This window comes from Phyllobates terribilis, unplaced genomic scaffold, assembly GCF_046119375.1.
Source record: "Phyllobates terribilis strain yellow unplaced genomic scaffold, ASM4611937v1 Scaffold_4__5_contigs__length_816908805, whole genome shotgun sequence".
Classification (NCBI taxonomy): Eukaryota; Metazoa; Chordata; class Amphibia; order Anura; family Dendrobatidae; genus Phyllobates; species Phyllobates terribilis.
In genome coordinates, this window is record NW_027362764.1 from 211,263,597 (window position 1) to 211,407,775 (window position 144,179).

At 44.3% G+C, this 144,179-nt stretch overlaps 1 protein-coding gene across 2 annotated transcripts; it reads right to left on the reverse strand.

Annotated features, from left to right (window-relative positions):
* Positions 1-30,973: 30,973 nt before the first annotated feature.
* On the reverse strand, positions 30,974-74,602 carry ABHD5 (abhydrolase domain containing 5, lysophosphatidic acid acyltransferase). 2 transcript variants are annotated; one of them, XM_073678047.1, is made up of 7 exons: positions 74,387-74,602; positions 45,224-45,309; positions 41,423-41,795; positions 40,691-40,845; positions 38,413-38,524; positions 37,864-38,050; positions 30,974-34,618 (listed from the first exon to the last, which is right to left on the reverse strand). In XM_073678047.1, exons 1-7 carry the CDS (start codon positions 74,578-74,580, stop codon positions 34,529-34,531), a joined length of 1,197 nt encoding a protein of 398 aa, XP_073534148.1. In that variant the 5' UTR covers positions 74,581-74,602; the 3' UTR covers positions 30,974-34,528. The 2 variants fall into 2 exon arrangements, with proteins under 2 accessions (XP_073534148.1, XP_073534147.1); XM_073678046.1 differs by having other exon boundaries at positions 74,357-74,602.
* Positions 74,603-144,179: the final 69,577 nt, after the last annotated feature.

Genomic DNA, 144,179 nt, shown 5'->3' on the forward strand with positions numbered 1-144,179 from the left:
GGGGTGCAGTTTTTAGAATGGTATCACTTTTGGGTATTTTCTGTCATAAAGGCCCCTCAAAGTCACTTCAAATAAGACGTGGTCCCTAAAAAAATGTTTTTGTAAATTTTGTTGGAAAAATGAGAAATCGCTGGTCAACTTTTAACCCTTATAGCTTCCTAACAAAAAACATTTTGGTTCCAAAATTGTGCTGATGTGAAGTAGACATTTGGGAAATGTTATTTATTAACTATTTTGTGTGATATATCGCTCTGATTTAAGGGCATGAAAATTCAAAGCTTGAAAATTGCAAAATTTTCAAAATTTTCGTCAAATTTGCGATTTTTTCACAAATAAACGCAAGTGATATCGAAGAAATTTTACCACAATCATGAAGTACAATATGTCACGAAAAAACATTCTCAGAATCAGGGGAATACGTTGAAGCGTTCCAGAGTAATTACCTCATAAAGTGACAGTGGTCAGAATTGAAAAAATTGGCCCGGTCACGAAGGCAAAAACAGGCTCTGGTGCGAAGTGGTTAATAAGGGATCATATGGTAAGAGATGTTAGTATAGACATGAGCAGCAATAATTAAGTCACAGATATAAGTAGTGGGAAGCGGCATGTTTACAATGAAAGATGAAAGAATAAGTACAAAGTCAGCCTTATTCTTTTCCTCCTGGCGAGCACGCATCAAAGTCAGGGACACCACATATAACGTAAATGAACGTCAGATGTTGTGAAGGGGTTAATTACTAAATTCCTTCTTGAAAAATAAAAACAGCATGCATTCACCACCTGCGATGCAGTTTTAGATGTGTCGGCACTGGGTCTCCTGGGCTCATGCGACATTGTTATGCTATGTGAGCCCTATAGCCATTCAGTGGCCACTAATAGGACACTTCACTCTCACTTCTTTTGGACAATACCCTGACATCCTGAAGAAGGGTGAGAGCAGCAGCATTTTCATCCAAAAGAAGTGAGAGTGAAGTGGCCTATTAGAGGGTGCTGATTGGCTGCGAGGCTCACAAGGCATAACAATGTCATGGGAGACCAGGTACCGAAATTGCTGGAACGGCACCGGAAGGGAGTACATGCTGTTTTTATTTTACAAAAAGGAATATAGTAATTAATATAGTAATTAAGAAGGGATTGTCTGAGTATTGGACAATCCCTTTAATATAACTGGAGTATTGAGAGAGACTGCACTGTGCCTGATTGACCAGGAGCACTGAAACTACAGTAGGATGGTTCCAAAGGAGGGTAAATAGAGCCTTGGGGGATTTTAAAATGAGTTTTATTGGCAGAAATGAAAAAATATATGCGTATACTTTGATAAGACCACATTACTGTTTTGGGAATAACCTTTTCAATTAAAAAGAAAATACACACACTTGGAATCACCACAATCGTACTCACCTGAAAAAATTTGTTGCCAGGTTAGAGTAAAAAAAAAACACAAAAATCATTTCACCTCACTCAATTTTATTTCCGTTTTCCAGTACTTTGTATGATGAAATAGATGGAGGCATTCAAAACTACAAGTAAATAAATCAGTTAAGACTCATGGTAGAAGAAGATGCAAAAGCATGAAAATTGTCTGCAGTGGAAGGGGTTAAAGAGAACTAGTACTTCCCTAAAGTTCACTGAAACAAACTGTCTGTGCAACAGTTTCTATCTTGGCTTTTAACTTTGCTTTTGTTGCATGGCTTATTACAGGGTCGAACTTATAGAATAGCTCTACCTCTCTTAGGCTAAGTGCCCACGATGCAGAAATGCTGCATATATTTTCTTCTTCTCCCTGGCAGGAAAAACACATGCGGATTTTACATGCGTTTTTCCTGCCAGGTAGAAGCATTTGTCAAGCGTTTTTGCATGCATTTCTGCATGCGGCTTATCAAGCGCTTTTCCAAGCGATTTTAGCATCACTTGGAAAAGTGCTTGACAACTTGGTCACACTATATAAATGCATGCAACCGGCCAAGTAATAGTTAAAAAAAAAATAAGAATGGTAAAAAATAAAGATTATACTTACCTTCCGATGGCCTCCGGTATTTTCTCCGCTCCATCTGGTCTGTTGTATCGGTCACGGTGGTGTGAAAGGACCTGCGATGTCGTCATTGAGTCATGTGACAGGTCACGCGACCACCGACTTCAGCAGTCGCGTGACCTGTCACATGACTCAATGACGTCATGGCAGGTCCTCACACCACCGTGACCCATACAACAGACCGGACGCATCGCTGAGGAGACCGGGGGCTATCGGAAGGTAAGCATAATCTTTATTTTTTATTTTAAATTCTTTTTTTAACAGGTTCTATGATACCTGGGTTTGGAGGAGAGTCTCTTCTTCTGCAAACCCGGGTACCATACGCACATAGAAACGCATATTATCCGTTTGTGCAAATGTGCAATTACGCTGCGTATCCGCAAAACTAATGGACATGCTGCGTATTTTTCCGCAATGATAATCCGCAGGGGAAATTTCTGCAGCATGTGCACAGCACATGCGGATTATCATTGGGGACCATGGGGCACGTATTACCAAGCGTTTTTTAAGAGTTTTCGCTGCGGAATTCCGCGGCAAAAACGCTTGAAAAACGCATAGTGGGCAAGCAGCCTTAGGTGATATAGTACTTACAAGATAGTTTCTCTGTTCTGAGAGAGCTAGTTAATATACTTTTCTCCCATGAAATGGAAGCAAATGAACTCTTGAGGCATACCAAATGCTGTAAAAGTTACCCAATAATCTTTTGGACTCCTTCCCAGCAGAATAATCTGGGAATAATCTGGGATCTTAAGGAAAGCCTACGCAAATCGGTAGCTGGGAGATCTGTGTGATTACCCCGACTGTGATCCCTGACATATTGGTAACAGTGGTGGGATCTACATGATCTCCTCGGCTGTGCTCCCTGACACTGTACATGAGAAGGGGTTACATATAAGATACAAATATAAAATACAGTGAACAAACTAACAATGACAGACAAGTGCAGAAAGAAGAGGGCTTTGGCCTTGCGGGCTAAAAAGTCCATAGGATAATGGGAAAGGAGACAGTAGGGTAGGGGATTGCGGGTGGTGGTGAGATGGTAGCAGGGACATTGCAGGCAGTAAGCTTTCTTGAAGAGGGGGGTTTTCATGTTCCGTCTGAAGGTTCCGAGTATGGTGGTTAATCAAATGTGTTGGGGCACAGAATTCCAGAAGATGGGGGATACTCAGGAGAAGTCTTGGAGGAGATTGGTTGAGGAATGTATGAGTTTGGTGGAGAGAAGGGGGTATTGGGAGCACCGGAGGTTGGAAGATATCGGGACATTAATTCGGAGATGTATGGAGGAGATAGAATATGGATGGCGTGTAGGTCAGTGTTAGCAGTTTGAATTGGATATGTTGGGAAATTGGGAGTCAATGAAGGGGTTTGCCGAGGGGAGAAGCAGAGGAGTAGTGTGGAGATAGGTGGATTAGTCGGGCAGCAGAGTTAATGACGGACTGGAGCAGTGAGAGAATGTTAGCAGAGACGCCACAGAGGAGGATATTGCAGTATTCGAGGTGGGAGAGGATGGGAGCATAAACTAACATTTTAGTAGATTCAGGGTTGAGAAAAGGATGAATTCTGGAAATATTTTTGAGTTGGTGGTGGCAGGAGGTGGCAAGAGCCTGGATGTGCGGTATAAAGGACAGGGCAGAGTCGAGGGTTACTCCGAGGCAGCAACTTCCAGTACTGCAAAAAGTGTGGTGTCATTAATTGTGATAGATAGATAGATAGATAGATAGATAGATAGATAGATAGATAGATAGATAGATAGATAGATAGATAGATAGATAGATAGATAGATAGAGGGTTAGGTAGATGGAGGAAAGATGATGAATTCAATACTAGAATAAAAATATAAAAAATTGTATAATCTAATGCAGTGTGTCTAATCACAACCTATAACAGCCAATGGAAAGACTTTATGGGAATTATCTGAAGCCATTAGGGTATTCTACAGACGGACCCAATATTAAAAAATGTGCCATCAAACAAATAGTGACAGCCAGATGATCCAGAAATGTAAAGGACCTTTTGGTTCACAGCCACTATACAGTATCAATCCATAAAGATAGACATGCAAAGGATCGGGTTATCGGCTGTTACCCTTCTGGCAATTTGCAAGGCGTGCCCAAATATGGTTAAAGTCAAAGTTTTCAGTGATGCCAAGAGCAAAAGGAGAAAGACAATTAGACGATGCTTGGCATGTACGTCCAAAGCAGTTATCTACCATGCTGAATGCCCCTGTGGAAAGATCTATATTGATCTCACAACAAGTGAACTTCAGATAAGAGTGAGGGAGTTTGTGAGATACATCGAAAACTCTAAAACTGCCAATGATTGGGATCCCCTTAAAACCTTGCCCAGGCACTTTAAAACCTTTCACAAATCCAATCCAAGACTACTAAAAGTCAAAGCCATCGATCAGATACATCTGGGATCAAGAAGAGGTAACATTAGCAGAATATTGTCACAGCTTGAAAGCAAATGGATTTTTAGATTAGTTACGGTTACACCTTTAGATCTGAATGAGAGTCTTGGTTTTTTTCTCTTTCCTTTACGACATGTATGAGTATTTTTAAAGAGGGAGTTTAATGGTTGTCTTTGGGTGGTTCGTGGATTGTTTTTTTCTTATATACCTTTTTTTTTTTTTTCCATCCTGCCTTTAGCAGTGATTTTGTTTTTTACTGTTATACCTTGCAGATATTTATTTGTCTATTTTATCTCTAAACTTTATTTCCTTTTTTTCTTTTAAGAGGCAGACAATCTGGCTATCTCATCGGACCATCAAAACTACACTATGAAACCTACCTGTTTTAATTTCCTGCATTTGTATTGTTACGTTCATGGCTTCTATGCAGTAATGCATTGTATATTTTTATATGGCCTTTACCTGTTCTATTTTTGCTATTTATACTTTCATATATTTGCACATATGCATTTAGGATCTGGGTTTATTAATCTATTCACTCCGTTTGGTCATTTTATATACACTAATTTTTGTGTCTGTATCTGAGGTAAAATTGGTCACATTATCATCTCTATTATGTACAGTACAGACCAAAAGTTTGGACACACCTTCTCATTTAAAGATTTTTCTGTATTTTCATGACTTTGAAAATTGTACATTCACACTGAAGGCATCAAAATTATGAATTAACACATGTGGAATTATATACTTAACAAAAAAGTGTGAAACAACTGAAAATATGTCTTATATTCTAGGTTCTTCAAAGTAGCCACCTTTTGCTTTGATGACTGCTTTGCACATTCTTGGCATTCTCTTGATGAGCTTCAAGAGGTAGTCACCGGAAATGGTTTTCACTTCACAGGTGTGCCCTGTCAGGTTTAATAAGTGGGATTTCTTGCCTTATAAATGGGGTTGGGACCATCAGTTGTGTTGTGCAGAAGTCAGGTGGATACGCAGCTGATAGTCCTACTGAATAGACTGTTAGAATTTGTATTATGGCGAGAAAAAAGCAGCTAAGTAAAGAAAAACGAGTGCCCATCATTACTTTAAGAAATGAAGGTCAGTCAGTCCGAAAAATTGGGCAAACTTTGAAAGTGTCCCCAAGTGCAGTTGCAAAAACCATCAAGCGCTACAAAGAAACTGGCTCACATGAGGACCGCCCCAGGAAAGGAAGACCAAGAGTCACCTCTGCTTCTGAGGATAAGTTTATCTGAGTCACCAGCCTCAGAAATCACAGGTTAAGAGCAGCTCAGATTAGAGACGAGGTCAATGCCACACAGAGTTCTAGCAGCAGACATATCTCTACAACAACTGTTAAGAGGAGACTTTGTGCAGCAGGCCTTCATGGTAAAATAGCTGCTAGGAAACCACTGCTAAGGACAGGCAACAAGCAGAAGAGACTTGTTTGGGCTAAAGAACACAAGAAATGGACATTAAACCAGTGGAGATCTGTGCTTTGGTCTGATGAGTCCAAATTTGAGATCTTTGGTTCCAACCACCGTGTCTTTGTGCGACGCAGAAAAGGTGAACGGATGGACTCTACATGCCTGGTTCCCACCGTGAAGCATGGAGGAGGAGGTGTGATGGTGTGGGGGTGCTTTGCTGGTGACACTGTTGGGGATTTATTCAAAATTGAAGGCATACTGAACCAGCATGGCTACCACAGCATCTTGCAGTGGCATGCTATTCCATCCGGTTTGCGTTTAGTTGGACCATCATTTATTTTTCAACAGGACAATGACCCCAAACACACCTCCAGGCTGTGTAAGGGCTATTTGACCAAGAAGGAGAGTGATGGGGTGCTACGCCAGATGACCTGGCCTCCACAGTCACCAGACCTGAACCCAATCGAGATGGTTTGGGGAGAGCTGGACCGCAGAGTGAAGGCAAAAGGGCCAACAAGTGCTAAGCATCTCTGGGAACTCCTTCAAGATTGTTGGAAGACCATTTCCGGTGACTACCTCTTGAAGCTCATCAAGAGAATGCCAAGAGTGTGAAAAAGCAGTCATCAAAGCAAAAGGTGGCTACTTTGAAGAACCTAGAATATAAGACATATTTTCAGTTGTTTCACACTTTTTTTGTTAAGTATATAATTCCACATGTGTTAATTCATAGTTTTGATGCCTTCAGTGTGATTGTACAATTTTCATAGTCATGAAAATACAGAAAAATCTTTAAATGAGAAGGTGTGTCCAAACTTTTGGTCTGTACTGTATAAGCTTCATTCATTGGACATCTCTACTATAATTTTCAGTGTTTCCCTACTCCCAAACATGCCCACTGACGAAGCAAGGCGAAACGCGCTTTGGGGAGGGGAATGATGGATCCAGGCAGCATTCAAGTATGTCATTATCTACAGACATGGGGCATTCTTTATAGAGATATTGATACTTCTTACTGAGATTAGGTTGTCTTCTTTTCTTAGCCAAGCATATATATTTTGGAGCTGTTAGTGGTTATGTTATTGACGCGCCCCCTGGGCCAGTGCTGTTAGGGATACCCGGAGCCGGATCAGATGGGGGTTGTAGTCTCCGAGTGGCTGTGACCCGGTCCATGCCCAGGGTGTCAAACTCAGTGTGTGGCAGTCCTACAGATGTTATTAGAGTTCTTTGTGTCGACTACGCCACCCGTTGATTTGCGGTCAAAAGGCCGCCGCTGCAGCAGGGTCCGCTGAGGCTGTTGGTATGTGTGCAGCTTTGGTAGTATAACCCCCAACGGGAGGGGTATAGCCTCAGGGGGTCAGCCGTGGAGGATGGTGGTTGTGAAGGTGCAGCAAAGAGACTCAGAGGCATAAAATGCAGTTCCAGGGTTTTACTTACTGGTGTTGCTCGGGTCACTGTGTACAGCAGTGACCACGCGAGCCGTGCTGCGTCCACCAGGTCCTGGACTCGGTCAACTCCCAGGCAACTCCGGAGTATGGTCCTGAGCTCCTTTCTGACTCTCCCTTCTTCTGGCCGTTCCCACCAGGGATCCACCTAAGTCCGGCTCCCTCGGGCCTCTTGTTGGTCAAGCCTCCTCTGGGCTCCCTGACCCTATTCTTGGTCTGCCTTCCGGGTGGATTTAGTGGGTGGTCGTGGCAGATCCTGCCCACGACCTCCGGTCTCTGGCTGAGGATTAGTGCTGTAGCCTCCACCAGCTTGGGATCCGGTACCCTGTTGCCGACCCTTCACCCTATTAGCTCTCTTATGGGCTCTTGGGGTCCCCTCTTCCTGCGCCTCTGGGTCCCTCTTCCTTCTCCTCTGCTCTGCTTCTCAGGCTCTCAGACAGACTGTCTGACTGGCTGACTGACGTCTCACAGACTGACCCTGATCTAAGATGGTGCCCACCTTATATACTCCCTCTATGTGTGAGCTCAGGTGACCAGCACCCAATGAGCTCCTAGCTTTACCCAGGCTGCTCCCCCTATCTGCCCCTACACTACTGGGATGTTCCACCCCCCTCCCACTCCAGCCAGGAACAGACACTGTCGTACCTGCACATTTCTCTAGTGGGAGTACCATCGGTCTGTTCCCCGGAAATGGGATGTGTGTAGTGCATGCAGCCTACTAGCTCAGTTCCACACTCCATCCTTACCCGGGAGTGGAATATCACACCTCTGGGTTGAGGTGCAATACCCCTGTAGCAGCCGAATCCTCAGGGTGCTACATTATTACCCCAGTATCTACGTTCTTCAGGGACTGGAATTGGTCTGCCTCCGCCATCTTCCCATTCAACATCCAATCAATCTTCATCAAGAATTTTAGAGATTGGTTCAGGAAGCAAGGTGAAACCTTAAAGTAGATAGAATGAAGGAGCTGCACACCTCCAGGTACTTGGAAATGCTTTAAATAGGATTTAGTGTCAGTATCCATTGGTTGCACATACGGTAAGTACAGTATTACATTAACGTTTCAGGTGAAAACACTTCATCAGATATATAGGCTATGTTCAATGAAGATACTGTAGGTCAAAGGGGTCCAGTCTGCAGGGTAGGATACCCCAAAACAGGGACAACCAGGATCCAGCTGTATAAGGCCTTGACACAACTGGATCCTGCTTGTCCCTGTTTGGGGGTATCCCACCCCACAGCCTGAACCCTTTTGACCTACAGTGAAGGAAATAATTATTTGATCCCTTGCTGTTTTTGTAAGTTTGCCCACTGATAAAGACATAAACAGTCTATAATTTTAAAGGTAGGTTAATTTTAACATTGAGAGATAGAATATCCCCAAGAAAATCACAAAATCACATTGTTTAAATTAGATAAATTTATTTGCATTTTGCGGTGAGAAATAAGTACTTGATTCCTCTGGCAAGCAACACTTAATACTTGGTGGCAAAACCCTTGTTGGCAAGCACAGCAGTCAGACGTTTTTGGTAGTTGATGATGAGGGTTGCGCACATGTCAGGAGGAATTTTGGTCCACTCCTCTTTGCAGATCATCTCTAAATCATTCAGATTTTGAGGCTGTCGCTTGGCAGCTCGGAGATTCAACTCCCTCCATATGTTTTCTGTGGGATTAAGGTCTGGAGACTGACTAGGCCACTCCTTGATGTTAATGTGCTTCTTTTTGAGCCACTCCTTTGTTGCATTGGCTGTATGTTTTGGGTCATTGTCTTGCTGGAAGAATCAGCCGTGACCCATTTTTAATGGAGGAGAGAAGGAGGTTGTCCCTCAGGATTTTACAGTACATGGCTCCATCTATTCTCCCATTGATGCGGTGAAGTAGTCCTGTGCCCTTAGCAGAGAAACACCCTCAAAACATAATGTTTCCACCTCCATGCTTGACAGTGGGGACGGTGTTCTTTGGGTCATAGGCAGCATTTCTCTTCCTCCAAACACGGCGAGTTGAGTTAATGCCAAAGAGCTCAATTTTTGTCGCATCTGACCACAGCACCTTCTCCCAATAACTCACAGAACCATCCAGGTGTTCATTGGTAAAATTCAGACGGGCCTGCACGTGTGCCTTCTTGAGCAGGGGGACCTTGCGGGCACTGCAGGATTTTAAACCTTTAAGGCGTAATGTGTTACCAATGGTTTTCTTGGTGCCTGTGGTCCCAGCTGCCTGGAGATCATTAACAAGTTCCCCCCGTGTAGTTTTAGGCTGATCTCTCACCTTCCTCATAATCAAGGATACCCCACAATGTGAGATTTTGCATGGTGCCCCAGATCAATGTCAATTGACAGTCATTTTGTATTTCTTCCATTTTCTTACTGTAGCATCGGCGTCTCTGCTCCCTGCCAGGCAGAGACGCCGTCCCACCTACTGCCGCGGTCCTGCTCCGGTGTCTTCCGGCCTCCCTGCTGCTGCAGCTGGTGCACACAGCTTCCCTGGTACTGTGCTTAGGGCGTGCGCGCGTGCACGCACGCTCCCTCCCTCTTAAAGGGGCCATGCGCGCCGCCCTAAAGAGTCCCGGCCAATGGCCGGAGGACTTTCTCTATAAAAGGCACCTCCTCCAATATGGAGGTGCCCGTGCAAGGTTGTTGCTCTGTTATACTTACTTTGCTTCAGCCCTCAGGTCCTCTGCAAGTCAGTCCTGTCCGCCAGTCTGTTCTTCAGTCCAGTCCACCAGTCTGACTACTTTCCAGCCCGACAGTCCGCCTACAGTCCAGTCCACCAGTCTGTCTATGGGCTCTGCCCGCCTGCTTACCTGGAAGCGCCTGCCTGTTACCTTCCGTGTCTGCCCCCCTGCTTACCTGGAAGCACCTGCCTGTTACCTGCCGTGTCTGCCCCCCTGCTTACCTGGAAGCACCTGCCTGTTACCTGCCGTGCCCGCTTGCCTGCTTACATGGAAGCACCTGCCTTTACCTGCCGTGCCCGCTTGCCTGCTTACCTGGAAGCACCTGCCTGTTACCTGTTGTGCCCGCCAGCTTGCCTGTCTACCCGGACGATCCGTCAGCCTGCCTGCCGTGCTCTTCCGCTGTACCGGTCAGTTCCTGCCTTCTGACCCGTGGGAGTCACCTGCTCTCATACAACGTCGGTCCCAGAGTGGCACCTGATCCCTCTGCTCGGTCCCTCCCTGGTTCACGGAGTCGACTAAGCCGCCGTGCGACCTTGGTCAGGCCGAGTAGATACTTAGTCACGCCCCTCTGGTCCCTCCTTGCACCGCAGCACAGAGGTTCCACCACCCGGATCCGTAACACTTACTATTGTACCAACAGTTGTCTCCTTCTTACCCAGCGTCTTACTTATGGTTTTGTAGCCCATTCCAGCTTTGTGCAGGTCTATGATCTTGTCCCTGTCATCCTTAGAAAGCTCTTCGGTCTTGCCCATGTTGTAGAGGTTAGAGTCTGACTGATTAATTGAGTCTGCGGACAGGAGTCTTTTATACAGGTAACTATGTAAGACAGCTGTCTTTAATGCAGGTAACGAGTTGATTAGGAGCGTCTAACTGGTCCATAGGATCCTGAACTCATAATGGTTTGTAGGGGATCAAATACTTATTTCTCACTGCAAAATGCAAATAAATTTATCTAATTTATACAATGAGATTTTCTTGATTTTTTGGGGGGGGGATATTCTATCGCTCAATTTTAAAATTAACCTACCTTTAAAATTATAGACTGTTCATGTCTTTGTCGGTGGGCAAACTTACAAAAACAGCAAGGGATCAAATAATTATTTCCTTCACTGTATATGCGTTGAAAAGAGCCTATTCACTCCAATGAAGGGCTTTCAAGTTAAACGTTAACGTAATACTGTACTTGGCATGGTGTAACCAATGGATATGAAATACTGACAATGAATCCTATTTGAAACATTTCTAAGTGCCTTTAGGTGTGCAGCTCCTTTACTCTCTCTACTATTGGTCTATAAGAGCTCAGTGGTTGGCTCCAGAGGAACTAGCACCCTTCTCAAGCTAACTCTACTTAACTGGGTGTGCCACCTACCTGTTTGGTGAAGCCTTAAAGTCTTCTAATGAATCCTTAGTCAAAGAGAATCAACAACCTAGACTGTGGAGCTTCAGCAAATCAATATTAGTATTATTTATTTAAATAGCGCCATTGATTCCATGGTGCTGTACATGAGAAGGGGTTACATGCAAAATACAGATATCACTTACAATAAACAAACTACAATGATAGAGAGGTACAGAGGGAAGAGGACCCTGCCCTTGCGGGCTTACATGCTACAGTATGATGGAGAAGGAGGTAGTAGGTTGGGGAGTTGCAGCAGCTCCGGTGGTAGTGAGGAGACAGGGTGGTCATGGCAGGCTGTAAGCTTTCTTGAAGAGGTGGCTTTTCAAGTTCCGTCTGAAGGATCCGAATGTGGCAGATAATCGGACATGTTGGAGCACAGAATTCCAGAGGGTGGGGGATATTCAGGAGAAGTCTTGGAGGCGACTGGGTGAGGAACGAATAAGTGTGGAGCAGAGAAGGAGGTCTTGGGAGGACCGGAGATTACATGAGGGAAAATATCAGGAGATTAGTTCAGAGTTGTACAGAGGAGACAGTTTATGGATGGCTTTGTAGGTCAGTATTAGTAGTTTGAACTGAATACGCTGGGGAATTGGGAGCCAGTGAAGATATATGGAGAGGGGAGAAGCGGAGGAGTAGCGAGGAGAGAGATTAAATAGTCGGGCAGCAGCGTTAAGAACGGAATGGACAAGAAGGACAAGGAACTACTCCTGTGGACATGAGATGGCCCTCACTTGTCACCATTTGCAAGGCCATCTCCAGTGCTGTATTTCCCCTTTGTGTGAAGCTCCAGAATGGTCAGAGTTAAGTGGACTGCTATGTACAAGGAGCAATGCAAGGGTTGAAATGAAGTTCAGAGTATCTGAACCCTGCTTTAGATATTTTTTTTGCGAATTTGTTCACTGGACTCAGGTTAAAGAAGGGATCTGTGGGCATGTGCATGTTCGGTTTCTTCCTCTATGCCTCTATGGGACCCAAATGTTCTAGACTTTTGTACTCTTTGCTGATACAAAGGGCTAATCTTGACCCTGTTGCTGTGGAGATACCATCTGATTACCTAAATCGCCTATTCATATACACTAGATCCATGCATATTTTATGTTGTGTATTCACCTACTAAGATTGTGCGGTCGCCCAGGGTCCCATGCTCAGAGGGACCCGCCCGGTGCTATGTTATGCTACCCTTAACTGTGAGAAAAAATGAAGGTAGTTTTTGGCACAACCGACTGAATAAAAATATATAAGTTTATTGAATCAAGTTAAAAGTCCATTAACAGTTAAAAACCTCAACACCTACACGTTTTTTCTCTCTGTCAGCTGCAATCACCAGCAGGTACGGCACCCCCTGGTTTCTAATCACAGCAACGGATTCATCCATGTTACCAGCATGAACAGTTCTAACCCCTCCCCTCTCCCCAATTCCTTATCTTCCCTTAACTGTATCGGCGTGCGCAGCTCGTACAGTTAAGCCTCACGTTAGAGCAGGGAGACGCAATCTCCCTGCACTACCGCTCTCTGTTCAGTAGGCAGCAGGTCACTTTAATCCTGCAGTCTACAGAATGGCTGATGTGCCAGGACTCTGTTGTCTAGTGCGTGCGTCGGCGCTATGACAGCACGTTGGTCCACTCGAGCCTCGCTGGTGGAGTTGTCAGGATCCTGGATTAGGTGAGTAAATGATGTTTATTTATTTTAATTAAAACTTGTGGGAGCATCATAAACAACGGGGACCATGAAACAGTGGTGGGACCCTCATACATTATAGGGACTACTGTGGAGCCCATTATACAGTTTGGGAGCTAATATGGGGCCCATTATACAGTGTAGGAGCTAACATGAGGGCCATTATACAGTAAAGGAGTTAATGCAGGGGCCATTATACAGTATAGGAGCTAATGTGGGGCCCATTATACAGTATAGGAACAAATGCGAGTCCATTGTACAGTATAGGAGCTAATGTGGGGCCCATTATACAGTGTAGGAGCTAATGTGGGGCCCATTATACAGTGTAGGAGCTAATGCGGGGCCCATTATACAGTATAGGAACAAATGCGAGCCCATTGTACAGTATAGGAGCTAATGTGGGGCCATTATACAGTATAGCAACAAATGCAAGTCCATTGTACAGTATAGGAGCTAATGTGGGGCCCATTATACATTGTAGGAGCTAATGTGGGGCCCATTATACAGTATAGGAACAAATGTGAGTCCATTGTACAGTATAGGAGCTAATGTGGGGCCCATTATACAGTGTAGGAGCTAATGTGGGGCCCATTATACAGTGTAGGAGCTAATGCGGGGCCCATTATACAGTATAGGAACAAATGCGAGCCCATTGTACAGTATAGGAGCTAATGTGGGGCCATTATACAGTATAGCAACAAATGCAAGTCCATTGTACAGTATAGGAGCTAATGTGGGGCCCATTATACATTGTAGGAGCTAATGTGGGGCCCATTATGCAGTATAGGAACAAATGTGAGTCCATTGTACAGTATAGGAGATAATGTGGGGCCCATTATACATTGTAGGAGCTAATGCGGGGCCCATTATACAGTATAGGAACAAATGCGAGCCCATTGTACAGTATAGGAGCTAATGTGGGGTCCATTATACAGTATGGAGCTTACTGTAGGGCCCACTATACTGTGTATAGAGGAGCTGGACATTGGGGGACTCAGTGGACATTATTAAATGTTAAGTGGGCACTTAAGAAGCAATATTGTTATAGGGGCACTCATTGTATTGTGGCTGTCAAAGGGGTAAAATGTGGACTCTGTTTTCTACGGTATTTGCACAGGGCATTAATATTTTCTAGGGGGCAATTTTACCATCTATAGGGCACAATGGTGGGCATTATTATGTGGGGCACTGAGAGGAGCACTGTTATTGTGCCAAACAGAAAGTGCACTAATAGGGACACATATGGCAGCAGTGGCTCAGTATTGGGGAATTAGCAGGATGAGGTGTGTGTGCAGGTTGGGAATAGATTGGGATGATGCTGGAAATGTGAAAAGTCAAATGTGTCTTTGGCTGGAAGAAGTTTTCATCTTCGTCTGGGCCAAATGTAAAAGACGTGAAAAATGAACAACTCCATCAGAAAGAACATCATCTGTAAGTCACTATGTATAACTGTACTGTAATCACTTGTATGTTCTGCAGGGCTGGTATCTACTACTATATGGTGATAATATCAGTGTGCCACCATAGTTGTAATCAGGGTTACCGGTTAGGGGCCTACTCAGATGTTTTGTTCCCCCGAGCTGAACCCCTAGCTACACCTCTGAGCTCAACACAACAAATACAACTGGTTTTGCCAAATTCACCACAAAATGCCACTTTCTAATGACTACTACAGTTTCAAAGAACCTCTAATTAAGATGATACATTTGCAATTCAGGTATTGTCTCAGAGACATCTGATACAACTAATCAAAAGGTTCAATAGTTGCCTGAGGTATGCTTGAAATAAAATACATCAAATACTTGGACTTGGACTGGCTAGGAGTTTGTTGACTGTGACAATTGATTGAATGTCAAGAAAGTGGCCTAAAAAGCTAAGAGATCATTGCCTTGCAAACATGGAAAAGAATATGAAAATATAGCAGAGGCATTGACTCTAGTGACACAGTTAGAAACATAGTTTGCAAGTTGAAAATTAAAGAAACACTGGCTATACTACTTGTACGTGGCATAAATAAAGTCACCAGATTCCCTTGAGTGACTGCAAAAAGACCTATAGCAAGACATGGCTGCAGTCACCTAACATCAGTTTTTTTTATTATGCTAATCCCAGGCTCCTGCAGGCAATTACATGTTAATTACAACAATCTTTGTAGCTAAATTATGTGTATAATGGTTTTGCTCTAATTATCAAATAAAAACTTGTCTTTGTGGGTAGAAAAATGTTCCCTCAAGTCATCGGGGTGGTACAGTATATTGGCTTAGTCAACCAAACATAGTTTGAAGAAAATTCCTTTCACTTTGGTTTATTGCTCCAGCCAGGTGGCATCAGCGCCTCCAGCGCACACACTTGTTTGATCTGGGCTCAGAACGACGGAAAAGTATGGTGACCCCAAAACAGTATGATCACCCAACTATGACCCCTACACAGCCCTCCATGCAGTATAATGGGCCTACATACAGTATAATGTCCCAACACCTCTCCACTCTGTATAATGGCCTCCACACAGTATGATGGACCCCACAGAAACCTTCACACTGTATAATTGCTTGAATACAGCATAAAGGCTTCCACATGACCCTCCAAATATTATATTAGCCTTCCATATAGTATAATGCACCCCATAGTCCTTCATATAGTATACTGCACTCCCCATAATCCTCCATATAGTATAATAGACCCTATAGTCCTCCATATAATATACTGCACTCCCATAGTAATCCATATAGTATACTTCACTTCCCATAGTATACTGCACTCTCAATAATCCTCATATAGCAAATGCACTTCCAATAGTCCTCCATATAGTATGAGTCCCTATAGCCTTCTTTATAGTATAATGTACTCCCACAATCCTCCATATAGTATAATGGACCTCATAGTCCTCTATATAGTATAATGCACTCCGCATAGTCCTTCATATAGCATAATACACACCCATAGTCCTCCATATAGTATAATGCACTCCCCATGTCCTCCATATAGTATAATACACTCCCCATAGTCCTCCATATAGTATACTGCACTCCCCATAATCCTCCATAAAGTATAATGCACTCCCCATAGTCCTCCATATAGTATAATGCACTCCCTATAGTCCTCCATATAGTAAAATGCACTCCCCATAGTCTTCCATATAGTATAATGCACTCCCTATAGTCCTCCATATAGTATAATGCACTCCCCATAGTCCTCCATATAGTATAATGCACGCCCCATAGTCCTCCATATAGTATAATGCACGCCCCATAGTCCTCCATATAGTATAATGCACGCCCCATAGTCCTCCATATAGTATAATGCACCCCCATAGTCCTCCATATAGTATAATGCACTCTCCATAGTCCTCTATATAGTATAATACACTCCCAGAGTCCTCTGTATAGTATAATGCACTTCCCATAGTCCTCTATATAGTATAATGCACTCCCCCATAGTCCTCCATATAGTATAATGCACCCACATAAATAAATTACATTATAATATATATATATATATTACACACACACACATACATACATACATACAATACTCACCTCTCCTTGTTCCACCGTTGCTCCGGTCCCGGTCTCTGCAGTGAATATTCTGACGCATTGAACATCTCAGTGCAGTGGGCGCCATTTAGTGTCACTATTGTGCCCATTGCATTGAGACAAGTATGATGGGGGAGGGGCCCAGTGTCAGCACTGGCACCGAGCCCCCCCCCCTAGCTACGAGGTATGCCACGGCATGGAAGCAAGTTTTTACTTGATTATTATAGCAAACCACTACACACATAATTACAATGATTGTTGTAAGTAAACTATCACGTAATTGCCTGCAGAAGCATGGGATAAGTTTAACAGGCAATTTTCTGATTTCAAGGTCCCTTAAATGCTGATGGTCTTCATGCCAGAACTTCAAGACATGTACCTTTATTGACCAAAAAGCAAAAGAAAAGTCGATTTGAAAATGTTCAAAACCATGTAACTATACCATAGAAGCTTTGGGATTCAGTTCTTTGAAGTGATGAATCTAAATTGAACATTTTTGAACTTAGGAATCAGAGGTATTTCCAGAGGAGACAGAATGAAGCATATGCGGAAAAGAACACTGCCTACAGTGAAACATGGCAGTGTCTCGGTGATGCTCTGGGACTGTGTTGCTTCCTCTGGCACTGGGAAACTGCAGCAAATGAAAAGCAAGATGGATTCAATCAAGTATCAGGAAATCCTAAGAGAAACTATCATGCTTTCTGTGAAAAAGCTTAAAGGGGTGGTGCGGTCAAAACCGATAAGTCTGCAGTCACTCTGTGTGACTGCAGACTTATGAATCCCCCAGTGCACGCACTGTGCGCTGCGGGGATTCGCCAGTTTCAGACCCGGTAACGGAGGGTATGTATGAGTTGTACATACCCCCGGCTAGTGGGCGCGGCCTCGCTCTCCATACACTTGTATGGAGCGAAGTTGCGCCCGCTGGCTGGGGGTCTGTATAACTCATACACATATATATATATATATATATATATATATACGTATATGTATACCTTTTAAGTTTACATGCCCTCTGTTATCGGGTCTGAAACAGGCTAATCCCCGCAATGCATGCACTGGGGGATTCATACGTCTACAATTACACAGACTTATCGGTTTTGACTGGACAACCCTTTTAATTTTGGGCATCATTGGACCTTTCAACAGGACAATGATCCAAAACATATTTCAAAGTCCACCAAGGTTTGGTTTCAGAAGAAATTCTGAAAGATTCTGGACTGGCCATCACAGTCGTCTGACTTTATCAATGTAGAAAATCTTTGGTGGTATTTGAAGGTAGCAGATTTGAAAAACGCGAACCCAAGAATATTCATGGACTAGAGGCCACTGCCATGAGGAAAGGGCTAAGATCTCTCAGGAACGCTGCCAGAAGCTGATGTCAGGCTATGCATGACATTTGTTGGAGCACAGCCAAAGGTAATGCTTCTCATGAAGGGGTTGAATAATTCTTAGACTACAGTCACCTACAATCCAAATCTGGAGGTGTTAAGGGGAGCTGCATTGAAATTACAACCTTTATTACAAACCTGAGGTCTGATTAAAATCTATACTTCCAGAGCCCCCACTTCTGTGTTTTAGGCAGCCCCCAAATCTAAGAAGCATCATTGTCAGAGGCTCCCTGTCTTCTCCAACAACAGGAACCTTTACCTGTAAAAAGAAAAAAAATGTAAAACCTGTCCACATATAATGACAGCAAAAAGATAAAGATCACCAAATCACATCAGGAAGACAAGATCCCAGGTGCTTTCAGCTGCATCACAACTAATGTAGTGTACTTAATAATATGTATCGAATGTCCAATTGTGGGGTCTTTATGTAGGTAAGACAGGGTAAAATCCTAGAACAAGGATGAATTTAAAAAGTAGGAAGAAAAACAAAATCGAACTCACTGTCTCTCAAAACTTCAAAACGTTAATGAAAAAGTTAAAACATCAGGTTGCAGGGGTGAATGGAATGCAAGGAGGACAACAGACATTTCACACCAATCAGTGCTTTAACAGAACCTGTGGAAGAACTGGTTGGCGTGAAATGGCTGTTGTCCTCCTTGCATTCCATTCACCCCTGCAACCTGATGTTTTAACCTTTTCATTAAAGTTCTGAAGCTTTAAAGAGATGGTGAGTGCGATTTTTTCTTCCTACTTTTTTATGCTATGCCACTGTTTTTTTCTGAACGCACCCGGAGTCTCTGGAAGGTCTGGTCTGCCTCTGTTTGTATGTCAGAGGAGTGAGTAACAGATGGTGTTGGCACACACCTTCCCCCACATGTGACAAGGATTAATTCGCATTGCCACATAAAAAAAAAAATATCTACCTGTGGCTAAACAATTTTGTAGCCCTGATCACTGCATCATGGACGTGAAATTGCTGGTATTTTATGGTAACTTCACATCCTGGAGAGACAGAAGAGTCTGGGAGTACAAACTTATGATGGCCTTTGACACATTCAAAGCAGGAATGAATGTGTCGCATATATTTATGTCTTTCTATATCATTTAAGCAATGTGCTCCTCAGACCATTTGAGGGCATCACAACCCTGGACCAGATCTCAAACGGGACAATAAAACTTTCACACTTCTGATCTATGAACTCCTCCAATATTTTCTGCCACAACGGTCTCTCTCTCTCCCACATTGATAGCTCTGCTTCACATCACTTGTCTTATTACTGCACTATTGTATGTCCTGTTGAGTATAAATATGTGACTTTTCAGATTTTGTGTTATTCTATGCCTGATGAAGAGACCTGAGTTGTCTGGAAAGCTTGCAATTTAGTATCATCTTTTCAATTGGCCATTAAAAGGTATCAACCACAGAGGGTTCTCACATTTTAATATTCTTCTATCTACTGGCTAACATGGTACAAATATACATTTTTCCTGAGACTGCAGTAGTCATTAAAATAGTTTGTTTTTTGTGACGTGTTGAGCTATTTAAATTGTTCATGATTGGTTTATGGCAAAAGAAGAAAGTTGTTACACTTTTCCAAGGAACCTAATTTGCAGTGGAGGTTAAATCTTTTAAACTGCAACTGTGTATGTGTGGGTGGGAAGCTCTAGAAGGAGCTAGGTGAGGCCCATGGGCAATTGTCTCTTTTGCTTTTCTATACTGTGAGCATGAAAAAAAAACATAAAATATCTCATCTGAAATACACAGTTTGGTTCTGGGCACCAGTTCATAGAAAGGACGCACAGGAGCTTAAAAATAAATAAATGAATGACTGAATGAAAAATAAGAAATAAAAAAAGTACAATGCAGAGCCACAAAGCTGATCTTGGGCAATGAGGATCTTACTTATGAGGAAAGATTGAAAGAAGTATAATTATTTAGTCTTGAGAAGAGACATCTAAGTTGGGACATGATTAACTTTGTTTAACCCTTGCACGACCATTGACATATAGGTATGTCAAAGGTAGTGTCCCTGCCTTTTATGTGGGCTCTGACGCTTTCCCCGCACATGACCTGATCTGATCAGCTGTTATGTGCCTCTTACAGCCGTGGGTGAATCCGAGATCCACCCGCAGTTGGTAACCAGTTAAATTCTGCTGTCAATCACTGACAGCGACATTTAACACACGCTGGGTGAAAGCATGTCACAAGACCCACCCATCGGCGCCCCCGTCACAAGATTGTGGGGCGCCGATGGGTTGTCATGACAGCTGGGGGTCTGCAGAAGATCCCCATGCCTGTCATTGTCAATCTCCTATGGTATTCATAGGAGACCATGATTTTTGCTATGCATAGTGCTGAAGCAATGAGTCCGGATCTAAACCCCCTTGAACACCTGTGGAGACACCTTAAAATTACTGTTGGGAGAAGGCACCTTCAGATATGAGAGACCTGGAGCAGTTTGTATAAGACGAGTGGTCCAAAATTCCAGTTGAGAGGTGTAAGAAGCTTGTTGATGGTTATAGGAAAAGATTGATTAGAGTTATTTATTCCAAAGGGTGTGCACCTAAATATTAAGTTGAGGGTGTCAACAATTTTATCTGGCTCATTTTGGGGGTTTTGTGTGAAATTGTGTCTAATTTGCCTTTTTTCTCTGTTTTTTATGTTGTTCCAATACACACAAAGGAAATAAACATGTGTATAACAAAACATGTAATTGCAATAATTTTCTGGGAGAAATACTTAATTTTCTGTGACAATTTCAAGGGTGCCATCACTTTCGGCCATGACTGTACCTCATTCCCGTTAACCTTTCCCATATCTAGGTTGAACTTGACGGCCATGACTCTTTTCACTCGTTCTATGTAATTATCTGTAGACTTGAGCAGTTGTCTCAGCCATGCGGTTTCTTTCGAGGGAGAAAAGCAGGTGTGTGGGGCATCAGGCTGGTAATTTTAAAAGATTTCTGTTAATCAATTTGTAACACTTGACCAAGTTTTTCTTTGACTATACACGTTTCATTCGATGCCTGAACCGAGAGCCACGGGCGGCATGAATGGAGACAATGGCCACAGGGTATATTTTTATAGCGGTGTATATTTTACTATGAAATGTGGTGACGTTTCAAAGAAAACATACTTTGAAAAGTCGGCCGGGGACCATATGTCTCTGATGATTATTAATCCGAGGCGGCTTTTCTCTGCCACCATCTCCTGAAAGGGTCTCTTCCTATGCGCACACAAAATGGACAGATCTGTCAGTCTAGTGGAGGTGGCGGGGTGAAGCCATGGGGGATCTGCTCTGCCTCTGACTAGTCATAATCTGACTAGTCAGAGATGCATAATTCCAACCAGGTTCTCAAAATATGTTTTCTCTGAAATGCTGCAGGGCTTGAGAGTAAAACATACACTGCTGCAATAATACAGCCAATGTCTGGTCTCATCCATGATGCCTGTGGTTGGAGCAGTACAAATCAGATGACAGGATCCCTTTAAGGTTTCTTTGTTTTACCCATTGTGTACTTTGTTTTTAATTAGGGTAGTAACAGAATAAATTGATCAATTACAATATTCTAACCAATATTTGTTACTGTTGATTATAAACTATGTATATTTATTCTAAGAATATAGCATTAATTAGATTGTTACTACTTGTTGTATTACTTCATAAGTCTAACACTGGCTGTTGTATAATGTCTAATATTTGGCTCAAGAAATTATAATTGTATTGTATTGTATTGATGGCAATGTTTTCTGCATGGTACCACAAGAGTTAATAGTGTTGCATGAAAAGTATTATCACTATTTTATAGGCAATCATCCAAGCTGCACTCACATTAGGTAAAAATACTGGCAATATTAGGCGATTGTACAGATAAGTAGAAAGGAAACTTCCTACGCAGTTGCCCTTTGACCATGAACATACGTTCCAGTCTGATTGTGGTATAGAAAGCATTCAGCAAATCAGGTCTTCCAAAACGAAAAAAAAAAGAATTTCTGACAACAGCTATAATCCAGTTATCAGTAGTCTGATTATGGAAAAACAGAAAAATAGAAAGTGAGATCAGAAGTCAAGGACTCTCAGTAATATAGTGAGAAAATTAAGTATTTGATACAACACCAATTTTGCTAGTTTTCTCAACCAACAAATAATGGAGAGGTCAGTAATTTTTATCGTAGGTACACTTCAACTGTGAACGACAGAGTCTAAAAAAAAAAAAAACAGAAAATCACATTGTATGATTTTTACATAATTAATTTGCATATTATTGCATGAAATAAGTATTTGATTCAATAGAAAAACAGAACTTAATATTTGGTACAGAAACCTTTGTTTGCAATTACAGAGGTCAGACATTTCCTGTAGTTAGTCACCAAGCTTGCACACATTGCAGCAGGGATTTTGGCCCACTACTCCGTACAGATGTTTCAGGTTTCGGGGCTGTCATTGGGCAACATTGAGTTTCAGCTCCCTCCAAAGATTTTCTATTGGGTTCAGGTCTGGAGACTGGCTAGGCCACTCAAGGACCTTGAAATGATTCTTACGGAGCCACTCCTTAGTTGTCCTGGCTTCATGTTTCGGGTCATTGTCATGTTGGAAGACCAAACCACGACCCATCTTCAATGCTCTTACTGAGGGAAAGAGGTTGTTGTTCAAAATCTCGTTATACAAAACCCTATCCATCCTCCCTTCAATATGGTGCAGTTGTCCTGTCCCCTTTGCACCCCCAAACTATGATGTTTCCCCCACCATGCTTCACGGTTGGGATGGTGTTCTTGGACTTGTACTCATCCTTCTTCTTCCTCCAAACACGGCAAGTGGAGTGGATACCAAAATGTTCTATTTTGGTCAAATCTGACCACATGACTCTCCCATGCTTCCTCTGAATCATCCAGATGGTCATTGGCAAACTTTAAACGGGTCTGCACATGTGCTGCCGTGAGCAGGGGGACCTTGCGATCCCTGCAGGATTTTAATCCATGGCGGAGTAGTGTGTTATGAACTGTAAGGTTTGAGACTGTGGTCCCAGTGCTGTACGTCATTGACCAGGTGCTCCTGTGTATTTCTCGTGGGCTGATTCCTGACCTTTCTCAGAATCCTCCTTACCCCCACAAGGCGAGACCCCTTAGGACCAGGGCAGTATTTGTTGTTCAACTTTCCCTAGGCACTGTAAATGGTCACAGACCCTACTGTTAAGTTAGACTACGGGTATGCGCACAAAAAGTCTCTCGAGCGGGTAAGCTGCTAAGCGAACAAAGGAATGGTCAATAAAATGACACAGTCAGGTGAGATAGTTGTCAGATGGTTTGGCCCGCAGCTATCTAAAGTGCTTGTGGGTTTTAGTCAAACACTTGCTCGGCGGATACACTACCGTTCAAAAGTTTGGGGCCACCCAGACAATTTGTTTTCTATGAAAACTCATACTTTTATTTATCAAATGAGTTGCAAAATTAATAGAAAATATATTCCAGACATTGACAAGGTCAGAAATAACGATTTTTATTTGAAAGAATAATTTTCTCCTTCAAACTTTGCTTTCATCAAAGAATGCTCCATTTGCAGCAATTACAGCATTGCAGACCTTTGGCATTCTAGCTGTTAATTTGCTGAGGTAATCTTGAAAAATTTCACCCCCATGCTTCCTGAAGCCCCTCCCACAAGTTGGATTGGCTTGATGGGCACTTTTTGAGTACCATACGGTCAAGCTGCTCCCACAACAGCTCAATGGGGTTGAGATCTGGTGACTGCGCTGGCCACTCCTTTACAGATAGAATACCAGCTGCCTACTTCTTCCCTAAATAGTTCATGCATAATTTGGAGGTGTGCTTTCGGTCATTGTCCTGTTGTAGGATGAAATTGGCTCCAACAAGCGCTGTCCACAGGGTATGGTATGGCGTTGCAAAATGGAGTGATAGCCTTTCTTATTCAAAATCCCATTTACCTTGTACAAATCTCCCACTTTACCAGCACCAAAGCAACCCCAGACCATCACATTACCTCCACCATGCTTGACAGATGGCATCAGGCACTCTTCCAGCATCTTTTCCGTTGTTCTGCGTCTCACAGATGTTCTTTTGTGTGATCCAAACACCTCAAACTTTGATTCGTCTGTCCATAAAACTTTTTTCCAATCTTCCTCTGTCCAATGTCTGTGTTCTTTTGCCCATATTAATCTTTTCCTTTTATTAGCCAATCTCAGATATGGCTCTTTCTTTGCCACTTTGCCCTGAAGGCGAGCATCCCGGAGTCGCCTTTTCACTGTAGACGTTGACACTGGTGTTTTGCATGTACTATTTAATGAAGCTGCCAGTTGAGGAGCTGTGAGGCGTTGATTTCTCAAACTAGAGACTCTAATGTACTTGTCTTGTTGCTCAGTTGTGCAGCGGGGCCTCCCACTTCTCTTTCTACTCTGGTTAGAGCTTGTTTGTGCTCTCCTCTGAAGGGAGTAGTACACACCGTTGTAGGAAATCTTCAGTTTCTTGGCAATTTCTCACATGGAATAGCCTTCATTTCTAAGAACAAGTATAGACTGTCGAGTTTCACATGAAAGTTTTATTTTTCTGGCCATGTTGAGAGTTTCATAGAACAAACAAATGTAATGCTCCAGATTCTCAACTAGCTCAAAGGAAGGTCAACTTTATAGCTTCTTAAATCAGCCAAACCGTTTTCAGCTGGGCTAACATACTTGTGCAAGGGTTTTCTAAACATCCATTAGCCTTCTTAGGCTATGTGCCCACGTTGCGGACCTGAAGCATATTTTTTACGCTTCTCCCTGGCGGGAAAATCGCATGCGGATATTACATGCGGTTTTCCCGCCAGGTAGAAGCGTTTGTGAGGCGTCTTTGCATGCATTTCCGCATGCGGGTTATCAAGCACTTCTCCAAGCATCACTTGGAAAAGTGCTTGACAACTTGTTCAGAATGGTAAAAAATAAAAAAATAAACTTTATACTCACCTTCTGATGCATCCTCTGCTCCGTCCGGAGTCTTGAGCGGCTCACGCTGTTGTGTGCAGGACCTGCGGTGACGTCATTGAGTCATGTGGTGGGTCACATGACTCAATGACGTGGCAGGTCCTTCAGACAACAGCGCGACGGAGGGAAAACATCAGAAGATAAGTATAAACTTTATTTTATTCTTTTTTTAACAGGTTCTTTGGTACCCAGGTCTGGATGAGAGTCTCCTCTCATCCAGACTTGGGTACCATCCGCACATTGATTCCGCTGCGCTTCCGCAAAATTAATGAACATGCTGCGGATTTTTGACCGCAGCATATACGCTGCGGAAAAATCCGCAGCATGGGCATTGACATTGCGGAATGCCATTGGGGACCATGGGGTGCGGATATACATGCGTTTTTCAAGCGTTTACGCTGCGGAAATTCCGCAGCATATACGCTTGAAAAACGCTACGTGGGCACACAGCCTTACACAGTTAGCAAACACAATGTACCATTAAAACACTGGAGTGGTGGTTGTTGGAAATGGGCCTCTATACACCTATGTAGATATTGCAATAAAAACAAGACGTTTGCAGCTAGAATAGTCATTTACCACATTAACAATGTATAGAGTGTATTTCTGATTCATTTAATGTTAGTTTCATTGAAACAAAATGTGCTTTTCTTTCAAAAATAATTAAATTTCTAAATGACCCCTAACTTTTGAACGGTAGTGTTTATATGGCCTCGTTCAGACGGCTGTATTTTTAGTCTTTGCATTGTTTTGTCTATATATACAATTTACAACACACTGATAATGATATAGTATCAAGTCTAATAAATTATAGGTTGCTATATCTATAATAATACAGGATCAGAACAATCATCAGTACATAAATACAGCGAGAGAGAAAAAAAAGTCCAGCTCACCAGCTTCTGATATTGAGCGTTCGGCTCAATGGTGGAGTCTAAGCCTAGACGCATAAAGTCCCATGATTAAGGGTGTCACGCACGAGAAACGCATTGATGTTTTAAGGATTTTTCTATTATGATATTTTAATCTTGTTTGAATGGCTTTTGAACTCATGCACAAATAAATATGTGCATATTTGTGAAGCTGGACCTCTTCTTCTCTTCCTTGACCATAAATACAGCACCGGTGCCATCATCGGTATATGAATACAGCACCAACCTTAGTACAGCAATCAACTGTAATGTCGGGTCAGTCTGTTGCGTATACAGTTGTATTGCATAAACCTGGAACTCCCAGTAGGTCCTTAACGCTAGTCATCATCAATAAACAGCAGACCATACAGGGACCACAGAACTGATTAGACACTGGTAGTAACACTATTAAACATTTAAAGAGCAACTTAACTTTTGAAACATATATTTATTTTTTAGGCCCTTTAAAAGGGAATCTGTCACAAGGTTTTTGCTTCTCCGAGAGCAGCATTACGTAAGTGCAGAGACTGATTCCAGCGATGTATCACTTTCTGCACTGCTTTCTGCAGCTTTCATAAATTCACTGTTTTATATGCTGCAGATCTACCAGTTCTTTGAATGCTGAGTTCTGTATAAACTCGCCCATACTACTGGATTGAAAGCTTTCTGTGTACACTGTGCATAGGCAGAAAGTTGCCAATCAGTGCTGGGTGCGGGATTATACGGGGACTATTGCTGCTCTTGCTGATAAAACTGATTTTTCAGAACAACAAGCAGCCCAGTAAGTGACATATTGCCAGAATCAGGGTCTGTCTCTATGTTATGCTGTTGGTGGCAAAACCCTGTTGCCAAATCCCCTTTAATTCTGAGTAGATTTGCACAATCGGTGGTAGTCTCAGGACGAAAAGCCACACTAAAATCCTCTTAGAAGTTAGGAGAAGACCAGAGTACACAGAAAGCCTTTGACTTTCTACTGTATCTGCTCTGCATGTATACTCTCTTGAGCTGCACACTTCAACAAGGTCTTTGGAGTGATTGGTGGATTTATCAGGACTGGATGTCCCTCCAATCTGCTCAGAATTAGAGGGCCTAAAATAAAATAAAAAATCTAAAAAAAATGTAGTTTCTCTTTAAGGTGCACGCCAATATTCGGTTCTCTATTAGCCAATCTAACCAGGCTGTCAATCACCCGATGACCAAACTAAACATTCGTTCATTGGGTGAAATGACTTTTAAACTTGCTTAAATATCGTTCTTGGCAAGGATCACTGTGTAGGAAGTTCATGCACAGCAGAGAAAAATGTTACTCTTTGTGCACAGAACGATCATTTAACAATCGACCTGTGCACATGAAAGTGCGGTGAGCTTGTATAAATCAGCTATTAAACAACTAACAGCTTTATAAAGCAAGTCAGTATAAATGCACCCTTAGATCCAGTTACCTTACAGGTGACATGTTCTCTGATGGAAGTTGTTCTCATGCCTTTCTTCTTCTGGTCCTGACGCCATAATGACTTTTCACAACTACAGCTCATCTCTGCCGACTTTCCTCCTCTCTGGTATTATGATGCACATTCTGACATAGTGCCCTTAAAAAACAAGTATAATGCTGTCTGTATAAAAATAACCTCCCATGGAGTGTCCTACATAAGCCCTATATATGCATCTAAATAGGTTGCCCCTCACTGTGGCGCCTGCTCAAAAATTGACTCCCATATTTACCACCTTACGACACATGGCCTCCACGGTATCCTCTCCAATAAAATATTCCCACCACACCGTCCCCACTTACATACTTCTAGTTCCCAAAGATACTATGGCCCCTCTCCATAAGGTAGCCAGACCTCTCTAGTCTTCATCCCGAGTACACCAACAGTGTCACATTGATTTGGTCGTGGAACCAGTGGTACAGCCATTTCTCCATAGTGTCCCAGGAGCAGTGCTTCATCATGAGAACACCTGGCCGCATGTTGCTGGTGTTACTGTGAGGCGCCTGTGTGGGCTACATATGCTACCACGGCCTGCAGCGGCTCCGGGCTTCTCTCCCATCTAGCACAGCTAGGACGTCATTGGTTGGCAGTTGCAAAGGGAGCTGCCAGCAGCGGATCTTGATATTTGTGTGCCCAAGTGCATCCAGCGTGGTTGAACATTCCTCACACAACCTCATGGATAGCAACTAAGGCATGCTAGTGTGTGAATTTCTGCGGATGGCGATACTAAATAATGCAAGAGGTTTTCAAAATTTTGTTTCCATTTTTCATCATTTGCATATCATTAATATGCCTATCCATCCTGTGATTTCCATAATTCTACAACTTTCCTTCTTGATGTTGCAATTTCAATGTTGACAAGTGTATATAAAGATCGTACATAGGGGTAAAACTACTAAAAAATGTAAGACACGAGTAATACAATGGCATCACTGAAAAGTCCTCTGAAGGTTTATAGGGGTTTTCCCACAAACAAAAGTTAATTTTAATCAATAGATTTTGGAATAATAATAACTTCCACAATTGGATGTATTTAAATAAAATGTTCCTGTGCTGAAATAATCTTATAAATGTTCCCCTGGGTAATGGCTGCGTCTGACTGTGTACGGAACATGGTCTGATCATACCACAGCTCCTGAGCAGGGCAGGAGGCAAGAGTATACAGACAGGACCGCAGCTGATTCTTTTATGTGAAGTAAAATATTCCACTGCCTGTTTTTAAACCATGTTTTACTTCATAGAAAAAATCAGATGTGATCCCCTGCGGTCCTGTCTGTATACTCTTTTGCCTCCTGCCCTGCTCAGGAGCTGTGGTATGATCAGACCATGTTCCATACACAGTCAGACACAGCCATTACCCAGGGGCAAATTTATAAGATTATTTCAGCACTGGAACATTTTTTATTTAAATACATCCAATTGTGGAAGTTATTATTATTCCAAAATCTATTTATTAAAATTAACTTTTGTTTGTGGGAAAACCCCTTTAAGGATGCTTTAAAATCTTCATACATCTTTGTGCAGATCTTTTTTATTTTTATTATTATTGTTATTGTTTATTTGCACCCTAAATACAAAATTTAAGCAGCCTCCAATTAGTCTTCATGTTAAAAATGTTACAAATCTGGCTCTCTCTTACCACCTCTGTTCTCACAGTGTTAATCACAGGAAGGAGGACAGGGTTGTACACAGATTTCCACAGCATAAATAGAACTGAAAGTATCTCAAGAAGGGCAGAAAAACAGGCTATAGAAAAGGAGAAAAATACATGAAGAGGAAAGAAGTTGTGCCGATATATAAGCAGCACTCTTGAAGTACACATCCAGCCTATATTACTTAGAAAGACAATCCCAGAAGAAAAAAAAAGTAAACTTGGATAAGCATGCACACTGCATACCAGGAGGGGGAAGAGGGAGGGTTTAAAAATGAATAAAAAGGAAAGAAGATTGAGGACTAAAATGTTTCTTTTTTTTTTTTTGCATGTCAAAAAAGGTATCCATTGTCATATATTTTTTAAAGGCTAAGTAGCAGGTTTCATATTTCATAGCCATTCATCCCAAATTTGGCTTAATATTAACATTTGCCTTCAATAAAAAAACAAAACAAAAATGTAGTCAAACATATTTATATTTTATTGCAGTCCAGCAACATTTATTTTAAGAAATATATAAACCTGAAATATTTCTTACCATATTGAATGAACTCAATGACTTAAATTAAAGGAGTACTCCAGGGCTTCTTTTTTTTTTTTTGATTGTGTCCTGTTATGAAAGCAGCATTGTGTGTGTAATGAATGCATTAAAATACTTACTAGTCGCTGTTTTCTTCCGTTTCCAGCACAGGTCTGGCCCTCTCCTGCATCCTGTGACCGCAGCTCTTTCTTGCCACCTCACACTGAAGACAATTAGGTTCCCATCTTAAAGGGGTGTTCTCAAGTTTGCAAATTATCTTCTATCCAAAAGGATAGAGGATAACTTTATGATTGTTAGGGGTCCGACCCCATAGCCCCCAGCAATCATGCGCACTGCTGCTCCATTAGTCTAATAGGAGTGCCGAAGATCAGTCGAGTACTGCGCTTGGCAAACTCCGCTCTCCAATTAAGAATGAATGGAATGGCAGTGCTCATGATCAACCTCTGTTCAATTCAGCCAGGGCTCTGCAGAGTCCTGGTTCTCAGGATCGGTGGGGGCCACGGTGGTTAGTCACTAAACGAGTAAAAGTTATTCTTTAAATAGCGGATAACTTTCCAAACACGCCTTTAAACGTATGTATATGAAAGCCTCATTCTCAGACTTACATTGAGAAAGTGTTCTGCAGTCCACACAAATGCTCTGTGAATTGACAGGTTACATGATGCTGGAGAGGAGCGGAGCAGCGCTGGAAACGGCAGAATACAGTAACTGGTAAGTATCTTTATGCATTCCTAACTGATTGGTAACAAAGGGGATAGTGATAAAGTGTCAGAGTGTTCCTTTCAATTACACTTATTTGATGTAGAAATGAGACTTCACAGCATAGAAGAGTCTACATTTACATATTTAACTGTATGTATAAGAAATAAAGTCAACTAATCTGTATTTAAATAAAACATATGAACATTCCTCATTCACTGCTGTACACTTGGCTTACACATTGGCTTTTATTCTTCGATCCTTTACTTTATGCATTGATGAAGAGTGAAGTGAAATGTCTGCGCAGTCACACTCATGCATCATCTTTATCGAACTCCTATAGGACAGATCAATTCTACAGATAAGTGACTGCAACATGATCTCTAACACATTGGTTTTATTGAAATGAACTGTAAATCCATATTAACATTCTTATTATATCAGAGGCTGGTGCAAAGTCTAGAAGCTATGAAGGAACTCCAAAACAGGTGTACAAAACCAAGGTAAACTCTACAATCGCGTTGTCCAGGATAACAAAAATGACTTGAGCATGGTACTGCAGTTCAGACCCCTTTTTAAAAAGGAGCGGCGTTGCAACACCAAATAATACTGGGTGACAGAAGTGGCACCATTTTGGGGAGAAAGCAGCCGTTTTAACATTTGTATAATTATAATTATATATATATATATATATATATATATATATATATATATATATATATATATATATATATATATATATATATATATATATATATAATGATTTGAGATTGTCCTCTACGCCCAACATAGGTCTTGCTCACACGTAGTTTTTGGGTGGTTTTTTTCGCACGATAGCCATTGATGTGTATGGAATGGTTAGGGATTCTATTCACAGACTACTATAAACTATTGCATGTCTTTTGGCATGATGCAATTTCATACCACACCCTGTCAGATGTACAGTTTCCCCTCAAATTTCAGGAAATTGTACCATAAAAAGTGATAGCAATCATAGATGCAATTATAGAATTATTGCCGATATCTGCTTCATTGGCTTGACACAATATGGGATATTTGCCCACTTTCTTACTGGCTTTGCTAGGATTTTTAGCTGTAGCGGTGGTGAGATGCTTCTCTGGCACATGGTTACCAGCACATGGGCCCAGTCTTTAAGACTAAAAAGTGCAATTAGCAAATACTATATTAATACAATACATTCTAAAAATGTAAAATTGAGAATACAGCCGAAAGTATTTTCTAGGCTATAGTCGTAACTCTTAAAGCAATGCATGGACAGAAATGGTGCATACGCCTCTCTTGTCAGTGGTGGTCAAAAGCCAGCCATAACAAGGGATAGGGGTCCCTTGTTCCTGAAATAGGTTCGGGTTCCAAAAGTGGGACCCACATCTTTGAGACATTTAGGGCATAGCCTGAGGATATGCCATAAATGCCCATTGTGAGATAACCTCTTTAGTAGCTTTCAAGGGGAGCATACCCTTTAAACTGTTCAGGTTATTTACCATATACCATGACACTGCTGAACCTACAACTCAGAGTACCTGCAGGCTAAATGCTAAGTAATCAAGGATGGTCCCACCTCTGTGCTTGGCCAGGTCCATCAGTGGCTTAGACCTTAAATAAAGCATCAATACAGATGCCTGACTGACCCTCCATGCAAATGGGAGCACAGAAACCGAATTTCCAGGATTGGTGGGGATACCAGTGATCAGACCCTCAGGAATCAGATACTTCGCCCTTGCCCATAGGTCTGGTAATAAGTGCTGATTCTAGAAAGACTATTTATGGTCCTATTGTGTAACAAACAGATGAAAAACTTGCATTAGAAGGACCAGAGTGAAAAAACTAATGGCCGGAGTAAGTTATGTGTAATTACTTTGTTGAATCCATTTTACCAAACTAAAATAGAAATTTGCACTGAGTTTTATGGGAAACAACAGCATAGAAAGAATACCGCCATCACATGTTCTTACAATTTTGGGTCTGTAAAGATCACTAAAGAAATCTTACTTGCTTCACAAGTAAGAAATAATATCACATTACCACCGAGCTATTTTCTTTCCTAATCTGGTGATTTTGATGCAGATTGTCTAGAGAGCTCCTATAAATACTCTCACTGTCTGCTTGTTTCCATACAGGAGGTCTTTACAAATCTGGACAGAATTAATGAGCCTAGCAAAGTAGAGGATTCACTTTTCACTGAACAGATAAACATCATGCGAGGAAGACACAAGATTTTCAGTGATGTGCAACACAACCTATGCACAGCACAACCTATGCACAGCAGCTGTTAAAGGGATCTAGAGTTGTGCAAAAAGATTTGCGCTGACCTGATTTCCAGATTGGTCCTCCCTGGTAACCGGGTAAGGGCAGTGTTCACTTCTGCCGCCCGTTATCCCGGATGCCCAATGTGCATACTAGGCCTGCTATAGAGGACCGGACCAGGGCAGCACAAATCGCTTTGCTCAAATCAAGTATCAAGAGTATATAAACATTTCCCATCCTGACCACCCATAGGAAACTAGAAATGATATTTACACAGGAGTTTACATTTTCTATACGAGACAAAAAAAAAATTTTAATTGACAAACACACAAAAGAAAAAAAGTCACATCATGCACACCTATTGTAACACTTCATATGCTCATTATCTATAGAACTGGAGTGAAATCCTTTTAAAAATAGCAAGCCTCAGCCGCAGCTTATTCAGACATCCGCAAATTATCTACATGTTCGGGTTTTTTTCACAGATCGAGTCTATGGTGCTAATAACATGTTGTTTTTTTTTCTTTTGAGGACTGTAAAAAAAACAAACAAAAAAAAACCCCACGCACACTGAAACATGTCCGTTTTTGGTTAACATCAAAGATCAAAATTACCCAGAGAAGTCTATGGGGCATTAAAAATAACAGACCGCAAATGGATGGCAGCAGGGTGCAATCCATGATTAACAATGTAATGGACAGGAGAAGATTTGCAGTTAACTTTTTTATCAGTGAAGTTCACGGATTTCACTGATGGTAAAAATTGGAAGACTGACCAACCACTGATGAATGAAACTCCGTGATTTTTCAAGTATGCAAAAAAAAAAACGGTCTGACGTCTAAATGAGGCCTTTGAATGTGCCCAGGAAACCCGTTAGAAATTTGAGGTACTGCAGTGTAGGGCAGGGCCTCTCAAGTGCACTGGTAGGAATATCCGTGCACTTGCAGTCCTTGGCTCCTTTTTTCTTCTCCCCGCCGCTACAACAACCCTACTTCTTGATTGAAAGTGGAGACAGAGGCTCTGCTGCCTGATGTAACCTTAGCTCTACAGTGTCACTCGAGAAGTGGAGGCAGAACTGGTGGGGAGAAACAAAGAAGAGCAGTGGACTGCAAGTGCACAGATGCGCCCACCGATGCACTCAAAAGCCTAACTAGCATATGAATAAAACATGAACTGCAGCGCTATGGAGCGCCAGATAATAACAGAACCAAGTATACTGGGAAAGGTGCTTCACTGCAGTACCTCAGGTTTCCTAGGCACATTCTTATAGACAGGTACCCTTTAAAGTACACGCCAAAAAATAATTTACAAATGCCTCCGTTTTAAAGGTTCTTGGAAATAAAATGGCTCATGCACAAATCCCCATACAAAATGTGCCAAAGTCTAGTACATAAGGCTCCTACATGTGAAGGTCATAAGAGCACTGTACACACACGCACGCTACTTATCACGAAGACGGACTACACACTTATTGCTATGAATGTGGCACTGACATTTAGTCTTCTGGTTGCAGGTAGTGTTTTCAAGAATTACTCAAAAGTCTTCCAGTCTTAATCCAGACTCACTGCAACTCGCAGGCAAACATCATATGCAGAACTTGGCACATAAAAGGAGTATATAATATTACAAAATAAATACAATACAACAAAGTGCACCCAACGTGCACAGAAGCTCACAGGCAGAGCTGGGAGGGTCCTTGGAGTAGTTGGGCTCAGTCGGCCTTAAGTCCAGTTTAAAAAGCTATATATGACTTCTATTGTTCTGCAAATATATAGCTATTTGTATTACAAATGTCATAAATATAAGCACTCTGAATATTGTAAAAACTGTACACAGTCCATCTAAAATCAGCTCCTATGGGGGGAAAAAAGGCACATTTCAGGTTCAAGTGTGCAAATGTCTATAAAAAGTAAAAGCACCGATGAAATGGGACAAATGCTGTGGATTGCATCGTTTGGGTTATATTCCACCGCCAGATGAGGGGACTGTTCAGACCGGGAACGTGGATGGAGATGGAGCGTTCAGTCCACAGAATCACATATCTCGGTTACTTTCTGGTTGAAATCCTCTGGCTGATCAGCAAAGACATAATGGCCAGCACCTCGAATCGCCTACGGAACAAATACACATTAAAGCACAAGGTCACCATAGATTTATAGCACCATTCACACGAGGTAAAATGTACATTGCTGTAGATGCCCTCTACGACATCCCTATAAACAGAAATCTGAAGGAGACATGTCATCTTCTACATCAGAGGATCCCGCCAGAGCAGCGATTGTGTGAGGAAGTAACCGCCATCATCCTGGGAGTTATGGAAAGGCCCTCCATTTACTTGGAAGTACCCCACCACAGCCCATTGCTGCCCTGTGTGCATGATTCAGTAACCAATGAGACAGTTCTGCGCTTTACAAGCCATTTCATGGCAGTATATAGAAACTCAGAAGAATAAGGGGAAAAAAAAGTAAAAGAATTCAACTGGTTCATGATTATTATGGTCAACTTATAACAAAAAAATATGATTAGAAAGGACTGTATTAAATCTATACTGCAGCAATATTGCTGTGGGATAAAGGTGACAGTCAGCAGGACTACATTACAAGGATTAGAAAAAAAGCCTAAAGCGAATAGGTCGCTAGATTTCACAATACAAACTGCATACATTATATAGACCTCTTCGACCTGAGGACACTGGTGTACTTGCCTTGAAAATCCATGTCAATATAATCTCTATTGAAAGTTTTCCTGCGGGACAGGAGTCCAACTGCAGTTGAAGTCCTAAAATACTAATTTTCTTTTTTTAAATTATACAAACTACTCTGACAGGTTTGCACAGAAAATACACCAGCCTCATTAGGTGCAAGATTTCATTAATGCATGCAGTTTACACTGTGAAATCTGGTGACCGATACAGTTCTCATTTAGAGTGTACCTTCAACAAATTTTGCATAAAATCAATAGTAAATCACTAACTAAAGAAGAAAGGTGCTGGCTATCTTATAAATCACAATCTTTAGAGAAAATAATTTAAAAAAACGTTTTGTACATGACAAGGTCTCTCAATAAAAGGGGACTAACAACATTATTAGAGGGCAGAGTGAGTAAAACAAGAATAATGATGTGCTGATGAGCAATACAACAAACTGCTAGCTTTATTTCTGTAAAGAAAAGCTTATATGCAGATATAATTAATGGATTATAATATAATAATACAACAATAAGCGTTGGCATTCACCATTACAAGTGTTGTATTGCTAGTCAGCACATATTGCTTTTTTACTCTGACCTCCAATAATGATGTTGGTCGACTTTTATTGAGTCACATTGTCATGTACAAAATAGGTTTTTCAATTATTTTCTATATAGATTGTGACTTATGAGATATCCAGCATCTTTGCATTTTGTTTATGGCGATTTGTTGTCTTCTTAGGAAGAACTCAATTACTATTAACTTTACCAAGATCTGTATGGAATTATATAGAAAACAATTAAATGTCAGATAGCATGAGAAAATAAAAGTAACTTCTTTCACCCCCCCACCTCCTGAACTCATCATTCACTTTAAAACTGCAGCTCAGAGCAGTCTTAACTCAAGAGAAGATGGACTATAAAGGACGAGTCATGTTACACAGCTTGTTGAAGTATATTTTTAGTGCAAGATGGAGGAGGAGACAGAAGCAAAGTGAAAGGAAGGGAACAGATAGGAATCTTCATTATTAGTTTATTCCAGTGCTGGATTCGCAGCAACACAGCTCTGTACTACTGTAAAATTTCCTCCATGTTGCTTCTGTGTGCTACCAAAAGGGAGAATAAATAAAAATAGCAATGAAGCTTTGTGAATTTACTGTAAGGGAGATGCCATAGCATTTAGCCTCCGGGCATTAGCGCAGAGTCAAATGCAAACTGGAGACATAACATTAAGGAGTGAAAAACTGCTGAATAAATGCAGGATACAAGTCACGTAATGGTCAGAAATACTGTTATTTCTCATCTACACACAGGCCAACTTATTCTGAAAAGTTACTTGGAAGTAAAGTTACCCTTTAAGTAATTTGATTAAATATCATTAGGCACAGCTTTGTTGTAATAAGTAAAGCGTCAAAGCAACCATTATAAGGCTTCATTCGCTGATTCTCCATTGATTTGACATCAGTGCCAGGTCTGTCCCATGACGGGCATGGCCATTTTAATTAGATATCTCTGACATCTGATGACATAAAAGGATCGAGGATGTTGCTGCTCAATCTCACAGGTAATACGCCACTGCCAGGAGTGCTAGTAGTGTTTATTACATGCTTCCTATTGAGAAATCATCTAAACTTGGTTGAGCTGAGTGTATATGGGGCGGCGTCCGGGACAATAGCAGCCAGAAGTTCATCTGAACAGGAAACTATTAAAACAAAGTCAAACAAAGCTGCCGCATTGACACTGTTTTAGTAGATTAAAAAATGCATAAGTTAAAAGGCTTATTCTTTAAAAAAAAAAAAAATTAACAGCATAGGCAATGACTTGCTGACCGCTGCCGGGCCAATCAGTACTTGACCTTTGCTGCTTTCATAGCCTATGTGACAGCAGGAGAACGCAGAGTACAGTATAGTGCAAAGTCGGTATATAATGCAGTATACTGATCACGGTCTTCCCTGGTGTCCAGCAGCTTTCTGGCCTTCTTCTGAGTTATGAGACTCCATTGCCAGATCACAAGGGTGTGTGTGTGAACCAGAAATACATTTTACAATGTAAGTCTGTGGTGCTTAGGCTTGCATTGTAAATCCACTTCCAGTTCACATATAAACCCGTGTGTGATCTGTTGGAATTTCAAGTCGCACGAGTCAGAAGAGGGGCACAGTGGTGAATCCGGCGAAGACTGTGATCAGTAACCATTTTAATGCAACTACACCACACACACACATTTAGAAAGATTGGGAGTGTGTCTTTTTTTTAAAGGAACAAGGTCTAATATTTTTAGCTCATTTGTTGAATTTGATTCTCTTGATCCATTTTTAAGTGTTATGTGAAAATCTGATGTAGTTTTAGGTGAAAATCAATTAAGAAAGATGGAAAAAAACTTTCAAGCACCACTGTACCAACACAGCACTCTACTGAACTTATTTATAACCCTTGGGGGGTTGTATTTATATGTTATTTAATTTGTCGTGCAATATTTCATAAATTTCTTTTTTGTGTTACAGGGCTTTTCTGACTTAGTAATTAAAAAAAAAAAACATTATACAGACACTCAGACAGATTTTCAAAGTAAGTATAACATCTTCTACAGGTCTAAAGTTCTATTTAAAATATACAGTTTATATTGAGAAATGCTCTTTAATATGTTCGCCGCATCTTCTGAAGCACTTACAATTGTTTCCACGTAGGAGTTTGGCCGTAGAGACTGAATGGTGCTCCCGGAATTCCCATCAATACAAGACCGGGCTCCATATATGACAGTGATTGGGACGTCTGGGTGCATCTTGTCAATCCGCTGCAACATTGGCCTACGAGCCCAGCCATATGGGACGGTCATGTTCCTAAAAGCTGTCTCACCACTGCAACCATTAAGTAATAATGTGAATTTCCAGCTGTCTAATGCAAGAACATACAAGCACACCTCCCTGCATTTTTAAAAGGTAGATCTCAAAACAAACTATGGACATTTCTGTGCAAGAATAAATTCGCTAAATGAGTAACTGTTCATTTTATAGCAGGTTATGCAAATTTGGTTTTAAAAAAAAAAAAAAAAAAAATGCCAACTTGTCATGGGTCTATGTCCCTCAGGAAGAGAACAGGCAGCCTCGTCTCCACTGTTTGTACAGTAAATCAAAATGACAAAATACATGGAACAAAAATACTGCAGTACACAAGGGGAGACTAGTTACAGATTACACCGGGCACACAGAGAATTACTTACCTTGGAGGCTGTGCGTTACAGTGATAAATGTATTCTGTCACCGTGTCATCCTCAAACATGGATGAATACTTTTTCTTGAAATCTGGTCTCAGTCTTTGAACAAGACTCAAACCTGGGAATAAAGATTCATTAAAAGCCAAATAATGTTAGATATTAGACATCACTGTAAGAAAATACACATACACACATAATATATACAGCTTTGGCAAAAATTAAGAGACCACTGCAAAATTTCCATTTTCTCTGATTTTTCTCTTTATAGGTATATTTTTGAGTAAAATGTACATTGTTGTTTTACTCTATAAACTACTGATAACATGTCTCCGAAATTCAAAGCTAAAAATGTTGTATTTATTTACAGCAAATGAGAAAGCATCAAAATACTAAAAATGAAACAGTGCTTTCAGACCTAAAATTACTCATGTTTTAACTCAGGAACAGTTCAGAAATCAATATTTGGTGGAATAACCATGATTTTTAATCACAGCTTTCATGCGTCTTGACATGCTTTCCACCAGTCTTTCCATGCTTTCCAACAGAAAACTGTTCATGGTCTCTTAATTTTTGCCAGAGCTGTATATACACACACACACACACACACACACACACACACACACATACACTATATACATACATAATATATACACACACACACACACACATACATTATATACACACACACACACACACACACACACACATACACTATATACATACATAATATATACACACACACACACACACACACACACACACACACACACACATATATATATACATACACACACACACACATTATATACATACACACATACATAATATACACACATATACATACATAATATATAAACATATACACACACAATATATACACACACATTGAACACTTTACATCAGCATGACTGACTTACAGCGTGTTTCACATAACAACAGGTTGGATAAATGAAATCAGGGAATGACTAAGGGATCTAAGGGCATGACAGCAATGCACTCATTTTCTGGAAGAGGAGAACATTGTGATAATTTAATTAGGTCAAAGTCTCTTCATAAAACAATGATCACTTTGTGAGCATATACATCATTTGCTCAGAAATCAGGTTACGTTATTCCCCAGCGCTGAACCTTGTAATGCTGAACTGCTAGTCAGCTACACCTCACACTTTCCTAAGAATTCCCATCAGATGTCAGCACTGCCTGCAATTTAACCATACACTGTGCCACTAGCTGGATAGATAGGTATCGGTTCACTCAGGAGATAATCCTACGGGCCCCACCCCATACACATGTACGCTCACTTTGTCAGAGACTTCATGTGTTCTTAATAAGAGAATGGAGTAAAATCACAGCTAAATGTTCCCTAGTAAAAGGGAAAAAAAAAAAAAGGAAGGCTCGGACATGTTGTAATCCATCTGCGTGATCTTTACTCCCCCATTGACATCCATCATAAAATAAACGAAGGGAGGCCATATTCATACAGATGGTCGATCAGTCCTGCTGAAATTGTAGGGTGCAGCCTATATTAGTTTAATTTTTATGGCCAAGTTGAAACAAGTTCTCCATTTTGCAGAATGCTACTATCCACTTAAAACGAGCTATAGATCTATAAAAATAAGTAATTACCGGTGATCAGTCTATATACAGGAAATCCACAAAGGTGGGAATAATCTCAGAATATTAGCATGTAATGAAATAACATATAGTCATTCATACTTTAAGCATAAAAATAGATGGAAATTTCCGCTCTCGCACTATTCCATTCTGCGCTCAATGGCTGTGACTAATAGTGAAGTAACATTTTCGAGGGGTGGTAAGAGATGACAGCTGGGGCTACACAGAGACTTTGGCCGGGACACAGGTTGCACTGATAAAGGCCACTGCCACATTACAGCATAATGCAAACGATGGGTCGGATCGCGATCTGCTAGTTGTCCAATAAATAAGTCACCAAGTTGTGAGCGGTACCTTGGTGCGGTACTTAGCAGGTAGCAATGCGATCCCATTCATCTGATTATGCGGTGATGTAGCAGCGGCATACAGCGATATTTGGCCACGCAACCTGTTTAGTGCCCAGAGTCATATTTAGCCCCAGCCAAGAAGTAATTCCACGTAGAACTGAACTTCATCTTTCAGTTCACACACAATAGAATACTCAGATTCCACGTTATTTGATACATGTCCCTGACTGTGGTGACTGTAGGTGGTTAAGGCTGCTCTATCCACGGTTAATCCTACTACAGTCAATAATCAGCAGTCATTAATCTACAGTGAACTTACTCACCCAGTGGTCCAGCCAAGCGGAGTCCTGCTAATGGATTAAATGGACTTAACAAGGCACCAACTGCTTTAATCCAAATCGGAATCGGCCTTTCCTCATCTACATGGTCAGGTCTTTCTGGGAATCCCCATGGTTCTACCAAAATTAAACTTTTTACCCTAAGATTTAAATAAAAAAAGGATATCAAAAGAAAGCAAGCCAAACTATAGACCAATCACACAAAACAAAAAACACACCAACTATTTAACACACTTAACCAGTTCAAGACAGTCATTTTACCTGTTCGTGACAGGGCACATTTACATTTTTTAAAGGGAATCCGTCAGTAGGATCCACCCTCCTATGCGATCTATATAGGCACTTAGGTCACAGGAAGCTGAATAATGTGATACCTTCATATCAGATGTCTCATTTCAGAGAAATCCCCATTTTCCTTAATATGTAAATGAGTTGTTAAGATCTATGGGCTGGACACGGATCTCCCTGAGAATCTGACTCCATTTATTATTTTAAATGAAAGGCGCATTACCAGTGTGAGACATGTAATGACTGACAGTCTGCTCTCCTGATCTACATGTCTCACACTGGTAACTCATCCTTTCATTTAAAATAATCTCTGAGGCAGATTCTCAAAGAGATCAGTGTCCGGAATAGTGGCAAAGAAGCACTTTAAGCATGTAAATAAAATTGTCAAACATTCCTTAAAAACACAGATATCGCCACTACAAAACTTACCTTGAGGGGTACTTCAGAGAGTAAACAGAAGCTAAAAAGGCTCCGAAATTATGTCCTAGTAAAATCATATTATCCAGACCTAATGCCATTCTCCACTCTTCTATTGACTGGACAAACTGCATCTCAGCCTTCTTTGCATCATCATCAAAGTGGGGTCTACTGCTGTGTCCAAATCCCAGGATATCAAAGGCGTACACAGTTCTATTTTGACAAAGTGTTTCAAAGTTGAGAACCCACAGTCCAACACCTCCTCCAAAGCCGTGCAGCAAAACTAATGGAGTCTTTGGTGAGAGCGGCTGCACAAATGACAGGGTCCAGACCTGGCTTCCACCAGAAATAAGTACATAGTCTTTGGTATAGGAACTTGTAATACCTACACATAGAAGAAATATATGAATACAGCCGATACAAGTATTAGGCATGAATAAGAATTCTAGGTTTACTCATAAAAGAATCATATTGAATACTATATCTGGTAGCGGCAAATGAAATCACTAAGATAGACATAAGTTAGGTGATAGATCCTAGAGAACAGAGTCTGATCTGCAGTACCCAGCAACAGCTGCTACACATAGAATGGAGCTGTAGAACTCCAGCAGTCCCCACAGCTAATGCCAGCTGATCAGTGGGTGTCAGATCCCCATTGATCTGATATGGATGACTTATCCAGAGGAAAACCATAGACAACCCTTTAAAGACCTGTCATGGGAGTAAAAGAGGCACAGATACAGTGAAAATGCAAAGTTGATTAAAGAAGACAGTTTACCAATTTTTTCATATTAAACTTGACATATGGATGCAGAGTGGATTACATTTTTATTTTGTGTTAAAAAAATTTTGCCTGCAGAGATATTGCAATATTTGACACCTAATGAGTAAAAAAAAGTTAAAGGGGTATTCCCATCTCCAAGATAGTTTATCTGATTCCAGGTACATCATATGAAAGAATATAGCGTGCACTCACCGGTACATAAAAATTTCTTCTTTATTTCATCACTTTAAAACAGCAAGGCAGGGAGTCAGTGGAACACTTAATAGACGATGGCCGTTTCATGCATATAAGCGCTTTTACAGGTCACTGGCAGTGTTTGTTTTTTCTATGAACTGATAGTTTATCTGATTCGCTAGGTCTCTTTCCTCCTGTGCAGGCATTGCAGGACCTTAGGTATCCATGATTACGACCACTGATATAGTGATAACTAGATGCTAGTGGTCATAATCATGGATACCTAAGGTCCTGCAATGCCTGCACATGGGGAAAGAGACCTAGCGAATCAGAAACACTATACTACATTTCTAATTGGAGGGATTGGCTAATATTATTACTACACCTACTATATATTGGGATAGGATCTTGGAGACGGGAATAGCCCTTTAAGTCCCAAGTGGGTGTAGACAGTTTTCATTGTGAGGGTATACTGAAACATCCATGGTGGGGCGTTTTCTTCTTTTCTTTGAGTGTTGCTGCCTACTTATGATTGGTCAGCATTATTCAGAGAGAAGAAGTACACGCCTCCAGTGAAAACTCTTGAGAACGCTCGCTTGAACGTAAAAAAAAGTTAACTAATCAGATGCCAAATACTTGATTGCTATTCTCTGCAACAAGGAGGAAAAATAAGAAAAAAAACAAAAAAAGAAACCCACTTTTTCACTCTGAAGCTACTTTATTCTGTATCCAGTTCAACATAAAACATTTGAAGAATGGTTCTATTTACGCAGTGGGTCTCGAGAAGTGAGCCACATAATTCTGGGGTACGGAGAGTCCACTAAAAACTCAGATCGAGTTTTGCCTTCAACATTTCTTAAAAATGGACATTGGAAGGCTCGGCGATATCCAACTGCCATGGTTCAGTGAATCATCAAATTAAAGTGGATTTAGCTCAGTAATGCATGCTGATTATAAGGGTTTATAACTGACAAGAACATAACAGAACAAACAGAAGATAATAAAGCCACAACCCTCAGAAGCACATTAGTAAAGCATGACTCCACAGCTCAGCCGAATGCAGTACGTAGACAGTTATTCCCACAGGAGACTAGCAGCAAAGAAAACTATTTTTCTGTAGGGTTATACTTTATGGCTCTTATACAAGAGTTACCTATACATTTTGAGTGGTTTATTGTCAAAATGCATATACATTGCAGCACCCCTGGAGGAGTCTGAGCCCCTGAAGGGGAAGGTTCAGCCTCCGATGAGCACAACAAGCAGGCAGAGGCATCTTAAAAGGAATCTGTCACCAGTTTTTTGCTACCCCATCTGAGAGCAGCATAATATAGAGGCAGAGACCCCGATTCCAGCGATGTGTCACTTACTGGGCTGCTTGCTGTCATTTGGGTAAAATCCCTGTTCTATCTACTGCAGATCTAGCAGTTCTCTGAATGCTGATCTCTATATAAAACTGCGTCCACACCCCTGATTGGCAACTTTCTGCCTATGCACAGTGTACACAGAAAGTGAGAGAACAATGGAATCAGGGTCTCAGTCTCTACATTATACTGCTCTCAGATGGAGTAGCAAAAACCTGGTGAAAGATTCCCTTTAAGAAGAGTCTACTCATACCTCCTTCTAGCCTTTTATGTACCCGTTATATATAAAACAGGTGTGCATACCTATTAATGTTAGTGGATGAGCACTAAGGGCCAAATTCATGAAGGTGTTTGGCCATAGTTCTGGAGTAAAACACCTTCAAATGTCGCAAAGTTTTTGCGCAACATGTAGATGCACAAAAATTTTGCTGGGGCATGACCAAGCCCACCCAATAAATGTGACTGAAGACTTGCGAATCCTCACAGCACATGCACTGCACGCTGTGAGGATCCTCCTGTGCCGAGAGCTGCGGGCGCGTGACCGCAAGTTTATTATTTGCCTACATGCGGTCACATGCCAACTAGATGGGTGTGGCCTCGTTCAATACAAGAGTATTGAGCGAGGCCGGACACAGTCTAGTCAGAATGTGTCTGGAAGTATGCCAATCAAAAACTTGAGATTACATGACCGCCGGCTTCTGACACCAGAGAATCCTCACAGCACACATTGTTGCAGACTTGTAGCCCAAGGTCGGACAACCCCTTTAAACTGTGAATGTCTTAATAGGGTATTTTAAAATGGGTCTTCTAAACTAAAACAACTAGTTGGCAAAAAAGGCTTTCAAAAGCTATTCAATGTTTAGGAAAAAACACTTTTCAAGCATGAAATTAGTACTTTTATTATAGATAAGCAAATGGAATTTAAACTACCTGTAATAGAGGGTTTTATTTTTCAAATTTCCCAAAATTTGTGGATCCAAGCAATTCCCAATTTTGGACGATTTGCTATGACCAAATCCAGAAAAAATTACGGGCATCCCCACAACTGTCACGCCACTGATCTCCACCCGATCCCCTGATTAAATCCTCTTCTTTACCTAAAAGGGTGTTCTAGTGGGTGCTTAATAGGTCCCATGCTGTTATATGGAGAACAATGCTGGTCATTGATGAGCCTCGCACCCCATGTGAGAGCATTGGACTGACTTAGTATTTCAGTGGGTGCTATGACTGATAACAGAGTGAAACTAAAAAGGAGGGAGAGCCAATCGTTGGACCAGTATGGAAAAGGCCGAGGAGAGGTTGAGTTTAGATTATGTTTCTCTTCTTTCCTGCAAACTCAATTATCACTTAATTTATTCGATGTGCATCAAATCTCCCCCTCCCTGAATTTCAGGAATAAACCAAATTTCGAGAGATTTGTTCAACTCCAACATTCATGCTGTAATAACCTACAAGGTCAAGTCTGTATGCACTTCCTTGAACACTTTTACTTACACTTTAGCATTTTCTCTTCAGCCTCCTTTAAAAGATCCAGAGACGTTGGACACCATGCAGGGAGCCAGCTGGAAAACCATCCTAATCTATAGCACAAAAATATAAATAAAAAAATAACAGGTTGTAATACATTTGTTCTACAGCCCCAAAAAAATAAGCAGCTAAGAATGAAAAAAAAAAAAGTGATGTCATTAAATAGCAGTAAAAACCCATTGAATGAACAATTCCCAACTGGGTAAGTTATCACCTATGTACAGAGGACAAAACCGAACTGGTGGCAGACGTTCACTATTTTACAGTGTGCACATAGATTTAATCCACACAAAGTCAAATGCATTAAATTACTTGCGCAGATTCAGAGTTACATTTCCCTCATTCAGTTGGGTCCAGAAATATTTGGACAATGACATAAGATTTGGCATTTTAGCGGTTTACCAAAACATATTCAAGATAAAGTTATATAATCAATAGTGATGAGCGAGCGTGTTCTGTTACCCCTTTTGGCGAGCATGCTCAGGTGCTCGTCGAGTATTTTCGGTGTGCTCGAATGTTATGTTTTAGTCACTGTGTGTGCATTATTTGTAACTGTTTGACAGATTTAAGACATGTGAGGAATGCCTAACAAACAGGCATTCCTCACATGTATTAAAGCTGTCAGTCGCAAATCATGCACACACAGTGACTCAAACATAACATTCGAGCATGCCGAAGATACTCGGAAACCACCCGAGCATGCTCGTAAATCTCGAGTAACGAGCATCCTCGCTCATCACTAATAATCAATATGGGGTTGAAGTGCAGACTCTCAGCTTTAAATTTGAGGGTATTTATATCCTAATTGGAGTAAGGGTTTAGGAATTACAGCCAGACCCCAAAAGTAATTGGACAATTATCTCAAAGCTCTTTAATGGTCTACATGGGCTATTCACTTGTTAAGCCATCATCAATTAAGCAGGTAAAAGGTCTGGAGCCGATTCCAGGGTGGCATTTGCATTTGGAAACTGTTGCTGTGAACCCACAACATGTGGTCAAATGACCTCTCAATGGAAGAGAGACAGATCATCATTAGGCTGAAAAAAAGAAGAAATCAATCAGAGAGATGGCAGAAAAGTTAGGAGTTGCCAAATCAACAGTTTGGTAGAATCAGAAAAAAACAAAAACGCACTGGTTAGCTTGGGAACTCAAAAAAGGCTGGACATCCCCAGAAGATAATAGTGGTGTATGATCGCAGAATACTTTCTATGGTGATGAAAAATCCCTTCACAACATCCACCCAAGTGAAGAACATTCTCCAGGAAGTAGGTGTTTTAGTATCTAAGTCTACCATAAGAGAAAAGACTTCATGAGAGCAAGTGCATAGGCCTTACCACAAGGTGCAAATGATTAATCAGTCTAAAAAAATAGAAAATGCCAGATTAGACTTTGCCAAAAAAACATCTAAAGAAGCCGCCCAGTTCTGGAGAAATATTCTCTAGACCAGTGCTTCCCAAACTCCAGTCCTCAAGGTCCCCACAGGTGATGTTTTCAGGATTTCCATAGTATTGCACAGGTGAGAGAATTCCTGATGCCTTGATGATACTTCCATCACCTGTGCAATACTAAGGAAATCCTGAAAACATGACCTGTGGGGACCTTGGGGACTGGAGTTTGGGAAACACTGCTCTAGACAGATAAAACTAAGATCAACCTGTACCCGAATGATGGGAAGAAGAAAGTATGGAGAAAGCTTAAAACAGCTCATGATCCAAAACACACCACATCCTCTGTATAACATGGTGGAGGCAGTGTGATGGCATGGGCATGCATGGCTCCTAATGGCACTGGGTCACTGGTGCTTATTGATGATGTGACTGAAGACAGAAGCAGCCGGATGAATTCTGTAGTGTACAGGGCTAAACTTTCTGCTCAGAGTCAACCAAATGCATCAAGGTTAACTGGACGGTGCTTCACAGATGGACAATGACCCGAAACATACTGCGAAAGCAACACAGGAGTTTTTTTCAGGCAAAGAAGTGGAATATTCTGCAATAGCAGAGTTAATCACCAGATCATAACCCCATCGAGCAGCATTTCACATTCCTAAGGCAAAAATTAAGGCAGAAAGACGCACAAACAAGCAACAACTGAAGTCACTGCAGTAAAGGCTGACAAAGCATCACAAAGGAGGAAACCTAGTGTTTGGCGATGTCCATGGCTTCCAGACATCAGTCAGTCACTGCCTGCAAAGGATTTTCTACAAAGTATTAAAAATTATCATTTTATTTATGATAAAGTTAATTTGTCTAATTTCTTTTGATGAGGAGACTTTGTAGGAAAATGGCTGCAACTCTTACATGTTTCACAGGATATTTTTGTTCAACTCCTTTAAAAAGGATATATCTGGGTCTTTGTGAAAAACAAAGAAAGTGCCCAAGTTACAGACCACTCCTGCCAGGAAATCAGCTGCCTATGGTAACGTCACGTCTATAGAGCGGCGGCTTCTCTTCTGAGCTACTCTGTCGACGGGCAGTGGCTTCCAATGTCGTTCTGATTGACAGTCGGCTCCCCCAGTTAGGCATCGGGAAAATCCGGTTATGAATCAGAATGACGTCGGAAGTCTCGCCCTGGAAACAGTGAAGCCCAGAAGAGAAGCCACCGCTCTATCGACCTAACATCAGCTCATGCAGCTGAATCGCTGGCAAAATATACAATCAAAAAGACACATTTGTTCTGAGCTGCTTAGAAAAAAAAACACAACATGAAACCTTTGCCCGTATGGTGTGAATTGCATGTTTTGTTATCTGGTGTTTGTGTGTAGCCACTTACTGCACTGTACAAGCAACGTCAGAAATGCCCATTCTTACATGATCACCTAATGCTGGAATATCATTGGGCAAAAGGTCAAGAATGGTGTTTGTACTTTGCATTTGCCTAGGTCTGATCCTGAAAATATGCCTTAGTCTTACACGTACACTGATCACTTCTATTGTGCAAGTGGAGAGAAGGTTGTTGTGTCAAAGTTCTGATCATATCACAAAAAGAAAAAAAAAAGTGAACACAAGAACATTACTTATTATAATTGAGCTCCATTTACCCATCTAAGGACCCGACTCTATAAAATCCAGATGTCCCATTAGCCAGAGTGGAGAATAACTCACAAAGAGCATCTCTTCCACTAGCCATCCCGGGTTGTCCATGTACTTAAATGGTGGACCATTTATTACTTGTCAAATTGTTAGAAATTGAATTTAAATACTTTTTCAGACTCATTTTTTTCATGGAAAGTTAAGGGATATAGAATTTTAATAACTTGACCTATGAAAAAAAGCAAGGTCTTATACCTGCTTGGAAACCAACTATTTGTAGATAGCGATGCAACCAATGGGGCCGTGGAGCGTTGGTTGGTCACAATTCCCAGACAAATGACTAGGAATTCTGGCCACCTCTATACTTGCAGCAGTGCAGGGTAGGATCCTGTTCTCAAGACAGAAGGGGGTCCCATTGGTGGACTCTCCATCATATATATGTTTATGGCACGTGGATAAGACAAAATTGTACAAGATAAGACGGGGTTCAGACGTATGCATATGGATGGCAATACCCAATCTTACTGCGGGTATTCTAGATGAACTTGTAGCCTCAAAGGCACAGAGGATCATAGAATGTTAGAGTTGGAAGAATAAGTCAGTATACGATAGTGAAATGCAGCCATTGAACCTTGTGTACAGGCTAGTGTACACGGACGCATTTTCAACCCAAGAGCGATCTGACAAAACATCGGATCGTGCACATCAGATTTTTTTCACCTGACCGAGTCCGTCCAATCAGAATAAATAAAAAATAAAAAAAAAAGAAGTAATAATTGCAGCATGCCAAAGTTTGATCTGATATTCTGATTGCACTCGGACATGCAAATCAGTGCGTCTGAAGAAACCACCAGACTGCACTCGGATGTCATCTGAGTGCAGTCCGATTTACACGGACTTACAGAATAGAGAAGATGAAGACATTTTTTTCTGCATTTTCTCCTACTCACACTGTGTTCACACTCTGATCAAACTATTGCTTAGTTGACCAGATTCTCTGGGATAAGAAAATATACACTCTTGTTACCCTAGCCTGTGAGTGAAAAAAATGACCATGGTAAGAATATTGCACATGGAAAAAAAAAAGGGAAGAGAAAAAAAAAAAAAAAAAAAAAGGCATGATTTTGCATCCGTACATCTGCATGGCAACTGATCTTATATCAGCAGTTTTACATGTTGTGAGTAATGGCAATGTAGCCATAAAAATCAGATGCAATACAAATGATCCATATGGGATCAAATTCTTTTTGTGCATCCAAAGAATTAAATGGGTGAGTTTTATCCAAAATACAGAAGAGACTAGTGCAAGCTGCGATTTTTTGCTATTTAGTCCGTGTGAAAAAACGGTCATCTGAACAGCCCAATTGAATAACATTGGTCGTAGGGCTGTTCGTGTGAGACCAATTTTTTTTGACAGACAGCGTTCGAACAGAAAACATGGTCGTGTGAATAAACCCTAAAGAAGGGTGAATACATTAACTACTACTTTTAAGTAAATACAATATCCATAAAATATTAAGGTTAGAGGGGATATGTTGGAATCTAGAATTAAATGGGTTGTCACTGTGCAGACTTCTGAATCCCCCCTCAGCGCGCACACTGTGTGCTGCGAGGATTCGCGGGTTTCTGAGCAAGGAACGGCAGTGATTTATGTGTTATACATACTCCCGGGCAGAGCCCGTCTACTGGGCGCGTTCTCACTCAATACAAGTGTATGGTTTTTGTGCTAAATTTTCACACCGGTCACTGGGGCATTTTAGACTACCTAGTGTTTCAGGAAACAACATATGTACATTGGCCACAAAAAAAAAAAAAAAAAAAAAAAAAAAAAAAAAAAAAAAAAATGGACGTTTTACTGCCTGCTTTTATGACTGTGCACTCCTCCCATCAGCATAAAGGTGTTTGTAATTAATGCTGGATCTTACCTACCCACTAAATTTGTAGGCTTATACCCCAGGAGAGGCATGTTTGATAAAAATTAGGTTTAGGGTCCCATCAAAGAAAGGTCACCTTGCCATGGTTGATGGGTAAACATGAATTGGCCAATTTATGCACTTAGTAACTTTGTATTTATTAAATATATTCTATATTGCAGTAATACAGTTCTAATGCATACATACAATGTTTGAAACCCCTCTTAGCGATTACAGAGGCTGCTGTATTCACGTTTTGTATTAAAGCATCTAACGAGAATATGCAAAGATCATTGTGAAGGGAAGGAGGGGGCAGGGTTGGGGGTGACATAACCTATTGTGATTGGTGGATCCTGTGTTATCAGCCGTGTATAAAGGTGTGATCGGTCATTATAATCCTATCTCTGATAAGAAATCTCCTATGAAAGCATCCTGAAAGATAAAGTAGTTCTAGTCTAATAAAGCCTAAGAGCCCAGTGTGAAAATTACTATTATTTTATCTTTTAAAAAAGATTGTAACATGAGAAAAACCTTGCTAAAAAGTTTAAAAAACCATGAAACACAAATAGGTCATTTAATACTTACCCTGCCTACTTTTGATATAAGGAAAACTTCCTGATGTAGTAAAAATGAGGTGCGAAAAGGCTGTAGATTTCTAGGAAGTGAGCTTTAGAGCACCACAGGCCTAGACACAGAATTTACTTTAAAAAATGAATAAACAATTAAAAATTTAAATCTATATCACGTTTTATACTGGCTTTGGACGTTAGGGAAGTGAAAGAACCTTTGCTTTACATTAACGAGTAGATATTCAGATGTTTTTCCCATATTTGTTCACATGATCGTTGGCAAGTTGGACAGATTTCGTCACCCAGAATCCTGATTAGGAGCAAGGACAGTTTGTACAAGGTTAGATTCCCAGAGACTCTTTCGAAGAACTTCTGGCAGCTCTGCTCTTCCAAGAACCGCACGCATGCTCTAACATTAGTGCTTTATTTGCAGTACTTACTAAAACCTGTGTTCTAGTTTTAACCACATAGAAATTAATAATAATAAAAATTCCAACACAATCACATCTAGATATTGGTTTGACAGCTCCACCGCATGGGATGTAAACAAGCATGAAAAAGCTGCCCACAAACATGATACCCTGCTTATCTTGTCACAAACTTCCAACAGTTTGCTTAAAGGGCATCTGTCTGCAGGATTTCACTCCTCGAAATATTGATATGCACATGTAGATCTTTCACAGTCAAGTCCAGCAATATCATTACATAGCCAATCCTTTCCTCTGTTACTGAGAAATCAGTATTTTAATGGATATGTAAGTGGCTATGGTAGATCTGAAGACTTTGTCACTCCAGCTCTATTCCTCACCAAGAGCAGACTCCTCCTGCTTGACTATTGGCACCGTTCCCTGAAGTCACACAGCATAGAGGCTGTCAAGTCAAGCAGGAGGTGGCAGTACTGGGCGAGGAATAGAGCAGGAGTAACAGATGCTTCGGATCTACCATAGTTCTTTACCCTCATTTGCACACCAATTCAAAAGTTGATTTCTTAATAACAGATGAATCGCCTGGCCATGTAAAAGGTATGAATGGACTTATCTTTGAGAGCACCGTGCACATGTAAATAGATTGGGAGTGTGAAATCCTGCTGACAGATTCCCTTTAAATTCTAACAAGAATTCCCATCTGGGATTGTTAGTTTACCCCTATGCAGAATTAGATCATAGTCAGCAGAACTCACAGACCTAATGTGCGCAGCCAGGTTAGGACGTACGCTTGTTGGTCCCTGAAGTCACCAGGATCATCTGGAGTGGGGCAGAGAGCAATGCTCATCATAGAACGGTTACTAGGACTAAAGGCTCAATACTACTGTGCTTATTGTGTGAGAGGAAAGGGGAATAAGGGAGGCCCTGCAAGGACTAGGGACAGAAGAGGGTGGTCTCACACATTAGAGAGTCGTTCTGCATCTCTCCTGTCTCCCTTGAGCACATGAAGATTTGGCACGGGGAGAGCAGAGTAGGCTGTCAGAACCCCAATCTTACTTCAAACTACCTGATCCGCATTTCTTCCAACATCATTTGTGGTAGGAAAGTCAGGAGGCCATCATATTCAGTGCGAAGCGTGTGGGCTGATTTCCCTACGGCTAGTGGGCGAGCTTAAGCAGCTAGAGAAGTAGAGGGAAAACATTTTTACATGCAAAAAGGTGGGGTTGTCCAGCTCAATCTAAGTGGGATAAAATTAGCACTTTATTTCAAATATTTAAAATCCATAGAAGAGCGGTCAACGGATACTGATCACCGCCTTTCATATTTCATCACGATAAAGAATGGATATAGTGTTTGAAACGCGTTGATCATTATCCATTCACTACTCTTCTATGGATTTTAAATGCCTGAATTTAAATGCTAACTTGAACCCATTGGATCGAGCTGGACAGCGCCACCTTTTTTGTCAATTGATCACCAGGTTGCAACAGCTTCTGCTCCAGGCTCTCCAAAATCTAAAGTTGGAAACATAGGGGAGCTGGTGATTTCCTTTTCACCTCTATATGGCTGTGGTATATAACTACACTACAATACAGTATGGAAACACTGCCTAGCCACATTTATGGTCTTCAAAAAAATAAATAAATACAAGTACTGAGAATTATGTGAAAAGGCCATTTACACTGGCAAACTTCAAGCTGCTAACGAGCGCCCAACAACTATATAAAAGTCAATCAGCGCTCGTTTACGGACTCTTACATACTGTACAGCAGAAACCGTCCAATCATTGGACTGAGTGTTTGGCGATTTACGCGGTCAGATTATCGGCAATAAGTCTGCTTAAAAATGTTCACATCTTTGTCAATGGATTAAGAATATATACTGTAAATAACGTCCCATCTGAAGTCTGGTCTGACCCAAGACCAAACAGAGAAAACGCAATTTAAATAGTTAATGATGACATAATGAAGGTTTGCAATGCGGCTTTAACCCATTTTTATGAGGTGTGTGGTGCATCTGCTGTTCCATGGACTTTAGTCAACCATGTTATTATGTATTAGTTCAGAGATTATTTCTGCAAAGAGATTACGTATCACAACTTCAAAATATGAAAGCTGCAACTCAAGTGTAAACCTAGCCTAAAACTGAAATATTCATCATCTCACAAGCTAAAATGTAAAAAAAACAAAACCCCACAACACTGGCAATAAATGCAACATCTGAATCGCTTTTCAAAGAGCTAAATGCTCTCAAGTACGCCAATATCACAGGCTGAAAAACATCGGTTCAAAATAAAAATGGCCTCTATACAGAGCTCCCATAACAGCGAGTGGAGAGAGCTGCGGCCACAGTCATTGCAGCCAGGCAAGAGTCAGCGCAGGAGTGGAGGTATGTGCGGGATCAGAGTCAGGACTCCCAGCTATTGCATGTTTATGGCATATCCTGTGGATGAGCCAATATTCAGTCATCAGACATCCCATATAAGCAATCCCAACCCTATACATATCCTGAAATCAGTGATACTAACAGCTTTCTTTAACAATCTATGCCACCAAAATGTCAATTCTGTGGCCACTGATTGGCTGTAGCAGTCAGGTGCCAACCAGGCAAAATGGGAAAGAGCAGAGACGGGTGGAGGACCTGGCCACCAGAACAGAGGAGGGACACTGGATCCATAAGCGGCCATCAGCCATAATTAATATATTTATTATTATATAAAATTAAGTGGGGGGTGCCCTTGTAATGTGTCAGTGATCAATATGAATTCCGTAGTGCTGCCTGAGCTACTGTATACTTGGATAGCACATTAGTGGTGTGAATAGGCTCTAAGAGCTCATTCAGATATCTGATTCTTCTCATATGCAAAAAAAGATCAGAGTTTCATCTGTGTTTTTCTATTTTATCAGAGTGTCAGTTTCGTGAATGGGTCAGGTTTTTATCATCAGAGATTGGTCGTTTAATTTAAAATAATTAAAACGATGGAGAGTTTTTTTCCAGATTCCCATAGTAAACAGTCCATGAAAAGCGTGCAGCGCGCGGCCCACAGGCGGCATCAGAGCGCGCGGCCCACAGGCGGCATCAGAGCGCGCGGCCCACAGGCGGCATCAGAGCGCGCGGCCCACAGGCGGCATCAGAGCGCTGTCTGATTTTTTTTTTTATATAATGACCCACAGATTTGCATTGGTAGGTTTGATCTGAGACTCAAATCAAAATTGCACATGGCTCTGTGATTTTGTGCAGATAATTCATCAGCAAAAAAGCACGCATAAGTTAACTGCTGCATATTCTAGAACCATGACCAGAACTCGTACAAGAATAAACAGATGTCTGAATGAGGCCTAATAAAGTAAAAAGGCAGCTAATATAAACCGATCTAACACTACAATACCTCGCCACACACACAGTGTAGCTAGGTAGCAGCTAATCTTTAGTTGTAAAGGCGATAAAGCTTCCAAGACACAGCTGCTGACCTATATACATGTATTTGCACTTTCCCTTCATTTCTCTTCTTAGCTTTTTACTGTGAAGTTTCAAGGTTTAAACGTGTAAATACATGTATTTAGGTCAGAGGTATCACTGCAGTTAAGCAACTTAAAATCCAATGAATGTCTTAAGCAATCCCACATCCCATAAACAAATGGCATCCAATTCTCCCTTTCCATCCCCCCAAAGAAAAAAATATATATTTTATAATATATACACGCCACCACCATCCTTTGTCAGCATGATTTCAGCCCCCAAAACGATATGTGCATGTACAGTAGCTCTTTCAAAGACAAGTCAAGCAATACCTTTACATGGACAGTCCACTCCTCCGGTAATGAGAAATCAGCGTTTTAAGTTGATATGTAAATGAGGCTGAGGAGCTATGGTAGGTATGAAGCCTCTGTCACTCCAGCTCTAGTCTCCGCCCAGCACCACCTCCTACTTGACTGACTGCCTCTATGCTGTAGGACTTCAGGCAAAGGAGCTGTCAGTCAAGCAGGAGGAGGCAGCGCTGGGCAGGGAAGAGAACTGGCGTGATAGAGGCTTCAGATCTTGGAAGCTTTAGCCGCTCTAGGGAACCCTTTAAGGCAATTTTTTTTTGGACCACGTATCCTCTGCGTTTAACAGATCAAACCAGGTGGATGTGATTTCATGGAGATGCATGTAAAATCTCATCATTTCTGCACTAAGAAACACTCATTACAAAAAGCGTAAAATCAAAGACGCATAAAAAAAGGCAACAATCAGAGTAGATTGCAATAGTGTGTTTTGGAGAGCATTCCTTGGAAAACTTGCTGAAAGGGAGCACAAAAAACATTGTCTGAACGTCCCACAATGATCTAAGGACCCACAATGAGTATTTGATATATTTTCATTTTGTTCTCCCGAGCATTTTTTTGTGAGCAAAAACCGTGTCTTACATTTCCAGCTAAGGGGATGAAATTTATACAAATCTCAAGCACAATCTTCTGCCCCCCCCCCCCCAGCCAGAGTCACGTAAACTGACCGGTGGTGCATTCTTGAAATTCAGTCGATTTCCCTTGCAGTAGACACATATCTTATGTGCAGATTTTCACCATGGACTTGAATGAGATGTGGAACATCCACAGACAAAAGACATGTTTTTTTTTTAGTGTGTTTCTGGCAGAGGAAACACAGTTGTAAGCAGCACATGACTTTATCAATAAAAGCTTTATCAAAGTGTACTAACTCAGCAAACAAAGGTTTCCAAACCAGTTTTACTTAAAAATGACAAATTAAAAAGTAAAAAAAACGCAGCTGAAAAATCACAATGAAAACCTCACTAAAAAACGTATAAGAGAAAAGAATGCAAGGCCAAGTTCTGATCCAGATCTCCATGTACCAAGGTCGGAGTATGAACCGTAACGCACAGACTGGTCGCAGGTCTTCTATGAGCCTGACAAGTTTAGGTCAGGAGACCAGTGACCAGTCCATGCAATATGGGCCGTACCCAGACCGTTATACACAGATGTCGGAATAAAGCTTTAGTTAGCTAATTGGTGCAAAAAATCTGTACTATTAAAAAAAGCACCAAATACTCATCATGGAAACTTATCCTAGGGCAGCGGTGGGAACCTCAGTCCCACAAAGTTTTGTCCTCTGGCCCCCGGAAATATTCTCAGGAACCACAGTACTCGGGCCAACGGCTCCATTTTGCTGGCCGCTGGCCCTTTAATTTCTTCTTACACTGCAAGCACAAGCACGCAGTGTTCACTAATCACTACTGAAGGCTTCAGCACATGCAACGAAGGGTTAAGTTCTTTGTGGGTGGAGTTAGCACGCTCCGCGTTCACGTCCCTCTTATGGACACAGCAGCCCCAGAGCGCCCCAGGCGACGCGCATGCGCCAGCCCCAGAGCGCCCCAGGCGACGCGCATGCGCCAGCCCCAGGCGACGCGCATGCGCCAGCCCCAGGCGACGCGCATGCGCCAGCCCCAGGCGACGCGCATGCGCCAGCCCCAGGCGACGCGCATGCGCCAGCCCCAGAGCGCCCCAGGCGACGCGCATGCGCCAGCCCCAGGCGACGCGCATGCGCCAGCCCCAGGCAACGCGCATGCGCCAGCCCCAGAGCGCCCCAGGCGACGCGCATGCGCCAGCCCCAGAGCGCCCCAGGCGACGCGCATGCGCCAGCCCCAGTTCCTAAGAACCAGCATAGGGTATTGATTCTTTGTTTACAATTTCCATAAAGCAAATAAGTCCTAAGTAAAGGTTCTGTGATAAATAATAAAGATTACCTTTTTAATCATTTATCACCTTATCAGTTTGTGCAGTTTAAAAACACAAGTTTGCGTTGATCCCTCCTTGAAGCAATTTTCAAACACTGGATTAAAGCTTTTAGTTAATACTTCTATTAATCTATCAATTGGGGAAACTCATGGCCAGAGAAGGAGATAGACATTATAGGATAATGCTGACTAAAATGTCCTTTCGTGATGTAATATTCATCTACCAATAAGGTACGGCGGAAGCAATTACGTGATGCCACAGGTCCTTCACAATTATGCAACATGATTACAGCTAGAAAAAGACAGGTCCTTTTAGAGACTTCATGTTTGGAGCACAAATGAGCATGTGCGATTAATACCGTGTGACCAGAAAGGTCCTTAAAAATCATGCTATGTACTATACACTGCTTAACCCGCAAGGACTTTATTATTGGCTCTGTGAATTTCGGCGCCCAAAAAAATTATTAGACCATTACTAACAAGTTCAACCTGGAAGAATTCAATCATTGGTGCTGATGGTGAACTGACAGAAGCGGGGCGGTGGAGGCGGAGTCTGTGTCCATTTTGGTGGAGTCGGTATAAAATGGAAGAATCAGACTCCTAAAATATATAATAAATTGGGTACAGTAATTCAATGCAGTTTGTGGGGAATATTTTTTCATAAAAATTTGGGAAAGTTATGAAATGTCCTATAAATGTCTGTCCTATTCCTGATCTAAGGGTCTAGACTTTTAGCTGAGATGAATCTGTGCTACAGTAAATCTATCACTTAAACATGAGCCATGTATGAGGGAGTCGGAGTCGTGGAGTCGGTGTTGTGGAAATTGAGGAGTCGGAGGTTTGGCTTACTGACTCCACAGCCCTGGACAGAAGCATTGGAGAGGTTAGGAACCTCCCTATAATCTTGTGAACCTATTGAGTTCTGTTTTTGTGACCGACATGCGTGTCTGCCAATGTTGTTAGATTTAAGGAGGAATTCCTTTGTTGGACCTGTATGACATCACTAGCCTATGTTTTATAAACCTTGGGGTCCCAACCACATTTCCTTGTAGCCTCAATCCCCTGATGAAGCCAGTGATGGTAAGACTAGTTGGGGAGGCAGCTGATCATTTTTATTAGCAATGTTTGAGAGTTGGCCCATACTAGTTAATGAAGTGTTGGTCCGCGGCCACACCAATTACCGAGTGCTTTGTGATACTATAATCAGAGTGAGCCACAAAGTAGAGGCTGTTATCTGATCAAATTACTAATATTAATAACCTTATGTAATGGTTATACAAGATCAAAAGTCAGTATGAATGAGCTTGATGCCGCAGCCTACATCTGAGTGTCCGCCTCGCGTGGGTGTACACGACCAAAAAAAGTGCACGGCAGAGAGCACCTTCGCTCTGCCGTCACCATTGCGGTCTATGGCCCCCGTCACAGCATAAGTCCAGACCCCCGTTTTACGGGGAATTTTAGGATGTATGCCCCGAAGGGGACACAGAACGCAATGTGAAAGCACCCTTATAGAAGTATTAACTAATTGCTTCAAGGAAGGACCAACACAAACTGATAAGGTGGTAAATAGATAATAAAGATCACCTTTTTAATAATCACAGAACCTTTAGTTAGGGCTTATTTGCCTTATGGAAATTTATAAACCAAGCCACGTGTAAGCACCAGCCCCAGAGTGCCCCAAGCGATGTATACAGCAGTTGTCACGTGATCACAAAGCACTGATTGGTTGTCATAGTTGTCTGCAGAAGACCCCCGTGCCTGTCATTATGAATCTTCTATGAACACCGGCTCGTGCCCGGCATAGATAGGAGATCATGATTTCTGCTACACATACAGTAGCAGTGCTGAAGCCCTGCTATGTATAGCACAGGTGATCAGATGATCGCTGCTTCAAGTCTCCTAAGGGGACTATTCAAGCCAGGAAAAAAAAAAAAAAGTTCAAATCACCCCCTTTTCTCCATTGAAATTTTTTTTTTTTTTTTAAATTCACCTTTCGTACCGCTGCATTCAGAAATATATCAAAATATAAAGTAAATAAATAAGGTCGGTAAACTGCCTAACAAGAGAAAAAAATTGGAACGCCAGAATTAGGTTTTTTTTTCCGCTGCAACAGGCGATCAAAACATCGTATCTACCCCAAAATTGTATCAATAAAAACGTCAGCTCGGGGAGCAAAAAATAAGCCCCCACCCGGCCCCAGATCCTGAAAATATAAAGACATAAGCATTTTTTTTTCTTACAAATTTTGGAAGGGGAGCAAAAAACGAAAGCGCAAAAACGTAAAATCGCAAAGTAGTGAAGGAGTTAATACAATTCTATAAGAAAATCCGCACATAAAGCTCAGCGTGCCTGAAAGAAGATGACATGTTGCAAACTTGAAACACACACCACAGGTGAGCTTATGGAGCATAAAAAATAAAAAAAATAAATCACAATGAGCACAGCGAGATTTATATACCGTAGATCCCATCCATTTTGCTGGGACTGGAAGACAGCATTTTTTCGCACAGTGAAAATACTGTAAAAAAAAAAATACACAGTCAAAAAGTTATTGTAGGAACTTTACCTAAGGCCTCTTTCACACGTCCATGTTTCCAGTACATATGGTGACAGTTTCCACACGTACAGGAGACACGGACACACGCAGACCCATTCAAATCTATGGGTCTGTGCACATCTCAGTGTGTTTTCACGGATCGTGCGCTCCACATGCTGACAAGTCCATTTTTTTTGCGGATGCACGGTCCGCAAAAGTGCCTCACTCTGAACACACATGGATGACATCTGTGTGTCATCAGTGTGACATGGACCGGCGCATGGGAATCAGTGCACAGTTTGCGCTGTTCCCAAGCCGGGTGCTGAACACTGCACTCATCATGGTTCCCTTCTGGCGCTGCAATCAGCACCAGCAGGGACAATGATGAGGGTAGTGGTAGTGTCTGCTCCCGCAGTGTCTCCACCTGTAAAAATAAGAATACAATAAAAAAAAAAAAAAAAAATACCATATACTCACCTAAGTGTCCCCGCTGTGATCCATGCAACAGGTCAGTAGAGGAGCCGGGGAGAATGAGCCACTCCAGCGAGCGGGCCCCGAAGCTGAGCTCAGGGGCGGTGTCCTGTCACTCAGTGAGCGCAGCTCCGGAGCGGCTCATTCTCCCCGGCGTCAGCGGTCAGAGGATTACAGCAGGGGACCTCTCCGGACAGGTGAGTATAAGGATTTTATTATATTATTCTTATTTTTACAGGTGGACACTAAGGGAGCAGACACTACTACTACCCTCATCATTGTCCCTGCTGGTGCTGATCACAGCGCCGGCAGGGAACTCTAATGAGGGCAGCGTTCAGCACCCGGCACTTGGGAACAGCGCTAACTGTAGCGCTGATTCCCAGGCGCCGGTTCGTGTGATCCTGATGCGGCACATGGTTGCCACACACGGACATCTCCGGTACAGGTTATTCCGCTACCGGAAATATACGGTAGTGTGAAACCGGCCTTAGAGTGTTATTAGCAATGCTCCACATGAAAAGAAGATGCAAATGTATTTGTGGGACTAGGAAAGAGCACATTTTCCCCTTTGAGCATAGACATAAGTGTCCACACATGGCTGAGTGAATAACAAGCACCCCAAAAGAGAACAGAATGCAAATGAATAGAGCTTTCTAATGTAGATTTTTGGTGGTAGATAAGCTGTAACTTGTTATAATGGCCCATGGTGCATGATATGTAAAACAGAACATCTTCCTGATCTCATTTTAATGGGGGGGGGGGGTGTCACTTATGTACAGAGTTGTTGTTTTTTTTTTTTTTTATGTAGAATGCTGCATGAATTATGTTCCAAAATCCATATAAAATCACTTTCAATTAATTTAAAATGAGGAAATGTACCTTTAGGGTGCATTTTTTTTTCACTCTTGTGTTGCTTAAAAAGGAAAAAGAAAAAAACTCATGTCAATTCTTAGGCTATGAGCAGTACATACAACCTCTAAGACCCGGGCGCCCCCCATCCCCCTTGAGGTTTTCCTAGGTGAAGCAGCTTCAGGAAAAAGCCCGCAGTCCCCCCCCCCCCCCCTCCCCCCGTGCCACCATCTTTTTTTCAACTATAACTAGAGTGACTTTTGAAGAATCCGCATGTCATTTAACTATTTTGGGGTTTCAAAACCCTGGAGCATTTAAAAGTTATATCAAAAGATTGAACATGTGCACAACAATGTTGTTTTGAACCACTGTGCAATGTGTGTTTTTTTTTGCAGCGCTTTTTCAAACAGAATAAGCCTGAAAAAGACCTTCTGTGCACAAAAGTTGTGTTTCATCATGGGAAACCAGTCAAATTTGTCCACTGAAATTAGTTGGAAAATATTCCCACACACACTCATACAATTTTTTCCAGTGTAAGGGCAGGTGCAGACCACTGTATTTTCAGTTTGACTACAATCCGACAAAAGATCGGATCAATGTTATTCTATAGGGTTGTGCACGTCAGATTTTTTTCCTCAGACAGAAAAAAATAAATTGCAGCATGCACGATTTGCATCTGATACTCAGATCTCACTCGACCATGCAAGTAAATGAGTCCGTGGGGAAAAAAAGATCACCACTGTGTCCCATGTGATGTATACAGCAGTTGTCACATAATTGCAGGCCACTGATTGGTTGTCACTAGTGTTGAGCGAGCACTAAAATGCTCGGGTGCTCGAAGCTCGGGCCGAGCTCACTGTGATACTCGTGTACTTGACCCGAGCAACAAGCCCAATGTTAGTCTATAGGAGACCCGAGCATTTTTGCGGTGGCACCCCCGGCAGGCTGTAGAAAGCCTAAAAAGTGCCCAAAACGATAGTGACAGTGCTCAAAAGACATGGGGACAACATGGGCATCGCCCCAGGAAGCATTTCTGACCCCCAGGTCACTGCTGTCAACAACGTGGTCAGAGGTATTAAGCCACTTTTAAGGGCTCACAATAAAACGTTCAAAAACAAAACTGAAACGGCTTTCCTGTGAAATATGTTAAGGAAGTTCCTTTCCAGGGTAAAGACTTGTGTATAAGGTAAAATAAATAACCAAAAACAAAAATACTCCTCCAAACCTTGGGCTATGTTCACAAGTAGCATTTTTTACGTGTTTTTGCACTTTTGTATTGCTTTCAACCGTGACAAATGCATTCCCTGGGAAATGTCATTTTAACATTTTACAATCTTATCTGGCCATGTGCTGTGTGACACATGCATACAGTGCTGAAAAGACATGGGAACAGCATGGGGAAGACCCCTGGAAGCATCTCTGACACCCAGGTCACTGCCTAATAGTGTGCCCATCAGAAGTGATCCTTTCCGCATCAGAAGATGCAGACTTGCAACTATCCCCGTGCAAGTCCTTGTCCCAGGGCAGTGTTCAATTGTACCTCCCCTATTCCTTGCAATGCAAGCACAAGTATGCAGCCTGACATCCACCCACCCCCAGGCTGCAATGCCATACTGCTAGCTTGCTTGCACTTGAAATGGGGCCTTTTAGTTTGGAGGAGGCCGAATCTGGCCACTACCTCATGGCTGCTTCGGCAGCGAGGTATCCATAGTCAGTCCCCAGCCACCAGGGGGCGGCCGGTTGTCCACACTCGGTCCCCAGCCGCCACTATTTCTCCTTGGAACATCCCCCCACACACTTTTCTTAGCCCGGCCTGCTTTAGGGCAGCATTGGACGAGCCCACCAGAGAACCAGACTCCTCCAGTGGGCCCTGGCGTCTCCATCAGGGGAGTTGAGAGCGCCAAGGTGAGGAGCATGATGATGATGATGATGATGAAAGTTAGCATCTGCTTTGTTTTCTTGGAATGCAAGCGCATGTATGTAGTAGCGGCTAGGCCTGAAGTGGTCAGCGTTTTGGCGCATATACTACCTCCTCCGAGGATTGCTGGATGTTTTCCTGCTACTATCCCAGTTCTATGACTCCCGTTAAAACAAAGCTTCAGGTGATGAATGATGGATGAGGTGGTGGCAAAGGAGAAAGAGCAGGAGGAACAGGGACCATTCACATCAATACCAGGCCAGTCAACCACACAGGTCTTGTAGGATATGTTTATGTACCAAAAGGAGCGGTTCGGCTACACAGTTTTAGGGCATACAGTGAGTGCAATGCCTACCAAAAATTTCGAGGCACTCCAATGCCCCTTGGAAGTGACATGGAGGTCAGAGGGCCTTAACTAAACCGTTTTTTCCATTTATAGCAACTGGGTCTCCTGTGCACTGTTGGCCTAAGCAGTGAATGGAAGGCTTTACGAAAATTATGAGGAACTGCAATGCCCCTTGAAACAGACGTGGATTACAGCATACTAAAAACCTTCTACTAAGGGAGAGTGGGTCTCCCTTAGTGTTCGCCTATGCCAGGGGTCTCAAACACGCGGCCCGCGGGCCGCATGCGGCCCCTGAGGCTGCTTTATGCGGCCCGCAGGCACAGACCCCTTGATGATCCTGACCAGGTCCAGGAGGAGCCGCCGACAGCAGCGCTGAATTGCCACACAGAGACTGTTTCCCAGCACAGCATTTCCAATGACAGCCGCTGACCAATCAGAGGCCAGCAGCTGATATCTGCGTGTCGGCGCAGTGAGTATGACGTCATTGCCGTACGCTGATGTCAGCTGCTGGCCTCTGATTGGCCGGCGGCTGGCATTGGAAATGCTGTGCTGGGAGACAGTCTGTGTGCGGCAATGCAGCGCTGCTGTCGGCGGCTCCTCCTGGACCAGGTCGGGATCGTCAAGGGGTCTGACTCTGTGGTGCCTGCGGCCACATCTGCAGGAAGGCCGCCGAGGGAACGGAGGACAGGTGAGAATCATCTTTTTTTTTTTTTTATGTGTGTGAAGAACAGCACAGGGGGCACATAGCCACAAGAGGGGACCTGGATGGGGCACATAGCCACAGGACGGGGACCTGGATGGGGCACATAGCCACAGGACGGGGACCTGGATGGGGCACATAGCCACAGGACGGGGACCTGGATGGGGCACATAGCCACTAGATGGGGACCTGGATGGGGCACAGAGCCACTAGATGGGGACCTGGATGTGGCACATAGCCAAAAGATGGGGACCTGGATGGGGCACATAGCCAAAAGATGGGGACCTGGATGGGGCACATAGCCAAAAGATGGGGACCTGGATGGGGCACATAGCCAAAAGATGGGGACCTGGATGGGGAACATAGCCACAGGATGGGGACCTGGATGGGGCACATAGCCACAAGATGGAGACCTGGATGGGACACAGAGCCACTAGATGGGGACCTGGATGGGACACACAGAGCCACTAGATGGGGACCTGGATCGGGAACATTGCCACAGGATGGGGACCTGGATCGGGAACATTGCCACAGGATGGGGACCTGGATGGGGCACATAGCCACAAGAGGGGACCTGGATGGGGCACATAGCCACAGGACGGGGACCTGGATGGGGCACATAGCCACAGGACGGGGACCTGGATGGGGCACATAGCCTCAAGATGTGGACCTGGATGGGGCACAGAGCCACTAGATGGGGACCTGGATGGGGCACAGAGCCACAAGATGGGGACCTGGATGGGGCACAGAGCCACAAGATGGGGACCTGGATGGGGCACATAGCCACAAGATGGGGACCTGGATGGGGCACATAGCCACAAGATGGGGACCTGGATGGGGCACATAGCCACTAGATGGGGACCTGGATGTGGCACATAGCCTCAAGATGGGGACCTGGATGGGGCACAGAGCCACTAGATGGGGACCTGGATGTGGCACATAGCCACAAGATGGGGACCTGGATGGGGCACATAGCCAAAAGATGGGGACCTGGATGGGGCACATAGCCACAAGATGGGGACCTGGATGGGGAACATAGCCACAGGATGGGGACCTGGATGGGGCACATAGCCACAAGATGGAGACCTGGATGGGACACAGAGCCACTAGATGGGGACCTGGATCGGGAACATTGCCACAAGATGGAGACCTGGATGGGACACAGAGCCACTAGATGGGGACCTGGATCGGGAACATTGCCACAGGATGGGGACCTGGATGGGGCACATAGCCACAGGATGGGGACCTGGATGGGGCACATAGCCACAGGATGGGGACCTGGTTGGGGCACATTAGTACAAGATGGGGACATTACTACAAGATGTTTGCCATTATTACTATATGATGCTAATTGTAAGACAATTTTACTGTATGTGGCCAATTGGGGGAAACAAAATTGTAAAAATCAAAAAAATAAAAATAAAGCATGAAAAAATATTGGGCGCTAAAAATGCTGTTTTATATGTAAACTAAAGTAAACACAAAAAAGTACACGTTTATTATCGCCACATCCATAAGGACCCAAGCTATAAAAAAATAAACACGGCAAAAATGTTCAAAAGGTGTATACAAAAAAAAATGGTATCACTAAAAATGTCACATTGAACAAAAAATGCGGCCCCCCAAATTCAAATTTTTTCCATTTGCGGCCCATATACCCAGCCGAGTTTGAGACCCCTGGCCTATGCATTGAAAAGCAAAAGCTAACTAAAATTAGGAGGAAATGCAATGCCCGTTGCAAGATTGGTGGAGTCTGCAGTGGAATAAAAAGACAATATCAATGCCCCTTGAAAAAGTGGTGGAAGTCGCATTAGCTTAACAAGACGGTTTTAATGCCCCTTGGAAGAGACGTGGAGGTCGCAGTGGAATAAAAAGACAATATCAATGCCCCTGGTAAAAGTGGTGGAGGTTGCATTAGCTTAACAAGACAGTTTTAATGCACCTTGGAAGAGACGTGGAGGTCGCAGTAGCATAACAAGACGGATTTAATGCCCTTGGAAGAGTGGTGGAGGTAGCATTAGCTTAACAAGACAGTTTTAATGCCCCTTGGAAAAGTGGTGGAGGTCGCAGTAGCTTAATAAGACAGCTTTAATGCCCCTTGGAAGAGATGTGGAGGTCAAAGTGGTTTAACAAGACTGTTTTAATGCCCCTTACAAGAGCCATGCAGTACAGCATATTAAAAACATTATTCCCATTATTGGGGAGTGGGTCTACCATAGTCCTTGCCTATGCCTTCCAAGCAAAAGCTGCCAGAAATTAGGAGGGAGGAACTTGCAATGCTGGCAACACGGACCAAGGTCACCCTGGTGGTATAGTGGTGGTGGAGGCTGAGGATAAGGAGAAGAGCAAAAAAAAGCCGAATTGAGGAAGCGTATACCCATGTGTGGGTGTGAAGCGGTGCATGGGAATACACCTCCCGAAATAACACAGTGGATTTGACTTTATGTTACTCTGCAGTCTTTTGGTGGTGATGAGAAGTCTGGCCCAATCCAGCCCTTGTTCATTTTGATAAGGGTCAGCTTGTCAGCATTGTCAGTTGACAGGCGAGTGCGCTTATCAGTTATAATTCCCCCAGCGGCACTAAAAACACGCTCCGATAACACGCTAGCGGCAGGGCAGGCCAGGACCTCCAAGGCGTACAGAGCGAGTTCATTCCAAGTGTCCAGCTTGGATACCCAATAATTAAAAGGCACAGAGGAATCACGGAGGACGCTGGTACGGTCGGCAAGGTACTCCCTCACCATCTTTTGAAACTTTCCACTCCTTGTGAGAGTAGCCCGCGCCTCAGGGTCTGTCCGAAGGGAGGGTCTGAGAAAACGGTCCCAGAACGTTGACAGTGTTCCTCTGCCTCTGCTGGATTGGAGTTGTGTCTCTCTCGCCTGTACGCCTTGGTTGGTCAACGAACTGTGACCTCTGCCGCTAGCGTGTTCAGATGGGAATTTTTTTTTAACAGTTCTGCAGCAAGGGCCTTCTGGCACTGCCCCATTTTTGTAGACCTCTCCACCTCAGGAATAAGAGAGTGAAAGCTCTCCTTGTAGCGTGGGTCTAAAAGTGTCACCAACCAGTAATGACTGTCACCCAACATTTTGGCAACGCGAGGGTCACGGTTAAGGCAGCGTAACAAAGTCAGCCATGCATGCCAGACTGGTAATGGGCAAGACTTCCGTGTCCTCACCAAGATGACGACTGACCATGTTCTCCCGGCTTCCACTATGTTTACCCAGTGTGCCGTCAGGGAGATGTACCGTCCCTGGCCACAAGCACTTGTCCATGTGTCCGTTGTCAGGTGGACTTTCCCAGTAACTGCGTTGTTGAGGGCACGACAGATGTTTTGGGACACGTGCTTGTGTAGTGCGGGGATGGCACACCAAGCAAAATAGTGTCAGCTGGGGACTGAGTACCGAGGGACGGCCACCGCCATAAGGTTGCGGAAGGATTCCATCTCCACCAGCCTAAAAGGCAGCATTTCCAACGCAAGCAGTCGTGAAATGTGCGAATTTAGGACTGTGGCCTGTGGGGCGTTGGTTGCGAATTTGCGCTTTCGTTCAAAGCTCTGGGATATGGACAATTGAACGCTGCGGTGGGACGTGGAAGCTGCCATGTGCCTGATCATGCTGGTGGTGGTCAGGCTGGTAGTTTTGTCACCCCTGCTGATGCTGTCATGGCAGGTGGTACAAATGGCCTTTTTGGGGTTATCAGCAGAGTCTTTAAAAAAATTCCAGACTCTGGAAGACCTACCGTTTGTACTGCTACCATCCCTCGTGTTGGTGTTACGGGTAATTGTTGCCCGCCTTCTGTGTGTGGCCACCACACTGCTTCTTCCTGCCTGTTGGGGTACTCTGCCTCCCTCCCCCTGTGTGCTGCTGGCCTCGCTCTGCGTGCCCTCCTGCCACGTTGGGTCAGTTACTAGATCATCCACCACCTCCTCCTCTTCCACTTGCGCACCACGATCCTCCTCCTCACTTCCTGGCAATTGTGTCTCGTCATCGTCCACCTCTTGTCGACTTCCTCTGGCCGTGGCTGTTCAAATATTTGGGCATCGCTACATGGGATCTCCTCTTCCACCACTCCAAGTGGAGCAGGCGAGGGGCACAAATATGGAAATGGACCAGTGAACAGCTCTTCAGAGTGTCCAAGTGTGGGATCACTTGCTGTCTGACGACACTCGGCATGGTGGGAGGAAGGAGCATCAGGGTGAGGAGGAGTATGCGGTCGAGACTCAGGGCTACTAAGAGTTGACCGTGTGGAAGACAGACCGAAGGTGGTGGTGCCCAGGTATTATCTGCTATCCAATTAATAACCTGTTCACACTGATCAGTTCGCAATACTGGTGTTGTAGTGTGCTTCCCTAGTAATTCGGTCGAGAAGATGTGGCTGTTGGTTGTGGCACATTTTCACCTTGGCTATGGCCCTGTTCACACTGATCAGTTCGCAATACTGGTGTTGTAGTGTGCTTCCCTAGTAATTCGGTCGAGAAGATGTGGCTGTTGGTTGTGGCACATTTTCACCTTGGCTACGGCCCCGTCCTCTACACGCACCATCACCAGAAAGTCAAGTTCCACGTCCCTTGCCACGCGCCTTGCCCATTGTAAATGAAGTAAAATAGCTTACACTTGCACTATCAATGGAAAAAGGGTAAAAAAAAGGAGATTAGAACCGTGGAAGAGGAAAACCACAGTTCTATTTCTCTGGCCTACACCAGAATCTTTTAAACCGATATATTTGTGTCTGAACAATCAGGGAGACACTATTACTGTTTTTCTTTATGGAAAAAAATACCAAAAGCAGGATAATACAGAGATTTGAACTGTGGAACTGCAAAACCACAGTTCTAATTTACTGGTGTATACCAGACTTTTTTAAATAGATATATTGGTGTCTGAACAGTTACAGACACACTCAATTTTTTGGGGGGGGAGGGGGGATACCAAAAGGTTAATAAGACGTGTATTTTGACAGTCTGACTGAGGAAAAAAAAATATAGGATTTAGATGAAAAAAAAAAATAATTTTTCCTGGTTTCCTGGCCCCTGAGACCGGGGTGATAAGTCTAGCAATTTGACCAACAGGAGCACACAGGACTGTAATGCAGCGTTTGCTGGTATAACCACTGCATCTCCTATACAGCCTGCCTGCCTGATATCTGGGATGGATATTAGTCCTGAGAAGGACTGTTTGTTTGATCTGGCAGGCTTTAGAGACCCTACACTAACTATTGCGCACTATATACCTCTCCCTAACTCAGCAGCACTGACCCTACACTGTCTGATCCGGAGCGACTGTGTCCAAGATGGTGGCGCCCGGTTTTAAATACTCGAGGTGATGCTGTGCGGCCAGCCAATCACTGTAATGCCCACAAATAACATGGCTGCGGCATTACAGTGACTGGCTGGCAATCCCTGCATGTTCATTGGCTCTGTAAAGAGCGCCAAACAGGCAGGGCGGAGACCCGAGCTCCCGCCCGAGTAACCCGGAAATGCTCGGTGCTCGCCGAACATCCCGAGTAGCGTGATGCTGGGGCGAGTAACGAGCAGTGTCGAGCATGCTCGCTGAACACTAGTTGTCATGACAGCCGGGGGTCTGCAGAAGAGCCACGTGCCTGTCACTGTGAATCTCGTATGAACGCCGGCTCTTGGCCGGCATTGATAGGAGATAGTGATTTCTGCTACACATACAGTAGCAGTGCTGGAGCCCTGCTATGTGTAGCACAGGCGATCTGATGATTGCCACTTCAAGTCTCCTAAAAGGGACTATTGAAGCCAGAAAAAAAAAAAAAAAAAGTTTAAAAAAAATATTAAATAAAAACCACAAGTGTTCAAATCACCCCCCTTTTCCCCAATCGAAAACAAAATTTTAAAAAAAAAATAAACATTTGGTATCGCTGCATTCAGAGAGAACATTTAGTCTTGGACTGACTGAGGCTTTAAGGTTTCTTCTATCTGCATTGTGCTTCTTACAGCCCGAAGTAGTTCGTCGGTGTCTTCTGAAGAAAAGTAGTACCTCTTGCCCAACTCCGAAGGTTCTGAGGTAATTTCTCCTTCCGAACTTATTGACTGAATTTCATCATCTGAGGACTGTTCCATCGCCCACCTTGGTCTTTTGGTACGAGAACCTTGATGAGGCGTCTGGGAAGGCAGGAGGCCTGAGATGGAAGCCTGGACTTCCTCTCTGATCATGGTGCGCATCGCCGTTAAGAAGGAGGCCTGCTCGTCTTTAATAACTTTGAGGGTGCAGCCTTCACAGAGTTGTTTAACCCATGCATCAGGTAATTTAATATTACACATGGCGCATCTTTTGATTTACCAGAGGACCTGCCAGTCCTCTTGGATGTAGACATCATTGTGGCTGAACCCGACTTTTCCTAATGTGAAAAATACAGGACAGTTTATCTAACCTCTGGGTTTAACCTCCTGAGTAATTAAGATGTAACTTAGGCCACTTACAATCACAAGGGACTCAGTGGGAATAACAGTCTTTCCTGCATCCTCCATACTGATCAAGAGGTTCTCTCTCTCTCACAGATGAGATACCTGTCCCCAGATCAAGGTAGCTTTATATACCCTTCCCTGTCTTCTGAATGTCTGTACCGCCTTGTAGGACGTCCCTCAGGAATCAACGCCCCAGGATGCCTCGCCGTATACTTGCTCCATCACTATTTTTCTTGTCCTATTCCCGACATTGTTGCACGCTGGGATGCGGAACCGGAAGTGTGGTGCCCTGACGTCATCCTGCAGCGCCCTGGCCTCCGGCGCTTCCTGCGTCCCAGCCTGGAACACACGCCGGAAGCATCATCTGCGGCTCTTACCTGACGAAACCGGAAGTGACGTCTCCGCGCCTGCAGCAGTGCTCCGGCAGGCGGTGGAAGCTGAGAGCCCCCACTGGGAGGGAAGCGGCTCCAGTACCAGGAGCCCCCGGTCGACTGGAAATGCGGCTGAGGAACCCCCCTTCAGGGGGTGTCGGCCCCGGATCTCTTAACAGGGGGAAGGAGAGGATTAACCCAAGATCCCCCTGAGCCCACCAAAGGTAACTTCTTCTGAGAAGCTCCAGAGCTCCCACACGTCTCTCTCGTGTCTGTCCTTACAGGGACAGGAAAAACACTGGTGGGGTGGGAGGGGTCTTTTAACCTCTCGTGTTTCCTGTCTCTATAACGATAGAAGGACAACCTCCGTGGTGCTGTCAGGAGGGACGTCCTGGAAAACAAAATTTAAAAAAAAAAAAAAATACACATTTAGTATCGCTGCATTCAGAGATGTCCAATATATCAAAATATAAAGTAAATGAATAAGAACGGTAAACAGAATAACAAGGGGAAAAAAAAATAAAAAAATCGGAATGCCAGAATGGATCACACTCAATACGGTCACGTGAAGCTAGCCTAATCCATATAAAAACCCCTCCACATGAGCAAATCAACATTTTTTTTACTGAAACTGCAGCTAAATGCTGATTTTTTTTATTTTTTTTCTAGCATTTTGCTTTCAAATTGAAGTAACCATAACAAAAACAACTCCAGACCCAAACTTACAACCTCAGACAGGAGTAAGAGACTCACAGTCAGGGCTCGCTCACACTAGCGAGTAGCATCCGATGATACTTTCATGCAAGAGCATCAGATGTTATATGCTAATGACACTTGGCTCCTGCTCTGCTGCGAGCGTGAGCCAAGTGTCCGTGCTCCGGTCCTCTCGCATCAGAGGATCACAGCACAGGTGTGGAGAAGATGGAAAGTAATTTCTCCATTTCCTCCATTGCCGGCGTCCACAGTAATTGGACTGCACAGGGATGACATCAGAGTGCAGTCCGATGTTTCACATGCGCCCATAGACTTGTATGGGTGCGTTCCGTTTGATATAAGCTGCCAATCGCGGCATGCTGCGATTGTTCCCTCATGTCGAATCACCAAGAGATGGATGATCACAGATCTGCTCTGCCCCATAGTATAACACTGGGCAGAGTGCTATCTGATAAATCATCGAAGAGCACTCGGCAGTGTTATACGCCAGTGAGAGCGAGCCCTCAGGCCAGTGAGACGAGCCCTCAGGCCAGTGAGACTGTGAAATACACACGTCTGAACTTGGCCTAAAGGACATAAACTTCTAATATTTCCTTGAAAAACTGCATAAAAAACCTTAACAAACCTGCACATGTAAGGCCAGGCCTAAAGAGGCTGTGCTTCTCCAGGAGATGTAAACAGGTGCGGGTCCCACCACTGGGGCCCCGTTGTTTCCTGCTGTCGGTGGATGCGTGCAGCGCTCTACAATCAATTACATAGGTGTCCCAAAAATTGAAGGATTAGACAGATAACAAGGACCATATAAAAGCCGGACCAAAGAGAGGAGTATGATAGAACACACAAGAATGAAAAACATTACCGAGCACTGTCTGAGTAAGACGTGACTGAACACAACAGGGCTGCGTTATAGGCACACAGATCCCAGTAATGCAGCGGTGTCAAATCGTGACCAGAGGATGGCTTACTCAGCAGGCGGAGTACGGCTGCACAATGACAGCTCACTTTGGTACTTTATACCATCACAGACTATGTAAGAAGAAACCTAAAATCAATCATTGTTATACTAGAATCTTTAGCTTTTCAAAGAGACCCTATCCGCAGGTCCAATCTGAGGACCCCTTCTAATACCTCTAGAGACCATGAGTGTAGAGGTTAATGTTTTAAGGGGTTGCCTGCTGATCTTTCATTACAGGGCTGTATCAACAGGGTCCGTCTATCAACACATCACCGCTGCAGCCATATCAACTGAACTCTGGGGAGCAGCAGAGCCACAGGAGCTAGGAATAGGAAATGATGATTATGTAGGTATTATAAAGAACTGAGGTGTTACCAGCAAATGTGTCTGTTCATCTGCCCCCACTTGAGGCCCGAGCGTTCAGCAACATGTGACAATCACAGTGTGACCCTACCCACAAACGTTTTGGACAGTTTTTCCCCCCCGATTAGTTAATACACACTGGTATAGATCATCAGCGCCAACAGCATCTGAAGCATGTGCAGAGCACTGGCGAGGTAGAGGTCCACGTGCTGTGCTGCACATGCGCCAGATGCCACCAGAGATGATGTGTGATGAGGAGGAACCGCCTGGGGTATGGGGGGGCATGTTAATAAAGCCAGGAGGAGTCCAGCCATAGTTACTCTTCAATGGAGCTGCACCTCCCCCGTGACATGTGTCGTGTGCCACTGAAATCACAGCAACACATTGTGATTTTGGTTATGATGATTCCCCATGTCGTGACCTGTGACAACCACAAATGTCTCCCAATGTGTGTGTTGTGATCGCAAGTCACACACAACTCTCTTGCTGTAGGCCTCAAGCAACATGGAACTTGTGTGCAGCTTGTCACAACCTGGCCCTTTTATTTACCGCAAAATCAGATCTAACAGTCGCACGACGGCAAGTCCCAAAGATGCTGTGAGAGAACTGCTGTCGCAGGACACACGCTGCCCTAGCCCCCCACATTCAGGGTCACTGATACTCTGTGGAGGAGATCCAGCTTCTCGAAAGCGCAAAACTTTTTATTCGGTGGATGTGTACAAAACAGCCATGGTGAAAAATGAAAATGTGCAAATGAAGGTTAATAAGAGCATTGACGTGTTTCTGGTGCATAGCACCCTTAATCATGAACATCATTGAACACCATGACAGTTAAGGGTGCTATGTACCAGAAACACGTCAATGCTCTTATTAACCTTCATTTGCACATTTTCATTTTTCACCATGGCTGTTTTGTACACATCCACTGAATAAAAAGTTTTGCGCTTTCGAGAAGCTGGATCTCCTCCTTCGCCTCTCCTCACTGAAGCACGTCTCAGCATAGACGTTTTCCTTGCAACCATTTGTGCGGGTGAGCTGGAGATTTACTATTTCTACTCACTGATACCTTCCTCAGTCACAGACAGCTGAGCTCTGGGATTGCTGATCACGCCGACACGGAGGGTGCCCAGGTAACCGGCCCCCCGCCGACACGGAGGGTGCCCAGGTAACCGGCCCCCCGCCGACACGGAGGGTGCCCAGGTAACCGGCCCCCCGCCGACACAGAGGGTGCCCAGGTAACCGGCCCCCCACCGACACGGAGGGTGCCCAGGTAACCGGCCCCCCGCCGACACGGAGGGTGCCCAGGTAACCGGCCCCCCGCCGCTTGTACTAGTCCCCACCAATCACTGGATTTTAGTTTACGGCCATAACAGAACTACAGATCTTCATGCCCTTTAATTATAGCAATCGAGGACCCCAGTGAGGTCTGGTTTATTGGGTCAGTCTGGGGGAGTTTATCTCTGGTTGCACTCTTGTCTGCACCTTATCTGTGAGCCGCTGACCTACAGGAGGCAGAAATGTCTGATTAGAGACCCCCTGATGTCTGCTCTGCGACCACCTGCGCAGACCTAATGTATCACTAGTACATGTGAGGTCACAGAGCAGCTGATGCCGGACCCTACAGCTCCGCATGGGGACATTTCTGCGCCCCCGGGCAGCATGCTGGCCATTGTAGTCCCCGGACAGCTCAGGGGTCACTAGGGTCAGGTCCCGCAGTCCCAGCCCCATATCGCGACAGAGGTCACAGACTATCCCGCCACACAGGCTCCCCGGCACTCACTCTCGGTCTAGCTGCCTCGCTGGTACGTACACAAGAGACCAGACGGCCGCTGTCAGGCTGCTGATCAGTCCTCTGTCCGCGTTGGCCACAGACACTACAGCGTCTTCCGCCATGACCGGCTTCCTACGTCCACTCAGCTCTCCGCTCGGCTCTGTAATCCCCGCCGTCCCCGGCTCAGCTGCGGTTTGTTGTGAGAACGTCTGAATCGCCCATTTCTGCGTCATCTTTCACACTGGACGGGGCGGAGACTTCGAGTCAGGTGACCGGAGCACAGCCGCCATGTTGGATGTGGGCAGGTTGTTTACGTGAGGAGTCACTGGGTGATAGGCAAACTGGACGGTGGTGTCCGAGGGCACCGGGCAGGCGGAGGCTGCAGCATGACGTAGAGTCCCAATATTTCCACACCAAATGCCTCTAACTAAAGGATAATCCGGGAGTGATGGGATTGTCATTAGGGAACACTGCAGGACACCGGCCCAAACCCCGCGTGTGACTGGTGCCGCTAGGGTTACGGGTCTTAGGGCTGTTTCAATGTCAGCTGTGTAGGACTTCTCTGTCTGATCGGTCACGTTTGGCGATGCTGAAGTTGGTTTCTTATGCGGCAATTTTATTTTAATGACAAAAATAGAAAATATTACAATAATAAAATACAATGCAGATGCAGCGAGGAGCCCTGGTGTGAATACGCTTAAAAACAGCTACAAAGGTCCTAAAACTGGCACAAAAATAGGCATCACAGTAGCACAGTAAATGGCACAGTAAAAGTCCTAAAACTGGCACAGTAAATGGGCACTGAAGGGCGTTATTGAAAGGGCTAAATGGCGTTGGGCCACTGATTATAGACATAGTGATGCCCCACGTCACTCCAGCCTGGCCCAAATGGGTTCTGGGCATCAGAACAGGCTTTGGTGCCCAGGACCTGTTTGGGCCTGGCTAATGTGACCTGAATGGGATGCGGGGCATAACTATATAATACTGGTGTGAGATCAGTGGCCCAAAGTCATTTACGCTTTCAGTAACGCCCTTCAGTGCCCACTGTGATGCCCATTTTGTGCCAGTTTGACCACTTTTGTAGCTTCTTTTAAGCGTATTCACATCAGGGCAACTCGCTGTATTGTATTTTATTATTGCAATTTTTTATTTTTGTCTTTAAAAAGAAATTGCCAAATAAGAAAACAACTTCAGCATTGTTCACCTATGCAAGTCTAAGGTGTGTGAGAGTGGAGAGGACGCCACGTACCTGTGCTTTATCACTGATACGAGAAAGGTGAGAAATCATCATCAGGCTTTTTTTTAAAGCTGAGATTATCTGATGGTAAAAACTGACCAAACTGATAAGAAATATTGATGCAACTCCTCAGACTGGTTTTTGAGAAGAGTCACTACCATCTGAATGAGACCTTAGTGGTCCAGCTGCAGCAACTAACATTCTTGGTTTCCGGATGACCTACATCAGTCCGATGCCACGGCCCCAGGGCAATAACACTTGGCACCAAAGCCCCCTCATGGCATGGATCATACACTCAGCTGGCACCTATCAGGGGCACAGCATTACCATCAAAGCCCCACACCCTACAGCAGGGTGGGCAATTAATTATCCCGAGGGGTCATGTGAGAGACCATGACTGTTGTGGAGGAACGAACCAATAAGCTGAAATTGTGTTCAACATTTTCATTTTATCATTTAAAGAAGCACTCCTCCTCCCATCAAAGTTTTTATCCACTTAATATATTGCAGTCATCATATTATATAGTACAATTGCTCATTTTTCCTTTCTACCCAGCTAATTCTTCTCTTTTCTCCGCTCTATGAGCGGAAGTGTCTTGTCCCTGCAGAAATTATTCCCCTCTTCACCTCCTGACCCAGCTGCTCCCTTGTCACCCCTGCCAGGGACTTTTGCAGTGACTCATTACTGTTACAGGGAAAATAGACCTCCTGTTTCTACATAGAGCTTAGAAGGATTCAGCTAGTCAGTTTTTAATCATGTAATGTCATAGACTGAGGGGCAGACATATCGCCGGTGCAGCTGCATCAGGGCCTGGAGCTGGAGGGCCTTAAATGCACATTCAGCTGAAATTAAATGTAGTGCAGGGCAGGGGATCCGACAGCTCTCTGCACTGCAATACACTCCGCCGGCCAATCAGAGGCCAGCAGCTGACTTCTGCATGCACGTGACTGTGGCTCATAGCTGTGACGTCATGCGCCATGGCGCGCACACCAACGACACCTGCTTGCTCCTGCACCTAGTAAAGAAAAGGACACTGCCGCAGGTGGGAACCAGGGGAAGGTGAACAGAATCGTTTTTTTTGTAATGAGGATGAGGCACATTATCCCCAGGATGGTGCACATTATCTCCAGGAAGGGGCACATTACCCCAGGATGGTGCACATTATCTCCAGGAAGGGGCACATTACCCCAGGATGGTGCACATCTCCAGGAAGGGGCACATTGCCCCAGGAAAGGGGCCAGGATGAGGCCAAGGATGAGGCACATTATCCCCAGTAAGGGGTACATTACCCCAGGAAAGGGCTCAGAATGAGGCTCACTACTCCAGGAAGGGAACTAGGATGAGGCACATTATCCCCAGTAAGGGATACATTACCTGAGGAAGGGGCTTAGGATGAGGCACATCCCTATGAAGAGGCACATTACTCCAGGATGAAGCACACTACCCCAGAAACATGCATACTACCCCAGGATGAGGCACATTACCCCAAGATGGTGCACATTATCTCCAGGAAGGGGCACATTACCCCAGGATGAGGCTCACTACCCCAGGATCGGGTACAGGATGAGGCATATTATCCACAGGAAGGGGTACATTACCCCAGGAAGGGGCCCAGAATGAGGCACAATACTCCAGGAAGGGGACTAGAATGAGGCACATTATCCCCAGTAAGGGATACATTACCCGAGGAAGGGGCTTAGGATGAGGCACATCCCTAGGGAGAGGCACATTACTCCAGGATGAAGCACACTACCCCAGAAACAGGCATACTACCCCAGGATGAGGCACATTACCCCAGGATGGTGCACATTATCTCCAGGAAGGGGCACATTACCGCAGGATGAGGCACACTACCCCAGGATCGGGTCCAGGATGAGGCACATTATCCACAGGAAGGGGCACATATCCCCAGGAAGGGGCCCAAAATGAGGCACATTATCCCCAGGAGGAGGCACATTATCCCTAGTAAGGGGCACATTTCCCTAGGAAGGGGCCCAGGATGAGGCACATTATCCCCAGTAAGAGGTACATTACCCCAGGAAGGGGCTTAAGATGAGGCACATCCTAGGAAGAGGCACATTACCCCAGGAAGAGGCACAAGATAAAGCACACTACCCCAGAAACATGCATACTACCCCAGGAAGGGGCACTCTATCCCAGAGGGGCCCAGGATGAGGCACACTACCCCAAAAAGGGGCCCATTATCCAAGGAAGTGGTACATTACCCAAGGCAGGGATCCAGGATGAGGCACATTATCCCCAGGATGAGGCACATTATACCAGAAAGGGGACCAGGATGGGACACATTACCCAGGATGGGGCGCATTACCCCAGGAATGGAACCAGGATGGGCCACATTATCCCAGGAAGGGGACCAGGATGGGATACATTATGTGAAGAAGGATGCCTGGTTTGGAGACATCGCAGGAAGGGGCCCAGTATGGGGGGACATTATCACTGGAAGCTTAATTATTACCTGATAGCATCCTCTGAAACCCACAATTATATTATAAGACCCTGATAATGTCTTCTCCCACCCCCTATTTCATTATAACAATATCACGGCCTCATAATGAATGTGTATGTGGGGGGAGGGAGGACACAGGACAGGGACTAAGAATACAGTGGTGTGAAAAAATGTTTGCCCCCTTCCTGATTTCTTATTCTTTTGCATGTTTGTCACACTTAAATGTTTCAGATCACAAAACAAATTTAAATATTAGACAAAGATAACACAAGTAAACAAAACATGCAGTGTTTAAATGAAGGTCTTTATTATTAATGGAAAAAGAAATCCAAACCTACAGGGCTCTGTGTGAAAAAGTGATTGCTCCCTAAACCTAATAACTGGTTGGGCCACCCTTAGCAGCAACAACTGCAATCAAGCATTTGCAATAACTGGCAATGAGTCTTTTACTACACTTTGGAGGAATTTTGGCCACTCATCTTTGCAAAATTGTTGTAATTCAGCCACATTGAAGGGTTTCCAAGCATGAACTGCCTTTTTAAGGTCATGCTACAGCATCTCAATCGGATTAAGGTCAGAACTTTGACTAGGCCACTCCAAAGTCTTAATTTTGTTTTTCTTTTAAGCCATTCAGGGGTGGACTTGTTGGTGTGTTTTGGATCATTGTCCTGCTGCATAACCCAAGTGTGCTTCAGCTTGAGATCATGATCAGATCAGATACCGGACAATCGCCTTCAGGATTTTTGGGTAGACATATTTTACTGTTCGTATGATTTTCCTTTTCTGAAATTCTGTGTTACTTCTACACCAGATGTAATGGGACATACACCTTCCAAAAAGTTCAACTTTTATTTTGCCAGTCCACAGAGTATTCTCTCAAAAGTCTTGGCTACCATCAAGTGTTTTTGGCAAAACTCAGACAAGCCTTTATGCTCTTTTTGCTCAGATCATCTTGGAACTCTGCCATGCATGCCATTTTTTCCCAGTCTCTTTCTTATGGTGGAGTCATGAACACATCTTAACTGAGGCAAGTGAGGCCTGCAGTTCTTTGGATTCTGTTGTGGGGTCTTTTGTGACATCTTGGATGAGTCGTCGCTGCGCTCTTGGGGTAACTTTGGTCGGCCGGCCACTCCTGGGAAGATTTACCACTGTTCCATTTTTTTGCCATTCGTGGATAATGGCTCTCACTGTGGTTCGCTGGAGTCCCAATGCTTTAGAAATGGCTTTATAACCTTTTCCAGACTGATAGATCTCAATTACTTTGTTTCTCATTTGTTCCTGAATTTCTTTGGATCGCAGCATGATGTCTAGCTTTCAAGGATCTTTTGGTCTACTTCACTTTGTCAGGCAGGTCCTATTTAAAGAAGTTGTCCACTACTTTTACATTGATGGCCTATCCTACGGATAGGCCATCAATGTTTGATCGGCCAGGGTCCAAGACCCGCACCACGCCAATCAGCTGCTATCAGTGCCAGAGGCAGCTGGATGGAAGTACTTACTAGTCAAGCTTGGCCGTCTACATGTAGCGGCTGCCTCGGGGTACCACATATCCGCCACCTATCCAAATCAATAGGAGGCGGATATGTAGTAAACTGCAGCAGCCACTACAAATAGACGACCAAGCTCGGCAAGTAATCACTTCCGGCTGGCCGCTGCCAACACTGATAGCAGCTGATCGGCATGGGTGTGGGTGTCGGACCCCAGCCGAGTAGACGTTGATGGCCTATCCTAAGGATGCCTATCAATGTAAAAGTAGTGGACACCCTCTTTCTTGAGAACAGGTGTGGCATGTAACATTCCTGGTGGTGTGCTGGCATGGCTTACCATCTCCCACCATGCAAGACCGCCAACTTACCTATCATTCCAGGCTGCACACTTTGCTCTATTACTTGCTGTTTGCATGTCTCTTGTCTGATTGCTTAGGGCGGCGGCCCTGTTACTTCCTGATTCTTAAAGTTACAGTGTGCGCAGTCCTAATGTGTCCCCAGCCTATTGCTGTGAGTCACTGGATACTTAAACCCCCTCCACCCAGTAGGAGGTGTCTGAGTAACACTTTCTTTCAGTGTGTTCTGTGCAACTGAGTTGCCAGGTCCTGTTCTGTATCTTGTCTGTTTTCCGCCACCCTGGGGGCTGAGTACCCAGGCCCGTTACCTGTATCTGTGACTTCTAGTCTGTTTCCGCCACCCTGGGGGCTGAGTACCCAGGCTCGTTCCTGTATTTTGTTCCGGGTTCAGCTCCTGTCTGAACTGTGTCCTAGCCCGTTACCTGTTTGTCTCTATGTCCGATCCTTTCCTTTTCCTGCAGTGTCTGAACCTGCACCTAACTCCAACTCGTTGTCTCTGTACTTCTGTTTCTGAGTTTTGTGTCCTCTCGTTACTTCATTGAAGTACCTTGTGTGTATCTGGTTCTGTTTGTCCCGTTTCCCTGCCTCCGTTTCTACCTCCTGTGTTCTAGCTATCTTCCTGTGTTTCCCAGTCTGTTCCATGTGAACAGAGCCCTGTCCTGTCTGCCTGCACCTTCTGCTCTGCGGTTACGCTCTGCTCTGTTCTGCCTCTCTTGTCCTCCGCACCTGCGGTTACGCTCTTCACTGTTCTGCCTCGCTTGTCCTCCGCACCTGCGGTTACGCTCTGCTCTTTTCTGCCTCGCTTGTCCTCACCTGTGGTTACGCTCTGCTCTGTTCTGCCTCGCTTGTCCTCCGCACCTGCGGTTTTGCTCTGCTCTGCTTGCCCTACGCACCTGCGGTTCTGCTCTGCTCTGCTTTCCCTACGCACCTGTGGTTTTGCTCTGCTCTGCTCTGCTTGCCCTCTGCACCTTCGGTTTTGCTCTGCTCTGCTTGTCCTCCGCACCTGCGGTTTCGCTCTGCTCTGCTTGTCCTCCGCACCTGCGGTTTCGCTCTGCTCTGCTTGTCTTCCGCACCTACGGTTTCGCTCTGTTTGTCCACCGCACCTGCAGCTCTGTTCCTGTATCCCAGTCTGTACTGGTCCCTATCAACATCAGACATTACATCTCTTGCGGCAAAAGCAATGTGATCTATTATGCCGAGTACGTGTGCGTGAGCATGTGCGGGACATTGGTGCGGCCAGGACAGTGGCCGTTATCGCTGAATTTAAGACAATCCCCAGACACTTCAGGGTCGCCCACAATTGCGACCCTGGGTGTCTCAAGATTCGCGGAATAGATGTGATTCATATGGGTGCTCGGGGGGGTAACTTAAGGAAAATTTTGGCACAAGTTGAGGCTAAATGGATCGTAATGTTGGGAACCTTATCACCTGACGGCCTCAATGAATCTTTATCATTTTCCTCTTTTCTTTGAGTTTACTTTCTGTCAATAATGTGGGCTATGTATGCCTCCCTTCCTCTATTCTCTCCAGCGCATTGGCGCTTCTGGTTTTAATTGTCACAATGGGGTTTTCTTTTTTATTGTTTTAAATCACTCAATGTTTTTTAAGTTGTCATTATTTGTTTGGAGGATTTGGTCCTTGTCATGTGCCTGCATACATTCCCAATTGGATCTGACTGCACAATAATTTCTCTGAAGGGCGGAGGACTGATTGTTTGGAAAGTGGAATAAGAACCGAACACTGGAGAGGAACCAATGTTTTCACATATTGTTATAATACACTCTTTTTGTAAATGTTTAATAATTATTGGTCATTTCTAATGTATTCTCCACTGGTGCTCTTCCCTACCTGACGTTCTGGCACACTTGGATGCGGTGCGCCTGCGCTTCTGCCTCCGCTGCTGGACGCGCGCCCGGATGTCTCTGCGGCGCTGGTGTGCGCGCGGGCGCTCTGGCACTTTTTGTGCCACGCGCCCGCTCTTGCGCACTGGTTCCTGACGGCTCGGACGGCCGCCTGGAGCGGGAGCTAGCGGTGCATGCGCCGCTTTAGAGCACCAAGCCACGCCCTCCTTCATTCCATGTGATCGGGTCACGTGAGGCCACACGTGACCGACACAATGGCGTTTAAAGGACCTCTTCCTCCATTATCCCTCACTCCCCTTGAGAAAGCGGCCGCAGGTGGCTGCGAAATGCGCGTCGGGGCACGCCATTGTGCTCCTTCACCACTGGCTCCCACCTGGCCCCTTACCTGGTAAGAAGGACCAACTTTACTTACATGCTATATGCATTTTACCTGCACTATACACTCTTTCATTGGCAAGTTTACAGCATTGACGTAAATACATGCAATGCATTTGGCTCAAATTCCTACTATTTACTAGAAATGCGGCACTGATTATTAATTCTATTTTAAGGCTGACCCATTTGTTTACTTTAAAACCTGTGTATGCTGTATTCTCCTTTTTTGCCTCTATTAGTGTGTATGTGTTTAATTTATCGATAGGACTATAGGCCGAAATGCCAGTGGCTACTGCTGCTATCTTCCTGCACTTTACCCTAATTATTGTTTGTATTTTTGCACTGATTAATGTTACTAATAAAATATATATATTCTTTTTACGCCGTCATAACTTTTTGTATTCTCCATATTAAGCTGGTCCCTATCGAGCCTGCGTTCCTACCTGCCAGTATCTGTCTGTCTGCATACCGGCTGTGCCTGCCAGTACCCACCTGTCTGCATACCAGCCGTGCCTGCCAGTACCCGCCTGTCTGCATACCAGCCGTGCCTGCCAGTACCCACCTGTCTGCATACCAGACGTGCCTGCCAGTACCCACCTGTCTGCATACCAGACGTGCCTGCCAGTACCCACCTGTCTGCATACCAGACGTGCCTGCCTGTTCCTGCATTTCCCGGTGTGGGTCAACAGCTGTGACCAGGGTCTGACCTGGAGTAGCACCTGGGCCACCTCCCACGTCCCTCCTCAGACCACGGAGTCAATTAAGCCGCCGTGTGTTCTTGGTCGGATCTGGCGAGGCCCCTAGTCACGCCCCTCCAGGCACTCCTTGGTTTGTGGCCCAGTGGGATCACTAACCACGCTCACGCCAGTCGGTCCGGGCGTGAGCGTAACATGGCAATAATCAGGCCTGTGTGTGGCTAGGCAAATTGAACTCAACTTCCCAAAGATGTGATAAACCACAAGTAATTTCTGTTTTAAGGGGGAGGGGATAACTTTTTCACACAGGGCCCTGTAGGTTTGGATTTCTTTTTCCCTTAATAATAAATACCTTAATTTAAAAACTGCATTTTTTGATTACTTGTATTATCTTTGTTTAATATTTAAATTTGTTTTGTGATCTGAAACATGTAAGTGTGACAAACATGCAAAAGAAATCAGGAGGGGGCAATCACCTTTTCACACCACTGTATGTGCACATGTTCAGGATTCACATAAAAAAATTCTGCTGCAAATCCTGATGTGTTGGCAGGAAAAACGCTGCATAAAATTCATGGTTTTTACATGCGTTTTTATTGCGTATTTTCCACGCTCATTAGTATGGGTGAAAAACGTTGCAAGAATTGATATTATGCAGATTTTAATCTGCTGCAAAATGCGAGAAAAACGCGTCAGGGGTGGTTCATGGTTGCACTCTCATTCTGGTATGCCTCTCTAATGCTCATTTGATACCTTTCTACCATAGGCTGTAATATAGACTTGTGCATTCCCCACTTGCATTTACTACCCTGTTATTCCTCTTCCAGACATCTTATTCAGGTTTCCTCCCACACTCCAAAGACATACTGATAGGGAATTTAGATTGTGAGCCCCAATAGGGACAGGGATGATAATGTCTGTAAAGCGCTATGGAATTAATGTATATAAGTGAGTAAAATAAATAAATATTACTATCAGCATGGCCAGAATGCTTGTTGCATGAACCTCCAACATTCCCCAGAATGAGAGTCCCAGTTCAAGGTGGACAGGTGAGTTTGCATGCATTATAGTGAACAGAAGATGTTAAAATAGCCTAGTGATCATGCTGAGTCTATACTCCCACCTGTCTATTTAACATAGACCTCTCTATTGGATGTGTATAGCAGCCACAGCTGCTTCTAAGGTTCCTAGATAGTAACATTGTCCAACTCCACTCAGAGTTAAATGGTCACTGTTGTTTCTACAAACTTTGCATAACTCATTCAGAAGCAAATACACCCATCAGCATTGAAATTGCAATACAAAGAAGGAAAATTCATGGAATTATAGAAATCACAGGACATGTTAATGATATGCAAATGATGAAAAAAATGGAAAGAAAAAATTCAAAACATGGCGATATACGAGTATATGAGTGCCACAGTGCACACACTTACACCCTTTGGCTGCTTTCAGTTAGGTTATTAATGGACACCTGAATAATGCTCTGTCACTCTGATTGCACTTGGATAAGCAAGCAAATCATCAAAATTCGCTGCTGGCAGCTCCCTTTACAATTGCTGATCAATGAAGTCGCAAATGTGCTCACTTGGTGACAAATTCAGAGAGGCTGCAAGCCACAGTAGCACATTTAGACCATGTAGGATGCTCACAGGAGCATGAGCAACTTGGAGACTGGCACCTTTGCGGCAATAATTTGCTGGGGTAACAGTGTGCGTGTTGCTGACGCCAACAAGCTCAACAAACTTATAAAGAAGGCTAGCGCGACGGTGGGCCTACAGCTTGGGACTTTTGAAGAGGTGGTAGAGGATAGGATTAAGAAGAAGTGCAGAGCTATAATGGGCAACAACACACACCCGCTTTATGAACTGTTTGCGAAACAGAAGAGCACATTCAGCAATCGCCTAATACAACTAAGGTGTAAAAAGGAAAAATACAGGAGATCGTTTGTTCCAACAGCTATGGGGGTGTTTAACAAATGTCTGAAAAGCAATGTCTAAAGCATTCCAAATGTTATGTTATCATATGTGTCATGTTCGAGATCTGTGTTCTGCTGCTGTGATACCGCAATTTCCTCCGGGATAAATAAAGTATATCTTATCTTATCTTATCTTATTGTGTTGAAAAATGGCTCTTGGGACACTGTGGAGAAATGGCTGTATCACTGGTTCTACAACTAAATCAATGTAAGGACAAGCTGTTGAAGACTAGAGGGGTATGATTACCGTACATTATGCCACCCCACACTGTAATCCTGGGTGTAGGACCAGCAAGTTCCCTTGTGAAGACCTCTTCATGGCATTACCTACATGGTCTCGTCAGCTTTCGAAGAACAGCACATATTGATGCATTCTGTATAGCATATGAAATTAGACATCACATAAACAGTGTTTACACAAACCATCAGAAGACATTTGCATGACATTGGGCTATGATCCAGGTTGCATATCTCTAGGACCTGCTCCTGTTACCAGGCACCACCAAATTCTTCCTGCAGGTGGTTCTGATGATAGACGAGACATCTCTCAGCGGTGCAGGCTCTGACCAGCCACTTAGACTAGGGTGGTTGGAACGTGATGTGCCATCCTATCTGAGTGTGTGTTGACCAACTGGAATAATCAGCTCCCTGCTTTGGCCCATGCAACTAAACTCCAAGCTCACTACTGGGAGTTGTCAAATATAGTTTTACTAGCCTTGTTCACGTCTCTAGTACAGATTCTGTTTAGCCTGTGTTATTCTTGTTATTCCTAAGGCTATGTGCCCACAATCAGGATATAACAGTGTTCTGGAAGCAGCGTATTTTCGCTATATTCAAATCACGCAGGTAAATCCAGATGTGTTCATTGAACCATGCGGATTTACCGCATCCTATCCATGCTATTGTGAAAATTTCTGTTGCGGAGAATAGCGTCTCCACAAGAAAAATTGACATGCTGCGGCTGATAAATCTGCGCCACAGGTGAGTTTAAGCAGCGTCAAATAGAAGCACAGTGGGCAGGGGATTTCTATCAATCCTATCCACCGTGATTGTAATGTAGAACGCAGTGTTTTAGACGCAGCGCAGGTGAGCTGCGTACAAAATGCTGCTATTCCTGATCATGGGCAAATACCCTAACTATTCTTCTGACTTTTCATTTTGTTTCTTGTCTGCCCTCTTGGTTCTGACCTGGAGACCAGACCATTCCTGCCAGCCTGCTCCATAAGCTAGCTACTACTCAGAGGACTCAACCAGGGACCCCCTGTAAGTCCACATCCCTCAGGGGTAAAAGGGTCAAGGCCAGTGGACCTCTATGGCCTCATAATCAGGAGTAGCCACTGCAAAGGCTGTCTGCGGAAGCCCTATTAAGAGCTGCCAGATGACCACAGATAGAGCCACGTTATACACACTTCTAGCTACAGGTGTTCCATTGACCTTATGCTACAACTTTCAAAGCTATCATGGCGTATAGCAAGAAGTTAATGGAGGCTAGAATGGATATTTATCATCTTCTGCAATGAATCCTGCTTCTGTTTTGGCCGTAGTGATAGCCAAAGATCTGTCTGGAAACCACATGGGCAAAGAAATTAACAGGGTTCACCAAGAAACATGAAAGTATCTTAGGAGTTGTTTTTCCACACGATAATGCCATGCCACATGCTGCTGGTGCTACTGTGAGCAGCCTGCTTGGCTTAAAGAAGTTGTCCACTACTTTATATGAACCCCCCAATGTATCCCGACGGGGCCCAGAAGTGTTTTTGTAAATACCTTGCGGTACCTTTTCTGCATCTGAGTGGCGCTATCGCCGGCCGCTCAGAGACATCACGTCACTGATGTCACGTCAAGCGAGGCATGACATCAGTGACGTGCTCCCCGCGGTGGACGCTGGGCTGTGGGCGGCGTCACATCCAGCATCCACCGTGCGCTTTCCCAGTGAATGAGGAGAGGGAGAGCGCGTAGGGGATGCCGAGTGTGACGTGCGGGGTAACCCTGCCCATAACCCAGCGGTAGAACGCGGAAGAGGGACCCTCGGCTGCAACCTGGACTTGTCGTGACGTCAGCGGATTTCAGAGCCGGCTGCAGCCGGGGATCACGTGATGCCTGTGAGCGGCGCCGCTCACAGGCAGAAAAGGCACCACAAGGTGTTTAGAGAAACACATATGGGCCCTGGGAGAATACATTGGGGGATCATATAAAGTAGTGAACAACCCCTTTAAACATGCTACCATGGCCGGCAGTGTCTTCTGACTTGTTTCCCATCAAGCACATCTGGGACATCATTGGTCAACAATTGTAAGGAGCTGTTTTGAAAATGTTTCCATTATTTTATTATTTGCACATAACATAACATGTCTATCCATCCCGTGATTTTCATAATTCTAAGGCTATGTGCCCACGTTGCATTTATGAAGCAGAAAATTTCTGCTGCATAAATGCAAGTCCTCTCCCGGAAAAACGCATGCGGAATGCCGCACGCGTTTATCGCGCATTTTTCGCGCGTTTATCACGCGTTTTCCACGTGCGGAATTGCCTTGCGTTTTTTATGCATTGGACAAAGGCAATTCCACTTGCGGAAACGCAAAATTAAATGACATGCTGCGGATTTTTGAACGCGGCGTAAACGCTGCGGAAAAATCCGCAGCATGTGCATAGAACTTGCGGAATCCCATTGGGGAACATGGGGTGCGGATATACATGCGTTTTTCAAGCGTTTACGCTGCGGAAATTCCGCAGCATATACGCTTGAAAAATGCTACGTGGGCACACAGCCTAAGACTTCCTTCTTGGTGTTGCAATTTTAAATCTGAGTCGTATCTAATAAACTTTTTAATATATCTTCTAATGGAACATGCTTCTTGCTCAATTTTTGAGCTACTTCTCCTTCCCCCTACCACTTGATTGCATCACATAATCTAAAAACTGTCCTTCTTAAGACAAGATGGACTGCCAGTAGTGATCAGCGAGCATGCTCACTACTGCTCGGTGCTCACCTGAGCATCTCACTGCTCGAGATGCTCGGCGCTCGCCGAGTATTTCCGGGGTTGCTCAGCGGGAGCTCGGGTCTCCTCCCTGCATGTTTGCCGCTCTTTACAGAGCCAATGAACATGCAGGGATTGCCTGCCACTCACTGTAATGCCGTAGCCATGTTGGTTGTGGCATTACAGTGATTGGCTGGCCGCACAGCATTATCATTATGCTCGTCACAGTCACTCCGGAATCAGACAGTGTAGGGAGAGGTGCTGCTGAGCTAGGGAGAGATTTGCTGGTTTCTAGTTAGTGTAGGTGTACCAAACTATATTGGAGACACATATCCATCTCAACAAACAGTCCTTCTGAGGACTAATCCAACTGCAGAGATATCAGGCAGGCAGGGTGTATAGGCAGGCAGTGTATATAGCAGACTGCAGTGCACATAGCACAAGAGGCTCCATTCCAGTTTTGTCTGCTGCTGCTGTTAGATATTTCTAGAAATAGGCCCAGGTCTCAGGGGCCAGGAATAATTTATTTTTGGATCTTAATCCTCATTATCTGCTTAAAAAGCAGTCCAGAGAACACCGTTGTTCTGCGCCATTTGCTTGTTGGCACTGCAGAATACAGCCAGGTCCTTTCCATATTACAGCACTAAAAATCCAGCTCTTTAAAACTGTGGTTTGTCCGTCCCACGGATCACATATAATTGTGCTGAAAATACTGCCATTTCTTGCATCCATTAAAAATTTGTTTCAGTGTGTCAGTGAAGCAATTGACACCAGTTTGCTGTTCAAAATAGTTAACTACAGGCCAGTTATTTAAAACTGTGGTTTGTCCGTCACACGGATCACATATACATTTTCAGAAAATACTGTCATTTCTGGCCTCCATTAAAAATTTGTTTTAGTGTGTCAGTGAAGCAATTGACACTAGTTTGCTGTTCAAAATAGTTATCTACAGGCCAGCTATTCAAAACTGTGTTTTCTCCGTCACACGGATCACATATACTTTTTCAGAAAATACTGTCATTTCTGGCCTCCATTAAAAATGTGTTTCAGTGTGTCAGTGAAGCAATTGACACCAGTTTACTGTTCAAAATAGTTAACTACAGGCCAGGTATTTAAAACTGTGGTTTGTCCGTCACACGGATCACATATACATTTTCAGAAAATACTGTCATTTCTGACCTCCATTAAAAATTTGTGTCAGTGAAGCAATTGACATCAGTTTGCTTTTCAAAATAGTTACCTACAGGCCAGGTATTTAAAACTATGGTTTCTCCGTCACACAGATTACATATAACTTCGCAGAGGTCGAGGCCGTGGGCAAGCTGAAATTGTGCCACAACAAACACCCACATCTTCTCGCCCGACCTTCCTGTCCCAATTCCTAGGGGACCGCAGCACACCACTATTGAACCCAGAGCAGTGTCAAAAGGTTGTTGGTTGGATAGCGGATAATGCTTCCAGTCACTTTGCCACCACCACCACCACCCTGTCTTCCACACGGTCAAGTCTCAGTAGCCGTAAGTCTGGACTGCATATTCCTCACCCTGATCCTCCTTCCTCCCACCATGCCGAGTGCCCGGAGACAACTGATCCCACACTTGGACACTCTGAAGAGCTGTTCATTTTTCCATTTATAGATTCGGGCCTCTTGCCCGGTCCACTTGAAGCGAGGCAAGAGGAGATCACATGTAGCGATGCACAAATATTTGAGCAGCCACGGTCACACGAAGGCGACGGTGGGAAAGTGTCACAAGAGGTGGACGATGATGAGACACAATTGCCAGAAAGTCAGGAGGAGGACCAAGGTGCGGAAGTGGAAGACGAGGAGGTGGATGATATAGTAATTGACCCAACCTGGCAGGAGGACATGCAGAGCGAGGACAGCAGCACACAGGGGGAGGGAGGAAGAGCACCCCAACAGGCAGAAAGAAGCAGTGTGCTGGCCGCAGACGGAAGGCAGTCAACCGTTCCCCGTAACACCAACACAAAGGAAGTTGCCAGTACAACTGTTAGGTCTTCCTGAGTCTGGTTGTTTTTTTTTTCGTAAGTTTTGATCTTTTCTTAGATCTGAACGAATTCTTTCGTAAATTGACTATTAAGCGACATTTTTTAATAGAGGAATGTGGCACGAAATTACCAGCTCTCAATGCTTCCATAGGTTTTTCCAATTCACCTGATGAGGTAACCATCCCTACTGATCAATATAAGCATATGGCGGTCAGGGGAGGCTCTAATAAGTTTTACCCGATGCACCACAAGGGTGCACATATAGAATCTTTCCAACAATTGGTCCTCAGAGATCTACGCTCGATTGAGCGGCGTAGGAAACCAGACAATTTGATGAAAAGTGAAAGGGAAGCAATGCCGACTTTGAAGAACAATAATGACATTATAATAAAAAGTGCCGATAAAGGAGGAGGAGTCGTGATTATGGACAGATCCTGGTACTTGTGTGAGGGTCTTAGGATACTTAGCGACGACCAATACTACCATAAATTGGACATTGATCCTTCTATCTCCATCTTTGTTAATTATAATTATTGGATTAAGGAAGGTTATGAAAAGGGCATTCTGAATAAGAATGAAAAAAGGTTCTTAGATATCTCAAGTTACCGGACCCCCATTTTTTATTTTTTACCTAAATTACACAAGGATCCTTGTAATCCCCCATCATATCCGGGATAAATTCCATTACGTCCAATCTATCACACTTCATCAACTTGTTTCTTCAGAAATATGTATGTGAATTGGGGTCCTATCTTAAAGACTCCTCAACTTTAATTGCCACAGTTAGAAGTTTGCCGTCTGTGAAGAACTGTATCCTTATCACAGCAGACGTTGCAGCTCTTTACGGTAATATCTCCCACGAACTAGGTATAGAAGCGGTGCGCCATTACTTAATGGAAGATGGTAGTATCCCCCTTTTTCAAATAGAGTTTATTTTGAAATCAATAGAATTCATATTAAATAATAATGTGTTCTCATTCGAAGATAATTTTCATAAGCAAATAAAGGGCTGTGCAATGGGGACGAGGGTAGCTCCCAGCTATGCAAATATCTTCATGGGACGCTTTGAATCTTTGTTAATCACGTCTTCTCCTCTAACCCAAGGCCATATACGATTATATCGTCGTTACATCGATGATTTGTTCTTCATCTGGGAAGGGACGGAAAAATCAGCCCAGGATTTCTTTGAAATTTTGGATAATAACCCATGGGGTCTTAAGTTCACTGTATCCATGTCAAGTGACTCCATACAGTTTCTTGACTTAGTTTTGAAACTGGATGATTCGGGGAGGGTTCTCACATCCACCCATTTCAAAACCGTGGATGTGAATAGATACCTCAGATTTGACAGTGGCCATCTTCCAAGGTGGATTAAGAACATTCCGTATGGCCAGTATTGGCGTATACGGAAAAATTGTACGCAGGATGAAGATTTTGAAAAGGAGGCTGATGTCCTTGAAAAAAGATTCTTGAGGAAGGGGTATCCTAAGAAATTGATTAGGGATGCACATAAAAGAATTAAGCCGCTCAGTCAGGAATCATGTCTGGCTCGATTTTCTGGCCCTAACTGTGAGCATACGAATACAGGATATAAAGATTGGAGTTTAGTGACTACTTTCAATAAATCTAGAGTGTACATACAGGAACTATTAAGTCGTTATTGGTGCGTCCTGTTGGGGGATCCGCTTTTGTCCAAACATTTGCCATGTAAACCCAGGATGGTTTATAGGAAGAATCGGAATTTACGGTTCTTCATATTTCCCAGTAACACGACATTGAAATCTGCAGCTTCAGTACGGAGATATGGGAGGCAAAGGCAAGTAGGAGTAGGTTGTTTTGCTTGCAGAACTCCTGGCTGTTTATGCTGTAGTACCATTAATCATGGGGCAGTATCCTTCTGCTCGCAAACCACTGGTGAACAATTCCCAATGACCTGTAAAGTAGACTGTCATTCTGACTATGTGGTCTACTTGTTGCAGTGTGGATGTGGTTTGAAATACGTAGGCCGAACTATACAAAGAATGCAGGCCCGCCTTAATAAACATCGCTCTAATATTAAGAATGGGTATGTGCAGCATAGTGTTTCCAAGCACTTTCTGACTTCCCACCAGAGAGATCCCATTAGCTTGAAACTCACGATTTTAGAACAAGTACCTGATAATGTAACAAATCGGCTTAATTATCTTATGAAGAGAGAGAATTTTTGGATTTTTAAATTGGGTACATTATATCCGGAAGGTTTGAATTTAGCGATTGATAATGTGTGCAGATGAATTATTAATATTTATATATTTTTGGGGGGATAAAAACTGGTTGAGGGGTATACTCAGGATATGCCTCACCAATTTTTATGTAATATGCTTATTTACCCTCATTTATATATGCATTTTTATATGTATGTATTTTTGAAGCATTGTCGTTAATGTCTGCATCTTGCATCTTTATAGTAAGTTTATAATGTGTAGTTATTGACCCGTAATGCTTTTTTAAGTCCCCTTTGTTATTAAATTGTAATTGTCTTTTTTAATGGTGATTAAGGGGTTAAGTACCAAATTCTCCCTTGGCACCTCCCATTGAGTTCCTTTGCTTTATGTATAAAAGTGCCTGTTTCTGCCATTTTCCCATAACTCCACCTGATGAAGGCAGCAGACCACTGCAGAAACGCGTTGTGGGCATTAGAACTTCAATAAAGAGGTTGTTTTATCATTTTCCAGCGCCTTATCCAGTTTCTAGCGCCCCACTGACCACTTCAATTTGCACACTGGTTGTTTTTTAAAGACTCTGCCGATAACCCCAAAAAGGCCATTTGCACCACCTGCCAGGCCAGTATCAGCAGGGGTGGCAAAACTAGCAGCCTGACCACCACCAGCATGATCAGGCACATGGCAGCAAAGCACCCGACATTGTGGGCTGAACCCCAGGGTCCAGGAACAGTGTCTGAGGGTGGCACCACTGCTTCTTCCACTGTTGTGCATGCAAGTATGTTCATGTATACCCCCCAGGGATAAATGTTTGTCAGCCCATACACTTAGTGCATGGGCATTACAAGTATAGGAGACCCCCTCCTTTCTAATGGGAACATTTTTTATGAGGCCCTCCTCCACGTCTCTTCCAAGGGGCATTGGAGTGCCTCCCAATTTTTGGCAGCCCTAGCATTCACTGCATAGGCAAACACAATGGGAGACCTACTTCTTAATAATGGGAACATTGTTTTCAGGAGGCCCTCTGACCTCCACGTCTCTTCCAAGGGGCATTGGAGTGCCTCCAAATTTTTGGCAACCCTTGCATTCACTGCATAGGCAAACACAATGGGAGATCTACTTCCTAATAATGGGAACATTGTTTTCAGGAGGCCCTCCTCTAAGTCTCTTCAAAGGGGTATTGGGGTGCGTCCAAATTTTGGTCAGCCCTGCCACTCACTGCATACGTAATAACAGTATAGGAGACGCACTCTTTAGTAATGGGAACAATTAAACATAGCCAGCTGATGGCTCTCTAAGAATAGTAAGGGCCGACTGCTGGCCCTTTAAGAATAGTAACGGCCACCTGATGGCCCTATAAAAATAGGCTTTGTGACTTTCAGGGTCTCTCCTTCATAAATGAAACACGATGTGTCTGATGATATCTCCCACACCACATGGCCAGATAAGGTTGTAAAATGTTAAAATGACATTTCCTGGTGAATGCATTTGTCATGGTTGAAAGCGATGCAAAGGTGCAAAAACGCATAAAAAACGCTAAGTGTGAACATAGCCTATAGTGTGGAGGAGTATTTTTGTTTTTGGTTATTTATTTTGCTTTATATACAAGTCATTACCCTGGAAAGGATGTTCATTAACATATTTCCCAGGAAAATCCATTTTTGTTTCGTTTTTGTATGTTTTATTGTGAGTCCGTAAAAGTAGCGTAATACCTCTGACAACATTGTTGACAGCAGTGACCTGGGAGTCAGAAATGCTTCCAGGGCTCTTCCCCATGCTGTTCCCATGTCATTTGAGCACTGTTCCCATCGGTTTGGGCAATTTTTAGGCCCTCTGGTGACCACCGGGGGGAGCCACCTGAAAAATGCTTGAGTTTCCCATAGACTTATATTGGGCTCGTTGCTCGGGTCGAGCACCCGAGTATTCCAATATGCTCGACCGGAGCATCGAGCACCCGAGAATTTTAGTGCTCGCCCATCACTAACTGCCAGCTCACTGAGGTATCAGATTACAGCTGCCTATTAAAGTCTATGAAGAGGAAAAGTGGAGGAAGATCGGACACATACCGAACATGTTTACATGACATAATGTGAACAGACCTTTTGTAGCATCGGCGTCTCTGCCCCCTGACAGGCACAGACACCGTCCCCCTTACCGCCGCGCTCCCGGCCCGGTGTCTTCCGGCTCTCCTGCTGCTGCCAGCACGCGGAGCTTCCCTGGCACTGTGCTTAGGGTGCGCGCGCGCTCCCTCCCTCTTAAAGGGGCTGCGTGCGCCGTCCTAAGGAGTCCCCGGCCAATGGCCGGAGGACTTCTCATATAAAAGGCACCTCCTCCAAAATGGAGGTGCCCATGCAAGGTTGTAGCTTTGTGTTCTAAACTCTGCTTCAGCCCTCAGGTCCCGCTGCTAGTCTGACTACCAGTCCAGTCCGCCAGCCTGACTACCAGTCCGCCAGCCTGACTACAAGTCCAGTCCGCCAGCCTGACTACCAGTCCAGTCCGCCAACCTGACTACCAGTCCTGTCCGCCAGCCAAGTGTACTCTGCTGCCCGACGGTCTGCCTACGATCCAAACCCGCCAGTCTGTCTATGGGCCAGGCTTGCCTGCCTACCCGGAGAACGTACTAGTTACCTGCCGTGCCTACCAGTCAGCCTACCTGGAGGCTCCTACCTGTTACCTACCGTGCCTATCAGCCAGCCTACCTGGAGGCTCCTACTAGTTACCTGCCGTGCCTACCAGTCAGCCTACCTGGAGGCTCCTACCAGTTACCTGCCGTGCCTACCCGGAGGCTCCTGCCAGTTACCCGTGGGAGTCACCTGCTCTCATACAAGGACAGGCCCAGAGTAGCACCTGGTCCCTCTGCTCGGTCCTTCCCTGGTTCACGGAGTTGATTAAGCCACCGTGCGACCTTGGTCAGTCCGAGTTGATACCTAGTTACGCCCCTCTGGTCCACCACCCGGATCAGTAACACCTTTACTGCACTGTGGCATCACATTTTTATCTATTTTATGTGATGATACTGTAAGTATTATTCCCCTACTTTGTGCATTTTGCCTGGAATAACTGCATGACTGATTAGCTGTCATCTGTCTGGGGAGAGTTGGGAAGCCCCATACATGGTACATGGATTGCCGATTCCACTGAAATCGGCCAGTTCAAATGAGTTTTATCTAATGTGTATAAGGACCTTTATTCTCATCCTCCCATAATCATTTTATCTGCTATATGTGGATGTTTTAGAACTGTAAATTGCTGCAGATTTTTGGTACAACTTCGACATCCAACCTGGGCAGGCTTATGACTGCTGCAGCCAATCACTTCTCACAGTGGTGACCAATGCAGTCAATCGTTGACCATATTGGTGACGTTTTGGTTTTCTACAAACAAATGTGGAATGTGTGAATTCACCCGTATTTAAATATGACTTTAATTACAGAGTACCTTATATAGTCTATATGTAAAATATGACTTTATGTAAAATATATTTAAAAAATGTTCTCATTAAAGGATTGTCACATGAATAATGCTGGATTCTGAAACCCTGTTCTCATTAGTTGTAACTACTAGAAAGAGCCAATGAAGCGAAACAGCTTGAGAAAACGTGCCCAGCCTCTGTACAATGCTTCTCAAATCCCTCTTAGATATGATCTGTCACTGTATGTCAGAACCCACTCAACTGGAAGTCCAATTTGTTCTTCACAAGGTAGAAAATCCACACAGCTGCAGGCGTACTGAAATAAACAAGTCAAGTAGATTATCCTTACCCAGTGATACTGTTCAGTGAGCTCACCTTATTTTAGATGGGTCAGCACACAGAGACAACTACAATTATTAAAGCATATAAATGCTAACCTACAACACTTAACATGCATATTCTCATTACTAAGGCTCCACCTTGGAAACGGTAGAAAAGTTATATTACAGAATAGCATTATTAATAGTGTTGAGCGAGTATGTTCTGTTAACCCTTTCGCCGAGTATGCTCGGGCCGAGCTCCGAGTATTTACAGCTGCTCGGTGATATGTTTGAATCGCTCCCTTGTGCATGATTTGCGACTGTTTGACAGCTTTATTACATGTGAGGAATGTCTATTTCTTACACATTCCTCACATGTAATAAAGCTGTCAAACAGTTGCAAATCATGCACATGGGAGCGATTCAACCATATCACCGAGCAGCTGTAAATACTCGGAGCTCGGCCTGAGCATACTCGGAACAAAACATACTCGCTCAACACTAATTATTAACAGTTTCTTAAAGGAGTTGTCCACTTTATTGTAAATGTCTTGGTGACATGATTTTTTTACACTTCTGATATACAGATAATATATATATACGCTGTCAAAAAATAAAGGGAACACTTAAACAACAGAATATAACTCCAAGTAAATCAAACTTCTGTGAAATCAAACTTTCCACTTAGGAAGCAGCACTGATTAACAATCAATTTCACATGCTGTTGTGCAAATGGAATTGACAATAGATGGAAATTATTGGCTATTATCAAGACACCCTCAATAAAGGTGTGGTTCTGCAGGTGGGGACCACAGACCACATCTCAGTACCAATGCTTTTTGGCTGATGTTTTGGTCACTTTTGAATGATGGTTGTGCTTTCACACTAGTGGTAGCATGAGACGGACTCTACAACCCTCAGAAGTTGCTCAGGTAATGCAGCTCATCCAGGATGGCACATCAATGCTGTAGCAAGAAGGTTTGCTGTGTTTATCAGAATAGTGTCCAGAGGCTGGAGGTGCTACCAGGAGACAGGCCAGTACACCAGAAGACGTGGAGGGGGCCATAGGAGGGCAACAACCCAGCAGCAGGACCGCTACCTCCGCCTTTGTGCAAGGAGGAACAGGAGGAGCACTGCCACAGCCCTGCAAAATGACCTCCAGCAGGCCACAAATGTGTATGTGTGTCCACAAACGGTTAAAAACCGACTCCGTGAGGGTGGTATGAGGGCCCGACGTCCACAGATGGGGTTGTGCTCACAGCCCAACACCGTGCAGGACGCTTGGCATTTGCCGCAGGACACCAGGATTGGCAAAGTCCTCACTGGCGCCCTGTGCTCTTCACAGATGAAAGTAGGTTCACACTGAGCACATGTGACATACGTGTCAGAGTCTAGAGACACTGTGGAGAGCAATCTGCTGCCTGCAACATCCTTCAGCATGACCGGTTTGGCAGTGGGTCAGTAATGGTGTGGGGTGGCATTTCATTGGAGGGCTGCACAGCCCTCCATGTGCTTGCCAGAGGTAGCCTGACTGCCATTAAGTACCAAGGTGAGATCCTCAGACCCCTTGTGAGACCATATGCTGGTGCGGTTGGCCCTGGGTTCCTCCTAATGCAGGACAATGCCAGACCTCATGTGGCTGGAGTGTGTCAGCAGTTCCTGCAAGATGAAGGCATTGAAGCTATGGACTGGCCCGCCCGTTGCCCAGACATGAATCCGATTAAGCACATCTGGGACATCATGTCTCGCTCCATCCACCAATGTCACGTTGCACCACAGACTGTCCAGGAGTTGGCGGATGCTTTAGTCCAGGTCTGGGATGAGATCCCACAGGAGACCATCCGCAACCTCATCAGGAGCATGCCCAGGCGTTGTAGGGAGGTCATACAGGCACGTGGAGGCCACACACAATACTGAGCCTCATTTTGACTTTTTTAAAGGACATTACATCAAAGTTGGATCAGGCTGTAGTGTGTTTGTCCACTTTAATTTTGGGGGTGACTCCAAATCCAGGCCTCCATTGGTTAATAAATTTGATTTCCATTGATGATTTTTGTGTGATTTTGTTGTCAGCACATTCAACTTTGTACAGAACAAAGTATTCAATGAGAATATTTCATTCATTCAGATCTAGGATGTGTTATTTGAGTGTTCCCTTTATTTTTTTGACCAGTGTATATTGTTTGTGACGAGCCATCAGCTTGTTACTGCAGTCTTCATCATAGACTGCACAGCGCTCCTGTTCTCAAAATGCCAGCTTATGGAGGAGCATTGACCAGACCTGTCCATCAGTCTCCTCCAATGGGAAAACAGCTTTAAAGGGAACCTGTCTCCTGAAAAAAACACGATTACCCTACAGATATGAAGTTAATCTGCAAGTTAATAGCATTGTGAATCTGCCTGGTGCCAACACTTAGGCTGTGTGCCCACTACGCGTTTTTTAACCGTTTCCGCAGCGGCAATTCTGCTGCAGAAATGCTTAAAAAATGCTTGGTAGAAGGTCTGCCATGTTCCCCAATGATAATCCACATGTGCTGTGCACATGCTGTGGAAATTTCCGCTGCGGATTATCATTGCGGAAAAATCCGCAGCACTACCAATTATTTTGCGTAATCATAATATCCGCATCACTACATGTGCACATGCAGATATTAAGCAATTCAATGTGCGGATGGTACCCGGGTTTGGAGAAGAGGAGACTCTCCTCCAGACCCGGGTACCATAGTACCTGTAAAAAAAAAAGAATTAAAATAAAAAATATACATTATACTTACCTTCTGATGGCCCCCGGTCTCCCTAGCTATCCGTCCTGGCTTCCCGGCAGCTCGCGATGTTCTAAAAGGACCTGCCATGACGTCATTTAGTCATGTGACGGGTCACGCGACCGCTGACGTCGGCAGTAATGTGACCCGTCACATGACTAAATGACGTCATGGCAGGTCCTTTTACACAACCGTGAGACACCGGGAAGGAGACAGGGGACCATCAGAAGGTAAGTATAATATTTATTTTTTATTTTTTACCATTCTTTTACGGTCACACTATATAAATCCATGCCGGTTGCATGGATTTATATAGTGTGACCAAGTTGTCAAGCACTTTCCAAGTGATGCTAAAATCGCTTAGAAAGCGCTTGAGAACCTGCATGCGAAATCGCATGATCAAAACACTTCAATTACGCTTGTCCCTGGCAGGAAAAACGCATGTAAAATCCGCATGTACAATCCACATGCGTTTTTTCTGCCAGGGAGATGCAGAAATGCTCAGGAAAAATCCGGAGCATTTCTGCATCGTGGGCACTTAGCCTTAGGCTCACGCTTCCAGGAAGAAATTAACTTTATTCTCCCCGGCAGTGTTCCAGTTTCACTCCTGGGGGTGGTACTGGTGTGGGTTCAGTCACCACTCTGAGAACATGGCTTTAACAGCGCCCCTGGCCCTGACTGAAAGCAGCTCAGCATTAGACCCAGCTGTCAGTCAGTGTCAGGGCACAGTTACAGCCACGGTTCTCTATACACAGAGCTGTGACTGAACCCACACCCGCGCCGGCCCTGTGAATGAAACTGGAACACTACCAGGGGGAATAAAGCTGATTTCCTCCCGGCAGCGTGAGTCTAAGTGCAGGCACTGGGCAGGTTCACAACACTTAACCTGCAGATTAACCCGTGTTTTTTCAGGTGACAGGTTCCCTTTAAAGGGTAAGTGTGCTTTCATGTAACATTTCAGAATAAGGTGTCCTGTGTGAGTATATGAGGAATAACACTATTACTGGCCATTACGTGACAATATGCTGCATTCTCACCAGTTTTCCTCCTGCATGCTGTATCTGTAAATTGCAATCTACTGTTTGCTGAGGGAAGGAGACAAGCTGATTTCTCCCAGCACAGCACAGCCAGGTGATTTCCTGCTCATCAATCACTTTTGAGCTCACAGAGACTAGCTACTGCAACATGGAGGACATTAAACAGCAGAGCTCAGCTGTGTTGATCTGAATCAAGCTCTGATGTGAGGAAATACACTTGTTATTGAGCTCTGTACAATGGTTTTCTGACTGTTCCCTCTCTGTTCCTCACTGCTCTTCCCCACTCGTCTCTCCATAGAGTATAATGGGCTGTGTCACATGACATCTGCAGTCCGTCTCCTCTGAGCAAGATGGACTTGAGCTAATTTTTCACAGAGTATGGTGAGTTCAGGAGGAAGGGTGAGGGGGGAGTAAGAAGTGTCTGATATGTGTGGAAGGAAGCTTATTTCTCTGATAGCATACATTACAAAGTTTCTTATAATCGCCCTGGACTATTGATTTATACAATGTTTGTTGAAAGTCCAGTTCCATTTTAACCTGCAGTATCTGGTCACATGCCCCTCCATGAACTTCTATTTTGAGAAAAGGAATTCTCCGCAGTCTGTGAAGAAGGCTGCCCTAACAAATGCAGTAGGAGAACATGTGATACTAATATATTAGTAAGTGCCACAAAATCAAGCATATGTTAAAATAGAAATGAAATGGACAACCCCTTTCCTGTAATGTAATGTTAATATCAGATTGAATCATATTGCATATAACCTGTAGTTCTGTTACCTGTTATTTTTGGGATTACTGAGAAGGTATACCTATCTGTAAATATGAACTATCATGAGAATTTAATGGGGTTGGCCACCTTTTAGAACATGTTTTTAAGTAAATGCATGTATTTCTAAAACTGGAGTTTCATTGAAAATTTTTGATTTACAGGCTTTTTTTTGCATATTCAGCTCAGAAACTGACAGAAAAAAAGTGTTACAAACTCCCCGTCAGACTATCATTGCGGGCTGACTGACGGATTCTCAGTTAACTCATTCTGTAGTCTGCAATAGGCAGTGCAACACAGAGGCTGTAAGAAGCAACATTTTTTATGAACCCCATTTGCAAAAATGATTCCTAGCTCCAATTACATCCATTTAAGTGAAAAAGAAACTTGTCCTCAAAGGTGAACAACCCCTTCAAAAACAATAATTCAGAGCGTAATCATACTGTATATTGGTAAGCTAGTTTACCGTACATTGATATTTGTTCATTGCATGGAAAAGAACAAACACTTGTGAAACTAGACAGGAAGTCATTAACTAACAAGTGACAAATTACATCAGATGTAGGGTTCCAAGAATGAGGAACAATCAGTCCCTTACAGGCCGAGACTGCTGTCAATATCAGTGGAGCAGATGTGACTCCCAATGTCGTTTTTGTACCTGAAAATTATTTAAAATGCTCTGATAATCCATTGATCTCATATTTCTACGTCCTAGGCTTCCAGTCTCAGAGGCAGTAAAGCAGCCCCACAACATTATAGACCCTCCACAATGCTTCACTTTCAGGAGGGTGCCCTTTTCTTTATTTGCCTTCATTTTGCTGTCCATAAACATAATGTTGGTATGCATTACCAAAGAATTCTGGTTTCATCTGTCTATAGAATATTTTCCCAGAAGGATGGTGGTTTGTGTTTTCAACTTTTGGCAAAGTTCAGTTCCTCTTTTTTATTCCTTTCTTTAAGGCCTCATTCAGATGTCAGTGATTTTTCATCAATATTTTGGATCCAGTTTTTATCAGCGTTTGTCAGTTGTCAGTTTTTACCATCAGTGATTTTTCACGCATGGATAAATAAATAAATTGCATGGCCTCGCCTATTAATTACCATGTTAGCCCCTTAAGGGTCAGGGAATGTTTAAATGTCATGTTTTCGTTTCTTCCACACCTTCTTCCATGAGCCGTATATTTTTTATATTCCATAGATGTATGAGGGCTTGGGTTTTTTTTCGCAAGGAGGGTTGTATTTTTGAATGACACCATTCATTTTACCATGTAATGTACTGGAAAATGGGAAAAAAATCCAAGTGGGGTGAAATGGTGTAGAAATGCAAATCCGCCATTGCTTTTGAAGGATTGTTTTTACAGTGTTTATCGTGAGGTAAAAATTATGTGGAAACCTCATTGTCCAGGTCAGTGCAATTAAGGCAATGCCAAACATCCATACATTTTTTTCTAGTTAAATGATTAATTTAAATTAAATTTATAAAATAATTTTATAAATAAATAGATATAAAAAAAATTACAAATCTACCGTATATAAATTCAGGATATTGTAAAAAATGTTTTTAATTTGTGTCGCCATTTTCCGAGACCCATAACATTTTTATTCTTCTGTGGATGGGGCTGAGTTAGGGCTTTTTTTTTTTTTGCTTGGTGAGCTGCCAGCTTTACTGATACTACTTTTGTGTACATAAGATGCTTTGATTGCTTATTATTACAGTTTGTTAGAGAGGTGAGTAGACCAAAAAAAATGCAATTCTCAGGTATTTTTTTCTTGTAACCCTGTTTACCCATTTAGTAATAATTCAATATTTTAATAGACTGGACATTTATGAATGCAGCAATACTAAACATGTTTAGATTTTTTTTTTATTTTACCTTTAATTTTAATGGGGGAAAAGTGGGGTGATTGAAAATGTTATATTTTTTTTTTACATTTCTTCATACTTTGTACATAATTTTTTAGTCCCACTTCAGGGACTTTTACATGTGACTATTTATTCTCTTACAGCATATAGTGCATTACCACAATATTACAGTATATACAGTCTGTGTACAGTTAATAGAAAAGTCAGTATTTTGAGCGTATCATAATTTTTATGAACAGACATGGCCAAAAGTATTGAGAATGAGACAAATAGTAATTTTTCCAAAGTTTACTGCTTCATTTTTTGTAATGGCAATTTGCATATACTCCTGAATGTCAAAGAGTGATCAGCTTAACAGCAATTACTGTACTTGCAAAGTCAATATTTGCCCAGAAAATGAACTTTAACCCCCAAAACACATTTCAACATCATTGCAGTCCTGCCTTAAAAGGAGCAGCTAACATCGTTTTAGTGATTGATCCATTAACGCAGGTGTGGGTGTTGATGAGGACAGGGCTGGCGATCAATCAGTCATGATTAAGTAAGAATGACATCACTGGACACTTTAAAAGGAGGCTGGTTCTTGGTATCATTGTTTCTCTTCAGTTAACCATGGTTATCTCTAAAGAAACACGTGCAGCCATCATTGCACTGCACAAAAATGGCCTAACAGGGAAGAGTATCACAGCTACAAAGATTGCACCTCAGTCAACAATCTATCGCATCATCAAGAACTTCAAGGAGAGAGCTTCTATTGTTGTCAAAAAGGCTCCAGGGCGCCCAAAAAAGATCAGCAAGCGCCAGGACCGTATCTTAAAACTGTTTCAGCTGCGGGATCGGACTACCAGCAGTGCCGAGCTTGCTCAGGAATGGCAGCAGGCTGGTGTGAGTGCTTCTGCACGCACTGTGAGGCGGAGACTCTTTGAGCAAGGGCTGGTTTCAAGGAGGGCAGCAGAGAAGCCACTTCTCTCCAGAAAAAACATCAGGGACCGACTGATATTCTGCAAAAGGTACAGGGAGTGGACTGCTGAGGACTGGGGCAAAGTCATTTTCTCTGATGAATCCCCTTTTCGATTGTTTGGGACATCTGGAAAACAGCTTATTCGGAGAAGAAGAGGTGAGCGCTACCACCAGTCTTGTCTCATGCCAACTGTAAAGCATCCTGAATCCATTCATGTGTGGGGTTGCTTCTCAGCCAAGGGAATCGGCTCACTCACAGTCTTGCCTAAAAACACAGCCATGAATAAAGAATGGCACCAGAATATCCTCCAACTTCTCCCAACCGTCCAAGAGCAGTTTGGCGCCCAAAAATGCCTTTTCCACCATGATGGAGCACCTTGCCATAAAGCAAAGGTGATAACAAAATGGCTCATGGAACAAAACATAGAGATTTTGGGTCCATGGCCTGGAAACTCCCCAGATCTTAATCCCATTGAGAACTTGTGGTCAATCATCAAGAGACGGGTGGACAAACAAAAACCAACAAATTCTGGCAAAATGCAAGCATTGATTATGCAAGAATGGACTGCTATCAGTCAGGATTTGGTCCAAAAGTTGATTGAGAGCATGCCAGGGAGAATTACAGAGGTCTTGAAGAAGAAGGGGCAACACTGCAAATATTGACTTGCTGCATTAACTCATTCTAACTGTCAATATAACCTATTGGTACTCATAATATGATTGCAATTATATTTCTGTATGTGATATAAACATCAGACAAACACTAATAAAAACCAGAGGCCAGCAGATCATGTGAAAATATAATTTTCTGAGTCCATTTTCAACCCAAAAATTCATATAATTTTGGTGTCATTCTCAAAACTTTTGGCCATGACTGTAGATTTTCCAACTCCAAGCTGTATAACCTCGCTTATTGGATGAAGCATATCATGTGACGTGTATTTGTTTAATGAGGGAGGATGTGGCCTAAGGATACAACACCCTTTATCAAGGTGCGCAGAATTATTAGGAAGCTTGTTTTCTTTAGGGAAATTGGGCCAAAACAGAGATTTTACTCTGAAAAGTCAAACATTGTTACATCTTACAGAGGCATGCAGCACTCTTGAAATTGCTAAGATATTGGGGTGTGATCACAAAACCATCAAAAGTTTTGTTGCAAAAAGTCTCCAGGATTGCAAAATATGTGTAAAGAAAAAAAGACTCACATTAACTGCCAAAGTTTTGAGAAGAGTCAAAGATTAAGCGACCAGAAACCTATTATCCTCCAGTGCTGTCATATTCCACAACTGCAGCCTCCCTGGAGAGCCCAGAAGTACAAGGTGTTCAGCGCTCAGAGACATGGCCGAAGTAAGGAAGACTGAAACCCGACCACCACTGAGCAAGACACAGAGGTTGAACAGTCAAGACTGGGCCAAAAAATATCTGAAGACAGATCTCTCAAAAGTTTTATAGACTGATGAGATGAGTGACTCTTGACGGACCAGATAGATGGGCCAATGGCTGGATCATTAACAGGCACAGATCTCTACTTCAACTCATATGCCTGCAAGGTGGAGGTGGAGTTCTGCTATGGGCTGGTATTATTAAAGATGTGTTATTTGGAATTTTTGGGTTGAAAATGGACTCAGAATCAAGCCCCTTCCTACTGACAGTTTTTAGAAGACACTTTCTTCAAGCAGTGGTACAGGATTGATGGACATGTCTGGTCACATGCTGGACAAGTCAGGTCAGGTACTGGAGTGAGATTTCTGGACTAGCGAAAGCCACAGCTTGTCATTGCCACTGTAGCTCATTCTGCCCGTTGTGGCAGAGCTTGGAGAAACTGGCGTGAGAACGCCAAAATTCACAAAATTTAGGCACAACTCTTAATGGTACCTAATTTTTGCGACTTATCAAAGCTTTTAACGACAGAATTCTAGTGAGAAAGCTTAAACAATCGGGCACACAGTGTCTCCTTTTTTGTTTCTAAAAATTTAAGCATGAAATTATTCTTTTTAGTGTTATTTACAAAATTACAAGTTATCCCCTATCTATGCCAGTAGGAACCCAAATAATCCTGATCTCGATGGGTCCCAGAAATCAGTAAATTATCCCCGATATATAGGTGATAATTGGTCAATTTGGCAATAATCTTTTAACCCCCCCATGCCGACATCCACCATATACAGGTGCTTCTCACAAAATTAGAATATCATCAAAAAGTTAATTTATTTCAGTTCTTCAATACAAAAAGTGTAACTCATATATTATATAGAGTCATTACAAACAGAGTGATGTATTTCAAGTGTTTATTTCTGTTAATGTTGATGATTATGGCTTACAGCCAATGAAAACACAAAAGTCATTATCTCAGTAAATTAAAATAATTATCAAAAAACACCTGAAAAGGCTTCCTAAGCATTTACAAAGGTCCCTTTGTGTGTTTCAGTAGGCTCCACAATCATGGGAAAGACTGCTGACTTGACAGATGTCCAGAAGGCAGTCAATGACACACTCCACAAGGTCCCAGAGTTCCAATTTTCATTTGGAAATCAAGGTCCCAGAGTCTGGAGGAAGAGTGGAGAGGCCACAATCCAAGCTGCTTGAGGTCTAGTGTGAAGTTTCCACAATCAGTGATGGTTTGGGGAGCCATGTCATCTGCTGGTGTAGGTCCACTGTGTTTTATCAAGACCAAAGTCAGCACAGCGATCTACCAGGAAATTTTAGAGCACTTCATGCTTCCTTCTGCCGACAAGCTTTTTGGAGATGGAAATTTCATTCTCCAGCAGGACTTGGCACCTGTCCACACTGCCAAAAGTACCAATACCTGGTTTAAAAACAACAGTCTCACTGTGCTTGATTGGCCAGCAAACTCGCCTGACCTTAACCCCATAGAGAATCTATGGGGTAATGTCAAGAGGAAGATGAGAGACACCAGACCCAACAATGCAGACAAGCTGAAAGCTGCTATCAAAGCAACCTAGGCTTCCATAACACCTCAGCAGTGCCACAGGCTGATCGCCTCCATGCCACACCGCATTGATGCAGTAATTGATGCAAAAGGAGCCCCGACCAAGTATTGAGGGCATTTACTGAACATACAGTACAGACCAAAAGTTTGGACACACCTTCTCATTTAAAGATTTTTTGTATTTTCATGACTTTGAAAATTGTACATTCACACTGAATGCATCAAAACTATGAATTAACACACGTGGAATTATATACTTAACAAAAAAGTGTGAAACAACTGAAAATATGTCTTATATTTTAGGTTCTTCAAAGTAGCCACCTTTTGCTTTGATGACTGCTTTGCACACTCTTGGCATTCTCTTGACGAGCTTCAAGAGGTAGTCACCGGAAATGGTCTTCCAACAATCTTGAAGGAGTTCCCAGAAATGCTTAGCACTTGTTGGCCCTTTTGCCTTCACTCTGCGGTCCAGCTCACCCCAAACCATCTCGATTGGGTTCAGGTCTGGTGACTGTGGAGGCCAGGTCATCTGGCGTAGCACCCCATCACTCTCCTTCTTGGTCAAATAGCCCTTACACAGCCTGGAGGTGTGTTTGGGGTCATTGTCCTGTTGAAAAATAAATGATGGTCCAACTAAACGCAAACCGGATGGAATAGCATGCCGCTGCAAGATGCTGTGGTAGCCATGCTGGTTCAGTATGACTTCAATTTTGAATAAATCCCCAACAGTGTCACCAGCAAAGCATCCCCACACCATCACACCTCCTCCATGCTTCACGGTGGGAACCAGGCATGTAGAGTCCATCCGTTCACCTTTTCTGCGTCGAACAAAGACACGGTGGTTGGAATCAAAGATCTCAAATTTGGACTCATCAGACCAAAGCACAGATTTCCACTGATCTAATATCCATTCCTTGTGTTCTTTAGCCCAAACCAGTCTCTTCTGCTTGTTGGCTGTCCTTAGCAGTGGTTTCCTAGCAGCTATTTTACCATGAAGGCCTGCTGCACAAAGTCTTCTCTTAACAGTTGTTGTAGAGATGTGTCTGCTGCTAGAACTCTGTGTGGCATTGACCCGGTCTCTAATCTGAGCTGCTGTTAACCTGCAATTTCTGAGGCTGGTGACTCAAATAAACTTAGCCGCAGAAGCAGAGGTGACTCTTGGTCTTCCTTTCCTGGGGCGGTCCACATGTGAGCCTGTTTCTTTGTAGCGCTTGATGGTTTTTGCAACTGCACTTGGGGACACATTCAAAGTTTGCCCAATTTTTCGGGCTGACTGATCTTCATTTCTTAAAGTAATGATGGCCACTCGTTTTTCTTTACTTAGAATTTGTATTATGGCAAGAAAAAAGCAGCTAACAGCCTATTCAGTAGGACAATCAACTGTGTATCCACCTGACTTTTGCACAACACAACTGATGGTCCCAACCCCATTTATAAGGCAAGAAATCCCATTTATTAAACCTGACAGGGCACACCTGTGAAGTGAAAACCATTTCCGGTGATTACCTCTTGAAGCTCATCAAGAGAATGCCAAGAGTGTGCAAAGCAGTCATCAAAGCAAAAGGTGGCTACTTTGAAGAACCTAGAATATAAGACATATTTTCAGGTGTTTCACACTTTTTTGTTAAGTATATACATTAATTCATAGTTTTGATGCCTTCAGTGTGAATGTACAATTTTCAAAGTCATGAAAATACAGAAAAATCTTTAAATGAGAAGGTGTGTCCAAACTTTTGGTCTGTACTGTATATTTCAGTGGGCCAACATTTCAGATTTTAAAAACATTTTTCAAGCTGTTGTTATAAAGTTTTCTAATTTACTGAGATAATGACTTTTGTGTTTTCATTGGCTGTAAGCCATAATCATCAACATTAACAGAAATAAACACTTGAAATAGATCACTCTTCTTGTAATGACTCTATATAATATGAGTTTCACTTTTAGTATTTAAGAACTGAAATAAATTCACTTTTTGATGATATTCTAATTTAGTGAAATGCGCCTGTATGTATGGCATAAGTCGTAGCAGATGTGAGGAGTGGGCTCACGGGGTGAGCCTATCCCTTCCCTTGCAGATAATGGCTGTGACACACAGCCAGCATCTGCCTCTAAGAGTCACGGGTGGAGCCAAGCTGCGACCGAGACTGTTAACCTGTTAAATGCCACTGCCAATATCTGACTGCTTCATTAACAGCACCCAACAGGTTGGCGTGTCATTCTATGCACCTATCGGCACCCCCATGACGCGATGACGGCGCCGATGGGTTGTTATGACAGCCAGGGATCGGCTGAAGATCCCTGTGTCTGCCATCACTGAGTTCCTTTGAAACCCAGCATGTGGCTAGGTTTCAAAGGAGACCATGATTTTTGAGATATACAACAATACTATGGTAATGTTGTATATAGTAGAAGTGATCACATGATTGCAGATTCAAGTCCCCTAAGGAGGGTAATAATACAGTAAAAGGTAGAAAAAAATGTTTTAAACATATGAAAAAAAAGAAAAAAGCATACAATTTAAAATCAACCGCATCCAGAAAAGTCTGATCTATCGAAATATAAAATAATTAACCAAATCAGTAAATACTGTGAACAGAAAAAAATGAAAAATGACAAAATTGCGGGGTTTTTGGTCACCGCAACACGGCAAAAAAGCTATTAGAAGCAATCAAAATGTCATATCTACCCCAAGTGTTATCAATAAAAACATTGTATCCTTAATAAAAAAATAAGCCCAAATTTAACTGCATCAACAGAAAATTTAAAACGTTACGGGTCTAGGAAAATGGCAATATAATCAAAAAACATTTTATTTAATAAATTCACAATTTTCTACATCACAAAAATAATAAAAAAAAAACCTGGACAAGTTTTGTATCACCGTAATCATAATGATGAGGACAATCATACTGCCAAGTCATTTTTACCAAAAAATGTACGCCGTAAAAACAATTCACAAAAAAAAATATATATATAAGAATTGCATTTTTTTTTTTGCAATTTCACCACACTTGGAATTTTTTCTCCCATTTTCCAGTACACTTTATGGTAAAATGGTTGTTGTCATTCAAAAGTACAACTCGTCCCGCAAAAAACAAGCACTCCTACGTCTATATGGGCAGAAAAATAAAAAAGTTAAGGCTCTGGGAAGAAGGGGAGGGAAAAATAAAAACGCAAAAAAATAAAAGGAAATTGTCTAGTCAGGAAGGGGTTAATAATAGCCTCGTTTCTGTGTCTATGCCAGTTACATTTATTGAAATCAAAGTTTTATAAAAGTAGAAAAGTCAATGTTCTTAGTAGAAACATTTTTTTCTAAGATGAATGTCAGGAAAGTCCTTTAGGTGTAATTTTAGATACTTAAATGACACAACCTGTATTTGAATATTATTATGTGAGTGAGTTCCAGACATTTTCATTTTCTCATTATTTTTTTTTTTTATTTTTTTTTTTTACGTGTTTGATGTAAAACTTGTTCCTGTCTGAGTAAATGCATTTCATCTAGCAGTATTGGAACAAGCATCTACTCTGACAGCTATAATTTCACTCAACAACACGAAACTATGTGATCCTGGAAAATGCAAAGAGAGATTCCAGTAAGATAAGTACTTAGAAAAGTGTAAAATATGTCAGGTGTTTTCATTACCTATGACAGACATTCTTCAAAAATTATTAAAAAAAAACGTAGAAAATATGTTCAGGAAAGTATTTTTTATTAATAAATAAAAAAAAGTTTCCTAGAATGAATACTAAGAAGTGGATGGCATTATAATAACCTATTAAAATAGAAAAATGCCATTCCTTTTATAGGCTCTGTTTTTTTTTTCACATAATATACCAGCATGGCATCTTACATTAAAGGAATTGTCTGGGACTTTAATATTGATGGTCTGTCCTCAGGATAGGTCATCAATGTCTGATCAATGGGGTGCGACATCAACTGTTCCCGGTGTTGGCGGCGATTGGACCTGCTCGGTTGCGGAGCTGCATAGCACAGCTCCATCGACTTTATTGTGGCCGCGGCCGTGTATGGTACATCCATTTAATGTGCAGTTCTCAACTGCGGCCACTTTTCCATCGACGGATCTGTGCTGTGTAGCTCCACAACTGACAAGTTCCGGCCTCCGACACCGGAAACAGCTGATTTTCAAGGGTGCCATATGTCGCACCCCACCGATCAGACATTGTTGACCAATCCTGAGGACACACCATCAATATTAAAGTCCCGGACAACTCCTTTAAAGCATCACTACGGCGTTTTTTTTTTATTTCACGAGTGGTATCACTAATGTATGTTCCCTGCGTTTAGTCGAATACTAACTAGCCGCCGTATGCTTCTGCTCTCGGTGCCATGCCAGTCATGTTCTGCTAGTTACGACCTGCCGGATGGCTCCAGTGTTTCAGTGTAAACAGTGTTTCTCAATGTAAGTCTATGAGGACCAGAACGATGATGTCATAGATTTACATTGAGAGCTTGTGACCTTTACCTTTAAATTCCCGTTAGTCAGGAGCTGTGGTCACAAGATGACAGAGCAGGATCGGAGCAGCGCCAGAAACAGCAGAAGACAGCGGCTGATAAGTATTTTACTAGGGACAGAAAACAGACATTGGTGATAGCACTCTGGTTGTGTCACGCACTGTGTAGGAAAGACTAATTGCAACACAAAGGAAAGATGGGAAGGGAGCCCAGACTCTAGGGAAAGAGGGGAGTGGAGACCTCCTAGGCTGATCTGATATCACCCTGTCTCCCCTAAATCCCTATATTGGTTCTTCACTAATCGCCACACAGGAACCTAACCCTGTATTTCCCTAGTGCTTGGCCCCGGATAGGGAAGTGGGGTGAGCACTGGTCGATCCCCACTAACAACTAAAGACCACAAAAGAGACAAACATGGGGAAAAGTAGCTTAGCTTGAGCTGACTTCAGAGAGATAACCCCAAACATCCTCCTAGCACCACAGAAGTAGAAAGCAGTCTGAAATAGCTCCAAGCGTTCACAAGGAAACATGAATATCACCGGCAGTTTCACTTTGCAGCAGGAAGGTATTTAAACACCCAGGCCAGGGTGTCAATTAGAATAGGAAGGAAGTAGCCACTGGGTCCTAAAATAAATCAGCTAAGAAGGTGTCTGAAATGCCAAATGAAGAAATCTTCTGCAACCAACTACAGGGCGACTGTCTGTCACTCCCGTGACAGTACCCCCCCTCTGCGAGTGGCCTCCGGACACTCAGGACCAGGTTTCTCAGGATAAGAGGTGTGGAATGAACAAACCAACCAGGGAGCGTTCACCTCTGATTCTGAAACCCACATCCTCTCATCTGGACCATAACCCTTACAGTGCACCAAGTATTGTAGAGAACGACGTTGGAGACGAGAATCTACAATCCTTGAAATCTGAAACTCCAGATTACCATCAACAATAACTGGGGGTGGCGGTAGAGGTGAGGGCTCAAGAGGTGCCGCATACTTTTTGAGTAAGGACCTGTGGAAAACACTGTGGACCTTAAGGGCCAGAGGAATCTCAAGACGAAACCCTGCTGGGTTAATGACGGCGGTTATTTTATAGGGACCAAAAAACCTAGGTCCCAGCTTCCAAGAAGGAACTTTCAATCTTATATTCCTGGTAGACAATTACACAAAGTCATTCACATTCAGGTCCGGACCTAGCAAGCGTTTTCTGTCAGCCATACGTTTATACCTGTCTCCCATGATCTTTAAATTAATAAGAACCCCCGCCACACCGAGGAGAGTGACGAAGCAAACTGTTCTTCCTCAGGAACTCCCAAGCTCCTCCCCCACTAAAAGTACCAAACTGTGGATGGTAACCGTATCCTCCAAAGAACGGTGACCTGCCAGAGGACTCCTGACGATGATTATTAATGGCAAATTCTGCCAGTGGTAAGTAGGATGCCCAATCCTCCTGATTTTCGGAAACAAAACACTTGAGGTTGGTCTCAAAATTGTGATTGACTCGTTTAGTCTGTCGATTCGACTGAGGGTGAAAGGCAGAGGAAAAGGACAGCTGCACCCCCAATAAAATTCATGGACAAGTATGTCCATGGCCTACTAGGGGTAGGTAGCGGAAGAAGAGTACCAGACGGACGGGTATGTGAAACCTTAGAACGCGAGCAAATACTACAAGCAGCTACATGTTCAATTACTTCCCAATGCAACCCCGGCCACCAAAAACGACGAGAGAGGAAGTCCGTGGTTGCCTTACCACCTGGATGCCCAGCAAGCACAGAGTTATGATGTTCGTTGATTACTTTGCAGCGCAGATCCGATGGTACAAATAACTTTCCTAAAGGGCAGGAGGCAGGCTCGTCCCCCTGAGCCTCCAACACCTCACCCTCCAGTTCAGGATAAAGAGCCGAAATGACTACCCCTTTCTGTAATACTGGGGAAGGGTTCTCATGGTCACCAAAGGGAAGCTCCAGGACAAAGCATCAGCCTTGACATTTTTTTTTTAAATCAAATGTTTTTTATTGATTTTTATAAAGATTTACACAAAGGGAAAAAAAAAAAAGGAAAAAACAACAACCAGACAAACAATGGAGAAATACAGTTCTCCACCCCCCAACCTTAAGAAGCATTAAACATGAGTTATTTATACATCTTGGCTCTGCAAAACCAGCATAATTAGGTGATCAAATATTTGAACATAGTAACAATAGTCAATCCAATTACATATAACTTGTGGAAGTACTAATAACATTTTAATTAATTTTCAAAGAAGTTTAATTTGATGCATCAATTTTTTAGAAAAGAAGGTGCATGGACGACATTTACCAGGGGAGGGACCCTGAGACAACACAGCCCCAGCTCCCACCTCCGACGCATCAAGTTCCACAATAAAGGTCTGGGAAACATCAGGTTGACTGAGTATAGGTGTCATGGCAAAACAATTCTTTAAGGAAGAAAAAGCCTGGAAGGAGGCCTCCGACCATTTGGAAAAATCAGATCCCTTCCTGGTCATGTCAGTAAGGGGTTTCACGATTACCGAGTAATTTTGGATGAATTTTTGATAAAAATTACTAAAACCCAGAAAACGGTGTAAAGCCTTCAGGTTCTTGGGACGGTCCCAATCAAGGACTGCACGGATCTTCTCCGGATCCATCCGAAAACCCAAAGATGACAACAAGTACCCCAAAAACTGCACCTCCTGAATGGCGAAAATACATTTTTCTATTTTGGCATATAATTTGTTATCCCTTAAAATCTGGAGCACCTGTTTAACATGCCCCCGATGTGTCTGAAAATCAGGTGAGTAAACCAAAATATCGTCCAGATAGACCACCATAAACCTCCCCACTAAATGATGAAAAATATAATTTATGAAATGCTGAAACACCCCAGGTGCATTGGTCAAACCGAAAGGCATGAACAGACTCTCATAAAAATCCTTCTGGGGTATTGAACTCTGTTTTCCATTCACCCCCTTCTCTGATTCTAACCAGATTGTAGGCTTCCCTTAAATTTAACTTGGAGAATACCTTAGCTCCCACAACCTGGCTGAACAAATCTGGAATCAGAGGAAGAGGGTATGGATCTCGGATGGTAATTTGATTTAATTCCCAGAAATCTAAACAGGGACATAGGCAGTAGTGTTGAGCGAGCACTAAAATGCTCGGGTGCTCGAAGCTCGGGCCGAGCTCACTGTGATACTCGGGTGCTCGACCCGAGCAATGAGCCCAATGTTAGTCTATGGGAGACCCGAACATTTTTGCGGCGGCTCCCCCGGCAGTCTGTAGAAAGCCTAAAAAGTGCCCAAAACGATAGTGACAGTGCTCAAATGACATGGGGATCGCCCCTGGAAGCATTTCTGACCCCCAGGTCACTGCTGTCAACAACGTGGTCAGAGGTATTAAGCCACTTTTACAGGCTCACAATAAAACGTTCAAAAACGAAAGTGAAAGTGCTTTCCTGTGAAATATGTTAACCCCTTAACGACCATGGGTCTTTCTGTTTTTGTGTTTTCCTTTTTTGCTCCCCTTCTTCCCAGAGCCAGAACTTTTTTCATTTTCGTTCAATATGGCCATGTGAGGGCTTTTTTTTTGCGGGACGAGTTGTACTTTTAAACACCATCACTGGTTTTACCATATCGTGTGCTGGAAAATGGGAAAAAAATTCCAAGTTCAGTGAAACTGCAAAAATAATGCAATTCCACAGTTGTTTTTTGGGTCCTTTTTTTACCACGTTCACAGATTGCTAAAACTGACCTGCCATCATTATTTTCCAGGTTGTTACGAGTTCATAGACACCAAACATGTATAGGTTCTTTTTTATTTAAGTGGTGAAAAAAAAATCCAAAGCTTGCTAAAAAAACAAAAAAAAATGACGCCATTTTCCGAGACCCTTAGCTTCTCCATTTTTCGGGATCTGGGGCCAGGTGAGGGCTTATTTTTTGCGTGCCGGGCTGACGTTTTTATTGATACCATTTTGGGATAGATCCGATGTTTTGATCGCCCGTTATTGCATTTTATTGCAAAGTTGTAGCGACCAAAAAAACGTAATTCTGGCGTTTAAAATTTTTTTCTCATTACGCCGTTTACTGATTGTATTAATTCTTCTTTTATATTGATAGATCGGGCGATTCTGAACGCGGCGATACCAAATATGTGTATGTGTTTTTTTTTTTTTTATATATATATATTTTATTTTGAATGGGGCGAAAGGGGGGTGACTTAAACTTTTATATATTTTTTATTTTTTTGAAAACTTTTTTTTTACACTTTCTGCTTGCTTCTATAGTCTCCAGAGGAGACTAGAAGCAGCAGTTGTCTGATTGCTTCTACTGCATACAAGCGATGAGCAGATCGCTTGTATGCAGGAGAAATGCTCACTTGCTATGAGCGCTGACCACTAGGTGGCGCTCATAGCAATTGAGACATGACAACCACAGGCATCTGCTGCAGACCCTGAGTTGTCATGCCCACCCATTGGTGACCCGCGATCATGTGACGGGGTCACTGATGGGCGGGGCTTAGGACTCCCGGAAGCGCGAGTTAAATGCCACTGTCAGAGATTTAACATGTTAACAGCCGCGGGTGGATTGCGATTCCAATAATCAGCTGACATGTGCTCGCTTCAGTGCGGGCTCACCGCCGGAGCCCCCGCTGAACTGGCCTTCCCGACCTGGTGCGTACTATTACTGACCAGGTCGGAAAGGGGTTAAGGAACATCCTTTCCAGGGTAAAGACTTGTGTATAAGGTAAAATAAATAACCAAAAACAAAAATACTCCTCCACACCTTGGGCTATGTTCACAAGTAGCATATTTTATGCGTTTTTGCACGTTTGTATTGCTTTCAACCGTGACAAATGCATTCACCGGGAAATGTCATTTTAACATTTTACAACCTTATCTGGCCATGTGCTGTGTGACACATGCATACAGTGCTAAAAAGACATGGGAACAGCATGGGGAAGACCTCTGGAAGAATCTCTGAGACCCAGGTCACTGCCTAAAAGTGTGCCCATCAGAAGTGATCCTTGCCGCATCAGTAGATGCTGACTTGCAACTATCTCCGTGCAAGTCCTTGTCCCAGGGCAGTGTTCAATTGTACCTCCCCCATAACTTGCAATACAAGCGCAAGTATGCAGCCTGCCACCCACCCACCCTCAGGCTGCAATACCATACTGCTAGCTTGCTTGCACTTGAAATTGGGCCTTTTAGGCATGTGGAGGTGGAATCTGGCCACCACGTCATGGCTGCGTCGGTAGCCTGGTATTCATACTCAGTCCCCAGCCGCCCAGCGGCCGGGTGTCCACGCTTGGTCCCCAGCCGCCAGGGGGCGGCCGGGTGTCCATACTCAGTCCCCAGCCGCCCCCCGGCCGGGTGCCCGCACACAGTCCCCAGCCGCGTGGGGGTGGCCGGGTGTCCATAAACGGTCCCCACCCGCCCCTATTTGTCCCGGTGCACCTTATACACAAGCGCGCATACCAAAACATTACCTGTGCCCTCCCCAGTGCATTTAGTGGGAAGGACAGCCTAACCACAAACACGTGGACAAGTGAATGTGGCCAGGAATGGTCCATCTCACTGATGCCTTCACACTGGGTTAATATTGTGGAAGCCGGGACACAGTTGGACACTGGGATGCAACACGTCCTCCAGACATAGAGGATTGCGGGTCCTGGGTCAATCAGGCTTCAACACAAAGTTCAGAAGGTAGACAGCAGCAGTGGTCGGCCTCCTACACAACGAGTAAATTATTCATGATCATGAGGCCATCCACCTCCTTAGCTTTCTGTTCCTTGGAATGCAAGCGCATGTATGTAGTAGCAGCTAGGCCTGAGGTGGTCAGAGTTTTGGCGCATATTCTACCTCCTTCGAGGATTGCTGGATGTTTTCCTGCTACTATCCCAGTTCTATGACTCCCGTTAAAACAAAGCTTCAGGTGATGAATGATGGATGAGGTGGTGGCAAAGGAAAAAGAGCAGGAGGAACAGGGACCATTCACATCAATATCAGGCCAGCCAACCACACATGTCTTGTAGGATATGTTTCTGTACCAAAAGGAGCGGTTCAGCTACACAGTTATAAGGCATACAGTGAATGCAATGCCTACCAAAAATTTCGAGGCACTCCAATGCCCCTTGGAAGTGACTTGGAGGTCAGAGGGCCTTAACTAAACCGTTTTTTCCATTTATAGCAACTGGGTCTCCTGTACACTGTTGGCCTAAGCAGGGAATGGAAGGCTTTCCAAAAATTATTAGGCACTGCAATGCCCCTTGAAACAGACGTGGATTACAGCGTATTAAAAACCTTCTACCCATTATTGGGGAGTGGGTCTCCCTTAGTGTTCGCCTATGCATTGAAAAGCAAAAGCTGACAAAAATTAGGAGGAAATGCAATGCCCGATGCAAGAGTCGTGGAGGTTAGAGGTAATTAAAAACAACATGTCAATGCCCCTTGGAAGAGCTGTGGAGTTCAGAGTGGTTTAACAAGACGGTTTTAATGCCCCTTAGAAGAGACGTGGAGTTCAGAGTGGTTTAACAAGACAGTTTTAATGCCCCTTGGAAGAGATGTGGAGGTCACAGTAGCTTAACAAGATGGTTTTAATGCCCCTTGGAAGAGACGTGGAGTTCAGAGTGGTTTAACAAGACAGTTTTAATGCCCCTTGGAAGAGTGGTGGAGGTTACAGTGGAATAAAAAGACAATATCAATGCCCCGTGGAAGAGACGTGGAGGTCACAGTAGCTTAACAAGACGGTTTTAATGCCCCTTGGAAGAGTGGTGGAGGTCGCAGTGGAATAAAAAGACAATATCAATGCCCCTTGGAAGAGTGGTGGAGGTTACAGTGGAATAAAAAGACAATATCAACTCCCTGTGGAAGAGACGTGGAGGTCACAGTAGCTTAACAAGACGCTTTTAATGCCCCTTGGAAGAGTGGTGGAGGTCACAGTGGAATAAAAAGACAATATTAACGACCCTTGGAAGAGACGTGGAGGTCACAGTAGCTTAACAAGACGATTTTAATGCCCCTTACAAGAGCCATGCCTATGCCTTCCAAGCAAAAGCTGCCAAAAATTAGGAAGGGGGAACTTGCAATGTCCCTTACAAGAGCCATGCAGTACAGCATATTAAAAACATTATTCCCATTATTGGGGAGAGGGCCTCCCAGAGTCTTTGCCTATGCCTTCCAAGCAAAAGCTGCCAAAAATTAGGACAGAGGAACTTGCAATGCTGGCAACATGGACCACGGTCACCCTGGTGGTATAGTGGTCATGGAGGCTGAGGATAAGGAGAAGAGCAAAAAACAGCCGAAATGAGGAAGCGTATACCCATGTGTGGGTGTGAAGCGATGCATGGGAATACACCTCCCGAAATAACACAGTGGATTTGACTTTATGTTACTCTGCTGTCGAGAAGTCTGGCCCAATCCAGCCCTTGTTCATTTTGATAAGGGTCAGCTTGTCAGCATTGTCAGTTGACAGGCGAGTGCGCTTATCAGTTATAATTCCCCCAGCGGCACTAAAAACACGCTCCGATAACACGCTAGCGGCAGGGCAGGCCAGGACCTCCAAGGCATACAGAGTGAGTTCATTCCAAGTGTCCAGCTTGGATACCCAATAATTAAAAGGCACAGAGGAATCACGGAGGACGCTGGTACTCCCTCACCATCTTTTGAAACTTTCCACTCCTTGTGAGAGTACCCTGCGCCTCAGGGCCTGTAAGCTGGGTGGGTCTCAGAAAACTGTCCTAGAACATTGACAGTGTTCCCCAGCCTCTGCTGGATTGGAGTTGCGTCTCTCTCGCCTGTATGCCTTAGTTGGGCAGCGAACTGTGACCTCTGCCGCTACCGTGTTCAGATGGGAATTTTTTTAATAGTTCTGCAGCAAGGGCCTTCTGGTACTGCCCCATTTTTGTAGACCTCTCCAACTCAGGAATAAGAGAGTGAAAGTTCTCCTTGTAGAGGGGGTCTAAAAGTGTCATCAACCAGTAATGACTGTCACCCAACATTTTGATAATGCGAGGGTCACGGTTAAGGCAGCGTAACATAAAGTCAGCCGTGGGTGCCAGACTGGTAACGGGCAAGACTTCCGTGTCCTCACCAAGATGACGACTGATAGTGTTGAGCGATCACTAAAATGCTCGGGTGCTCGAAGCTCGGGCCGAGCTTACCGTGATACTCGGGTGCTCGACCCGAGCAACGAGCCCAATGTTAGTCTATGAGAGACCCGAGCATTTTTGCGGCAGCACCCCCGGCAGTCTGTAGAAAGCCTAAAAAGTGCCCAAAACGATAGTGACAGTGCTCAAAAGACATGGGGGCAGCATGGGGATCGCCCCTGGAAACAATTCTGACTCCCAGGTCACTGCTGTCAACAACGTGGTCAGAGGCATTAAGCCACTTTTGCAGGCTCACAATAAAACGTTCAAAAACTAAACTGAAATGGTTTTCCTGTGAAATATGTTAAGGAATTTCCTTTCCAGGGTAAAAACTTGTGTATAAGGTAAAATAAATAACCAAAAACAAAAATACTCCTCCACACCTTGGGCTGTGTTCACAAGTAGCATTTTTCATGCGTTTTTGCACTTTTGTATTGCTTTCAACCGTGACAAATGTGTTCACCGGGAAATGTCATTTTAACATTTTACAACCTTATCTGGCCATGTGCTGTGTGCACATGCATACAGTGCTGAAAAGACAAGGGATCAGCATGGGGAAGACCCCTGGAAGCATCTCTGACCCCCAGGTCACTGTCTAAAAGTGTGCCCATCAGAAGTGATCCTTGCCGCATCAGAAGATGCAGACTTGCAACTATCCCCGTGCAAGTCCTTGTCCCAGGGCAGTGTTCAATTGTACCTCCCCCATTCATTGCAATGCAAGCGAAAATATGCAGCCAACCACCCACCCACCCGCAGGCTGCAATACCATACTGCTAGCTTTCACTTGAAATGGGGCCTTTTAGTTTGGAGGAGGCCGAAGCTGGCCACTACCTCATGGCCGCTTCGGCAGCGAGGTATCCATACTCTATCCCCAGCCACCCGGCGGCCGGGTGTCCACGCTCGGTCCCCAGCCGCCAGGTGGCGGCCAGGTGTTCATACTCGGTCCCCAGCCGCCCTCATTTCTCCTGTCACCTTCCCCCACACTTTTCTTAGCCTGGCCTGCTTTAGGGCAGCATTGGATGAGCCCACCAGAGAACCAGACTCCTCCGGTGGGCCCTGGCTTCTCCATCAGGGGAGTTGAGAGTGCCTAGGTGAGGAGCATGATGATGATGATAGAAGTTAGCATCTGCTTTGTTTTCTTGGAATGCAAGCGCATGTATGTAGTAGCGGCTAGGCCTGAGGTGGTCCGCGTTTTGGCACATATCCTACCTCCTCTGAGGATTGCTGGATGTTTTCCTGCTACTATCCCAGTTCTATGACTCCCGTTAAAACAAAGCTTCAGGTGATAAATGTTGGATGAGGTGGTGGCAAAGGAGAAAGAGAAGGAGGAACAGGGACCATTCACATCAATATCAGGCCAATCAACCAGATATGTCTTGTAGGATATGTTTCTGTATCAAAAGGAGCGGTTCGGCTACACAGTTATAGGGCATACAGTGAGTGCAATGCCTACCAAAAATTTCGAACCACTCCAATGCCCCTTGGAAATGACATGGAGGTCAGAGGGCGTTAACTAAACCTTTTTTTCCATTTATAGCAACTGGGTCTCCCGTGCACTGTTGGCCTAAGCAGTGAATGGAAGGCTTTCCAAAAATTATGAGGAACTGCAATGCCCCTTACAAGAGCCATGTGTGGCACCCCAGGGGTCTGGTCACCACAGTAATAGAGATATTACGTCGGAGAGCAAGTGGGAGGTTTCCTGGTCAGGATCCCTTAAACATGCAACATCCTCCTGCCCCAGTCCTGGGAGGGGAGAATTCTGCCCTTATAAACTGAATCTGGGGCGGGGTTGAGTGAGTCAGAGAACAGTCAGAGTCAGAGTGAGATCAAGGGAAAGTAACAGCAAGGAGCTCTGTAGGAGCTAGGAGAGCTAAAGACCAGGGGCTGGAAGCTGAGCAGAGCTCGCCCTGGCAGAAGACAATAGGAACCGGACACAGGAGTCCGAAGCTGTGAGGACTTATATATCCAGCAGCAGAAACCAGCCGGCAGGTGATTTCAGGTCCTCTGGCCATAGAAGCCCGGAGGCTCAGTCACAAGCAAGGGACCAGCACCGCCGTCGTGGAGCGGAGGCTAACAGAAGGCCCCAAGTCACCAGCCGTACGGGTGAGCACTACACGGTACACTCAGGGACGTGGGCTACTTCTACCCGCTTACAGCAAGGTAGCCAGGAAGAGGGCAGACAGACGGGGAGGCCTACAACTCCACCTGGGCAGGGGAACTCCTGCTTGCTCACAGACTGACCAGGCCTCTTATGCTAGCCAGTACTCCCGGGAGGCTCTACCTTATAATCATCAGTAAAGACCCTGAACTGCACTGCAAAGACTCTGAGTCGTTCCTGCTGCCCTCGTGCACCATCACCCCCCTCATCCACACTCACTGCCCTGAGCCTATACTCCTCCCGAGGGGAGTTATCCCATTCTATGCTGCGCACACAACACCAGCCTCAGCGGTCTGCCTCGCAGCGGTGGTACTCCCTGACCGCAATCCACGGGTGGCGCAGTCGGACAATTAACCTCAAAACCTAAGAAAGACTGCCACTGGTTTGACCAGCCTGATGTCACGCTGTCTCTGTATACTGGAGGTAGGGGGCCTAAGCTGACCCTAAGCTGGGGCCCTGACTAATCCCTCAACCTGGAGGTACTGTTAAAGGTACAGAGGTCCAGGCCGCCAGCGTAACCCCTACCTCCTGAGGATCCCTGCACCTAAGTAATCTAGTCCTGAGAAGGACCCCGATCACAACAAAAGGGGACAAGTAATAATATGCCCACACACAGTACTTAGACGAACGAGACAGTACAAGGGAAAAACCAAAACCACCTTGCATACAAAAACTACACAACTACAACAGAGGGAACACCAACGGGAAAGGAGATAAATGATAAAGCGAGGAAGGGAAAAAACACTCCAAATACACTTATCTCTGAAACTCCAAATACCACGATCCGCTCTGTTAGTCTGCATGAAATGCTTTCACCGACACTTCCCTAACAGACCAGCAGGCATTTGAAGGAGTCTCACTACAGCAGCATTGATTGCAGCTGGGCGAGGCTGGACCTCGTCTAGCACAGAGAGAGAGAGAATTAACTCCCTCACTGCCGAAAAACACAAAGCACCAAAAAGTCAGCTGCGAGAAGTCAGGCTGTGTAATCGTGACGATCTTCGTGGCGACACACCCGTGACAGTACCCCCCCTTCTACGAGGGGCCTCCGGACCCTCAGGGCCAGGTTTATCCGGGTGAGTCGTGTGGAAGGCCCGAACTAATCGGTCTGCGTTAATATCCGACGCAGGAACCCACATCCTCTCCTCAGGACCATACCCTTTCCAATGAACCAGGTACTGAAGGGACCGGCGATTAAAGCGTGAATCGATGACCCTCGATACCTGGAACTCCAAGTTACCCTTGACCACCACTGGAGGGGGAGGTAAAGGTGACGCTACCACCGGCGCCACATACCTCTTAAGCAACGATCTGTGGAACACGTTGCGAATTTTAAACGTAGGGGGGAGGTCAAGACGGAATGCCACCGGATTAATAATAGAACTGATTCTGTACGGCCCGATGAACCTGGGACCCAGTTTCCAGGAGGGAACCTTAAGTTTTATATTCCTGGTAGACAACCATACCCGATCGTTCACACTTAGGTCCGGACCAGACACTCTCCTCCTATCAGCCATACGTTTGTATCGGTTCCCCATAGTATTCAGATTCTTCAGCACCCCTCTCCATACTGAAGCGAGTGATGAGGAAAATCGTTCCTCCTCAGGAACCCCCGAAGAGCCCCCCCTACTGAAAGTACAAAACTGGGGGTGAAAACCATATGCCCCAAAAAACGGGGACTTACCAGTGGACTCGCTCCGCCTATTATTAAGAGCAAACTCTGCCAGAGGTAAGAAAGAAGCCCAGTCCTCCTGGTTCTCTGACACAAAACACCGGAGATATGTCTCCAAGCTCTGGTTCATACGTTCCGTCTGACCATTGGTCTGAGGATGAAAAGCCGATGAGAACGACAAATGCATCCCCCGCCGTGCACAAAACGCCTTCCAGAACTTGGACACAAACTGAGACCCCCGATCAGACACCACCTCGGAGGGTACCCCGTGAAGCCTCACAATCTCCCCAATTAACACCTGCGCAAGAGTTTTAGCATTAGGGAGAGCCGGAAGAGCGATAAAATGTGCCATCTTGCTGAACCTGTCCACTACAACGAGTATGACCGTTTTACCCGAAGACGGAGGGAGGTCCGTAATAAAGTCCATAGACAGATGAGTCCAAGGACGCTCCGGGATCTTCAAAGGTAAGAGGGCCCCAGACGGACGGGTATGTGAGGTCTTAGAGCGCGCACAAACCCCACAGGACGCGACAAAAGTTACCACCTCCTTATGTAAGTTAGGCCACCAAAACCGACGCGAGAGGAGATCCACAGTTGCTCTACTCCCCGGGTGTCCTGCAAAAACTGAGTTATGGTGTGCCTCGATCACCTTTTGTCGCAACTGATCTGGAACAAACAGTCTCCCCGGAGGTCCACAGGGGCGTCCCCCTGAGCCTCCAATACCTCCTCCTCCAGCTCAGAGCATACAGCCGAAACCACCACCCCCTCCTGAAGGATAGGAATCGGGTCGTCCGTATTCCCGGCCCCAGGGAAACTACGAGATAAGGCATCCGCCTTTACATTTTTTGACCCAGGACGATATGTAACGACAAAATTAAACCTGGTAAAAAACAATGACCACCTAGCTTGTCTGGGATTCAGACGTTTCGAGGACTCCAGATATAGCAGGTTCTTGTGATCGGTGATGACGGTGACCGGATGGACTGCCCCCTCCAAAAAATGGCGCCACTCCTCAAAAGCTAACTTAATGGCCAAGAGTTCCCTATTGCCGACATCGTAATTCCTCTCAGCGGACGACAATTTCTTAGAGAAAAAGGCGCACGGATGCCACTTACCAGGGGACGAACCTTGTGACAATACTGCTCCCACCCCTACCTCGGAAGCGTCTACCTCTACAATGAATGGCTGTGACGCATCAGGTTGAATGAGTATGGGTGCCGAGGCAAAACATTTTTTCAAGGAGGAGAATGCTTGACAAGCCTTGTCAGACCACCTAGAAAAATCCATCCCCTTTTTAGTCATGTCTGTGAGAGGCTTAACCATGGACGAGAAATTACGAATGAACTTCCGGTAATAATTAGCAAACCCCAGGAAACGTTGTAGTGCCTTAAGATTCTCAGGCCGATCCCACTCAAGAACTGCTCGCACTTTCCCAGGGTCCATACGAAAACCGGACGCTGAAACCAGGAAGCCTAAAAACTGGAGTTCCTGTACGGCGAACACACACTTTTCCCATTTGGCATACAGTTTATTATCCCGCAAGATCTGTAACACCTGCCTAACGTGCTCCTGATGAGACACCAGATCCGGCGAGTAAATTAAGATATCATCCAGATATATGACAACAAACTGTCCCACCAGGCGGCGAAAAATGTCATTAACAAAGTGTTGGAACACCGCCGGGGCATTAGTCAGACCGAATGGCATGACAAGGTTTTCATAATGCCCCTCCGGAGTGTTAAACGCCGTCTTCCACTCATCCCCCTCCTTCATCCTAATCAGATTGTACGCCCCCCTGAGATCCAACTTAGAGAACCATTTGGCGCCCACGATCTGATTAAAGAGATCGGGAATAAGTGGGAGCGGATACGGATCTCGGACCGTAATCCGATTAAGTTCACGGAAATCCAGGCAAGGGTGTAGGCCTCCATCTTTCTTCTTAACAAAGAAGAACCCCGCAGCCACCGGTGAAGATGAAGGTCTAATATGCCCCTTAGCCAGACTTTCTGAAATATAATCCTTCATGGCCTGCCTCTCAGGACCAGAAAGGTTATACAACCTAGCTTTAGGTAACTTGGCCTCAGGGAGCAGTTTTACAGAACAGTCATACTCGCGATGAGGAGGTAGTTCCTGGCACCCTTTCTCCGAGAATACATCCTCAAAGTCCGCCAGAAATGGAGGTAAGACCCAAGGAGTAACCGCACCGATGACCGTGTTCATGCAGTTTTTATTACAGAATTTACTCCATTGGCTTATCTCTCTGGTTTGCCAATTAATAACCGGGTTATGCTTAGTTAACCAAGGAAGGCCCAACACTATAGGAGTGGGAAGACCCTCCAACACGTAGCAAGACAACAGTTCTTTATGTATCGCCCCCACTTGAAGTTTTACGTCATGCACAGCTTGCAAAAAACTTCCCTGACCGAGAGGCCTGGCATCGATCGAGAATATGGGGATGGGTTTAGCCAACTCACTCAATCGCATACCTTGAACCCGGGCAAACCGAGCATCAACCAGATTAGCCCCGGCCCCACTATCCAGAAGAACAGATATCCTCTCAGTTCTCGTACCCACCACCACCTCCGCCGGTACGAGAAACTGAGACGAACCTAGGGACGAAATACCTACTCCCAGATTGCCGTCCACCACACAACCTGGGATCAACAGTTTTCCGACGACTCTTCACTCTGCAAGGGACGGGATGGACACCCCCCAATAAAATGTCCCTTTCTCCCGCAGAAGAAACACCTTCCTGTCTTATGGCGCACCACCGGTCCCCTCCCCCGAAATGATGTCCCTCCTAATTGCATAGGCTCCTCTGGACTGACCAGGGGAACCACCATATGAGGGGACCTTGTAGGAGGTGGAGTCATCACAGGGGGTAGAGTTATCCCGCACCTCTCCCGAAGCCGTCTGTCAACGCGAATAGCAAGGGCCATAGCGGCTTCCAGTGACGCGGGAGAGTCATACTGAGCAAACACATCCTGTAATTTGTCAGATAAACCTTGACAAAACTGGCTCCTAAGAGCCGGGTCATTCCACTGGGTGTCCGTGGCCCACCTACGGAACTCCGAACAGAATTCCTCCGCCGGACGATCTCCCTGCTGGATCCTACGTAACTTAGACTCAGCAAGGGAGATCCGATCTGGGTCATCATATACGAGTCCCAGAGCAGCGAAAAACCTATCCACTGACTGGAGAGCCGGGGAGCCCGGGGGAAGAGAGAACGCCCAAGATTGTGGGTCCCCTTGTAGGAGCGAGATGACAATTCCCACCCTTTGTTCTTCACTCCCCGATGACCGAGGCCGCAGCCGAAAGTACAACTTGCATGCCTCCCGGAAAACAAAAAACTTGTCCCGCCCCCCAGTGAACCTGTCAGGGAGAGCTACTTTAGGTTCTGGTCCGGCTTGCTCCTGAGGATACAAAACCTTGGACCTAACGTCCGCCAGCTCCATGGACAAACTCTGCAACTGCCGAGCTAGACCGGCTACTGGATCCATGGTAGCTGGAGAAAAACTAAGTGGTCGGTGAAAATGTCACGCTGTCTCTGTATACTGGAGGTAGGGGGCCTAAGCTGACCCTAAGCTGGGGCCCTGACTAATCCCTCAACCTGGAGGTACTGTTAAAGGTACAGAGGTCCAGGCCGCCAGCGTAACCCCTACCTCCTGAGGATCCCTGCACCTAAGTAATCTAGTCCTGAGAAGGACCCCGATCACAACAAAAGGGGACAAGTAATAATATGCCCACACACAGTACTTAGACGAACGAGACAGTACAAGGGAAAAACCAAAACCACCTTGCATACAAAAACTACACAACTACAACAGAGGGAACACCAACGGGAAAGGAGATAAATGATAAAGCGAGGAAGGGAAAAAACACTCCAAATACACTTATCTCTGAAACTCCAAATACCACGATCCGCTCTGTTAGTCTGCATGAAATGCTTTCACCGACACTTCCCTAACAGACCAGCAGGCATTTGAAGGAGTCTCACTACAGCAGCATTGATTGCAGCTGGGCGAGGCTGGACCTCGTCTAGCACAGAGAGAGAGAGAATTAACTCCCTCACTGCCGAAAAACACAAAGCACCAAAAAGTCAGCTGCGAGAAGTCAGGCTGTGTAATCGTGACGATCTTCGTGGCGACACACCCGTGACACCTGAGCCACGGGACCGGGTCACCGCCACGGAGACTACAGACCCCAGAGACCCGGCACCGGGTATCCCACACACGTGTACACACGGCCCAGGGGGCGCGTCACATGCAGTACAGCATATTACAAACATAAGTCCCATTATTGGGGAGTGGGTGTCCCATGGTATTTGCTTATGCTTTCCCAGCAAAAGCTGCCAAAAATTAGGACGGGGCAACTTGCAATGCCCCTTACAAGAGCCATGCAGTACAGCATATTACAAACATAAGTCCCATTATTGGGGAGTGGGTGTCCCATAGTATTTGCTTAAGCCTTGCAAGCAAAAGCTGCCAAAAATTAGGACGGAGCAATTTGCAATGCCCCTTACAAGAGCCATACAGTACAGCATATTACAAACATAAGTCCCATTATTGGGGAGTGGGTGTCCCATGGTATTTGCTTATGCTTTCCCAGCAAAAGCTGCCAAAAATTAGGACGGAGCAACTTGCAATGCCCCTTACAAGAGCCATGCAGTACAGCATATTACAAACATAAGGCCCATTATTGGGGAGTGGGTGTCCCATAGTATTTGCTTATGCCTTGCAAGCAAAAGCTGCCAAAAATTAGGACAGAGCAACTTGCAATGCCCCTTACAAGAGCCATGCAGTACAGCATATTACAAACATAAGTCCCATTATTGGGGAGTGGGTCTCCCATAGCATTTGCTTATGCTTTCCCAGCAAAAGCTGCCAAAAATTAGGACGGAGCAACTTGCAATGCCCCTTACAAGAGCCATGCAGTACAGCATATTACAAACATAAGTCCCATTATTGGGGAGTGGGTCTCCCATAGTATTTGCTTATGCTTTCCCAGCAAAAGCTGCCAAAAATTAGGATGGAGCAACTTGCAATGCCCCTTACAAGAGCCATGCAGTACAGCATATTACAAACATAAGTCCAATTATTGGGGAGTGGGTCTCCCATAGTATTTGCTTATGCTTTCCCAGCAAAAGCTGCCAAAAATTAGGACGGAGCAACTTGCAATGCCCCTTACAAGAGCCATGCAGTACAGCATATTACAAACATAAGTCCCATTATTGGGGAGTGGGTCTCCCATAGTATTTGCTTATGCTTTCCCAGCAAAAGCTGCCAAAAATTAGGACGGAGCAACTTGCAATGCCCCTTACAAGAGCCATGCAGTACAGCAATTACAAACATAAGTCCCATTATTGGGGAGTGGATGTCCCATAGTATTTGCTTATGCCTTGCAAGCAAAAGCTGCCAAAAATTAGGATGGAGCAACTTGCAATGCCCCTTACAAGAGCCATGCAGTACAGCATATTACAAACATAAGTTCCATTATTGGGAAGTGGGCCTCCCATAGTATTTGCTTATGCTTTCCCAGCAAAAGCTGCCAAAAATTAGGACGGAGCAACTTGCAATGCCCCTTACAAGAGCCATGCAGTACAGCATATTACAAACATAAGTCCCATTATTGGGGAGTGGGTGTCCCATAGTATTTGCTTATGCCTTGCAAGCAAAAGCTGCCAAAAATTAGGACGGAGCAACTTGCAATGCCCCTTACAAGAGCCATGCAGTACAGCATATTACAAACATAAGTCCCATTATTGGGGAGTGGGTCTCCCATAGTATTTGCTTATGCTTTCCCAGCAAAAGCTGCCAAAAATTAGGACGGAGCAACTTGCAATGCCCCTTACAAGAGCCATGCAGTACAGCATATTACAAACATAAGTCCCATTATTGGGGAGTGGGTGTCCCATGGTATTTGCTTATGCTTTCCCAGCAAAAGCTGCCAAAAATTAGGACGGAGCAACTTGCAATGCCCCTTACAAGAGCCATGCAGTACAGCATATTACAAACATAAGTCCCATTATTGGGGAGTGGGTGTCCCATAGTATTTGCTTATGCCTTGCAAGCAAAAGCTTCCAAAAATTAGGACGGAGCAACTTGCAATGCCCCTTACAAGAGCCATGCAGTACAGCATATTACAAACATAAGTCCCATTATTGGGGAGTGGGTGTCCCATAGTATTTGCTTATGCCTTGCAAGCAAAAGCTGCCAAAAATTAGGACGGAGCAACTTGCAATGCCCCTTAAAAGAGCCATGTAGTACAGCATATTACAAACATAAGTCCCATTATTGGGGAATGGGTGTCCCACAGTATTTGCTTATGCCTTGCAAGCAAAAGCTGCCAAAAATTAGGACGGAGCAACTTGCAATGCCCCTTACAAGAGCCATGTAGTACAGCATATTACAAACATAAGTCCCATTATTGGGGAGTGGGTGTCCCATAGTATTTGCTTATGCCTTGCAAGCAAAAGCTGCCAAAAATTAGGACGGAGCAACTTGCAATGCCCCTTACAAGAGCCATGTAGTGCAGCATATTACAAACATAAGTCCCATTATTGGGGAGTGGGTCTCCCATAGTATTTGCTTATGCTTTCCCAGCAAAAGCTGCCAAAAATTAGGACAGAGCAACTTGCAATGCCCCTTACAAGAGCCATGCAGTACAGCATATTACAAACATAAGTCCTATTATTGGGGAGTGGGTGTCCCATAGTATTTGCTTATGCCTTGCAAGCAAAAGCTGCCAAAAATTTGGACGGAGCAACTTGCAATGCCCCTTACAAGAGTCATGCAGTACAGCATATTACAAACATAAGTCCCATTATTGGGTAGTGGGTGTCCCATGGTATTTGCTTATGCTTTCCCAGCAAAAGCTGCCAAAAATTAGGACGGAGCAACTTGCAATGCCCCTTACAAGAGCCATGCAGTACAGCATATTACAAACATAAGTCCCATTATTGGGGAGTGGGTGTCCCATTGTATTTGCTTATGCCTTGCAAGCAAAAGCTGCCAAAAATTAGGACGGAGCAACTTGCAATGCCCCTTACAAGAGCCATGCAGTACAGCATATTACAAACATAAGTCCCATTATTGGGGAGTGGGTCTCCCATAATATTTGCTTTTGCTTTCCCAGCAAAAGCTGCCAAAAATTAGGACGGAGGGACTTGCAATGGTGGCACCCTGGTGGTATAGTGGTGGTGGAGCCTGAGGATAAGGAGAAGAAGATTAAACAGCCGAAACGAAGAAGCGTATACCCATGTGTGGGTGTGAAGCGGTGCATGTGAATACACCTCCCGAAATAACACAGTGGATTTGACTTTATGTTACTCTGCTGTCATTTGGTGGTGATGAGAAGTCTGGCCCAATCCAGCGCCTCAGGGCCTGTAAGCTGGGCGGGTGTCAGAAAACTGTCCCAGAACGTTGACAGTGTTCCCCTGCCTCTGCTGGATTGGAGTTGCATCTCTCTCGCCAGTACGCCTTGGTTGGGCAACGAACTGTGACCTCTGCCGCTAGCGTGTTCAGATGGGAATTTTTTTAAGAGTTCTGCAGCAAGGGCCTTCTGGTATTGCCCCATTTTTGTAGACCTCTCCACCACAGGAATAAGAGAGTGATAGTTCTCCTTGTAGCGGGGGTCTACAAGTGTCACCAACCAGTAATGACTGTCACCCAACATTTTGACAACGCGAGGGTCACGGTTAAGGCAGCGTAACATAAAGTCAGCCATGCGTGCCAGACTGGTAACGGGCAAGATTTCCGTGTCCTCACCAAGATGACGACTGACTATGCTCTCCTCCTCCTCCTCCTCTTCCTCCTCCCCCCTGTCCTCAGGCCACCCACGCTGAACCGACGGTATGACACTTGTACAGGTACTACCGTCTACAACGCATGATAGCAGCTCCTGTTCTTCCTCCTCCTCCTCCTCCTCTCCCTCATTGTCTCCCAATGCACGTTGGGATGAGATGAGGCTGGGCTGTGTGTAATCGCCCGCTACGGCTTCTTGATCCATCTCATCATACTCTGGCTGCAATGCCTCCTCTTTAATTCTCTGCAGAGAGCGTTGCAAAAGACAGACAAGTGGGATGCTGACACTAATGATGGCGTCATCGCCACTCACCATCTTGGTGGCCTCCTCAAAGTTTGTCAGGATGGTACATATGTCAGACATCCAGGTCCACTCCTGACGTCTTATGTGTGGAGTCTGACCTGAATATCGACGGCCTTGTTGCAGCTGGTACTCCACAACTGCTCTCTTCTGCTCACAAATCCTTTGCAACATGTGGATGGTAGAGTTCCAACGTGTGGGGACATCACACACCAGTCGGTGTGCCGGAAGCTGCAAACGCTGCTGCAACACAGCAAGGGCGGCAGAAGCTGTAGCCGACTTGCGAAAATGAGCTGACAGGTGGCGTACTTTCACGAGCAGATCTGGCAACTCGGGGTACGATTTAAGAAACCGCTGAACCACGAGGTTAAGCACATGAGCCAGGCATGGTACGTGTGTGATCTCACCTCGCCTCAGAGCCGCCACCAGGTTACGGCCATTGTCACACACTACCATGCCGGGATGTAGGTTCAGCGGCCTCAGCCACAGATCTGCCTGCTCTTTCACAGCTGTCCACAACTCACAAGCAGTGTGAGGTTTATCACCTAAGCTTATGAGTTTCAGCACAGCCTGTTGCCGCTTGGCGGAGGCAGTACTGCAATGCTTCCAGCTTGTAACTGATGTGGTGATATCTGAGATGGAGGCTGAACATGAGGAGGAGGAGGAGGATGCGCAGGAGCTGTACACTGTGGGGGCAACTCTGACTGACATAGGGCCCGCAATCCTCGGTGTGGGGAGGATGTGTTCCGTCCCAAGGTCCGACTGCATCCCGGCTTCCACTATGTTTACCCAGTGTGCCGTCAGAGAGATGTACCGTCCCTGGCCACAAGCACTTGTCCACGTGTCCGTTGTCAAGTGGACTCTCCCAGTAACTGCGTTGTTGAGGGCACGGCAGATGCTTTGGGACACGTGCTTGTGTAGTGCGGGGATGGCACACCGGGCAAAATAGTGCCGGCTGGGGACTGAGTACCGAGGGACGGCCACCGCCATAAGATTGCGGAAGGATTCCGTCTCCACCAGCCTAAAAGGCAGCATTTCCAATGCAAGCAGTCGTGAAATGTGCGAATTTAGGACTGTGGCCTGTGGGGCGTTAGCTGCGAATTTCCGCTTTCGTTCAAAGGTCTGGGATATGGACAATTGAACGCTGCGGTGGGACGTGGACGTGGACGTTGATGCTGTTTCTTGAGAAACTGCCATAACAAGTGAAGACTGAGAGGAGGGGGCATCTTTACATGCAGTATGGACAGGGGATTGCCTTGCACACACAACAGGGGGTTCTATTGCACGCACAACAGTGGAAGAAGCAGTGGTGACACCCGCTGACACTGGTCGTGGACCCTGGGTTTCGCCCCACAAAGTCGGGTGCTTTGCTGCCATGTGCCTGATCATGCTGGTGGTGGTCAGGCTGGTAGTTTTGTCACCCCTGCTGATGCTGGCATGGCAGGTGGAACATATGGCCTTTTTGGGGTTATCAGCAGAGTCTTTAAAAAAATTCCAGACTCTGGAAGACCTACCGCTTGTACTGGCAACGTCCCTCGTGTTGGTGTTACGGGGAACGGTTGCCTGCCTTCTGTCTGCGGCCACCACACTGCTTCTTCCTGCCTGTTGGGGTACTCTGCCTCCCTCCCCCTGTGTGCTGCTGGCCTCACTCTGCATGTCCTCCTTCCACGTTGGGTCAGTTACTAGATCATCCACCACCTCCTCCTCTTCCACTTGCGCACCACGATCCTCCTCCTCACTTCCTGGCAATTGTCTCGTCATCGTCCACCTCTTGTGACAGATTGCCAACGTCGACTTCCTGTGGCCGTGGCTGTTCAAATATTTGGGCATCGCAACATGGGATCTCCTCTTCCACTACTTCAAGCGTATCAGGCGAGGGGCCGAAATATGGAAATGGACCAGTGAACAGCTCTTCAGAGTGTCCAAGTGTGGGATCACTTGCTGTCTGACGACACTCGGCATGGTGGGAGGAAGGAGCATCAGGGTGAGGAAGAGTATGCGGTCGAGACTCACGGCTACTAAGAGTTGACCCTGTGGAAGACAGACCGGAGGTGGTGGTGCCCACGTAACTGGAAGTATTGTCTGCTATCCAATTAATAACCTGTTCACACTGATCAGTTCTCAATACTGGTGTTGTTCTGTGCTTCCCTAGTAATTCGGTCAAGAAGTGGGAGCGAGAAGATGTGGCTGTTGGTTGTGGCACATTTTCACCTTGGCTACGGCCCCGTCCTCTGCACGAACCATCACCAGAACGTCCACTTCCACGTCCCTTGCCACGCGCCTTGCCCATTGTAAATGAAGTAAAATAGCTTACACTTGCACTATCAATGGAAAAAGGGTAATAAAGAGTAGATTAGAACCGTGGAAGAGGAAAACCACAGTTATTGTTTACTGGGGTATACCACACTTTTTTAAATAGAGATATTTGCGGCTGAACAGTGAGCGACACACTCAAACTGCTTTTTTTTTAGATACCAAAGGCCCAAAACTGGATAGTACAGCGATTTGACCCGTGGAACTGTGAAATCACACTGGGATGTTGGGCCTACACAAGACTATTTTCAACAGATATATTTTTGTGTCACAACAGTCAGGAGACACTACTGTTTTTCTTTACGGAAAAAACTACCAAAAGCTGAATAATAGAGATTTTTTACCGTGGGATGGCAAAACCACAGTTATTGTTTACTGGGGTATACCACACTTTTTTAAATAGAGATATTTGAGGCTGAACAGTGAGCGACACACTCAAACTGCTTTTTTTTTAGATACCAAAGGCCCAAAACTGGATAGTACAGCGATTTGACCCGTGGAACTGCGAAACCACACTGGGATGTCGGGCCTACACAAGACTATTTTCAACAGATATATTTTTGTGTCACAGCAGTCAGGAGACACTACTGTTTTTCTTCACGGAAAAAACTACCAAAACCTGAATAATAGAGATTTTTTACTGTGGGATGGCAAAACCACAGTTATTGTTTACTGGAGTATACCACACTTTTTTAAATAGAGATATTTGCGGCTGAACAGTGAGCGACACACTCAAACTGCTTTTTTTTTTAGATACCAAAGGCCCAAAACTGGATAGTACAGCGATTTGACCCATGGAACTGCGAAACCACACTGGGATGTCGGGCCTACACAAGACTATTTTCAACAGATATATTTTTGTATCACAACAGTCAGGAGACACTACGGTTTTTCTTTACGGAAAAAACTACCAAAACCTGAATAATAGAGATTTTTTACCGTTGGATGGCAAAACCACAGTTATTGTTTACTGGGGTATACCACACTTTTTTAAATAGAGATATTTGCGGCTGAACAGTGAGCGACACACTCAAACTGTTTTTTTTTTTAGATACAAATGGCCCAAAATGGATAATACAGAGGTTTGAACCGTGGAAGTGCAAAACAACACTTCTGTTTCTCTAGCCTACACCAGACTATTTTCAACAGTTATATTTGTGTCTGAAAAATCAGAGACACGCTTTTTTTCGGGGGGGGGGCACACACCAAAAGGTTAATAAGACGGGTATTTGTACAGTGTGAAGGAGGAAAAAAAAAGGAGGATTTAGATGGAAAAAAAAGGATTTGAGCAACAGGAGCACACAGGACTGTAATGCAGCGTTTGCTGGTATAACCACTGTGTCTCCTATACAGCCTGCCTGCCTGGTATCTGGGATGGATATTAGTCCTCAAAAGGACTGTTTGTTTGTTCTGGCAGCCTTTACAGACCCTACACTAACTATTTCGCAGTTTATATCTCTCCCTAAATCAGCAGCGCTGTCCCTACACTGTCTAATCCGGAGCGACTGTGTCCAAGATGGCGGCGCCCGGTTTTAAATACTCGAGGTGACGCTGTGCGGCCAGCCAATCACTGTAATGCCCACAACCAACATGGCTGCAGCATTACAGTGACTGGCTGGCAATCCCTGCATGTTCATTGGCTCTGTAAAGAGCGCCAAACATGCAGGGCGGAGACCCGAGCTCCCGCCCGAGTAACTCCGAAATGCTCGGTGCTCGCCGAACATCCCGAGTAGCGTGATGCTCGGGCGAGTACCGAGCAGTGTCGAGCATGTTCGCTCAACACTAATAGGCAGCCATCTTTTTTCTTCAGGAAGAAGAATCTTGCTGCCACAGGCGAAGATGAGGACCTGATATGTCCCTTCTCCAGACTTTCCGCAATTAAATCCTTCATGGCTTGTTTCTCAGGGCCAGAAAGATTACAGTGGTGGGCAAAAGTATTGGCACCCCTGCAATTCTGTCAGATAATACTCAGTTTCTTCCTGAAAATGATTGCAATCACAAATTCTTTGGTATTATTATCTTCATTTAATTTGCTTGCAAGGAAAAAAAACAAAAGAGAATGAAGCAAAAATCAAATCATTGATCATTTCACACAAAGCTCCAAAAATGGCCCAGACAAAAGTATTGGCACCCTCAGCCTAATACTTGGTTGCACAACCTTTAGCCAAAATAACTGCGAACAACCGCTTCCGGTAACCATCAATAAGTTTCTTACAATGCTCTGCTGGAATTGTAGACCATTCTTCTTTGGCAAACTGCTCCAGGTCCCTGATATTTGAAGGGTGCCTTCTCCAAACTGCCATGTTGAGATCTCTCCACAGGTGTTCTATGGGATTCAGGTCTGGACTCATTGCTGGCCACCTTAGAAGTCTCCAGTGCTTTCTCTCAAGCCATTTTATAGTGCTTTTGGAAGTGTGTTTTGGGTCATTGTCCTGCTGGAAGACCCATGACCTCTGAGGGTGACCCAGCTTTCTCACACTGGGCCCTCCATTATGCTGCAAAATTTGTTGGTACTCTTCAGACTTCATAATGCCATGCACACGGTCAAGCAGTCCAGTGCAAGAGGCAGCAAAGCAACCCCAAAACATCAGGGAACCTCCGCCATGTTTGACTGTAGGGACCGTGTTCTTTTCTTTGAATGCCTCTTTTTTTCCTGTACACTCTATGTTGATGCTTTTTTCCCAAAAAGCTCTACTTTTGTCTCATCTGACAAGAGAACATTCTTCCAAAACGTTTTAGGCTTTCTCAGGTAAGTTTTGGCAAACTCCAGCCTGGCTTTTTTATGTCTCGGGGTAAGAAGTGGGGTCTTCCTGGGTATCCTACCATACAGTCCCTTTTCATTCAGACGCCGACGGATAGTACGGGTTGACACTGTTGTACCCTCGGACTGCAGGGCAGCTTGAACTTGTTTGGATGTAGGTCGAGGTTCTTTATCCACCATCCGCACAATCTTGCGTTGAAATCTCTTGTCAATTTTTCTTTTCCGTCCACATCTAGGGAGGTTAGCCACAGTTCCATGGGCTTTAAACTTCTTGACACTGCGCACGGAAGACACAGGAACATTCAGGTCTTTGGAGATGGACTTGTAGCCTTGAGATTGCTCATGCTTCCTCACAATTTGGTTTCTCAAGTCCTCAGACAGTTTTTTGGTCTTCTTTCTTTTCTTCATGCACAATGTGGTACACACAAGGACACAGGACAGAGGTTGAGTCAACTTTAATCCATGTTAACTGGCTGCAAGTGTGATTTAGTTATTGCCAACACCTGTTAGGTGCCACAGGTAAGTTACAGGTGCTGTTAATTACACGAATTAGAGAAGCATCACATGATTTTTCAAACAGTGCCAATACTTTTGTTCACCCCTTTTTTTAGGTTTGGTGTGGAATTATATCCAATTTGGCTTTAGGACAATTCTTTTTGTGTTTTTTCATTGAAGACAAATTAAATGAAGATAATAATACCAAAGAATTTGTGATTGCAATCATTTTCAGGAATTGCAGGGGTGCCAATACTTTTGGCCACCACTGTATATAGTCTGGACTTTGGTAGTTTAGCTCCAGGGATCAGGTTGATAGGACAGTCATATGCACGCTGAGGAGCCAAATCCTGACACCCCTTCTCAGAAAAAACATCCTCAAAACCAGCCTGAAAAGCTGGTATATTTCCGTAGAGACTGTAGCAAGGGAAATATCTAAACAGTTCTCATGGCAGTAATCTCCCCATTCAATGATTTCCCTGGCTTGCCAATCTACCAACGGGTTATGTTTCACCAGCCAGGGAAGACCCAAGACAATGGGGGTAGGAAGACTGTCCAAGACATAGCAAGGGATTATCTCACAATGAACCGACCCCACCGTCAGTTTTACACTATTTACAATCTGATTTAGTGCTTTCTGTGCAAGTGATGCTGAGTCGATGGCAAAGATGGGAATAGGCTTAGCTAAAGTACAGCATCACTGTCAACAAACACAGAAATTTTCTCTGTTTTGCTCTCTAGCACCACCTCTGCTGTCAGGTAGGAATCAAAGGCCAGGCCCCAATAAAATGTCCCTTTTTCCCACAAAAAAAAATACGCCTTTTTTCTTGCGAATCTCCGGGAAATGTATTATGCAGAGGCACCCCCTAACTGCATGGGCTACTCCACCTCCCCCAGCACTGGTTCACCGCCAGACCACTCCCCCGGCAGAGGTACACAACCCCGACAAGAAGGCCCCCGGAAAGGAGGTCTCACCCGCCTATCCCGAAGGTGTCTAGCAATACGTATAGCCAATGACATGGCAGCCTCCAAGGACCCAGGGGTTTCATATACTGCCAAAGCATCTTTCAATCTTTCAGTGAGGCCCTCACAAAATTGGCTTCTAAGGGCTGAGTCATTCCATTTAGAATCCATTGCCCATCTATGGAATTCAGAACTGTGAGTCTCCACTGACGATTCCCCTGCTGAAAGCGATGTAGGATAGACTCAGCCAAGGCGACTCAGTCAGGATCATCATAGATCAGGGCCAGGGCCCCAAAAAAAACCTCCACAGACTGGAGACAAACCGAATCCTGCGGTAAAGAAAAAGCCCAGGAATGCAGATCTCCCTGCAGGAGTGAGATCACGATTAGAGATGAGCGTTGTTCTACTCGAACTGTTCGCCAATCTCAAATTCGAGCTGTTTTGGGCGGTGTTGGAGCCGTTCGGCGAACACGAACAATTTGAGAAAAATTCGGCTGTTCGAGGTTATGTTCGATAACTGTTCGTGCACCAAAATCATAACTGGATTTTTTCTCAGTAATGATGAAAATTAATGTTAATACGCAGTTTGAGTGTACAGCGGGGTGGGGGGAGGGGCAGGGGATGGATCTCTGCAGGAACAATGAAGATCTCCATTTTTTTTTCTCTTTCCCGCATTTACAGTGGGGAGGTGCAATCTGTCAGCCTATCAGCAGCGCACACACGGAGCGAAGTGCTTTTTTTCACACAAGCAAGGGCATGTGTCATTGGCAGTGTATGTCACATGTCCTTGCCCTATAAGACCAAGCCATTTTCCCCGTCGCCACCATTTTCTCACTGCTGCAGCTGCGTGTTAGACGGCACCGCTGTTGCTGTGTGCGCTATACCTTGTTAATTTCAAGCCAATTTTCGCACAAATATACAGATAGCTTGGGAGTAGGGAATAGTTGTGATTGCAGTCCTTTTTAGGACTAGGTTACAGCATTTCCTACGACTTTTATCAGGCAGGTCTGTGCTCTTAAATAGATAGGTTGTGGGAGTAAAGACTAATTGTAATTGGAGTCCTTTTCAGGACTAGGTTACATCAGTTCCTATCAGTTTTTGCCAGGCAGGTCTGTGCCAGTGCTGTGCAAGTTTTTTTCACAGCATTTGGCTGAATCTAGCAAAGCTAATCCTTTTTGGCCTATTGCAGAGTGTGTTAGTCAGTGGAGTAGCCTATCTGTGTTGCAAGATATAACACCTGTGTATAGAATACCAATTTTTTTACTGCACCTAGTGAAGTAAAATCTTTTGGGCATAGCATCATTCTATTAGTCCATCTATACTGACCTCCATCAGGTTGCAAACTGAATCTAATTTTTTTCTGCATCTAGCTCTGAAAAAATATTTGGCCTTCTAGCAGTGTGTCGGACTTTCTCTATTAGTCCATCTATACTGACCTCCATCAGGTTGCAAATTCAAAATAATTTTTATCTGCATCTACAGTACCTCTGAAAAAATATTTGGGCTTCTAGCTGTGTGTGGGACTTGTTGTATTAGTCCATCTATACTGACCTCCATCAGGTTGCAAACTGAATATATTTTTTTCTGCATCTACCTCTGAAAAAATATTGGGCTTCTAGCTGTGTGTGGGTCTTGTTCTATTAATCCATCTATACAGACCTCCATCAGGTTGCAAACTGAATATAATTTTTTTCTGCATCTAGCTCTGAAAAAATATTTGGCCTTCTAGCAGTGTGTCGGACTTTCTCTATTAGTCCATCTATACTGACCTCCATCAGGTTGCAAATTCAAAATAATTTTTATCTGCATCTACAGTACCTCTGAAAAAATATTTGGGCTTCTAGCTGTGTGTGGGACTTGTTGTATTAGTCCATCTATACTGACCTCCATCAGGTTGCAAACTGAATATATTTTTTTCTGCATCTACCTCTGAAAAAATATTGGGCTTCTAGCTGTGTGTGGGTCTTGTTCTATTAATCCATCTATACAGACCTCCATCAGGTTGCAAACTGAATATAATTTTTTTCTGCATCTAGCTCTGAAAAAATATTTGGCCTTCTAGTAGTGTGTGGGACTTTCTCTGTTAGTCCATCTATACTGACCTCCATCAGGTTGCAAACTGAATATATTTTTTTCTGCATCTACCTCTGAAAAAATATTGGGCTTCTAGCTGTGTGTGGGTCTTGTTCTATTAATCCATCTATACTGACCTCCATCAGGTTGCAAACTGAATCTAATTTTTTTCTGCATCTAGCTCTGAAAAAATATTTGGCCTTCTAGTAGTGTGTCGGACTTTCTCTATTAGTCCATCTATACTGACCTCCATCAGGTTGCAAATTAAAAATAATTTTTATCTGCATCTACAGTACCTCTGAAAAAATATTTGGGCTTCTAGCTGTGTGTGGGACTTGTTGTATTAGTCCATCTATACTGACCTCCATCAGGTTGCAAACTGAATATATTTTTTTCTGCATCTACCTCTGAAAAAATATTGGGCTTCTAGCTGTGTGTGGGACTTGTTGTATTAGTCCATCTATACTGACCTCCATCAGGTTGCAAACTGAATATATTTTTTTCTGCATCTACCTCTGAAAAAATATTGGGCTTCTAGCTGTGTGTGGGACTTGTTGTATTAGTCCATCTATACTGACCTCCATCAGGTTGCAAACTGAATATATTTTTTTCTGCATCTACCTCTGAAAAAATATTGGGCTTCTAGCTGTGTGTGGGTCTTGTTCTATTAATCCATCTATACAGACCTCCATCAGGTTGCAAACTGAATCTAATTTTTTTCTGCATCTAGCTCTGAAAAAATATTTGGCCTTCTAGCAGTGTGTCGGACTTTCTCTATTAGTCCATCTATACTGACCTCCATCAGGTTGCAAATTAAAAATAATTTTTATCTGCATCTACAGTACCTCTGAAAAAATATTTGGGCTTCTAGCTGTGTGTGGGACTTGTTGTATTAGTCCATCTATACTGACCTCCATCAGGTTGCAAACTGAATATATTTTTTTCTGCATCTACCTGTGAAAAAATATTGGGCTTCTAGCTGTGTGTGGGACTTGTTGTATTAGTCCATCTATACTGACCTCCATCAGGTTGCAAATTGAATATAATTTTTTTCTGCATCTAACCCAGCCAATAGTTTTGGCCTAATACCACAGTTTGGCCACTCAGCTCTGCTCGGTTACCATCCATTGTTTTTTTGTGCAAACAACTCCAGAGTTGTGAATTAGTTAACCACCAAAATGAGTGGAAAAAGGCCTGCTGCTGGTGGAAAGGGGAATAGGCGTGTTGGGAAGGGGAAAAAAGGTTGTGTCCGTGGGGTAGGTGTTAAAGCAACAGTAACATCTGCAGAAGAAAGACCATCTTCCAGCCAAACTAAAATGTCTACTTCTTTTAGCGGACAATGTGATAAGATCCCTTTCTTACGGCCACGCCAATCGCTACAAATTCCAGATGAGGCACAAAAACAGCAGGTGCTTCAACGGATATCAAGTGCTCCTTTAAGTGGGCTCTCCTCCACATCAACTTCAACATCACAAATACTCCAGTCCTCAAAGGTGTCACCCAAATCGCACTTGCTTCCTCACAGCTCCCAAATCTCCAGCTGCCCGTCTGAGTATGAGGTAGAACAGATGGTTGAGTCTGCAGAGCTGTTTACTCATACTATAGCCTGGGAATCAGAGGTCGACTCCAGCGCTTCTGTGAATCCAGACGAGGAAATGATCTGCACTGATGCCCAGAATCTTTATGAGTCGGATCCAGGACCAGACGCAGAAGGTTCTGACCATAATGTAGACCCTCATTCCCAAACTGTAACTCCTGTTGGTGGAGACAATGAGGAAGACGATGATAAGACTCAAATACCTGATTGGAGCGACAACTTTAGTTTTTTGTCAGGGCAGGAACAGGTTGGCTCTGAGGACGACGGGTGTGATAACACACAGGGTGATGATGATGAGGTTGGAGATCCCACTTACTGTCAACCCACAGTCAGCCAAGAGATGAGGTCAGCAGAGGAGGTGGAGTAAGATGCTAGTGATGACGAGGTCAGGTTGCGCCTTCCTGGACAGAGACGTAGTACTGGAAGCACGTCAACAACTGCATCCTCAAACACAACTCTGCCTCTCACTACAAGTCGTGGTGGCTCTTCAGGTCGCATGGGTGCTAAGCCTTGCATAGCCTGGGCATTTTTTCAGATCGATAAAGATGACCCAACTCGTGTTATCTGTAACATTTGTCAGCAAAAGCTAAGTAGAGGCCAAAAAATACATAGTTTGAGTACTTCATGCATGAACCGGCACATGGACATGAAGCATAAGTTGCAGTGGGAAGCTCAGTGTGCTACAATGCGGCCTAGCCGGCCGGGCCAACCACCGTCTGCCATATCTTGTGCATCCGCGGCCTCTTCATCCTCTGTGACTGGGGGGACAGCAGTCACACCTGTTTTGGGGCGCAGACCTGCCACCTCTTTACCCGCAACAGCCAGCGTGATTGGCAGGTCATCATTTTCTTTGGAGGTGGTAACACCAGCTGGTATTGAGCGCTGTCCGACATCGATAGCACCACCTTTGGATCAAGGCAACCTAACATGTCCGCCTGCATCTTCCTCACAGACCGGCAGTTTGCCGGGGACACCCTTATCAACCCCGTCTAAGCACAATAGCCAGCCCTCGGTCCCTCAGATGTGGACAAGTAAAAGACCATTTCCTCCTAGCCATGAGAAAGCTAAGAGGTTGAATTTCACCATCTGCAAGCTCTTGGCTACAGAAATGCTGCCATTCCGCCTGGTGGACACAGAGGATTTTCGAGACCTTATGTCCGTCGCAGTGCCCCAGTACCAGATGCCCAGTCGGCACTACTTCTCAAAGAAAGGTGTGCCTGCGCTCCACCAGCATGTCGCACACAACATCACCGCTTCTTTGAGAAACTCTGTGTGTGACAGGGTGCATTTCACCACAGACACTTGGACGAGTAGGCATGGACAGGGGCGTTACATGTCGCTGACTGGGCACTGGGTAACTATGGTGACAGCAGGACAAGGGGCTGCTGTCCAAGTCTTGCCGTCCCCACGAGTTGTGCGTCAATCCTCTTTATGTCAAAGTTCCTCCACTGCTTCTGCCTCCTCAACCTCCTCTCGGTCTTCCACCTGCACCCAAAGCCTGTCTGGTCATGCCACAAGCTTTCTAACTGCGCAGAAGGGATCCTGCACACCTCCTTACTATGCTGGCAGTAGGGCTCAACGTCATCAGGCGGTTTTTACTTTGAAATGTCTGGGAAATGTGAGTCACACAGCTGAGGAGTTGTGGTCAGCTCTGGAGAACCAATTTCATGAATGGTTGTCTCCACTGGACCTGAAACCAGGGAAGGCCGTGTGCGACAATGCTGCAAACCTGGGTGCGGCCCTTCGCCGGGGCAATGTCACACACGTGCCTTGTATGGCTCACGTGTTGAACCTGGTTGTCCAGCAATTTTTAGCCCACTATCCCAGACTAGATGGCCTTCTGCAGAGGGCACGGTCGCTGTGTGCTCACTTCCGCCGTTCGCATCCCGCAGCTCAGCGTCTTACATCTCTACAGAAGTCGTTGGGCCTGCCACTTCACCGGCTAAAATGCGATGTGCCTACCCGGTGGAATTCAACTCTGCACATGTTGCAGCGACTGTGGCAGCACCGACAAGCCCTGGTGCAATACGTTCTGACGTATAGCCTGGGCCAACGAGATCCAGAGGTGGGGCAAATCACGCTGGAGGAGTGGTCTCAGATCAGGGAGCTATGCACCCTTCTGCACAGTTTTGAAATGGCGACGAAGATGTTTAGTGCTGACGATGCCATTATCAGCATGACTATTCCGGTGATTTACATGCTGGAGCACATGTTAAACAGAATTCGGAGTCAGGTGGTGGCACAAGAGGAGGTGGAGGAAGTAGAGGAGGAGGAGTTGTATGCGGAAGGGCTAACATCTGCAAGGTCCAGACGGTCGGCAGCACCAAGGCGGTAGGCATGTGAGGGTGGGGGAGATGGTTTTACCAGGGCGCATGGTAGCAGCCAAACTAGTGAGGAAGGTGCAGGAGCCCAGGAAGAAGTGGAGGACGAACTGATGGAAGACTCATCAGATGAGGGAGACCTTGATCACATTTCTGTTGTGCGAGGTTGGGGGGAGAGGACAGAGGAAGGAAGCATGATTGTTACCTCACCACCAACACAACAGGGACTTGGTGCTCCTGGATGCGCAACACACATGAGTGCCTTCTTGCTGCACTACCTGCAACATGACCCTCGAATTGTGAGAATTAGAAATAATCCTGACTACTGGGTTGCCACACTGTTAGATCCCCGGTACAAAAGTAAATTTGCAGAAATTATTCCTGCCATAGAAAGGGATGCACGCATGCAGGAGTATCAGCAGAGACTGTTGCAGAATCTTACATGTGCTTTTCCACAAAATACCAGTGGTGCACGTAGTGAATCTCACAGTTCCAACTTGCCAACCGTGGGACCGTCAAGTGTTCAGCACTCAAACCATAACAGAACCACAGTATCTGCTGGTAACATCAATTTTGCGGAATCATTTCACCACTTTTTTAGCCCATCCTTTGCAAGGCCACAGGAGACAAGAAGTCTGACACATAGTCAACGCCTAGAGACGATGGTACAGGAGTATCTCCAAGTAAACATTGAAGCCACGACTGTGTCACTGAACCCTTGCTCTTTTTGGGCTTCCAATCTGGATAAATGGCCGGAGCTAGCCACTTACGCCTTGGAGATCTTGTCATGCCCCGCAGCCAGCGTTCTGTCTGAACGTGTGTTCAGCGCTGCTGGTGGTGTGCTGACAGATAAGCGCACGCGGCTCTCCACTGATAATGTAGACAGACTCACGTTCATAAAGATGAACAAATCATGGATCCGAAACGACTTTTCTACCCCTGTGTCATCCTGGGGAGAGTAAAAGCTTGATGATTGGTTAAAATCACCCTACCAACCGTTTTAAGCTTTCAAATTACTAATCATGTTTATCTGTATCTTGACTGGAAAATAATT

Coding starts and splice junctions, on each gene's coding strand:
- ABHD5 (XM_073678046.1), bottom strand. CDS start 74,580: ATGACGCAGAAATGGGCGATTCAGACGTTCTCACAACAAACCGCAGCT. Junction 45,310..74,356: donor GCGAGGCAGCTAGACCGAGA/GTGAGTGCCGGG, acceptor TTTGTGCTATAG/ATTAGGATGGTTTTCCAGCT. Junction 41,796..45,223: donor TGAAGAGAAAATGCTAAAGT/GTAAGTAAAAGT, acceptor TTCTATGTGTAG/GTATTACAAGTTCCTATACC.